This window comes from Macaca fascicularis, chromosome 1, assembly GCF_037993035.2.
Source record: "Macaca fascicularis isolate 582-1 chromosome 1, T2T-MFA8v1.1".
Classification (NCBI taxonomy): Eukaryota; Metazoa; Chordata; class Mammalia; order Primates; family Cercopithecidae; genus Macaca; species Macaca fascicularis.
In genome coordinates this window covers 217,753,859-217,887,485 of record NC_088375.1, presented here as the reverse complement: position 1 = coordinate 217,887,485, position 133,627 = coordinate 217,753,859, and the positions used below count along the sequence as shown (strand labels likewise).

Genomic DNA, 133,627 nt, shown 5'->3' with positions numbered 1-133,627 from the left:
CAGGACGGGGAGGCAGCCTGGGTCCTATTAACAGAGGTGAGAGTTCCCCAGCAGGGCTGATTCCCAGGGCCACAGGCCACTACAGTTCCCTTTCTGGTTTTTGTTTTGTTTTGTTTTGTTTTGTTTTGTTTTGTTTGAGACTGAGTCTTGCTCTGTCACCCAAGCTGGAGTGCAGTGGTGCGATCACAGGTCATTACAGCCTTGAATTCTTGTGCTCAAGTGATCCTCCCACCTCAGCCTCCTGAGTAGCTGGGAATACAGGCACAGGCCACCATGCCCAGCAAATTGCTAATTTATTTTTTACAGAGCTGGGGTTTTGCTGTGTTACCCAGGCTGGTCTCAAACTCCTGGGCTCAAGCTATCCTCCCATCTTGGCCTCCCAAAGTGCTGGGATTACAGGTGTGAGCTACTGTGCCTGGCTCAGTTCCCTTCCATTTTTGCCTCCGAAGCTTCTAAGTTACCCGGCTTCAGTGGTCTGATTTTGGATGCCTGAAAATGTCACCCTCTCATCCTACACATTTGCTGCTGCCTCAAATTATACTCTTTGATACTCACTTTATTTTAGCTTTTGTTGTGAACTAAGAGGGCAAAAAGTTGTTGCCTGTTAGTCATTGACACTTTAGTCTGAATTAACCACAAACCTGTTTCTAAAAGTTGGTATTAACAGGGGAGAAGTGAAGGCATGAGTCTCCTTCCAAAGGCACATACAGTTCTCTGAGAAGGAGGCAGGTGGTGGGCCAGCACTCCAGGGAAAGCCCCCACTTTCTGCATCTATTCCCCATCTGTGCTCACAAGCAGGCTAGGGAGACTAAGGCTTCCTCCTGAGCTCGAACTCTTACCCAGGGCTGACACAGCCATCAAGCCGTTCCACAGCAGAAAACAGTGAAGCTGTGTCTTGGCCCAGCAGCCCAGCAGTTCTCCTTGAAAAGAACATCCTTCCCAGAAACTGAGACATGGAAATGACAATCTTAGGGTCCTGCTGAGGTCCTTGAACTGGTGCAGATGTCCCAGCTGGAGGTGCTGGGGAGCGGGTCCTGGTCCCCATCCTGCCTCAGGCTGTCAGCACTGCCAGGGAAAAGGGAGGAAACTTCTATTCAGTACCTCCTGAGCCTCCCCCAGGCAGGGTGCGTCTTCACTATTATCTCCGCCAGCGCCAGTGATTAGCTGCATTTTCTACAGATGAGGAAACCGAGTCTCCAAGAGGGGGGGACACTGGCACCCAAGGCCCTATTGTGGGTACACAGTGGAGTCTGCATCTGAACCCAAGACTTCTCTCCCCAGAGCCCTTGCTCCTGCTCTTCCAGGAGCCCGAATGCCCCCTCTGACTTCAGTTTTCCCGCCCGACGACTGAGCCTTCCTACTCTGACATGCCGAGCTCCCCTGGCTGGAGAGAGTTCTCACCCTCATCATTTACCCCTTTCAGAGGTTTTTGAGATCTAATGACAACAACAGTAATACAATAACGCCAGGCTCCATTCCAGAGCTCTACTAACGCTGTCCATGAGGCCTCATAGCAACCATTTTTCAGATGAGAGAAGTGAGGCGCAAACTATTAAGAAACTTGCCCAGGGTCGCCCTTCCAGGAAGTGGCTGAGGCAGGGCTGAAACCCAGGCCTGGCTCTAAAATCCATGCCAAAAAAAAAAAAAAAAAAGCTGGTGTTTCTCAAAGGACACCAAAATGCATTGGGGAGCTTATTAAAAACTCCAGAGGGCCGGGCGCGGTGGCTCACACCTGTAATCCCAGCACTTTGGGAGGCTGAGGCAGGTGGACCACCTGAGGTCTGGAGTTCGAAACCAGCCTGACCAACATGGCAAAACCCCATCTCTACTAAAAATACAAAATTAGCCAGGAGTGGTGGCGCATGCCTATAATCCCAGCTACTCAAGAAGCTGAGGCAGGAGAATCACTTGAAGCCAGGAGGGGAAGGTTGCGGTGAGCCAAGATCGCACCGTTGCACTCCAGCCTGGGCAACAACAGTGAAACTCCGTCTCAAAACAAACAAACAAACAAACACATTCAGAGGTCAGGCTGCACCCCTAACCTGCTGGATCAGAGTGGACAACAGACCTGGGAATCCGCATTTTCACCAGCTCCCCAGCAGAGTAAGAAAGCTCCCCATTAAATTATATTGTCTCTGAAAATGCAGAAAATGGAGGTGAGGGGGAAAGAAACGTCCGAGACTGGTATCATATATCTCTGCACCCCTTCAACAGCACCTGCCCCTAACAGTTCCTGGTGCCTAGCCAGGTACCTGTGGGGACTTGCTTCCCAAGAAATTAACTTCCTGGGTGCTGGGGTCAGGACAACAGGTTCATTACAAATACTGGGTCCCTTCCAGCCTATCCTGAGCTCTCAGTTTTGGGAAGGGGCTGGGCTTTCATGACTGGAGCCAATGAATCGGCACCCTGGCTGGAGGGGTGGGGCCAGGGGCTTTTAAACCTCGTCCTAAGGGGCCTCAGGGGCAGTGTTGGGCTTGGCGGCCACAGCTAAGTCCAAGACCAGCATGTCGCTGCAGAGAATCGTGCGTGTGTCCCTGGAGCATCCCACCAGCGCGGTGTGTGTGGCTGGCGTGGAGACCGTCGTGGACATTTATGGGTAAGAGTCAGAGGTCTAGTGGTTTGCAGGCCCTTGGTGCTGATGCCCTTGAACCTTCCTCCCTTGGACCTTCCTCCCTGAGGCCGGGCAGGGCTTCTTCAGGGCCCACTCCCCAGCCTTGGCCTCGGAACAGCAGCCAATCAGGGAAGCCTGGGTCCTCCTCTTGGTCAGCTGAGTTTCCTGAAGACCTCAGCCAGGGAATTTGAAGTTTGGGAGGCTGAGCAGGGTAGAAGAGGCTTCAATGGCTGAGCTCCAGGCCAGGGGCTTGGAGGGGGCTGGTGCCACGAAGAGATGGCACTTTTCTGTGTCCAAGGGATCCTGCAGGTTAGGCTGAGGATCTGTCTGGGGCACGAAAGAATAGGAAGAGGCAGATATCCCCAGCCCCATCCTGAGCCCATGAGCCTAGAAACAGAGCGTGAATCATTTTTAAAAAATAGGTTAATACATAGCACTTACCATGTGCCAGGCACTGTTCTAAGAGCTTCACAAGCCTCTTGAGTTAACTTTCGAACTTTAATCTTGAATTTAACCCTTACAACAACCTGTGAACTAGGTTTATTATTAGCATCATCTCATCAGACAAATGAGAAAACCGAGGCAGAGAGGGCAAGCCATTTGCTCAAGTCACACAGTTACTAAGTGGCAAAGCCAGGGTTTAAACCCTCTTGTGGTCTTACTCAAGAGTCTTATGGTTTTAGCTGCTCTGATACTTGGAAAATAGAGATTTCCAACCTGATTTCCTCCAGACACTCAATGGCCATGCATTATGCCCCTACTGTGTGCCAGGTCATGTATTTAAGGCCCTTGGTAGAGGGAGGTAAGGCCCTGTCTTCTCTCTCTTAGGAAGAAGAGAGGGTTAAGGTAGGGTTTTAGGAGCTGGGCTCTGGGGACCACCAGGGAGCTGGCTTAGGCTTTTGGGGAGTCTCCGGTTACCTGGCTTTGAGGTAATCTGGATATTGGGAGAGGAGGGTGCAGAACTGTGGGACAGCTCCCGCCTCCCAAGTCTCCCAGCCCTCTCCTCGGGCCAGGTTTCTCAACCTCAGCACTACTGTCACGGTACCTCTTTGTCATGGGGGCCGCCCTGTGCACTGTAGGATGGAGAGCAGCATTCCGGGCCTCTCTTTGCTAGATACCAGCAGCACGCTCCCGAGTTGTGACAACCAAAAATGTCCCCAGACGTTGCCAAATGTCACCTGGGGTGGGGAGGAGAATAGCCCACCCATTGAGAACGAGTCTCTGAGACTAAGACTCGAAAAATCGGGGTGAACTTGGGAGCAGCGATGGGGTTGCTCCAGGGCATTGGATGAGAAGGGTGAGGAGCTGGTCATGGGAGGGAACCAAGTCTGGAGCAGAGCCAGTCCAGGACATAAATCCTGGTATTGGGTGGGTGGATGGGCAGTGAGGAGGAGGAAGGGGATTCAGTGGTTCTTGAAGGAAGGGGAAGCCACGGAGGCTGTGCCACAGGGGTAAGGAGGAGGGGTAAGGAAGGAGGGGTAGCTACCACTTGGCACCACTGTCTGCCTGCCATGGGGTGACTGGGCTGCGTGCCATGGGGTGACGCACCTACCCCTGCTACCTCGTGCCTGTTGGGCAGATGTGGCTCCGGTTTGACCTGCCCCAGGAAGCCTGAGGCTGGCTCCTCCCCAGCAGAGCTTCCTTAGAGGATAGAGGATGGATTGGGGCGATAGGAGACAAAGGCCATAGCTTCCTGGAGTCACCTGAGCCACACTGGAGGTTTACAGAGAAGGCCGAGGGTGGGACAGTCACAGGGTGGGGGATGGAAGCTCTGATACCTTCAAATGAGGGATTATTGGGCCCTGATGGCCGAACCCCCCAGGGGTGGGAGTGGAGAGCTCCTAGTTTGTTCATTCACACATTCTTCAAGTATTTCTTTTGAGTCTAGTGTGTGTACCAGTCAGAGCCTTGAAGGATGAGCACAGGCTCTGGGGACACACACAAGGGTGCAGAAGCAGCCCCCCCCGCTGAGAGGCCGGCAGAGGCTGGACAACCTTCTTACAGGAGCGCTGCAGAAAGGACTCGTTTTTGGGAAAGGGAGCAGGACTGAGTTAGCTCTGAGGTCCCTCCTGGCTTGGAGGTGCTGTGATGTAACATTCCTAGGTGCTCAGCCTGCGGGCCAACAAGAGAAAGGGCAGTAGGTGTGGTGGCTCCATCCTGGCTCTGCAACTTCCCAGCTCTCCGACTGTGGGAAACTCCTTTAACTTCTCTGAGTCTGTTTCCTCACCTGTCGCCTGGGGATGATAATAATACCAGCAATGACACTTAATGCCACTCCCCAGCAGTGCTGGTCCTAAGCACTTTCCATATGTTAACTAATTCTCACACAGTTCTAAAGTGGGTACTGTCATCATCGTCATCTTATAGATGAGAAAACAGAGGCACAGAGAGGTTAAACAACTTGCCCAAGGTCACACAGCCAGTGAGTGGCAGAGCCAGGATGTAACCCAGTTTGGCCTTACTTCAAAGGGCAGTTGGGGGATTGAATGAGATTGTGTGTGCAAAGCATGTAACTAATACTGATTTGTGGTGAACATTCAGTTATGTTAACTGTCATCATTATCATCATCATCGGTTTAAGGCTTTGTCCTGGGCCTGTGGACAGCCTCAAGCATCCCCAAACCTGCCATATGCAAGATGTCTGGGAAACAGCCTCTGGACCGTATTGGGAGAAGGAGTTGAAAAAAGATAAATTAGCCTAGCTGAGTCAGGGCAGGCTTCCTGGAGGAGGGGCACCAGTCAAAGCCTTGAAGGACGAGGACAAGCAAGTCTGTTGGGCCTCTCTATCTGTGGCAGTGGATTCAACTTTATCTTCTTGCCTTTCCATGAATTGAAGATGACCCAGGCATGATATGGGGGCTTTTCTTTCCTGAGCAGTGAGTCTTAGGATGGGGAAAGGGAAGGAAGGGTACCCTGGTGCACTGAGCCATGCACTGGGTGTCTGGTGGCTCATTAACTCCTCCCTGCAACTGGAGGCAGGGCTTAAACCCAGATCCCATCAAGTTCCATAGCCCAGTTGGTTTGCTCGGTTCCACACAGCTCTTTCTCAAGGCTCAAGCATCAGCGTAAACCTTAGCACAAAGCCTTGGTGCAGGAAGAAAGCTGCTTTCTTTTTTCTTTCCTTTTTTTTTTTTTTTTTTTCTGGAGACAGGGGCTCACTCTGTTGCCCAGGCTAGAACATAGTGGTGTAATCTCGGCTCACTGCAGCTGGACCTCCCCAGGCTCAAGCGATCCACCCGCCTCAGCCTCCTGAGTAGCTGGGACTACAAGCATGCACCACCGTCCCTGACTAATTTTTGTATTTTTTGTAGATATGGGGTTTTGCCATGTTGCCCAGGCTGGTCTTGAACTCCTGGGCTCAAGTGATCCGCCTGCCTGAGCCTCCCAAAGTGCTGGGATTACAGGTGAGAGCCACCATGTCTGGCCTGGTTTCATTCTTAATGGGCAAAATCAAAATCCCAGGATGACCTCTGGTGGAGAGGGCCATCCTCAGGGCCTCTGTCATTGGTCCAGTAGTAAGGACGGACTGGACCCACTCCCACGGCGCTTTCCCGTAACATGTGGAGATGCTTCCTGGAGTCTGTTGGGTTGTGGCTGTGCCTGTGGCTGAGGGGCCCGCGAAGCTGGTCACCTTTGGGATTCATCACAGGTGGCCTTGGAGAGCAGTCCCCAGGCTGGTTCAGTGAGACATCTCTGGGGTCTTACCCACCACTTCATTTTTCACTTGGGGAAACTGAGGCCCGGAGTGTGAAATGACTTGCTCAGGGTTACATAGCGAGTTAGGGACAGAGCTACAACTAGAAGCCAGATCTTCCAATCCAAACGAACGATCTCTGGCTATTGGTGAAGAGGAAACTGAGTCACAGAGGTGCTGAGACTCACCTGGATTGGAGGTCCTGGTGGGGCTTGTGGCACCTCTGTGCTGGCACACTTGGCTCTAAGGGCCCCAGAGCTCCAGGGATTCTCAGCTGCACAGCTGTGTAGGCCCCGCAGTCAGAAGGTCCTAGAAGGTCAGGTCCCATCTACATGGCTGCAGAGGGGCCCAGCACACATAGCAGTCTGGAGGGCAGCTGAGTCTGTTCTGATGGCAGCCCAGACACCTCTAAGAGGGGGCCACCTTGACCTGAGCAGGTGCACAGCTCCCGCCCCTGAGAATGACCTCAAGTAGCAGCACATGGAAAAGACAGAAGGCAGAGAGCCCACCACTAAGGTACCCCAGGCAGGTGTCTCCTAAGGGACCACACCTGGTGATGAGCCATCCAGTTCCTCTTTTCTCCAGCTCAGAGGTTCTCAATCACCTGGGGACCCATAAAAAAATGGATGCCCAGGCCCCACCTTTCGAAACCTGATTCAACTCATCTCTGAAGGGTCCCAGCACCCTAGGTTTTCCAGGATCCACTGGGGATGAATGTGCATCTGGGTCTGAGCACTGCTGCCCTTGTTGGGAGGACAAACAGCTCATGTCACCCTGTCTCTGCAGAGGCTGCCTAATGGAGCCAGGACCCTGAGTTCTGGTCCTAGTTCTGTCGCCACTCACTGTGTCATCTTGAGCAACTTTCCACTCAACCCTGGGCCTCATTTTCCCCATATGGACGCTGAAGGGGTTGGCATAGAACAGTGGGTTTCAAGTTCCACTCATGGAGGCCTCTGAATCCCCTCGCTGATTTGACAAAGCAGCTTCCATTCTGTCAACGTTGGATTTTGTTTGATGTGAGAGCTCTGACCTGCCTGTGCAGAGAGCTGGGACCTGGGGGGAGCTGGTGCATTTCTACCCTTTTAAATACGGGGGATTTGGAAAAAGGGTGTATGTGGCTGCCACTTTCCAGGGGTGGGGTGGGGCAGGGCCATCCAGGATTACGGTGGGACCGTGATTTCTTGAACCTGGTTTTGTTGATGAGGCCGGCAGGGTCGGCGGATCTGGGATCCTTGCTGACTGGGAAGGGGCAGCTGGAACTGCCACCCAGAAACCCAGCTGCCTGGGTCTTGGTCTCCTCTGCTCCCACAGTCCAGCTCGGTGGAGACCTTGTTGGTCATCTTGTTAGCCTTTCTGTGTCCAGCCATGGGGACCTTTCCCATCGGTTTCTCAGCTCCTGAAATGTCTGGTTTTGTTCTCCCAGAAGAGTCCAGGCCCTGAGTCCATGAAGGGAGAAGGTTTGGGTTTGCAGGGGAGTGGGGACAGAGCTGGCGGTCAGTTCTGGCTCTGTCCTTTACTAGCTGTGTGACTTTGGGCAAATCACCTGCCATCTCCAAGGCTCAGTATTCTCATCTGTAAAGTGGGGATAATAGCACACATGTCATACGGCTGTGGGGGATACCTTCATCACCAATGCCCCATCCTCCTCCTCACCATTGAAGGGGGTGATACACGAGGGGATGGGCTCACACTGAGTCAACTCTACACGCGCTGGAGAGACCAGGCTCCACCATTTCTAAGACAACCTACTCTAAGCCGTGATTCTCAGATGTCAGTGAACATCAGAATGGCTTAAAATGAGGTTCCAGGGCCCTGCCTGCAGCACTGTAAGAATCTACATTTTCAATAAGGTGGGTCTGAGGTTGGCTACTTTTAGGGAGACCAACTGCTCCTGTTTGTCTGGAACCTGGCAGGTTTTAGCACAGCAAATTCTGTATCCAGAGACAGTCTTAGTCCCAGCAAACCGATGCTGTCGGCCACCCTGCCACGTTTTACCCCCCACTCACCATCTTAGGCTGGCTGTGCCATGGGAGCAGTTGAGTTCTTGGGCTGGCTGGGAGGGTGTGGGGCTGGGAGAGCCCTGGACAGGCCTGTGTATGGAAGCCTCAGCAGGGGAGGGCCCAAGGCCCTGAGCCCAGGGCTAGACCAGAAGCACTGCCTAGAAAACCCAGAAGCCAGCATGTGGCGACTCAGCCATGCTGGCAGCTCAAGGTGGCCTGGAGAGGAAGGACTTTGTCCAGGTGAGGCTCCAGGTACTTCCCCTGTTCTCTAGGAAATGGGAAGCTAGATCCTCCTGTACCTGATGCAGGATCTCCTCCCAGCAGCTGCCCCTTTCATTTTCCTAGCACACAGTTTTCATAACAGGCATAAGCACTGGATTGGGAGTCAGCAGCCCTACCTTCTAGTCGCTTCTCTTTTGGGCCTCAGTTTCCCCAGCAGTGAAATGAGGGCATGACTTTTGCTTATCCTGAGTGCTTTACCCACACTGGTTCCTTTCATCTTCTCCTCATCCCCACCAGATAGATGTAGACGCTGCGGCTGAGGGAGGCAGTCACTCGCTCAAAGTCACACACCTAATGAGTGGTGGGACTGGGGTTTGAACCCAGTTGCCTGGCCCCGGGACCACGGGCTCAAGTACCTCAACACGGCTCCATCATGTTGCCCCTCCTGATCAAGAACCATCGCTGGCTCCCCATTACAGAGGGATAAAATGAAAACAAGCTCATTATAACCTGAGTCTAAACTAGACCTCTTAAGGCTCCATGGTGAAAACACATTCCCCTCACTTGTGTCTCCTCTTGGTGCCTTCCTTGGGGAACCTGCCCCAGCTGCCCAGCCCACTGTCTCATCCTGCCTCCAGACCCATTTCCTGCACCCTCATTTACTTTAATAACCCCTTCCCTGTCCTGGGCCAATGGTGTTCCAAGCCTTTCCCATCTATTATCACACTTGAGTTTCATGATTGCCCATGAGGTTGGCCAAGTGTCATTATCCCACTTTATAGGTGAGGTTAATGGGCCCAGAGAGACTAAGTGATTTAGTCAAGCTCAGCTGGCTGATGTGTGACCCAGCCTGGTCTAGAACCTAATTCTTGACTCTGGTCCCAGCATCACCCGAGCCCTCGACTTCTGCGGACCCTCCCTTCCCCAACCTCAGATGTAGCTTGTTCACCTTCTGTGTGAAGCCCTTGTTCAGACCGTGACCCTGGGGACTCTCCTGGACGGTAGGATCTTCATTAGGAATCCCCCAGCATCTCACACAGAGCCTGGCACATAGAGGGGCAAGGGCGCTGGGCTGAAATACCCTACACGCAGGGGCTGGAGCCTGGGGACTGAGTGGGATTTTCATACCAGAAGGACTATCAAGGGTGCTCAGCCCTCGCCCATGGACGCTCGGGGCCCAGGGAACAGCTTTGGGGTTGAGGGAGTTCCATAAAAAGTTTACAGGCTTCAGCCAGGCGTGGTGGCTCATGCCTGTAATCCCAGCTGGGAGGCTGAGGCAGGCGGATCACCTGAGGTCAGGAGTTCAAGACCAGTCTGGCCAATATGGTGAAACCCTATCTCTACTGAAAATACAAAAATTAGCCGGGCACGGAGGTGGGCTCTGTTGTTCCAGCTGCTTGGGAGCCTAAGGCATGAGAATTGCTTGAACCTCGGAGGTGGAGGTTGCAGTGAGCCGAGATTGCACCACTGCACTCCAGCCTGGCCACTGCACTCTAGCCTGGGCGACAGAGCGAGACTCTGTCTCAAAAAAAAAAAAAGGCTTACTTGGGTGGTGGAAGTCACGTGCCTCAGGAGTGGGGCTGAGGGTGTTCCCGAGGGTATGAGAGGCTGCTCTTCCTACCCAGGTTTGTCTTCCTGTGTCTGTCTTTCTGACTCCCTGTCTCTGACTCGCCACCTCGCTGTGTCTCTCCACGTCTCTCTGTCCCTATCTCTCTGTCTCTGTGTCTTCATGCCTCTCTACCTGGGTCTGCCACTTCCCCTATGGGGCGCTGCCCGGGGCAGAACAGGCCAGAGGGCTCCACTAGCCCTGGAAATGATAGCCTTTGGGAGTAGGGTTGCCAGATAAAATAAAAGATGCCTAGTTAAAATTGAATTTCAGATAAATAATTAGTAATTTTTTAGTATAAGTATATCCCAAATATTTCATGGGAGTTCCAAACAATGATTGACTGTTTATTCGAAATCCAAGTCCAGCTGAGCATTCTGTATTTTTATTTGTAAGTCTGGCAGCCCTGCCTAGGAGGAGACACAGGTGTGTCTGTCCCTCCCACCTGGTGAGGACACCTGACAGGGGCCCGGACCCCAGAGTGGGACCCGCCTGATGGAGAGAAGCCTGGGCTTGGTTTATTTCCCTTTTTATAAAAGAGCTGCTTTGAGATGTATCAGAATCATGTTGGTGGAAGAGTGAAGAGGGTGTTTTGGGGAGGTCTGCCTTACTCCGAGGGAAAATGGGAAAGTGGGGGAGTGGCCAGCTGTGAAAACTCGGGGAGTCCTGTACATATCCCGAGCCTCGTTTCCACATGTGTAAACGGGAGTAATTATCTCATCCTGGGACTGCAGTGAGGATCAGATGAGCTAATGTACAGAAAGGGTTGGCAGGCCTGCTGTGGTAAGGGCGCAGAGGCTGGGGGCTTTTTGTCTAACGGTATTGTTGTTATTACTACTCCTGGGGAGGTGGTGGGCAAGACTGTGGACTGAGGAGGCACATGGCTGGGTTTGGATCCCAGCCCCACCACAGACCTTGGGCAAGTTACTTAACCTCGGCTTTCCCATCTGTATAATGGGAGACAGTAATAGATGGTGCCTCCCTTCTAGGGTTATTGAGAGGATTGCATGATGGGCTGGCACAGAGCATGAGCTCAACAAGTGTCAGTCACTGTTATCCCCCAGGGGGGTGCGTGCCGCTTCCTCCAGGAAGCCCTCCAACTCACAGTGGCCTCTTCCTACATGGGTTCCCACTAAGCTGTAATTCTGTGGCCCTGAGCCCCATCTGGCTCCCCTGGACAATGTTGGTCCTCAGCTCCCCAGCGGGATCAACAGCTCTGGGGCAGTGGGGAGAGCAGTGGGTGGATCGGCCCAGCCAGGTAGTATCTGAGTGCACAGTGGGCACCCCACAGTCAAAGGATGCACAGGCTGGTTCCCAGCGAAGAACCCCAGACTAGCAGGAACGAGGGAAATGCAATCTCAGGGTCAGGTAACATCACAGATATTTTAAACCTGCAATTAGTGCCTCGTTGTCTGACCAAATCCGGCCAAGTTTCCCAGGTGACACTGCGGAGCTGTGGAACAGCAGGGGCTTGGAGTCAGACCTGGTGCACACCTGGCTCTGCCGTTTGATGCAACCATAGGCTTGTCACTAGGCCTCCTTGAGCCTCAGTTGCTAATATGTTAAATGGGGATGATGTTGCTCACCTTACAGCTTGAAGAGGGAGCTGTGTGTACCAGGTGCCTGCCATGCAGCAGGCACTCAACCAGATTGAATTCCCTTCCCAGGGAAGAATCCAAGGATATCTTGCCACCCACTAAGGAGACATGTGATGGGATCTGGGGTGAGAATTGCTCTTTTTAAAGCTCTCAGAACTGTAAGGGGCTCCACCCACCACTGGCTGGTGTTCACTGAGCTCTTCGTGCCCAGCCCTGCCCTGGGGATTTATCCAGCACACGGCTGGGTTCTGACTTCTGAGGAGCTCGCCATTCTGGTGGGTGGTAAAGAAACTCACAAGGGAAATGTTAATGACATTAACACAGGGGCTTAGAATGTCAGACTGTGTGTATGTTTTTTGTTTTGTTTTGAAACCGAGTCTTGCTCTGTTGCCCAGGCTGGAGTGCAGTGGTGCAATCTTGGCTCACTGCAACCTCTGCTTCCTGGATTCAAGCGATTCTCCTACCTCAGCCTCCCCAGTAGCTGGGATTACAGGCGCATGCCACTACGCCCGGATAATTTTTTGTACTTTTTTTTTTTTTTTTTTTTTTTTGAGACGGAGTCTCGCTCTGTCGCCCAGCCCAGGCTGGAGTGCAGTGGCGCGATCTCGGCTCACTGCAAGCTCCGCCTCCCGGGTTCACGCCATTCTCCTGCCTCAGCCTCCCGAGTAGCTGGGACTACAGGCGCCCACAACCGCGCCCGGCTAATTTTTTGTATTTTTAGTAGAGACGGGGTTTCACCGTGGTCTCGATCTCCTGACCTTGTGATCTGCCCGCCTCGGCCTCCCAAAGTGCTGGGATTACAGGCGTGAGCCACCGCGCCCGGCCAATTTTTTGTACTTTTAGTAGAGACGGGGTTTCACCATGTTGGCCAGGCTGGTCTCGACCTCAAGTGATCTGCCTGCCTTGGCTTCCCAAAGTGCCTGACCTCAAGTGATCTATCTGCCTCAGCTTCCCAAAGTGCTAGGATTAAAAGAGTGAGTCACCACACCTGGCTGACTGTGTATATGTTTGTGTGGGGTCCAGGCTTGACTCCTGGGAACTTGCTGTGAGGATCTGAGGGGCCTGCGTGGCCAAGGAAGGCTTCCTAGAGGAAGCAGGGCTTGAGCCAAAGCTCAAACATCTGAGCAAAACACACCTCCTTCAGCACCGCCCATGGCTGTCTGTCCTGCCCAGGTCAGTGCCTGAGGGCACAGAGATGTTCGAGGTCTATGGGACGCCTGGAGTGGACATCTACGTCTCTCCCAACATGGAGAGGGGCCGGGAGCGTGCAGACACCAGACGGTGGCGCTTTGACGCGACTTTGGAGATCATCGTGGTCATGAACTCCCCCAGCAATGACCTCAACGACAGCCATGTGAGCTGGTCCCTGGTGGGGTGGGGAGAGGTTGCGGGGGAGGCAGCTGTCTAGCTCTAGGAGGGCCCAACATTCTCTTTCTCTAGAGCGCAGGGCAGCACAGTGGGTAAGTGCCTGGCCTGGGAGCCATGCTGCTGGTTTTGAATCCCAGCTCTTCAAGTTACAGACACATACCTTGTGTCCTTGGAAAGCCGTATCACCCCTCGGGGCCTCTGTCTGCCATCTGTAAAATGGAATAATCAGAACCCCCGCGTCCTATCATTGCTGCGGAGTGCCACAGGAGCCAGTGTTGCTCCTTCTCTTGCTTCCCAAGACCCCCTGGAGAAGGAGTTGTCCCAGTTCTGCTGAGTTGGGTCTCAGTTTCCCCATATATAGGCTGAGGGTTGATCAGGGGATCTCTGCCACTTTGAATGAAAGAGAGAAAGCAGGGACAGGGGAGGGACACCGGTGCCTGGGGAGACCCCCTTCCTAGGTGACAGTTTCCCCAAGGTGCTTTGCTATCCCTAATCCACTCTCTTCCTGACCATATTTGCAGGGTAGGAGACGTTTAGCACATGGGAGAAATGGGTGGCCATTAAGCTTGGCACAGGTGATGTTCACTTCAAGGGCTGATGGGGACCAGGACTTGGAGGGTGGGAGTAGTGGGATCCACTCCATGTCAGAAGCGATGTTTCAGAAACTGGCCCTTTAAGGAGCACTGACCACGTGCCAGGCACTGGGCAGCCATGACCTCATCTGGCCCTCACAGCAGCCCAGAGAGGCAGGGGACTGATGCCCATTTCACAGATGGGACAACTGACAACTGAGGTTCAGAGTAACTGTCCCTGGACCACATACTAATGGTCAGGAGAGCTAGAATTCAGTGCAGACCTGCCTGACCCCTGGGGAGCGCCTCCCTCCATCACCCCCACCTCTGTTCCCAGCCATGCATCTGAATTGAGCCTCTCCACTGAGCTCCGTGAGGCACATGGTGCAGGACCCAGTGAACCCATTTAACAGGCAAGAAAAGTAAGACGGAGAAGGGGCGTGGCCTTCCTGAAGTCACATGATCTAGCGAGTGGCAGAGTTGGTGAGAGTCAGGACAGAGTCCCAGGGGCAGTGCAAGAGGACTGGCCAGCCTGTGAGGGGCCTCACCTTGGTGCCGGTTGAACTGGGGATGGTGTGGGTACTCCCCGCCTTGAATTCCTTGGCCATGATGGCTGGTGGGATGGAGGAAGTTCAGAGTCTCTCCCACTCTTTCCCCTGCCCGCCATATGCCCCTGCTCCCAATCTGGCCTTTGGCCAGGATCCTAGTAACTGGATGTTTGAGGCAAGCATCACTGCTGGTGATTGACACGTGGGGGTCAGTAATTGCAGGATTTAGGGGCTCCCAGGACAAAGGAGGTGAGTGGCCCCTGCAAGATCTTCCCCTCTGGCTGAAATTCAAACATCAGAAGCAGAGAGTTGAGAGACCCACATCAGGAGGGAGCACCCCAACAGGAGGGTCTTGCTTTAAAGGGAACTTGGATGCCTTGGATTCGTCTGCCTCCAAACAAATATCATCCTCGCCATCTTCATCCTCACCCTGTAACAGTTCTTGGGTGCTCACTGTGGGCCGGGCACCGAGCTGCACATGCCCCATGCATGACTCCTTTCATCTTCACAGCCTCTAATTAGTCCTAAGGGGTAGGAACTATTATTATCCCCACTTTACAGTTGAGGAAATTGAGGCCCAGAGAAGATCAGTAACTTTTCCTGGGATATTCAAAAGTGGAGGATCCAGAATCTGAGTCCAGGCCATCTGACCCCAGAGCCCTGCATTTAACCACCCCCCACCCCACCAGATGCCATCTGCCCACTGATAACAGTAGCTGGTATTTCTCGGGCACTTCCTATGGACTCAGTCTTTTACATTTATCATTTCCAAGCTGCACTGCAAGCCTCTGAGGTAGAGACCTATAGAGGTAGAGACCTTTTCCCATTTTGCAGATGAGAAAACTGAGGTGGCTCAGAGAGGTGAGAGGCCTTGGCCAAGGTCATAGAGTACCCAGAGGTTCCAGGCTCAAGCCCAGGCCTGAGTCCCACAGACAAGAATGTTGGCTTGGAGAGTGTCCCTAAACCCTGCCTAGTCCAAACCCTTTATTTTACAAATGGCAAAACTGAGACCCAAAGGGGAGTAAGAGCTTGTCAAAAATCACGGAGTAGGTTATTGGAGGGACTGGGACCCAAGTCTCTAGAGAAGCTCTTACAAATAGCTCCCGTTTTACAGATGTGCCAACCAAGACACAGAAAAATAAATGGCACAGAGGAGGTTAAAGAAAGAGCAAGGTTCCTGGAGCCCCTTCCCCTCCTTACCAGATCCCCGAGAACTATCTTTTGGGGTGGGAGCTCTTGGCTTCTGCTGGTATCACTCTGTGCCCAACTCTCCACAGGTTCAGATTTCCTACCACTCCAGCCACAAGCCTCTGCCCCTGGCCTATGCGGTGCTCTACCTCACCTGTGTTGGTAAGTTGGGGGCCATGTGGATGGTGTGGCCAAGGGCACATTTTAAAAATTCAAACAGTACAAAAGAGTATACATTGAAAATTAAACCTCCTTCCCTCCAACTCAAGACTTCTAGTTCCCCAAACCCAGCATTTTCCTGGAGATATGCTGAGCTTATATATGAAGGCACATACATACCTGTATATCCCTACTATTTTGTAAGCAAATTGAAGCATACTATAGACATGAAACTGGACCTTGCTTTTGCCAGCTTAAAGTTTTTCTGCTAAGCCTCCACAAATGGATATATAAACTCCATGCAAGATGACTCAGATGTTGGCGCTATCAGACAGGGCATGCAAAGTAATTGTGATTAATATGTTAAGAGTTCTAGTAGAAAAGGTGGACAACGTGCATGAACAGATGGGGAATTTCAACAGAGAAGAAAATTGTTAAGAAAGAGTCAAATGGAAATGCTAGAAATAAAAACCATAATAATGGAGATTTAAAAAATGCTTTTGAAGGTTTCACCAGTAGACCTGACACGGCTTAGGAAAGAATCGGTGAACTTGAAGATAAGTGAATAAAAGTTACCCAAACTGAAACCCAAAGAGAAAAAAGAATAAAACAAACAAATGAAAAAACATAAGAAATCTAAGAGCTCTGTGACAGTATCAGACAGTCTAAATTCAATGCAATTCCCATAGAAATTCCAACATGGCTTTTTTTTTTAATGGAGTTTCACTCTTGTTGCCCAGGCTGGAGTGCAGTGGCACAATATCAGCTCACTGCAACCTCCGCCTCCCAGGTTCAAATGATTCTCCTACCTCAGCCTCCTGAGTAGCTGCGATTACAGGCGCATGCCTTCACGCCCAGCTACTTTTGTATTTTTAGTAGAGACAGGGTTTCGCTGTGTTGGCCAGGCTGGTCTTGAACTCCTGACCTCAGGTGATCTGCCTGCCTCGGCCTCCCAAAGTGCTGGGATTACAGGTGTGAGCTACTGTGCCCAGCCCCAACATGGCTTTTTACTATACAGAGTAAAAAGATCCTACAGAGCTGATCCTAAAACTTGTATGGAAGAGCAAAGGTCAAGAATAGCTAAGATGATTTTGATGAAGAACAAGGTGGAGGGATTCACAATTCCAAATATCAAGACTTTTTTTTCAAGCTATAGTACTTGAGGCATTGTGAAATTGGTATAGAGCAATGGAGCAAATAAGAGAACCCAGAGACAGACCCATGCTTGTGTGGCAATAAATGAACTTGGAGCCCTACCTCACACCATACTCAAAAATAAATTTCAAGTCAGTTAAAAATCTTAAGGTGAAAATCAAAATTATAAAGCTTTTAGAAAAGAATATCTTTGTACCCTCAAGATAGTAAAGATTTTCTTTAACAAGGCAAAATGAAAGTGCAAAGATCGTAAGGGGAAAGATTGCTAAATTAGACTGTATTGAAATTAAAAATTTATGTGCAACAGACGACAAGTAAAAAGCCAAACTATGAACTAGGAGAAGAAATCTGCAATGCATACGGCTGACTTGGTGCATATAGCATATGAAGAACTCCAATCAATAAGAAAAGGACAAAAATAATAGAAATGGGCAAAAACATGAATAAGCAATTCACAGAAGAGAAAGCCCCAGTGATCAAAACCCAAATTAAAAGATGCCTAACTGAGCATTGCCAAGGTGGTGAAGCTGGGAAACTCCTTACAAAGGAGTGGGTGGGAGTTTGCTTTGGCTCACACACTTGCGAAGCAATAAGCAAAGAAGTTGAAAATGCTTTATCTGTAGGAGGCATTTTTTAGAAGCAGAACTTCTAGGTTATAGAGAATCTATATTTTTTAACTTGATAGATATTGCCAAATTGCTCTCCAAAAACATTGTATCAGTATACATGTCTGCCAACTGCATATATGCTTTGCCAACATTGCATTATCAACTTTTTCCCTTTTTGCCAATCAGTTGGCATCTCACTGTTGTTTTACTTTGCCTTTCTTTAGTTAGGAGTGAGGTTAGGCATTCCCCATCTGCAGCCCAAATGCATACACACATGATCATTGGAAAACAACATAGACAGAAAAGTACATAAAGCTTTATTTTACATACATATGTGTATAAAACATATGAACACACACACACACATGCACACGAATAATTGCAAAGCAAACTGAAGAATAGCCCAGGAAATAAACCCAAGAGTAGCCCAAGAAATAAAACACTACCAGCACCCCAAAGTCCCCCTCAATGTCCCTCTCTGATCATAACTCCCTCCTTCCCCTACAGGTAACCACTATCTTGTGATAAGTATTTTCTTGCTTTTCCTTATGGTTTTATCTCCTGAATATGCATACCCAAATAACATGGTCTCATTTTACCATCTGATTTTCTATGGATGCAGTCATATCATGTATATTCTTTTTGCCCCATGTTATGTTTGTGAGATTTATCCACTTGTTGCATGGTGGTTGAGTATCTTTTCACAAGTTTAAAAATAATTTCAGGCCACACGTGGTGGCTCATACTTGTAATCCCAGCACTTTGGGAGGCTGGGGTGGGTGGATCACTCGAGCCCAGGAGTTCAAGACCAGCCTAGACAACATGGTGAAATCCTGTCTGTATGAAAGATACAAAAATTAGTTGGGCATGGTGGCATGCACCAGTAGTTCCAGCACTCAGGAGGCTGAAGTGGGAGGATCACTTGAGCCCAGGAGGCAGAGGTTGCAGTGAGCCATGATCATGCTACTGCACTCCAGCCTGGGCAACAGAGACCCTGTCTTGTCTCGGGGAAAAAAAAAAAAAAAATCCTATCCAATTTATTCTTTTTTCTCTCCCTCCGTGCTCCTCACTGCTGCTTCTTTAAGAACTAAGAATACTACTTTTTTTTTTTTTTTCAGAGCAGGAAGATTGATCTGACCTCTTGAATGCTCCATTTGCATTGTGAAATCTCCCCCAGTGTCTAGGGATAAATGTTAAGAAGGTGGGATGGGGGTGGGATTTGGGGACTGTGAGTGGCTCAGAGAGGACACACAGTCAGTAGGTGGCAGAACCTGGGTTCGTGTTCACATCTGTTTGACACCGAAGTCCAGGTTTGCTACCCCATTCCAAGGAGATGAGGCGGCTTTATATAGACAAGAATGTTCCTGGAGACCTGGGCTCAGTTCAGGCCGTGCCTGGGACTGCGAGGGCTGCAAGGATGCAGATAGGAAGTGGTCAGGGAAGGTTTCCTAGAGGTGGCAGCATTTGTCCTGGGCCTTTGCTGTGACCCTGCTTCTTGCCTCAGGCCTCTTTCCCCAGCCCAGAGGGTGCAGATGCCCTCACCTCTTGGATGGTGTCTCCTTGGAAATGACTTGCCTTTGAACAGCCCCAGACAAGCCCTGAGATCAAGGCCTGCCCTGGGCTCCTGGGAACCTTGTAGTGACTTACCCTCCGCCTCCTCTTACAGACATCTCTCTGGATTGCGACCTGAACTGTGAAGGAAGGCAGGACAGGACCTTTGTAGACAAGGTAAGCATCTCTGCCTGGGCCCAGGAAGCAGGAGTACAGTTGGAGCTTGCTCTAGGTTGGGTTAAGAAGGGCGAGGCCATTACAGATATCCCCCTGCCTCCCAGCTGATACTGAGGCCAAGGGAGCCAAAAACAGAAACCAGGCATGGCTGGCTGGGGATCTTCTTTCACCAGGAGAAAAATCATCACCAGGAATTATCAGGCATGGAAGTACCCAGCCCTGAGCTAGGCCTTGGTTTGTGGGATCAAGACCTTCTGGACTCATAATCTAGGTCAGGAGTGGGCAAACTTTTTCCATGAAAAGTCACATAGGAAGTATTTTAGGCTTTGTGGGCCATATGGTCTCATTTCTGCCATGATAGTGCGAAAGCAGCCACAGTTAATACACAAACAGATGGATGTTACTGTGTGCCAATAAAACTTTATTTATACAAACAGGCAGCGGGCCTGATTTGGCTCACAGTTCATAATGTGCTGATCCTGACCTAGGTGAGAAGAGAAACCAAATATGAAACTGTTGAAGAACTTGGGACTGAATTGTGTTGGGACTTGGTGCCCTGGGAGTTAAAGGAGAAAGTCGAGGTGGGCTGGGCAGGAGAGGAAGGCTTCCTGGAGGGACGTGCCCTTGAACTGGGCTCTGAAGGGATGCAGGAGGGATGGCATTCCAGGTGCAGGGAATGGCAGAAGCAAAACTAAGGAGGGTTTAATGGAGGAATGAGCACAGAGTAAGGCATGTGGTCCTATAATCGGGAGGTTGCCTATTGAGAAAGAGGATGTTGGCTGAAGGCCCATCACAGCCAGCCATGAAAGACAGCTCTGCGCTTTGGACTGGATGGTGTGGGCAATAGAGAGCCATTGCCATTGCCATGTCTTGAGAAGGTGTTTCGAGAACGTGGACCTAACCTCACAGGGTGGGGTGGTTACAGGCCAGGCTGGGGTTCCTGGGCAGGGAGGCACAGGTCTCATCTGAGCCCTCACCACTGGCTATGTTTTGCCATTGGCAGCGGCAGTGGGTCTGGGGGCCCAGGGGGTATGGTGGCATCTTGCTGGTGAACTGTGACCGTGATGATCCAAGCTGTGGTGTCCAGGACAACTGCGACGAGCACGTGCGCTGCCTGCAAGGTGAGGCCAGGGCAGCCTGAGTCCCCAGGTGTCCAGGGTCACTGCTCAGTTACCCCTTGGGAGTTCCAACCGACCCACGGGACTCTGAGGCCAGAGTCCAGGGGAGAGCGCCAGCCTCCAGATACTCCTCAATGCTCCTCAAAACCCATCTCAGGCTGGCAGCTGCCCCTCCCTAGTGTCTCTAGTGCCAGCAGGCACTCACATGCCAGGGCAGAAGCTCTGGAAATGAGCCACTTAGCCATTCTCTTCCTCCAGGGGAGCAGAGGATGCTAGCATTGTTTGAGCATCTACTGTGTGCCAGGCCCTTTCCCCAAATTCTCGTTGAATCATCCAAGTGGGACGGTATCATCACTCCACTTTAGAGATGAGGATGCTGAGACTCAGAAGCAAGGAGACTCCCTGAAGACGGTGTCTGATCCAGGGCCTCCCCTCTCAAACCCAAATCTGGGCCTCCTCCTTCTGCACCTCTGGCCTGCATTTCTGTGACACCCCACCTCTTGCTAAGCCCATCTGTCCTGAATTCCAGCCCCATGGAGAATGAGCTGCAATATTCCAGGGTGTGCTAGGCGCTGTCCATGGAAGAAGCCCATGGCTGCCTTCTGAAGTGGGGACCATTGGAGATGGGGATGCTCGGGCTCCGGAAGGGAGGGGCTTGTACCGTGTCACAGGGAGGGATGCTGGGACGGACACCAGAACCCACACCTGCAAAATGCCCCATGGTCTTACCCTCCTCGCTTCTCTGGAGCACCTGTTGTGTGTCAGACACCGGCTGGCTATGCCACACTTCATGTTTCTCTGGGCAATTGAGGAAACATGAGTCCAGGAGAGCATAGATGTCCTCGTGGTTTGTTCTTGATAGCTTCCAGGGTTTTCACAAAGCTGGGGCTGGGAGACCCAGGTCTTGATACCCACTGACCAGGGGAGGGAGCGAGGCAGCAGAGGAAGGGGCCAGGGCCAGGACTCCCCTGAGTCACTACCACTCTGTCTGGCTTCACAGACCTGGAAGATATGTCTGTCATGGTCCTGCGGACGCAGGGCCCTGCAGCCCTCTTTGACGACCACAAACTTGTCCTCCACACCTCCAGCTATGATGCCGAACGGGCACAGGTCTTCCATGTCTGCGGTGAGTTTGTGCCACTCCCCCTTGCCGTCTGTGCCCTGTTGCTAGGTTACCTGCCAGGGAACCTCGTCTTCCTGCCTTGGGCCATGGGCAGGTCCTGCTCACACTCTGGGAGATGCCCTGGTGGGTGGCGGGTCACAGTAAGAACAGTCAGAAGTGGGGGCTTTGGAACTGACGAACTGGTGCCCCCAGCACAGCACCTGGCCTGATGTCATTTTATTGGATGAATGAACTTTTCAAATACATTTTAAGCATGTGTAGAAATTCTTATCAAAAATTTCAAACATACACAAAAAGCAGGCCGATGAATCCCCACATGCCTGTCACTCAGATTAAACAATTATCACTGTTTTGTCTGTCTCGCTGAAGTATTGTAAAACCAACCCCAAACACTATAAATTTCACCCCTAATTAATTCAGTTTGTGTTTCCCCCCAAATATAGATAGCTGTTGTTTTACATAGTCACAGTGCCCAAATCACAAGAAATAAAGTAAGAATCTAAATGCCTTTGAGAAAGTAAAACTGTATACAAGTAATAAGATGCTTTTTTTTTTTTTTTTTTTTGACAGAGTCTCGCTCTGTCGCTCTGGTTGGAGTGCAGTGGTGCGATCTTGGCTCACTGCAACCTCCACCTCCCAGGTTCTGGCGATTTTCCTGCCTCAGCCTCCCAAGTAGCTGTGACTACAGGCATGTGCCACCACCCCCAGCTAAATTTTTGTATTTTTAGTAGAGACGGGATTTCATTGTCTTAGCCAGGATGGTCTCTATCTCCTGACCTCGTGATCCGCCCACCTTATTCTCCCAAAGTGCTGGGATTACAGGCGTGATGACCACGCCCAGCCGCTTATTTTTTAAATAATGACAATGACATTTTTAAAATAATGACAATTTTTAAAATAAAGACAATATGGAAGTATAGAAAATGAAACCTGAGAGTTCTCTACCCCGTCTCTAAATCTGACTTTTTTATTTTATTTATTTATTTATTTATTTATTTATTTTTGAGTCAAGGTCTTGCTCTGTTGCCCAGGCTGGAGTGCAGCAGCGTGATCTCAGCTCGCTGCAGCCTTCACCTTTCAGGCTCAAGCAGTCCTTCCACCTTAGCCTCCCAAGTAGCTGGGACTACAGGCATGTACCACCACACCCTGCTAATTTTTCTATTTTTTTTTTTTTTTTTTTTGGTAAAGACAGGGTTTCACCTTGCTGCCCAGGCTGGTCCTGAACTCCTGGGCTCAAGCAATCCACCCACTTTGGCTTCCCCAAGTGCTAGGATTATAGACGTGAGACGCCACACCTGGCCTAAATCTGACTCTCGCTGTTAACGAGTTGGGTTGTGCGCTTCCCAACTTTATTATACATGCTCTCCGGCATGTGTTCATATGCTGCTTTCCAACCGGCTTCTTTCATTGAGTGATAATCCCACACGTCTTTCCTGGTATTTATTGAGCTCCACTTCATTCTTTTCCACTGCTGTATAATATTCCTAAGCATAGAGGTGCTGTGACTTACACAGTTCTCCGAACATCATAGTGGTTTGCAGTGTTTTGATTTTATAACAGTGGAGGTTGCTTGAGGTCAGGGGCTTTGTTCAAGTCCAGAACCGCGCCCCATGGGTGCACTGTAGTTGCACAGTAAATATTTGATGAATTAATGAATATCGAGCACTCTCGTACAGAAATATTATGTGAATTTGTACCTTTTATTGTTTGTTTGTTGTTTTGTTTTTTGTTTTTTTTTTGAGACGGAGTCTCGCTCTGTGCCCAGGCTGGAGTAAAGTGGTGTAATCTCGGCTCACTGCAACCTCCGCCTCCTAGGTTCAAGCGGTCCTCCTGCCTAAGCCTCCTGAGTAGCTGGGATTATAGGTGTGCACCACCACCGCCCGGCTAATTTTTGTATATTTAGTAAAGACAGGGTTTCACCATGTTAGCCAGGCTGGTCTTGAACTCCTAACTTCAGGTGATCCACCACCCTCGGCCTCCCAAAGTGCTGTGATTACAGGCATCAGCCACCGTGCCCAGCCTGGAGATGTATTTTTGTAGGAAAGATACCTAGTAGTGGAATTGCTGGGCTAGGGGTAAACATTACTTTGTTGGATGCTGCCAAATTGCCCTCCAAAAAGACATGAGCGCCAGTCTTAGAAAGGAAGATGCTTTCCCCCAGCCGCGCCCCCACTGTGTATTACCTGTCCTCTCCTTTGCCAGTGGAGGTGAAAGGATGGAGTTGTTGGAGGACTTGGAATTTTTGGTGAGGCTGCAGACCTCTTCCTGTGTCCCTCATATTCATGCTCCCTGGGCCCACAGGGAGTCACAGCCACCCCTTCCTTCCCCTTCCAGGTCCTGAGGATATGTGTGAGGCCTATAGGCATGTGCTGGGCCAAGACAAGGTGTCCTATGAGGTACCCCGCTTCCATGGGGACGAGGAGCGCTTCTTCGTGGAAGGCCTGTCCTTCCCCGATGCCGGCTTCACAGGACTCATCTCCTTCCATGTCACTCTGCTGGACGACTCCAACGAGGTAGGGACAGAGGGGGTTCAAGAGGGGGTCCACTCAGGACCAGCGTGGGCAACATGGTGAAACCCCATCTCTACAAAAAAAAAAAAAAAAAAAAAAATTAGTGAGGCATAGTGGTGTGCACCTATAGTCCCAGCTACTTGGGAGGCCGAGGTGGGAGGATCACTTGAACCCGGGGGGTTGAGGTTGCAGTGAGCCATGATCACCCCACTGCACTCTACAGCCTGGGCAACAAAGTAAGACCCTGTCTCAAAAAAATAATAATAATAAAGGGCGGTGGGGAGGGCTCCATTCCTAGTAAGTCTACCAGGCACCACTGGTGTGAAAGACCCCGGACTTCTTGGCCCCCCCTCTGGTTCATTTCCGTCTTGCAGAGAAGCAAGGGGCTTTCTTACAGGCCTCAGTGGTGGACTCAGAGTCCCCCCAGGCCTCTGGACTCCAAGTCCAGCTCTTTCTCCCCTGGTCTGCCCCTGCAGGATTTCTCGGCATCCCCTATCTTCACTGACACTGTGGTATTCCGAGTGGCACCCTGGATCATGACACCCAGCACCCTGCTGCCCCTAGAGGTGTACGTGTGTCGGTGAGTCTTGGGGCAGTGGGTGGCTCCTCTGGCCCCCAGGCCCTGGCTCCATCCTGAGCCCCTCCTCCCTGGGCTTCTCCATAGTGTGAGGAACAACACGTGTTTTGTGGATGCGGTGGCAGAGCTGGCCAGGAAGGCCGGCTGCAAGCTGACCATCTGCCCACAGGCCGAGAACCGCAACGACCGCTGGATCCAGGTAACCACACCTACTGGGCAGGGCCCGGCCAGGACACCATCCTAGAGGGAAAGGCCTTCATCTGGAGGCCACCGAGAAACACCCAGGAGGACCTGGGTGCTCCCCAGGGAACTTGCTGCCCTTTCTAATGTGAGACCTAGAGGCCTCTCTCCAGAACTTTCTGCAGACCCAGACACACGCTGATGCTGGATTCAACACCCATTCACCCACCGGATCTGGGCTAGGCACTGGGCTAGGCCCATAGGGGTGGCACAGGTGTGAGACACACACTCCCTGCCCTCCACAGCTGAGGTCAGTGGTTCTCATCAAGAGGCGATTTGTCCCCAGGAGACGTTTGGCAGTACCTGCAGACAGCGCGCAGGACAAGCCCCCACAATAACGTAATCCAGTCCCACGCATCAGTAGTGTCGAAGCTGAGAAACCCTGGTGTGCAGAATGATGGCTACAAAAATACCTACTCCTACCATCTAAGGTGTAGCTCGGGCAACATGGTGAAACCGTCTCTACAAAAAAGTTAAAAAATTAGCACGGCATGGTGGCGTGTGTCTGTAGTCCCAGCTACTCTGGAGGCTGAGGTCAGAGGATCACCTGAGTTTAGGAAGGTCAAGGCTGCAGTGAGCTGTGGTTGTGCCACTGCACTCCAGCCTCGGCAATAGAATGAGACCTTGTCTCAAAAAAGAAAAGAAAAGAAAGGAAAAGGAAAGGAAAGGAACGGAACAGAAAGGAAGGAAGGAAGGAAGGAAGGAAGGAAGGAAGGAAGGAAGGAAGGAAGGAAGGAAGGAAGGAAAAAAAAGATCTAGGGTGCAGAGGCTGTACCAGCAACACACCAGCAGGGTTTGGGGGATGCAGCATCACCTCTGCCCAGGGAATCAGTGAAGACGTCCGGGAAGGAGAGCATCTGAGCTGGGCCAGACTTGGCAGATGGGTGCACATGACTTCTGCCATTTACACAGCATTTTCTGCAGGCCAGGCATAGCATCATTTCTCGATAACCTCCTGTAAGTCCACCATAATTCAGGAGCTCTTAGGGGAGCATGACTGGGCCACAGAGCTGGTACAGGCAGTGCTGGGACTCAGGCTGCCAAGTACCAGGCTGTACAGGGTGGTGATCCTGGCAGAGACCAAGCATGCGCAAAGGCCCAGGGTGGGAGGCAGGAGAGAGAACGTTGTGTGTTCTCCTCTGTCAGGGCATTGGTTCTGAGAAAGGCAAGGGTTGAGGTGGGAGACCTTGAACGCCAAGTTAAGGAGCTTTCCTCTTGGCTGGAGGTCAGTCCAGTGAGAGGGTTTGGGGCAGGACTCTGGGGCAAGATGGGCTGGGATTTAGTGTTTAGAGCCTGGCTGTTCCACCAACTGACTTGCTGTGAGCTTTGGGACAAATATTTTTTAATTTTTATTTTTTTAATTAATATATTTTGAATTTATTTTTCTTTTTGGAGACAGTGTCTCTCTGTCACCCTGGCTGGAGTGCCATGGCGTGATCACAGCTCACTGGCAGCCTCGAAGTCCCGGGTTCAAGTGATCCTCCTGCCTCAGTCTCCTGAGTAGCTGAGACTACAGGTGCAGCCATCAGGCTCAGCTAATGTTTTGTAGGGATGGGGTCTTGCCATGTTGCCTAGGGTTGTCTCAAACTCCGGGCCTCAAGCAATCCTCCGCCTCATCCTCCCAAAGTGCTGGGATTATAGGTGTGAGCCACCACACCCAGACTGGACGAATAATTAGACCTCTTAGTTCCTCATTTTCCTCATCTGTCACATGGGGTGATTATGGCACCCACGTCAAGTGTGTCATGAGGATGAATGGAGTTAATGTTTATAAAGAGTTTAGGGCAGGACCTGGATGTGTAGTTCATTCACACTGGGCCATCTTTTCCTCCAGAATCTGAGGGGTCAGGACTGACCTGGGCACATTTCTGGGTCTCAGAAGGAGGCATATTTGTATCCCCACAGGGTCCCTCAGCCCTGTCCAACTCAGGCCACTGTGGGGGTTTCTCTGTGTTCACCTGCCCTGGCCCAGCACTCATGGGGACACCCCCTCTCGTTCACCTCCAGCTTCTGTCTTGCTGTGTGACCTTAGACAAGTGCACCCCCTCTTTGAGCCTCCAGCCCCTCCTCCAGTCAGCAGGCACCCTGACCTCGGTCCTCTCCACGTCCAAGCACAAAACATGCTTGGGACAGGGGTCTTGGTGAACAGTCTGCACACAGGGCTCAGAGCCGAGCCAGCAGGGGCAGCTGTTGACTGTCACAGCTGTGCGTCTCTCGCCTCTCCTCACTTGCAGGATGAGATGGAGCTGGGCTACGTTCAGGCGCCACACAAGACCCTCCCGGTGGTCTTTGACTCCCCAAGGAATGGGGAACTGCAGGATTTCCCTTACAAAAGAATCCTGGTGAGTGGTCCCCGGCTGCAGCCCACCCCTGAGAGCTGAGAGGCCTTACCCCAAGGGCCACAACGGGGTGTGGGGTACAGAGGGCAGCGGTGGGAACTGTGCTCTTTCGGGATGAGGGTAGGGTTGCCAGATAAAATGCAGGAGATGCCCAGTCAAATGTGAATTTCAGACAAGCAACAGGTTAACTTTTTGGTGTAAGTATGTCCCAAATACTGCATGGGATATACTTACACTAAAAAAAGTTGTTGTTTATCTAAAATTCAAAGTTAATTGGGCATCCTGTATCTTTATTTACTAAATCTTGTAGCACTAAATAGGGGAAGCAGGATGGTGCACCTGTTCAGAACACAAGCTTTAGAGTCAGAACAACCCTGCTCCATTACTTCCATGCTGTGTGATGTTTCGTGAGTTACTACCACACTCTGAGCCTTATTTCCCTCATCAGTAACAATGATATTTAGGCCCTGGCCTCACAGGTGTTTGTGAAGCATCTCATCGTCACAGTACCTGCATGGAGGGAGTGTGTGTGTGCGCGCACCACCGTTAGCTGCTATCATTATTGTAATTAAAAAGGATAACAGGGAAGGCGATGGTTGCTAACTGGGACCTCCTGAGAAAAGAGGAGTGACTTGCTTGGTGCCATAAAGAACAGAAGACCCCTCCAACCCCCTCACTGATGACACAGATGCTAGGAGCTCTCTCTCCTGACCCTTGATGTTGTTGAAGTTCCTTCTGAGAGATGACCTTGGGGAGGTCTCCCCTTCTGTAGAGTTCAAAGACAGAGGCCCAGAGGGCCATCAGCAGCCTCTTGGTTCCCACAACTGGCCACTTGGGCTGCCACTTGCCCTTGGTCTGAACTTGGCAGGAAGGCTGTGTAGGTAAAAGGGTGGGGTAGCCGTAGCCTCAGGCTGCATGTCCGATGCGGAGTGGTGGAGCGACCAGAGCGCCCCCTGCTGTCTTGCCGTGATAAGGCAGCAAGGCCGAAGAGTCCGAGCACTTCCCAACTTGGCCTGCTGTGCGTGCACGAAATTTTGACTGGCTCAGATCCCCCACCCACCGCCAATGACTCTGTATTTCCATCTGAAGAATGGATGGCCTTTCCCACCCTCTCTTGAAGGAGCTCAGAGCCCAGCAAGTTGGTTCAGGCTCTTCCTGGTACCCTCCACCCCCGCCTAACTTGGTTTCCCTCTCCAGGGTCCAGATTTTGGTTACGTGACTCGGGAACCACGCGACAGGTCTGTGAGTGGCCTGGACTCCTTTGGGAACCTGGAGGTCAGCCCCCCAGTGGTGGCCAATGGGAAGGAGTACCCCCTGGGGAGGATCCTCATTGGGGGCAACCTGCCTGGGTGAGAGAGTGACAGGGAGTGGAGTTCCTGGGGTGGAGGCTGAGGGTTGGGGGTGGTGATGATGTTGGAGCAGGGACCATTCCACTCCTTGAAGAGAATCAGAAGCAAGGAGTGATGAAATTATACTCCCGGATGTAGCGGGGGTGGTGGGTGTTCACCAGACACGGTACACACTTATCTCGGGGACTTTGAAACCAGAGAGAGCAGAGAGCTAAGAGATCATTCGGTCCAACACTTTTATTTTACAAGTGGGCCCAGAGAGGGTAAGTGAGTCACATAGAAAGCAAAGTTATAACTAGACTCAGGTTTTCTGATTCTGAAAATAAATAGATGATACTAGTAATAGTCAATTAATAGTAACAGAAGAAAACCAGGCATGGTGGCTCACGCCTGTAATCCCAGCACTTTGGGAGGCCGAGGTGGGCGGATCACGAGGTCAGGAGATCGAGACCATCCTAGCTAACACAGTGAAACCCCGTCTCTACTAAAAATACAAAAAAAAAAAAAAAAAAAAAAAAAAAAAAAAAAGTTGAGCGTGGTAGCGGGCACCTGTAGTCCCAGCTACTTGGGAGACTGAGGCAGGAGAATGGCGTGAACCTGGGAGGTAGAGCTTGCAGTGAGCTGAGATCACACCACTGCACTCCAGCATGGGTGAGAGAAGGAGACTCTGTCTCAAAAAGAAAAAAAGTAACAAAAGAAAAAGTTTCCATTCCCAACAGTCCTGGGAGAAAACACCTTTAGGTCAAAGCTTGTTCATACGTATTACCATGTAAATGGTAATATCATTTTTACCAAAACAAATGATGTGTTGTTCAGTAGTGACACAGGGGTGCTGATGGAAAAGGAATCCTATCATATTGGTTACTTGCTGTGCACTAGACCAAGACATAGAGCTAACCAAATGCAACAAAGCTGTTAGAACAGACTTGGGATCAAATAATGAATGAATCCAGAATCAAGCTTTGCAGGGGACTCACTGCCCTCAAATACATAATCCCATTGAAAGAGGAAGCTGGACCATGCCCTTAGATATATTTTCCTAAAGATTGAACATAGGGGTGAAATCTGTCTCTTGGAGAATGAGGACTTGGTATGAGGGTGGTTCTGAAGATTTTCCTGGATGGTGGGACCTGGTGGGTCATTGCCCTGGTGTGACCGACCTGTCCTGAGTCTGCCTCATGCAGAACTCACTTTGAGTGGAATTTTAAAATATACATATCTGACTGGGCACAGTGGCTCATGCCTGTAATCCTAGCACTTTGGGAGGCCGAGGTGAGCAGATCACTTGAGGTCAGGAGTTGAAGACCAGCCGGCCAACATGGTAAAACCCTATCTCTAGTAAAAATACAGAAAAATTAGCCTGGCCTGGTGCACGCCTGTAATCCCAGTTGCGTGGGAGGCTGAGGAGGAGAACCCCTTGAACCTGGGAGGCGGAAGTTGCAGTGAGGCAAGATGGTGCCACTGCACTCCAGCCTAGGTGACAGAGTGAGTTTCCATCTCAAAAATAAATAAATATATATATATAAAATAAAATATACATATTTATTATCTTTCCTGTTTATAAAAGTAATGCATATTTTTTGTTTTTAAAAAAATCAGATATTGCAGGAATGCTAAATTCTTGTCATTTTATTTTTGCATGGAGTCTTTGTAGTTAAGCGACTTTTTTTTAACCTCGTGGGTCCCAGGTCAAGTGGCCGCAGGGTCACCCAGGTGGTGCGAGACTTCCTCCATGCCCAGAAGGTGCAGCCCCCCGTGGAGCTCTTTGTGGACTGGTTGGCCGTGGGCCACGTGGATGAGTTTCTGAGCTTCGTCCCTGCCCCCGATGGGAAGGTAAGAACGTGGTGCATGACATGTCTTTCCCTGGCATCTGGGGCAAGAACTGAGCTCCGGGGCGCCACACCAAGGCAGGAGGCTCAGCCGAATCTGTTCTCTGCACACAGGGCTTCCGGATGCTCCTGGCCAGCCCCGGGGCCTGCTTCAAGCTCTTCCAGGAAAAGCGGAAGTGTGGCCACGGGAGGGCCCTCCTGTTCCAGGGGGTTGTTGGTGGGTAACAGCGCCATGTCCCTCCTTGCAGCTTGCCTGCCCCTCACCCAAATTAAGACACATTATGGCTTGAGAGGGGGAGGGCAAGTTTTAAAGCAGGGGTGTGTCCCCAGATTCAGGGCTTCTCACTCCTACCCCCACACCTTTGCTTCACCAGATACCACTGCCCATGACTGGGGCCAAGCTGAGGCGGGGAGCGTGGTGATGGAAGGTGGGCATGGACTGAGCAGGGACATAGTGGCTTCCCAGGCAGGCGACCAATGCAGTCACGCTGTGGAGCTTTAATGTTCTGCAGTCACTGTCCTGAAATCCCCCTTTTTTTCTTTTTTTTTTTTTTTTTTTCTTTTTGAGACGGATTTTCGCTCTTGTTGCCCAGGCTGGAATGCAATGGTGTGATCTCCACTCACCGCAACCCCCGCCTCCCGAGTTCAAGTGATTCTCCTCCCTCAGCCTCCTGAGTAGCTGGGATTACAGGCATGCGCCACCACGCCCAGCTAATTTTGTGTTTTTAGTAGAGACGGGGTTTCTTCATGTTGGCAGGCTGGTCTCGAACTCCCGACCTCAGGTGATGGGCCCGTGGTCAGCCTCCCAAAGTGCTGGGATTACAGGTGTGAGCCACCGCACCTGGCTGTCCTGAAATCTTAATTCTGTTTTGTGAGGTCTGATGGATCAATGGAGCGTCTATGGGGCTTGGAGCCTCTGCTCAGGCACAGTCCTGTCTCCCAGCCTCCCTGCCTCCCTGGCACAGATTATGTGCTGCCTACTCCTGTGCTCCCTGGAACCCCAGTACCAGGCCTCCCCATCTCTGTCACTGTCCTGAGATGCTGCAGCACTGTGCCCCCAGCAGGAGCCTGGGCATGGGCACATGTGCCACTCAGCATCTTCATGGCATCAGTCATCCCTGCCCTGCAAGGGCATTTGGTGGGCAACTTGGGAGGGGTAAGTGTCTCACCCAGCCTTGCTCAGGTACCCAGCACATACCCAGAGGCCACAATACTCTGGAGGTCGCCCATTTGCCTTGGCTTGGGGTGGCGGGCCTATGGGAAGGAGAGATGCCAGGCTGGACCTGCTGGCCCCATTCCAGGGCACAGCATGTGGGTCTCACAGCAGAGGCATGCCCAGGCACAGCCCACGGGGAGCTAAGCCTCCACTATGAGGCCCACAGGCCAGGCCCTGACACCAGCAAGGGTCTGCCCAGCCCCATGCGTGTCCCCAGCAAAGTGCAATGTGAAATAGCAAATAAAAACCATCCTGAAAAGTCAGGAGAGAGATTCGGGGAGAAAGAAACAGCTTTATACTATAGCACCTTTAATGGTACTCTTTTCTCTGCTGTTTAAGCAAGGAGCTGGCATTTTCTTTGTCTTTTTTGAGACAGGGTCTATCAGCCAGGCTGGAGTGCAGTGACATGATCTCAGCTCACTGCAGCCTCAACCTCCCAGACTTAAGCGATCCTCCCACTGCAGTCTCACGAGTAGCTGGGACCACAGGCATGCACCAACACGCCTGGCTTTTTGTATTTTTTGTAGAGATGGAGTCTCACCATGCTGCCCAGGCTGGTCTTGAACTCCTGAGCTCAAGTGATCTGTCTGTCTTGGCCTCCCAACGTGCAGGATTACAGGTGTGAACCATTGTGTCTGGCGAGGGCCCACTTTTTTTTTTTTTTTTGCACTGGAGGAATTTTGAGAGAGAGAGAGCTGGCTGGACTGGAGTCATCATCTGGCAAACTTGCTGGAACGGTTCTCAAATTCATTTCCTTTCTAGCCCCAGTGAGACTGCATGAATCCCAGAGGATCCTCCCTTTCTCGGTGACCCCAGAGGCCACAGGGCAAAGACCCTTTGGCATGCAGAATCGTAGGTTTTCTTGGCCCCATGGCCTCAGGGGAGGCATATAGCATCCTAGACCAAACACAGCTCAGAGAGAAAAAAAGCTCCTTTAGAACTTAGATGCTCCCAGGTATAATAACTTCCAAAGTCCCCTTGCTCTCTGTTTGCTAGCGTTAACTTCTTCCAACACAACCCTGGAGACCTAGCAATAAAATGGAAGAGAAATAGTCTTTCTTGATCCTGTTGCTCCCAAAGGGACCCTGACTAGACTCTGGTGAACCTAGAGTAAGTCTTAGAAATCCTTAAATCCAAATGATGTACCAGGCAGGGAGAAATGCCACCTTCATCTTTCCTGGGAGAACCATGTTCATGATGAGCAAGACCCAGGAATGGGTTGAGCAAAGTTACTCCAACCTGCCCAGCTGGGAGGGAGCGTGGGAGAATTCACAGATGGCAGACCACAAGCAGCCACCCCACCCTCGAGGGCTGACACTCAGGCAGTGACTGTGGCGATTTTAATTATACAGACACAGGGGCCAGAGTGCTTATTAGGCACCTCAGTGTGCCAGGCCTCACGCTGTGTGCATCACACGTGTTATCTCATTTGATCTCACGAGAGCCTGTGGGATGACCATCACCCACCTTTCTACCCAAGAATGTGAGGCTCAGAGAGGGGACGTCACTGGCCCAGAGGCCTCAGCAAGATTGCAGTGGAGCTGGGACTGGACCCCAGCTGCCTGCCTTAAACTGGGGTGAAGCGGGTGTTGGGCCTGCAGATGGGTCCGGGCAGCCCTCTCCTTTCCCTTGGTCAAGGCTTGAGGCCCTGTGCGAACCCTGGGCTTGGGTTTGAATCACAAGCCCCTACATAGCCTACCTGTGTGACCCTGGCCAAGTCTTCTGACCTCTCTGAGCCTCAGTTTTCTCATCTGTAAAGTGGAGATCATAATGCATACCTTGTGGGGGTCACCATGAGGGTTAAGTGAGATGCTGAACGTGGGCACTGCCCTCCGGGCCTGCTCATGGTAAGCGCTTACTGAGTGGCAGCCATAGGATTGTGTGCCATTGACTCTAGCCTCCCCTTCCCTGTCCAGTCTCATCTCCATGGGCACCCCATCAGGCTGAGAAAATCTGGGCCCCTGGGAGGTCCCCATTTCATGCAGTCACTCCTGGAGGGCAGGGTTGGGGCCTGATGGTGTCCGAATCCCAGGACTGGCTGGTTCGCTGCTCAGTGAACCTAGAAAACCTGACTCTGATGGTGGGTGGGTAGGCAGCAACTGACCCAGCTCCCGGCTCAGCCAAAGCAAGAGGAGTCCTCATGCAGTGCCCTCGGGCGGTTGTAAATTTCCAGTGAAAGGCGTTACCACTTCTGGTGAACTCAAATGAAGGTCTAAAGTTCACCCCGCTATGGGAACCAGACCCTCCCACTCCTTACACACCCAGATGTGCACAATGGCCAAGACAAGCTCAGATAGGTGGTGCCCACCCAAGGCCCGGGAAAGTCAGAGGCTGCTGACTCGGCAAGACCAGTAGCTGTGAACTTGGCTCCTGCCTGTCTGCTTCCCTAAACACGGGGTCCTCATGTTGGTGCTGTCCATGTCCTTCCCTTTCATCTCTCTCCTTCACAGATGATGAGCGGGTGAGGACCATCTCCATCAACCAGGTGCTCTCCAATAAAGACCTCATCAACTACAATAAGTTTGTTCAGGTACAAGGGCTGTGGTGTACCTGTGGGCTGTGATTTGGGAGCAGGTGGGCCTGGAGGCAAGGATGGGATATGGACATCTAAGGCTCACCGTTCATGAAAGCTCAGGTTAGAACAGGCCCAGACAAAGGGGCCCCCACACTCTCCTTTGACCCAGGAGAAGTGAGGGGAGCGAGGCATGTGTATGAGAAGAAGACAGGCATTCCAGGCAGAGGGAACAGCACAGGCAATGGCCCTGAGGTGGAACGAACAGGCCTGAAGTATTTTAGGACAAGCCAGGAGGCTGATGGGGAGCCAGAAGAGGCCAGGTCACATCACGTGAGGCCTCGTAGGCATCGCTGGAACTTTGGCTGTGACTCTGAGTGAGATTTGAGGCCATTAGGGGATATGAACAGAGAGACCAGTCTGACTCATGCTTTAAAAGATCTCTCGGCTGGGCGCGGTGGCTCTTGCCTGTAATTTCAGCACTTTGGGAGGCCGAGGCAGGCAGATCACAAGGTCAGGAGTTTCAGACCAGCCAGTTTGAGACCAGCCTGGCCAACATGGCGAAACCCCTTCTTTACTAAAACTACAAAAATTAGCCGAGTATGGTGGCATGTGCTTGTAATCCTAGCTGCTCAGGAGGTTAAGGCAGGAGAATTACTTGAACCTGGGAGGCAGAGGCTGCAGTGAGCCAAGATTGCACCACTGCACTCCAGCCTGGGCGACAGAGCAAGACTCTATCTCGGAAAAAAAAAATTTCTCTGTTGCTGTGTTGAAAACATATATTCTGTGGAGGTAAGAGGTGACAGTAGATTCCAACGGGAAATACATGGCACCCGGAGCTGTATAACTGCAGAAGAGGTTGATAAAGGACATATTTACAAAGGTACAGGCAGGCTCAAGGAAACTAGCAAAGGACTGTTCAGTATCCCAGGCTAGGATGAGCGGGAAGTGTTACCACCCCTACACCTGAAGGAATGAGGGAAGGGAACTGTTCCTGGAACCTGGAGAGGCCACCAGGATAAGAGGCTGTGAGACAGGAGATGTGACAGCCAACCCACAGTGAACTGGAGGGAGGGAGCTGCAGGGACAAATACCTCAGCTGTATTCTCCTCCTTCTTTGCTCCCGTTGGCTCAGCCCAATCAGGAGCCAGAGGGCACTGGAGTCCTTGATTCCTAGGGATCAGCCTCCCCATGCACAGGGCAGAGATGGGTGTACAGTGTTCCTGAAGGGCAAACAGAATTTCCCACATAGGGACTGCATGAGTCGAAATCCTCCAAGAATGTCAAGATGGGGTTAAACATGTCAGAGTTTTATTAGTGAAAATGCCTGTGTGAGGAAATAGAGTGGGAGCCAGAGAAGACTGGGAGACCCCGAGTGACAGAGAGAAGGAAGGTGGGGTGCACACACCCTGTACTGCATACAGCCTGGGGAACCTTCAGCAAAGCTATGGGGGATCCCACCAGCCACAGTCGGCCACTAGAGGAGTCCCTCGTCTCTCAGAAATGGGTCTGCCTGAGTGCACTATCACTCTCAGCCATTAGCTAGGAGCAGTCAGTGAGGTGTGACCTTAAACCCAGGAAGGGCTTCAGAGCTGGGCAGCAAGCACCCTTGGTCAGTTACACTCCCAAGTTGGAGGTGTGCAAGAGGAGTTATCATGGCTGCCACGTGGGGCAACGGCAGAGACCCCATAGGAAGCCATCGCGGTCCACCAGGCTGGAGTGGGTGGCCTTCAGACCAGGTGGGAAGGGGGCAGATTGGGAACAGATGGCAAAGGGGGAAGGTAGCACCCACAGGACTTGCTGATGAATTGGATTTGGAGGAGGGGACAGGAGACATCAAGAATAACAGCAAGACTTGTGGCCCTAGGCCGGGCGTGGTGGCTCAAGCCTGTAATCCCAGCACTTTGGGAGGCCGAGACGGGCGGATCACAAGGTCAGCAGATCGAGACCATCCTGGCTAACCCGGTGAAACCCCGTCTCTACTAAAAAATACAAAAAACTAGCCAGGCGAGGTGGCGGGCGCCTGTAGTCCCAGCTACTTGGGAGGCTGAGGCAGGAGAATGGCGTGAACCCGGGAGGCGGAGCCTGCAGTGAGCTGAGATCTGGCCACTGCACTCCAGCCTGGGCGACAGAGCAAGACTCCGTCTCAAAAAAAAAAAAAAAAAAAAAAAAGACTTGTGGCCCTAACAGCTGGGTGAACAGCGGTGACATGTACTAAGCTGAAGAACCCTGGGGGAAGAAGCGGGGTAGTAGGGTAGAAATTAAGCGTTTCTCTTTGGATGCATCATGTTTGATGAGCCTGTTAGACACCCACGTGAAGATACTAAGTAGGCAGCTACACTCACATGTCTGAGCTTAGGAAAGAGATGGGCTTTATAAAGAGGTTTAGATTAGCCAGGCATGGTGCTGGGTGCCTGTAATCCCAGCTACTCAGGAGGCTGAGGCAGGAGAATCACTTGAGCCCAAGAGGCAGAGGTGGCAGTGAGCCAAGATTGTGCCAGTGCACTACGGCCTGGGTGACAGAGGGAAACCCTGTCTCAAAAAACAAACAAACAAACAAAGAGGTGGGGAGATGCACATTTGGGAGTTGTCACTGTATAGAGGTGTTTTAAACCATGAGACAGGCCGGGGGCTGTGGCACATGCCTCTAATTCTAGCACTTTAGGAGGCTGAGACGGGCAGATCACCTGAGGCCAGGAGTTTGAGACCAACCTGGCCAACGTGGTGAAAGCCTGTCTCTACTAAAAATACAAAAATTAGCTGGGTGTGTTATGGTGGGCACCTGTAATCCCAGCTACTTGGGAGTCTGAGGCAGGAGAATCGCTTGAACCCAAGAGGCGGAGGTTGCAGTGAGCCGAGATCACACCACTGCACTCCAGCCTGGGAGACAGAGCAAGACTCCATCTCAAAACAAACAAACAACAACAACAACAACAAAAAAAAACCATGAGACAGAGTGAGATCCTCTAAGGCATGAGGGATGTGAAGAAGAGGGTCAAGGACAGAGCACTCTGAAACACTCATTTTTAACCTTATGGGGTAGAACTGTGAGGGGTGGACACGGGATAGGCATATTTTGACAAAGGGGCACGCAGATAAGGTCTGTGTGGACAATGGACCTATGGGCACTTGGGTATCCTGCCTCTCCTCAACTAGACATGATGCCTTGAGTGCCCCCAAAACACACTGGCAAGGTGTCCCCAACTCTAGCCCTCCCCTGCCCCCAGAGCTGCATCGACTGGAACCGTGAGGTGCTGAAGCGGGAGCTGGGCCTGGCCGAGTGTGACATCATCGACATCCCGCAGCTCTTCAAGACCGAGAGGAAAAAAGCAATGGCCTTCTTCCCTGACTTGGTGAGGCCACCACCCATGACTCCAGACTACGCCAAATCAGGCTGCAAGCCTCTAAGCCCTAGAGGGGAAAAATGTTTGGTCACAGTCGTATTTAGGATTGTGGTGGCCAGTGGGGGTGGCAGGGAGAATCAGGGGTCCTGTGGTGCTCCTCAGAAGGGCCTCTAGCTGGCTGACCATCATGGTCCCTGTGGAATGCTTGCTGGCCAAGCCCTGGCCCAAGGGGCGTCAGGGAAGGGGACCACTTGACATTTGTGGAGTGAATGAATGATTGCATGAGGTCACGTGTGCAAAGCACATGGCATCAGCTGGGAACCCAGATGCTCATTCTGCTTTCTTCGTCCCAGCTTGCAGCTCTTCATTCATCCCACATATATTTAGGGTTTCCTGTGGCAGATGCAGAGATGATTAAGAATGCCCGCTGCTCTCAAGGGACTTTCAGTCTAATCTGTTGAGAGGGAAATTCTCCCCCTCTCTGAGGACATGTCCTAGTGATCTATTTTGTAGGATAAGGCGACGTGGCAGTTTGGAGGTGAAACAAAGCACTTCCAGCCTAAGAGGTAGAACTGGAGATCCAAGAGGCTTCATGGAAGAAGTGGCCTTTGACTGAGCCTTGAGGGCTTTGCCGCTGATGCTTCGCCTCTAATGCTTCTAAATCTTTTTGTTTGTTTGTTTTTTGTTTTTTGAGCTGGAGTCTCGCTCTGTCGCCCAGGCTGGAGTGCAATGGCGCGATCTTGCTCACTGCAACCTCCGCCTCCAGGGTTCAAGCAATTCTCCTACCTCAGCCTCCTGAGTAGCTGGGATTACAGGTGTGCACCACCACACCTGGCTAATTTCTGTGTTTTTATTAGAGACAGGGTTTCACCATGTTGGCCAGGCTGGTCTTGAACTCCTGACCTCCAATGACCCACCCGCCTCAGCCTCCCAAAGTGCTGGGATTACAGGTGGGAGCCACCGTGCCTGGCCTGCTTCTGAATCTTGAGCTTGCATTTGAAACACCGGGACAGGTGGGGCCCCACCCCGCGGTCCTGATTCAGCAGGTCTAAGGCAGGGCCCAAGGCACTGCTGCCTCGCTAACAAGCGCCCAGGTGGTGCTGATGCTGCGTTTTAGAGGAACACAGTTTGAGCAGCACTGCTATAGGCCACCCAGCTCCCCTCTCCACGCCTCCCCACCTCCATCCCCTAGAAGAACTCAATTTGCCATTGTCAGAGCCTTGAGGGGAACCTGTCCACACCACTGTTGCTTCATGCCCCCCTTTTTCCTTCCTCTTTTCAGGCAACTTTTTGCCCTCCACTTGCAAAGCCTCTTGCCACTCCCCTTCCTTCCTGTTCGAGGCTATCTTGTAATTATATATGTGCCCCAAGAAGCTTGTGCAATGATTCAGGTTCTTGTGTTCACAAGAGAGAGAGTCCTACTCAAGCCAGCTTCAGCCAGAGGGAGTCTTAATATAAGGACACCAGAAACCTGAGGGCAGGATAGCTGCAGCAGAGCCTGGAATCCTCTCTGTTTCTGTGTCTACATCATTCATTCTCTCTCTTTCTCTCACCCTCTCCATCTCCTACTTCCTCTCTCTCTTCTTCCAGCTTGGCTTCCTTTGCTTCTCTGTTCCTGGGGACAAAGATGAGTATGGCCATGCACAGAGACACTGACACGGGCAGAGACCGACTAAACTCTCCCATTGTCAGTTTCAAATTCCCGGGAGAGGGACTCTGATTGGTCCATCTTGGACCAGCTGTCCTCCCTGGCCCAATCAGCTATGGCCTAGAAGGTTGGGATTCTATAGCACAAACATGGCAGCTGCCACAATCCACAATTCCAAATTCACATTAGGGCAGTTTCCAGAGGGCGTTGCCAGAGTGAGCTCTGTAGATGCTCCCAAAGGTACCTGGCTAAAGTGTTCTTCCCAGCCCCTTTAGCCAGTTACCCTCTCATTGCACAGGAAAGGGTGAGCAGCTATTGATAAGACTGCCTAAAACACAAACCTAGGTCCTGCAGATAGAGTAGAGGTGTGAGGTGGGAGCCCAGTGATGAAGTTCTGCCTCCCCTTCGGACTGCAGGTGAATATGCTGGTGCTGGGGAAGCACCTGGGCATCCCCAAGCCCTTCGGGCCCATCATCGACGGCCGCTGCTGCCTGGAGGAGAAGGTGCGATCCCTGCTGGAGCCGCTAGGCCTCCACTGCACCTTCATTGATGACTTCACTCCATACCACATGCTGCATGGGGAGGTGCACTGTGGCACCAATGTGCGCAGAAAGCCCTTCTCCTTCAAGTGGTGGAACATGGTGCCCTGAGACAGCTCCCACCCACCATCCTGTCCCCCTGGGGCGGGCATTGGCCCAGGTGGTGGAGACAGAGACAGGCCCCTGAATGATAAGCACCAAGAGACCCCAAGGCTCCAGATGGAACACTGAGGGTGACCGTCCCTCTCAGAAGCCTTTTCCCTGGAAGTGTCCATGCCTCACCTGCAACCCATGTGGTTCTCAGACTTGAATCTTCTTGGCCCCACAAAAAGAAGGACCTCATTTCTTACAGCCTCTCCTGTGATTCAACACAACCCATGGAGATGTCCCCTCCTCACTCTGAAATCATCTGTTTGGGGACAAATCCACACTGGGGTCTAGAAACATCCATGTATCTCATCAGCCATCTTGTCCTGTTTATCCTAACAGAGGAAGGATCCATGATTCTGCTTTGGTCCAATTGCTTCCTCTCTGCAGAGGAACAACCCTAAAACCAGATCACTCCACACAGGACAGGCAGGAGAGATTCTTCCTAAAGCCTCCCCCATAAAAAGGGAGCTGTGGATCCACTGAGATCAGGGCGGGACCATCTTTCACCCTGCCAAGTTCCTGCCCAGATGTTGACCCTCACCCAGCATGAGCTGTCACATGGTATGAGCTTCTAGATGCGTGTGGAAGCAATGAGAATTGTCCCTTAGCCTTATAAACTCCCCATCATCTGACATGCAGAAATCCAGCTTTGTCCAGAATCCTCCTGGAATTTCTTGGAGATGAAATTATCTGGGGGATTATTGGGTACTGGGAAGACTGGGTACAAGGGTGAAAAATATCTCCCATAATACACATGGTTGACTATGGTGATCCACCTTGTGATGGTTAATATTAGGTGTCTGGAGAAGGATGCTTCATTGGCCCTGGGACCTCTCTCTGCAGGAGGAGAGACCCCTGCCTCTCCTCTGGATTGGTCCCAGGCTCTCTATTGGCTTTTGGTCAGCGTTTCCGCATAGCTGCAGAAGAGGGGGCTAAAGGGACTGGATCCACCAAGACAATTCACGGTGGGAAAACTCTGGGAATGAACCACTGAATTCAGGGGATGGCGGTTGGGGGGGCGGTTCTCGAGATGTGTGCCAGCTACACGTGTATTCTGTATGGGTCCAGCTGCGTTTCCATCACTCGCTAATAAATCAACAGAAACACAAATGGCTTGGCTCTCATGTTGACCCTTCTTTGAGCTTAGAATGAGACAGCAAAGAAAGAGGACTTTCTTGCAGCTGAAGCATTTGCTTTCTTGACCCCCAAGAATTTGGGGCTGACAACCCAAATTTTGATAAGACTGAGATTGCCTTGCCTTGGCCAGAAGATAGGTTAGGGCTGTCATGGACAGTTGTGATGATATGGACACATAAAAGCAAGCCTGGGGGTAAAATGCTAGGCTACCAGGACAAGTGAGCATGGCCGGGCTGTGGAAGGAGGGGCAGTGGGGAGCATGTGGAGGCCTTTTGCATGTCCTTAGCAGCATCCTCCTTCTGCCTGCAAGAGGCTACAGGAAGCCTTACTTCAGAGCACTCGGGCACTGTCCCTCTGCCCTCCACCCTCCCAACCCCCTTATTCTCTCTCAAGGTGCAAAACACAGAAACACACTCAAGCTCACCCCAGGCTGGGTGGCTAGAGCTGTGCAGGTTTCTCCAGTGCTGCCTCCTTGCCATAGATTACTTAGGTTCTCTGAACAGATTCCCGGTGTCCCCTCACATGCCCAGATTTTGACAAAATAAGCTCCCTCCCCCATTTCCCCCAGCAGGAGAAGCTGAGACAGATGAAGAGGCTGAGAACATCTTATTTTCTGAAAGGGTTTGGGGAGGGAAATGTGACTCTCTATAAGGCAAATGCCTAAAATTCGGAGAAGAGGGATGAGTTTCCAACAGGCTTTTCTCACTCTCAAGACTAAACACAAGACTCTGGGTGGACCCAGCATAAAGCCCTGGAAACTTCTTGCCTCTCAAAGTTGCTCCCTGTGCTCTAGGTTGGTGTGGGTGGGGCAACCTAACCCAAAGGCGGACGAGAAGCAAAACAGTTGAACACGGCATCCACCTGTCCACACAGCAAAGGACAGGGTCAGTGCATTACTTTTCGAAGGCTGCTATAACAAATTACCATAAATGAAGTGGCTTAAAACAACACAAATGTATTATCTTATGGTTCTGGAGGTCAGAAGTCTGACATGGTGTCATGCTGGACCTCTACTGACTTCAGTAGAAGCTGGGCATGGTGGTACATGCCTGTAGTCCTAGCTATTCGGGAGGTTGAGGAAGGAAAATTGCTTGAGACTAGGAGTTTGAGGTTACAGTGAGCGAAAATCACACCACTGCACTCCAACCTGAGTGACAGAGTGAGACTCTATCTCAAAAAAAAAAAAAAAAAAAGATAGGGATGGCACCATGTTTGAGAGACCAAAGAAGAGACCTGGAGCCAGTGACTGAGACAAGGTTTATTGAGGGGACTCATATACAGGGCAATCCAGTGGTGGTGGGCTGGACAGGAGAACCACCTCTGCTTGTAAAAAGCATGCAGTTGGCAAGGCACAGTGACTCATGCCTGTAATCCCAGCAGTTTGGGAGGCCAAGGCAGGTGGATCACGAGGTCAGGAGTTCGAGACCAGCCTGGCCAAGATGGTGAAACCCCGTCTCTAATAAAAATACAAAAATTAGCCAGGTGCAGTGGAGGGCACCTGTAATTCCAGCTACCCGGGAGGCTGAGGCAGGAGAATTGCTTGAACCCGGGAGGTGGATGTTGCAGTGAGCCGAGATGGTGTCACTGCACTCTAGCCTGGGCGACAGAGCAAGACTCCATCTCAAAAAAAAAAAAAAAAAAAAAAAGGAAAGAAAAGCATGCAGTTTATATAGCATTTTCACTTAGTACTCTCACCCTAACAACCTCCTCCTGGCAATCTTCATTTCACCCATAACAAAGGGCCTCAATTCCCGTATAGCCTGCATTCTATGAGATAAGCGGTGGGTCCCAATGTTCCTCACAGAAAAGAAATGAGTCTCTGGGTTGGGCACTTTCCATAGCTGGGAATCCCAAATGCACATTCGTCATAGACTGTAAGGTCATTCTCAGAGTATGCTTCAGTTAAGCTGTTGCTGGCAGTGCGTCTGCCATACACATGGCTCTCACTGAGCTAAAGTCAGCATCTCGGAAGCGGTGGTTCCTTCTGGGCTCTAGGGAAGAATCCTTTTTCTTGCCTTTTCCAGCTCCTAGAGGCTGCCTACACCCCTCAGTTGCTGGGCTTTTCCTCCATCTTCAAAGCCAGCAGCGTAGTAACATTTTTGTATCTTCCTCTGACGGATTCTTCTGCTTCTTTCTTCTACTTGTAAGGACGCTTGCGATGCCCGTGGGCTCATCTGGATAAGCAAGGCTCACCCACCATCTCTAGGTCAGCTGATGAGCGAACTTCATTCCATCTGCAACCGTCATTCCCTTTTACTAAGAAGGTCATATACTCACGAGTTCTGCAGATTCAAAAGTGGAAATCTTTGGAATTTTTCTGCTGATTCAAAAGTGGAAAGTGGAATTTTTCTGCTGACTACAGGCAACCAGGTCCCGATTGCCCTTTCTGGTCTCCAAGAGTGAGACCATACCCGGTCCCCTCTGAAATCCACAGAGGCAGCAGCAGAAAGATGCAGTCAATGAGCCCTCACTCTGGGACTGGTGTTCAGTTCTGGACCCTCAGCTGGGCTGAGATCTGGGATCCCACAGATGCAGGCTGGGTGGCTCCAAAAAGCACTGGAAGCTGCCCCTACCAGGCCTGGGGTCAGGGGTCACCTCCACTGGCCACTGCCTTCCCAGACAGCTGCCCATGCCACACTTCCTGGTCCCTTCCGGGGCCTGGTTCTCAGGCCTGGAAATCCCAGGGAGACTGGGATGAGGCTGGGTTCTTGTGGGGAAACTTCCCCTTCACCCTATTGTGGTTCCTCTAACACCGTGGGCAACCTTGACCAGGCCTGAGGATAAGGGAAGACACCCAGCTGGCTCACCTACTCCCAGCTGGCTGCCTGGAACCCCTCGGAGTTGGACCATTAGTTGCTGAACTTGTACTCTGTAGCTGAGCACTTAACCTGTGTGAGCCTCAGTCTCCCCCTCCATAAAATGGGCAAAATAACTGCCTGCCTCATAGAGCTTGCATGGGGATGAAGTAGGGTAACTCACAAGACACACTTAGTGTTAACAGCACAGTGCATGGTGCATAGTAAGTGCTCAGTAAATGATGACTGTTGTTACATAACATCCCCTAGCCCTTCCTCAAGCATCTGCTGTGTAGAACACTCCTAATCCCCGCACTTTAATAGATGACAAAGACCCTCTGAGACCCAGAGGCGAGATGAGGGAGGTACGGAAGGGACAGCTGTCCTGGCTATTCTCAGATCATACCCTGCTTGTCTCAGCTGTGTGGGAATGGCCCAGGTGGAGGTTCCTGCCCAGACAAGAAGCCGACAAGCAAGCCCGTCTTTCTTACGGGGATTTGCAGGTCTGGGCGGCCCTGACTCATGCTTTCTTCAAATTTGGAATAAGTAGCTGCAGGGCTTCAGCAGGCATTGCCCAACCCTGTGGCCTCCTGCAGCTTCCAGCAGCCCAGGAAAGAGGGCCCTGGGTGAGGATGACTGGAAAGGAATTCTGGATGGCTGGACAGAGTCCGTGGGACCTGTCACTTCCTACAAAGTCTCTGTCATCCCAAGTCCCCTCCAGCATAATGACGGTGAATGCAAGCATTGTGCCAGCAGGTACGGAATGCTCCCCGAGCACCATCTGATATACCCCTCACAGCATGCCGGCAGGCAGCTATTATTATTGCTCTCACTTTATAGACAGGGAAACTGAGGCTCAGCCACATAAAAGAGCTTGCTCTGGTCACAGAGCTATTAAGTGGGGGAGACAAATTTGAGCCTAGACACGTGACCTCTGTACCCTGGGTTCTTAACCAGTCACACCAGTGGTTCTCAACCCATCTACACATTAGAATCACTTGGAAGGCTATTAAAACCTAGCAGGGCCGGGCCCCCACCATCAGAAATTCTGTCCGGACATTGGGATGTTACACAAAGTAACTCGGTGACTCAGGTGTGTAGCCAGGACACGGCAACACTTTGGGAGGCCAGGCGAGCGGCTCACCAGAGGCCAGGAGCTTGAGACCAGCCTGGCCAACATGCCAAAACCCCGTCTTTACTAAAAATACAAAAATTAGCCACGCATGGTGGAAATTGCCTGTAGTCCCAGCTATGCGGGAGGCTGAGGCAGGAGAATCACTTGAACCCAGGAGGCAGAGGTTGCAGTGAGCAGAGATCATGCCATTGCACTCCAGCCTGGGTGACAAGAGTGAAACTGCCAGAAAAAAGAAAAAGAAAAAAAAAAAGAAGTGGCCAGGAAGGCCTTCAAGGGAGGTGGCATCTCAGGCTGGGCGTGAAGGATGGGGAGGAGCCAGGGAGGAGAGGGTAGCTCGTGCTATGCCCTGAGTGGGGACTGGCTCCATGTGTTCCAGATGCTGGCCGAAGGCCTCTGGGGTGGAGTGTGTGGGCTCGAGGGGCATGACATTGGATAGCATGAATGGAGGGCAGGTCCCTGTCTCTGGGGTCTGGGAGGCCCCAGCGATGAGCATGGCTGCCATCTGATGCAGTGGAAGCCCTCTAAGCAGGGTGTGACATGAGGTGCTCTGCATTTTTTAAAGCAACAGTCCCCAGCGTTTTCGGCACCAGGGACCGATTTTATGGAAGACAATTTTCCAGGACATAGGGAAGGTGGGGATGGTTATGGTTTCAGGATGAAACTGCTCCACCTCAGATCATCAGGCATTAGATTCTCATAAGGAGCATGCAACCTAGACCGCTTGCATGCACAGTTCACAAGTGGGCTCGGGGTCCTAGAGAATCTAATGGCGCCCCTATCTGACAGGAGGTGGTAACGCCCACTTGCCTGCTGCTCACCTGCTGTGAGCAGTTCTTAACAGGCCTCAGATGGGTACCAGTCTGCAGCCCTGTTTTTTTGGTTTGTTCTTGTTGTTGTTTTGAGACGAGTTTTGCTCTTATCCAGGCTGGAGTGCAATGGCACGATCTCGGCTCACCGCAACCTCCACCTCCTGGTTTCAAGCGATTCTCCTGCCTCAGCCTCCCAAGTAGCTAGGATTACAGGCATGCACCACCACGCCTGGCTAATTTTGTATTTTTAGTAGTGACGGGGTTTCTCCATGTTGGTCAGGCTGGTCTCGAACTCCCGACCTCAAGTGATCCACCTGCCTCAGCCTCCCAAAGCACTGGGATTACAGGCATGAGCTACCGCACCCAGCCTACCCTGTTTCAAAGAATGCTTTGGGCTGGGCGAGGTGGCTCAGGCCTGTACTCCCAACACTTTGGGAGGTCGAGGAGGGCAGATCACCTGATGTCAGGAGTTGGAGACCAGCCTGGCCAATATGGCCTGTCTTTACTAAAAATACAAACATTTGGCTGGGCATGGTGGCTCACGCCTGTAATCCCAGCACTTTGGGAGGCCGAGACGGGTGGATCACAAGGTCAGAAGATTGAGACCATCCTGGCTAACGTGGTGAAACCCCATCTCTACTAAAAATACAAAAAATTACCCGGGCGTGGTTGCACGTGCCTGTGGTCCCAGCTACTCGGGAGGCTGAGGCAGGAGAATCGCTTGAACCTGGAAAGTACAGGTTGCAGTGAGCTGAGATCGTGCCACTGCACTCCAGCCTGGTGATGAAGTGAGATGTTGTCTCAAAAAAAAAAAAAAAAAAAAATCACCTGGGTGTGGTGGCGCGCACCTGTAATCCCAGCTACTTGGGAGACTGAGGCGGGAGAATCGCTTGAACCAGGGAGGCAGAGGTTGCAGTGAGCCAAGATCGCACCACTGTACTCCAGCTGGGGTGAGACTGAGCAAGACTCCATCTCAAAATAATAATAAAGAAAGCTCTGCATGGGGAAAAGTTTAGCATGAAATTTTGGGGTGAGGGATGGGAGCAGGGAGACAAGTCAGAAGGTGGCAGCTATTTCAGCTGAAGAGAAGCCACTGCGTTCAATTCACTCTTTGTGGGGAAACCAGAAGCGACCGGCTTGCTGGGCAGGACGTGGGGAACGGGAAAGGGCAGGGACAAGAGTCCCTCCCAGATTTGGAGATTTATTTACTCATTGATTTATTATGAAGTAAATCATGAATACAAACCAAGTTTTTTATAATGTTTCTGAATGACTTAAAGAATAATTATGGAATGAAAACCTGTGTACTCTGGCTGGCTGAGTGTGGTGGCTCACACCTGTAATCCGAGCACTTTGGGAGGCCGAGGCGGGTGGATCACGAGGTCAGGAGATCGAGACCGTCCTGGCTAATGCAGTGAAACCCTGTCTCTACTAAAAATACAAAAAATTAACCGGGCGTGGTGGCGGGCACCTGTAGTCCCAGCTACTTGGGAGGCTGAGGCAAGAGAATGGTGTGAACCTGGGAGGCGGAGCTTGCAGTGAGCCAAGATCACACCACTGCACTCCAGCCTGGGCGACAGAGTAAGACTCTGTCTCAAAAAAACAAAACAAAACAAAAAAACAGAAAACCTGTGTACTCTCAGCATCTTCTCTTTTAAAAAGGGAACATTCCAAACCCCTCTGCAACCCTATGGAGGCGCTTCCTACTTCCTCCCATACCCGGGATTCTCACTCATCTGAAATTTGCATTTATCATTCCTTTGCTCCTCTTTATAATTTCCCCATGTGAGTATCCCTGAACTGCAAACTGTTTAGTTTTGCCTGTTGTTAGAAATTTTTTCACAGGGCCATGTTAATGTTGGTGTTCTGTGACTCTCTTCTTTCATTCAGCACCGTATTAGTGTCATTCATGTTGTACATCACCATAATTCGTTCCTTCTTATTGCTACAAAGCATTCCATTTTATGAATTGAATTTATATTATTATTATTTTGAGACAAGGTCTGGCTCTGTCACCCAGACTGGAGTGCAGTGGCACAATCTCAGCTCACTGCAACCTCCAGCTCCTGGGCTTAAGTCATCCCCCTACCTCAACTTCCCGAGTAGCCGGGATTAGAGGCGTGTGCCACCATACCTAATTTTTGTATTTTTTGTGGAGACGGGATTTCACCATGTTGCCCAAGCTGGTCTCGAACTCCTGAGCTCAAGCAATCCACCTGCCTTGGCCTCCCAAAGTGCTGGGATTACAGGCGTGAGCCACCGCCGGGCCAGATGAATGGAATTTATTATATACAATTTATTCATACTTTTTTGTCAACAGGCACGTGGGTCGTTTCCATTCTTTTGTCATAATAGTCAATGCTGCTGTCAACATTCTTAGGGATGTTCCTGGTGTGCACATTCACGAATCTCTCTAGAACATGTATCTAGATGGTTTTTGGCTTTATGAACGAGAAGAATGGTGGAGCCATGGGAAAAGAAGGGAAAGGATCAGTCTGGAGGAAACAGTCACTCACTCAGGTAGGCTAGCTGCTCTAACAAATAGACTAAAACATGTATAACTGCTCAGTAGCAATATATGTTTATTTCTCGCTCGTGTTGACCCTTTAAGGCTGGTCAGGTCTGAATGGTAAGCATGCATGTGTATCAGGGTGGGATGGGAGATCTCTGCTCCACACAGGCACTCAGGGACCCAGGCTAATAGAGGCCCTGCTGTTTTCCAAATGTGACTTCCAAGATCACCCTGGATGTTGACCTCGAGCCAGCAGAAAGGAGAAGAGAAAAGACAGAGAAAGCAAACCTGCTTCTTAATCACGTCGGGTCAGAAGAGACACACATGACTTGCACTTACAGTCCATCAGCAAGAACAACTCAGTGGCCATATCTGGATGCAAGGGGCTCTGCGTAACGTGGTCCTCGCCTGGGCAGCCGCCTCCCAGAGTCAAATCCATGCTGTAGAAGAGGGAGAAGGAGTTCTTTGCTGACTCAGAGGAGAAAAAGAATGGGCCAGGGAAATAAAATAAAATCTCTCCCCAAGGGAGGCCCCCCAGGTCTGAACCCTCAGTTTGTAGCTCCAGTTTTATTGCTGCTCACTTCGTGGTATCCTATCCTTAGGGATTGAGAGTCAGCCTTCCTCTCCTAGCTGTGGCCATACAGAGCTGGACTTAGCCCCTGTAGGTTCCTCTCTGCCTGCCCTCTCACCCCACTCCCAGCACATTCATCCTGCAGTCCTGTGTTTCAACCACGGATCAACAGCCACAGCAAGTAGTTTCCTGGAGAGAGACGAATGAGTCAGTATAAGCAGAAAAAAAGGGCCCATCAAGGGTGACTGATGAAGGTGTTTGGAGAAATGTCTCTTTCCATCTTTCCCGTTTCCCTGTCAGTGGGAATGAAGCAATGGAGATGCCAATGTGGAAGCAGGGTGAGGCTGATTGCCAGCCTGTACCTGCCCACTGCCCACAAATGAGAGCTTTGCAGATGGGAGGTGGAACCAGGAGCCGACTCTCAAGTACACTCCCATTAATTCATTAGATGTTTATTGAGCATGGACTGTGTGCCCAGACAGTAAGTGGCAATGGCTGCAGCATAGTTGAAAGCATGGATTCTGAGGCCAGACTGCCAGGGTGTGCTTCTTGGCGTTGCCATTTGTCAGCTGTGTGACATTGGGGAGGTTACTTAACCTCTCTGAACTTTGCTTTCCTTGTCAGTAAGATGGGGCTAATAGTGGTACATATCTTGGGGAGCCATTGTGAACAGCGTTAAGAGGTGGTCCAGGGAGGAGCTTGGCCTTGTGCTTGGCAGTCAACAAACAGCAGCTGTCTGTCAGGGAAGGATATAACTTGAGGCAGCTTGCCCAAGTAAATGAAAAAGGCAGATGTGCTTGGCTCTGAAGACTCGGTTTTTCTGCACTGCCACCCAAGGAGTCTCTTACCCACTTTTTCCTGGTGACAAATATGGTTTTAGAAAGTTACAACTGGACACTTAAAAAGTCTGGCTATAGGCTGGGTGTGGTGGCTTACGCCTGTAATCCCAGCACTTTGGAAGGCCGAGGCAGGCGGATCACAAGGTCAAGAGATCGACACCATCCTGGCCAACATGGTGAAACCCCAACTCTACTAAAAATATGAAAATTGGCTGGGCGTGGTGGCAGGCGCCTGTAGTCCCAGCTACTCGGAAGGCTGAGGCAGGAAAATTGCTTGAACCTGGGAGGCAGAGGTTGCAGTGAGCCGAGATCGCACCATTGCACTCCAGCCTGGGCGACAGAGGGAGCCTCCATCTAAAAAACCCCCCAAAAAAGCCTGACTACAGCAAAGCTTTGATAACAAAGCAGGTATGTGTATCCCCCATTTGCCCACCACGATGGGCCAGTGGCCGCTCCCCCAAGACTCACAGATGAGTCAAGCAGTGGGCAAGTTTTTTTGAGGCTTGGGGCAAGAAAAGGGCTGGGATCCCTGTTCCCCCAAGTGCATCCCCCCAATTCTGGGCCCCAGGCCTGGGTCTCCTGGTTCACAGCATTTCATTGTTAGGTTGGTGGTGAGGATTTGAGATGGTTCCTGATAGGATGTCAGGGGGCAAGGGTCACCTTCCGAGTTCCTGGAAAGGAATGCACACTCAGAAACCCAGGCTGAACATTGCTGGCGTGGGCGCTTGGTGGATGTGTGTGTCCTGAACCAGCAGATGGAAAGAAACCACGGCTCAGCTGGCTCTCTGAAGCAATGCTGTCTTTCAAGAACTGGAAGCCAGCACTAAAGCTAGCTCCATAGTTTCTTTTCCGAACCCTTCTTGGGTCTTTAAATAAGTCTTGGCATTCTGAGAAACTGCATCTCAATGCCAATTATCTTAACCCAAAACATCTCAATCACAGAAATTACAGCTGCCTCGGGCAGTTTCCAGTGCTCCAGCAAGCAGGGACCTGACAGGGCTGGGCAGGGCATCGTTCAGAAGTAAGTGTTTATGTGAGTAACGCTCCCCAAGAGGCTACTGGACAGCTCAATCAGCATATTTACTTACTGGTTTTTTTTTTTTTTTTTAATTCCCTTGGCACTTTCCTCTATGGATTTGAGGTGACTTATATTAAGAGTACATTCAACAAGCTGATGATTAATTTTTTTTTTTTTTAATTAAGACACCAAGGCCAGGCGCGGTGGCTTACGCCTGTAAGCCCAGCACTTTGGAAGGCTAAGGCAAGTGGATCAGTTAAGGTCAGGAGTTTGAGACCAGCCTGGTCAACATGGTGAAGCCCCATTCTACTAAAAATACAAAAATTAGCCAGACATGGTGGCGGGTGCCTGTAATCCCAGCTACTCAGTAGGCTGAGGCAGGAGAATCACTTGAACCCAGGAAAGGGAGATTGCAGTAAGCCAAGATTACACCATTGCACTCCAGCCTGGGCACTGGAGTGAGACTCTTTCTCGAAATAATAACAACAACAATAATAATAATACACCAAAACAGAAAAAAAATCCAGAAAATAAAACCCACAGTAAAGGACAAATATATGACCATAAGAACCAAACTATAATTAGGATCAGAGCTTCCCAGCAGCCCATGCAAGAAGAGAACCAGAGTCAACCACCTAATTCTCATTATCAGAAGGAAGGGAGCATGCCAAAATGATTCCCATCATACATGGACCTTTATAAAGGAACATGGAGTGGTCAGTGTGCTCAACCACCTTGCAAGAGCAAATTCTACATTTGCTCTTAGCCAAAAGGCCAAGAAGCAGTTGCAAGACCAAATTCGATGGGAGATTTCTTATGGCTGAGCCTCCATTTGCTTATCTGTAAAATGGGAATAATACTTACCTTCATGGGGTGTTTGAGGACTAGAGCAGTACCTGGCAGACAGTAAGAACCTAACAAATGTTTATTTCTTCATTTTCTATCCCCAGCAAGCTTAGTGCCTTCTTTATCCTCTCCAGGGTAGCTACCTAATCCTCACACCTATTTTACACGGGCACAATTTTCCCTACTATGTATCCAGCTCAGCAGCAGATTCTGGGGATACAGAAGTGGGTGAGCAGATATGGAGTCTGCCTTTAGGAAGCTCACAGGTTAGTAGAGAAGCAGGGCAAACGGACAGTAGCAACATGGTATGATAAGTACAATTGTAAAACCATAATAATAACTGTAATAGCTTCTATTTTTTAGCAGGTAACCTGAGTTTGTAACTGTGCTTGACAAGAACAGAATAAGAAAGAAAACCTATAGACATAACAATAAACCCATAAATGCAAAAATTCTCAACAAAACTATTAGCAAACTCAATTCAAAAATCATCAGATTATACAATATCAGATCAGAATAAATTGATCCCAGGAATGAAAGTTGCATCTTAGAAAATCAATTCAACAGGTTAATAGATCAAAGAAAAAATTTACATGATCATCTCAATAAATCAGAAAAAAAGTTAATAAAATTGCCATTTATGATTTTTAAACAAAACTTAAGCTAAGAGTGAAAAGAAACTTCTTTAACCCCATAAAGAATAGCTATAGGCCGGGCATGCTAGCTCACTCCTGTAATCCCAGCAATTTGGGAGGTTGAGGTGGGTGGATCATTTGAGGTCAGGAGTTTAAGACCAGCCTGGGCAACATGGTAAAACCCCATCTCTACTAAAAATACAAAAATCAGTGGGGCATGATGGCGCGTGCCTGTAATCCCAGCTACTCAGGAGGCTGAGACAGGAGGATTGCTTGAACTCAAGAGGCAGAAGTTGCAGTGAGCCGAGATCACGCCACTGCACTGCAGCCTGGGTGAGAAAGCAAGATTCTATCTCAAAAAAAAAAAAAAAAAAAAAAAAAAAAAGCTACAATAGTGATTCTCAAAGTGTGGTCCCCAGACCAGCATTAGCATTATCAGCATTACCAGGGAGCATGTCCAAAATGGAAGTCCTCAGGCCCACCCAGACCTTCTGAATCAGAAACTCTGGAGGCTGGGGGAGCAGCAGTCTGTGTTTCAATAAAGCCCTTCAGGTAATTCTAGTGCCACTGAAGTTTGAGAACTACTGATCTATAAGAAACTCACATCAAAAATTATTCTTAATGATAAAGTATTGGAACCATTCCTTCTAGGATCAGAATAAGAATACCCATTATCATAACTGTTCATCAGCATTGAACAGAAGGTTCTTGCCATTGAGTTATAAGATTAGAAAGGAATTATCATATATGCAGAAAATCCAAAAGAATCTACAAAGTAGAAGAATTCATAAGAGGGTGTAGCGAGGCTGTCACTATAAAACCAATATACAAAAATCAATTGTATTTTTTTTCTTGTGGGACAGGGTCTTGTTCTGTTGCCTAGGCTGGAATGTAATGGCTCAGTCACAATATACTGCAGCCTCGACCTCCTGGGCTCAAGCAATTCCCCCACCTAAGTCTCCCAAGTAGCTGGGACTACAGGTGTGTGCCCCCATGCCTGGCTAATTTTTTTTTTTTTTTTTTGTAGAGACAGGATCTCACATGTTGCCCCAGCTGATTACGAACTCCTGGCCTCAAGCAATCCTCCCGCCTTGGCCTCCCAGAGTACTGGGATTACAGGTATGAGTCACCACACCTGGCCTAACTACATTTCTATATACTAAAAAGAAATAGAAAATGGCAAATTTGAAATATACCATTTATAATAGCATCAAAAAGTAAAAAACAGCATCTCTAACAAAAGATGTGCAAAAACCTTATGGAGCATACTATACAACTGTATTGAAAAAACATTAGAGGAGATCTAATTAATGGAGACATATGCCATGTTCATGGATTGAAAGGCTCAATATTAAAAAGATGTCAATTCTCTGCAAGACCTACAAATCAGTGTAAATCCAATCAGAATTTCTACAGGGTGTATGTATGTGTATGTGCACATGTGAGAGGGGAGGGGAGGGGAGGGGAAGCGGGGCGAGGCAGGGCGAGGCACTGGATGGGAAGGGGAGGGACTGGACAGGAAGGGAAGGATATTTATAAGGTGATTCTAAAATTTATATAGAAGTGCAAAGAGCCAAGAATACCTAAGTCACCCTTGAAGATGAAAAGATAAGAGAAACTTGCTCTACCAGATATCAAGACTTATTATAAAGCCACAGTAATTAAGACAATATGGAACTTATGCAGAGACAAATAGACCAATTACACAAAAGAGAGGGCAAGACATTTTATTATAGAATGATAGCAGTTGTTTATTAATCCTATATACTTATCAGTCATCATTTGCATGTGTAACAAATACATTTTCTCCTAGTTTGTGGTTTATATTTCTACTCTGTTAACCAGAGTTATTTCTACTCTTTCAAAAACCAGAAGCTCTTACTTTTATTAATTATATTACATGCATTAATAATATATTAAAATAGTTAAACTTATCATTCTTTCCTTTTTATCATTTTGTTCTTTGTGAACCAGTATCTAAGATGTACAAACAATGCTCCTACCATTCAATAAACATGAGAAAAAGAAGATAAACAATCCAACAGAAAAGGTATTCAACCTAATTAGTTATCAGGGAAATTCAAATTAAAACCTCAGTGGCACACTATTACATGCTCACCACTTAGGAAAAAAATAAATATACAAAATAGAACTGGTAGCAAGGATGTGGAGGAGCCAGACCCCTCACAACTGCTGATGGGAATGAAATTGGTACCAGCCCCGAAAAACAGTTTGTGCTACTCACTGAAGTTGAAAATGCCTACACCCAATGCGAGAAATTCGACTCCTAGGTAATACTTAGAGAAACCCTTGTTCTGCCTCAGGAGACATGAATATCCATAGCAACATTGGTCATGTTATCCAAAAACTAGAAACAGTGCCCATCACCAGTAGAACAAATAACTAAATTGTGGTCTATTCATACAACGGAATATTAGAGAGTGATAAAGATGAACAATTTATGACTCACACATCTGTGGCTGACAGCCACTGCTACTACCTGAGACCATCACTATAGCAATTACTACTGTTACTGCTTGAGACCATCATTACGAGACTGAATGAAGGGATGAATGTAAAAATGAAAACTTAAGACAAAAGAAACTATTATAAAGGAAGGGGAACCAGGCAGGAAGAAGACAACTCCCTGCTTCTAGTGAGCAAGGCAGCCCCTGAGCTTCCACAGCCCTTCTCATTCGCTGGGTAGAAAGAGCAGGGAGGAGGAGGCAACGATTGGTCAGCTGCTTAATTGATCACAGGTTTATATTATTACTAACAGGCTTCAATTACACCTTATAACAAGAAACACTTGTGCCTGGGTCGTGACTGCCCTTGACAGTCCTTCTGGGCGGCAGACGCAGTTTGTCAGTTTGCCAACATTCTGCTTTCATGAGCACAGTTTGCTGTTTACTCATATAGCCTCCAGTGGTATACTGAGTTGATCATGACCCTCACTCCTTCAGCCTCCAACATACATCAACATGGATGAATTTCACAAACACCATGTTGAGTGAAAGAAGCAAGCCACGAAGGAATAAAGTGTGCTTTCATTCACATAAAGACAAAAACAGGCAAAACTAAACAGTAACCAATGCACTTGACCCATAATGTCAGCACTTTGGGAGGCCAACGCGGGAGGATCACTTGAAGCAGGAGTTTGAGGCCAGTGTGGGCAACATAGTAGGAACCTGTCTCTACAAAGAATAAAATAAAATAAATTAGCAGTCATGATGGTGTGTGCCTGTAGTCCCAGCTACTCAAGAGGCTGAGTTGGGAGGATGAGTCCAGGAGTGCAAGGCTGCAGTGAGCTGTGATTGCACTACTACTGCCCTCCAGCCTGGGCGACAGAGAAAGACCCGGTCTCTAAAACAACAAAAACAACAATAAAGTACAAACCATAAATGCAAGGGAATGATGGTCACAAAAGTCAGCGTAACTGTTAGTTCTGGGGGCGGGGGGATGTAGTCAGGGAGATGTCCCCAAAGGTGGCTCACTCCTGTAATCCCAGCATTTTGGGAGGCCGAGGCAGGCGGATCATGAGGTCAGGAGATAGAGACCATCCTGGCTAACATGGTGAAACCCTGTCTCTACTAAAAAATACAAAAAAAATAGCCAGGTGTGGTGGCAGGCGCCTGTAGTCCCAGCTACTCAGGAGGCTGAGGCAGGAGAATGGCGGGAACCCGGGAGGCGGAGCTTGCAGTGAGCTGAGATCACAGCACTGCACTCCAGCCTGGATGACAGAGCAAGACTCAGTCTCAAAAAACAAAACAAAACAAAAAAAAAGCGTACTGAAGACTTTCTGTTTCTTAACCTTGGTGGTGTTTACTTGGTACTCAGTTTAGTATTATCTTATAAATGCACATATGTTTACACACTCCACCAGATGTATATTTTGCAATTTTAGAAGCTGCGCACAGATACAAAGGCAATCATGAATGCATATGTATGTGAATTAATCCAGTTACTCCACACTGTTCACACTGACGGGACAAAGAGGAGGTCTGGCCTCCAGCGGGCAGATTGCAGAGGACTGAGTAACCCACGATGGGGGCACTGGGGGTGGGCTGGCAGGGGGCCAGCTGCTGGAAGCTTGGGGAAGAGCAGGGTGTTGCACAGTGGGGGACCACACCAGGATGCCATCACTGAGCCGCCTCCTGGAAAAGTTCCTGGGCACATGTGGGTGGATGGCAGCTGTGTCAATGAAGTCTTGCCTATTTCCTGGGGAGCGCAGGTGCATGGGTGTGGAGAAAAGAGGAAGGACCAGTCGCCAGAGGAAGATTCAAGTCAAGAATCTTAAACTTGGATCCCCAGGTGGGGTCCATGGGTCCATAAATCCGTCCAACTGTACACAGAAAATTCCATGTGTGTCTTTCAGGAGAGTGTGTTCCCAGCTGTCTTCTGCTGCTGGAAGGAGTGTTAACCCTCCCCCAGCCTGTAGAAGATGCCATGTGTGCCCCCTCCTACAACCCCTCCTTCAGCTCAAAGAGACCCGGACTCTAAGTGCCAGCACCTGCACTGTTTACCTGAGGCCTTCTCTGACTACTGGAGCCTGCTGACCAAAGCGCCAGGGAACTAATACCACCTGGAGCAGCCCTCAGCCAATTGCAGAAGGGAGTGGGAGTATAAATGCCCCAGCTCCCTTGCTCCTTGGGCTAACTCTGAGGCATGGGCTTCACCCTACTTCTAGCACTCCTCAGGCGGGGTGATCTTCAGTTACCCACAGGTGGTAATCAGCTCATTAACAGACCCTTTATTCACTTCTTTCCTTCCCTGACTCATTTTCCCACTCTCTACCTGTGTATACTGCACCTCCCAAATAAGCCACTTGCACACAAATCCTAGCCTCAGAATTGCCTTCTGGGGGAGCCCAAACTAAGAACCTCCCAGAAGATGAAGAACGCTAACTGGAGTCAGAAGAGGAAGCCCCTGCCTTCGTTCTGCATCCACTTGCCTGTAGCTTAAGGCAAGTTACAGCTTCTACCTGAGCCTCATTTTCCCCACATGTAAAAAAAGGAAAGCAAAGGGCATCTTGACTGCTTCCTTTAAATGTTCAAAAGGCTAAATGACCCCATAGGATTAGGAACCCTGCCTTAAACGATGTGTTTGGTGCTGGTTAATTTTTTTGTGTCAACTTGGCCAGACCACCAGCTCCCAGATGTTTGGTCAAACACCAGTCTGGATGTCGCTGTGAAGGTGTGTTTTGGTTGAGATTCACATTTAAATCAATAGACTTCTAGTAAAGCAGATGACTTTCGTTTGTGGTGGGCCTCGTCCAATTGGCTGAAAGCCTCCAGAGAAAAAAGACTGACACCCCCGCAAGGAAGAGGGAGTTGGAGTTCTACGCCTGTTGGCTTGAGCTGCAATATCAGCTCTTCCCTGGTCTCCAGCCTGCTGGCCTACTTAACACATTTTGGATTTGCCAGCCTCTACAATCATGTGAGCTGAGCCAATTCCTTGAATTCTCTCTCTCTCCCACTCCATATATACAAACATACAGATATAGATGTAGATAGATATCTATCTACATCTATATCTGTACATCTATATGTTCTATTGGTTCTGTTTCTGTGTGTCCCCAGTGCCTAGGATAGAGGGGTGCTCAGCAGAGGGGTGCTTAGCAGGTGTCTATTGAATGAATCTAAACCAGAAGATCAGAGGGTCTGGGATCTTTTATCTCCCCCTGTATTTGGCCAGCAAAACCTTGTAGTTAAGGCTTTGCAATCAGCTAGATCTGGGTTCAAGTCCTGATTTCTTTTGCTAACAATTGTACAATCTTGGTTGAGTCATTCCTCTTCTCTGAGCCTGTTTCCTTGCCTACAAAGTGGGGTCAATAATGACTTCCTCATGGGGTTGAAATAAGAATTACGTGAGGCTGGGTGCGGTGGCTCACGCCTGTAATCCCAGCACTCTGGGAGGCCAAGGCGGGTGGATCACCTGAGGTCAGGAGTTCGAGACCAGCCTGGCCAACATGACAAAACCCTGTCTTTACTAAAAATACAAAAGTTAGCCAGGCGTGGTGGCATGTGCCTGTAATCCCAGCTACCCGGGAGGCTGAGGCAGGAGAATCGCTGGAACCCAGGAGGCGGAGGCTGCAGTGAGCCGAGATCACACCATTGCACTCCAGTTTGGGCGACAGAGCGAGACTCCATCTCTTAAAAAAGAAAAAAGAATTACATGAGGTGGTGCATGTCAGCAGCTCAGCCTGAAGCCTGCAGAGGGCTCAGCACACCAAAGTCAATGTCACTGGCTGGGAACATGAACATTAGGACCTACCATTCTCTGCACAAAGGTACCTGAGGAAATATTATTTGGGGGCAGCATATTTGAAATCAGAACATTCCAGAAAAATTGAGGCCTGAATTTCTTGAGACCTGGAAAGAGGGCCTGGCACATGAGTGCCGAAGAAATTGAATGGAGGAGGGGTGCACAAATAGTGTGTTATAGCCATTTGAGGCCCTGATTAGTGAAAAATAGGATGAGAGCACTAAAGTAAGAGGAGATATAGCAACCCCATGCCTAACTCTTCTCCATCATGGTTTCTGGGTCCCGGACTATAGGACCAAGAGGCATGTTCATTCTAAACCATTCTAAAGGCAGGTGAAGATGCCTGGGCAACTCTGCTTAGCAAGAAGGAAAGCTTGGTGAAGTCTGGGGCACCTGGGAAGAGAAGAACTAACCACCAACTAAACAGGCAGCTCTGCCAACACCCTTGGGACAGCACGATCCAGCCCTACCTCATGACTTCTGCTGAGTGTGAATCACAGAACAAATAAATTTTGGAAAAGAGAATCACTCAAGCCTGACAGAGGAGAATGTGAGGCGTCAGAGTTATTTCAAACCAGCCCAAGGTACAAGTTTTGTGGCAATGTTACGTGAACATAGCTCCAGGTTCAACCTTCAATTTGCCGTTGGAAGGATACGATCACAGTCCTAACCAGAAAAAGTAAAGTGATGAATCTGAGAGGTTGCAAACTGCCTGCAGCGCTCCAGTTTCCCGGCGTCGGCACCAACCATCTCCCACTTCTAGCCCCTCACCACTGCCCCAGCCCTGCCAACATCTCTCCTGACCAATATTGCTCTCATATAACAAGAGCAACTGCAACATCAACAACTTGATGACAAATACCAGGAACATTTGTTAATCTCATTAGGCAGTAAATGAACATAAAACACCACGATCAAAATAGCAGAAACAGAAACAAAAAAGAAAGTTTCTGGACAGCCCAGGGTGAAGTGAGCAGCCTTGAGTGTTAAATACAGAGATGGGGTTTGATATCGTCCTTTGGAAAAGAGTTTCAAATATCAGGAGTTCAATCTCTAGGAAAATAAACAAAGAAGTAACTCTAATCAGACACAAATATTTATTAGGGATGCTTAATAGCAAAAAATCAGAATCGAGCTGGTCAAAATGTTAGAAACCTGTGGGAATGAGTGGGAAAATTGCAGTACCTCCATTTGATGCAACATATGAAACCTCTGAGGTCTTTATGGTAGTGTGACAAATACCTTTTATGTTAAGTGAAAAAATATGACTACAAAAGAAAATCATCCATGAAATGACAAAGAGCTAAACAAGAAAGTAGAAGTGGTCTAAGTGACGGTGGTTGTAGTAATCGTTACCTATGGAAATTGATCAAATTAGGCATGATTTGCTTTGACTGCATCTTTTAAGTTTTTAAAGTAGGGAAAAAGAGAGAAGGTCAAGTGTGGTGGCTCATGCCTGTAATCCCAGCACTTTGGGAGGTCTGGGCGGGCAGATCACTTGAGGTTAGGAGTTCGAGACCATCCTGGCCAACATAGTGAAACCCCATCTCTACTAAAAATACAAAAATTAGCCAGGTGTGGAAGCGGAGGTTGCAGTGAGTCGAAATCTCACCATTGCACTCCAGCCAGGGCGACAGTGCGAGACTCCATCTCAAAAAAAAAAAAAAGTAGCCAAGACATGGAAATAACCTAGGTGTCTATCAACAGATGATTGGATAAAGAAAATGTGATACACACACACGACACACACACCCAGAGGAATATTATTCAGCCTTTGAAAAAAGGAGAAAACCCTGCCATTTGAGACAACATGGATGAAACTGGAAGGACATTATCCAGGTGAAATAAGCTAGGCACATAAAAACAAATGCTGCACATTCTTACTTATAACTGGCATCTTTAAAAAGTTGAACTCAGCAACAGAGACGAGAAATGGCGGTTACTGGGGATGGGGGTAGGAGAAGATGGGAGATGTTAGTCAAGGTAAAACTTTCCATTACAAGATGAATAAATTCTGGAAAGCTAATATATAGCATGGTGACTATGGTTAATAATAATGTATCTTATACTTGAAATTTGTTAAGAGATTAGCTCTCAGGTGTTCACACACACACACAGTAACACATGTAACTATGTGAGGTGATGGATATGTCAGCTTGATTGTAATAATTATTTCACAATGCATGTGTATAACAAAACATACACTTTTTTTATTTATTCATTTTTTCTGAGGTGGAATCTTACTCTGTCTCCCAGGCTGGAGTGCAGTAGTGCAATCTCGGCTCACTGCAACCTCCACCTCCCAGGTTCAAGGGATTCTCCTTCCTCAGCCTCCTGAGTAGCTGGGATTACAAGTGCATGCCACCACACAGGCTAATTTTTGTATTTTTAGTAGAGATGGGGTTTCACCATGTTGGCCAGGTTGGTCTCGAACCCCTGACCTAAGGTGCTCCACCCACCTCAGCCTCCCAAAGTGCTGGGATTACAGGTGCGAGCCAGCAATTACTGTTTCAAAACTATTATTAATAGTAGCAATACTGATTTATTTTTTCCAGCTTTCTTGAGGTATGATTGGCAAATAAAAATTATATACATTTAAAGTGTATAAGGCCATGCAAGGTGGCTCACGCCTGTAATCCCAGCACTTTGGGAAGCTGAGGTGGGTGGATCAACTGAGGTCAGGAGTTTGAGACCAGCCTGGCCAACATGGTAAAACCTCGTCTCTACTAAAAATACAAAAATTAGCCAGGCATGGTGATGGGCATCTGTAATCCCAGCTACTTGGGAGGTTGAGGCAGTAGAATAGCTTGAACCCAGGAGGCAGAGGTTGCAGTGAGCCAAGATCGTGCCACTGCACTACAGCCTGGGCGACAGAGCAAGACTCTGTCTCCAAAAAAAATAAAAAATAAATAATCTGTAAGATATGAAATAAAAAATTCTGTTAAAAATGGAAGGAAATAAAATTATGTGCTGGAAATGACTATTTGATTGAAACCAGGTAATATTTTTATTTTGTATTCCCTTCAACTCATATCCCCCTCCACCACCATTTTTCTTATCATCCACTTATAGTAAGGAGGGGGAAATGGTTTCTAAACTTTTTAAAAAGAAACTATGGAACTCACTAATTCTACCCTGCAAAATATGAGGTCTCCTTTGTGAGGTTTCCATCAACAGGAAGCAAAGTTCCAAAGCTGGTGGCATTTTGAGTCTCCTCCAGTGGGTAGGGTAAGATCCTTGAACATTGTCAGGGAGAGAAGTCTTCTTCAAACTCCCAAATAATGAGCTGGTTGTTTCCCCCCAAAATAGAAGAAATTTATCCTTTGACTTAGTCTCTGCCAAGATGGGGAAGCCTCCTTTCACCAGGGAGGGAAGCAGATTCTGAGCCTATTCTCCACTGGCTGGACCAGATACCAGTTGTCACCAGCACCAAGAAAGCCTCTCTCACATAGTTGCTATGGGCTCTTCACATCCAGCTGCCCAGTAGTGGAGGAAAAGTCTTGGACATTGAGCCAGCTTGGGTCTAAATTCCCATTAAAATCCCTGGCGGCCAACATCATGAAACCCTGTCTCTACTAAAAATACAAAAATTAGCCATGTGTGGTGGCAGGTGCCTATAATCCCAGCTACTTGGGAGGCTAAGGCAGGAGAATTGCTTGAACTCGGAAGGTGGAGGCTGCAGTGAGCCAAGATCATGCCATTGCAATCCAACTCAGGCAACAAGAATGAAACTCTGTCTCAAAAAAAAAAAAATTAGGCCGGGCGCGGTGGCTCAAGCCTGTAATCCCAGTACTTTGGGAGGCCGAGGCGGGTGGATCACGAAGTCAGGAGATCAAGACCATCCTGGCTAACATGGTGAAACCCCGTCTCTACTAAAAATACAAAAAACTAGCCGGGCGTGGTGGCGGGCGCCTGTAGTCCCAGCTACTCGGAGGCTGAGGCAGGAGAATGGCGTAAACCCGGGAGGCGGAGCTTGCAGTGAGCCGAGATCGCACCACTGCACTCCAGCCTGGGTGACACAGCGAGACTCCGTCTCAAAAAAAAAAAAAAAAAAAAAAAATTAGCTGGGCATGATGGCAAGTGCCTGTAATCCCAGCTACTCAGGAGGCTGAGGCAGGAGAATCACTTGAACCCAGGAGGCAGAGGTTGCAGTGAGCCGAGATCACACCACTGCACTCCAGCCTGGGCAACAAGAGTCCTTCTCAAAAATAAAAAAAAAAAGAAAGAAACTAAAAATACAATACTGTTTATAATCACTCCAAAAAAATTGTTAGGTTTAAATCTAACAAAACATGTAAGAGATTTACATGTTGAAAGCTACAAAAGACTGATGAAAGAAATCTAAAAAGCATCTCAATAGAGACACATACCATGTTCATGAATTGAAAGACTCAACATAGTAAAGACGTCAATCTTCCTCAAATTGATATATAGATTTAATGCAATTGCTATCAAAATCTTAGCAAGATGTTTTTGAAGATATAGGCAGGTTTATTCTAGCATTATATGGAAAGCCAAAGGAACTATAATAGCTAAGACAATTTTGAAGAAGAATAAAGTAGAAGCAATTTGTCTATAGATATAGTTTGGATATTTATCCCTGCCCAAACCTCCTGTTGAGCTGTAATCCCCAATGCTGGATGTGGGGCCTGGTGAGAGGTGTTTGGATCATGGGAGCAGATCCCTCATGGTGTTGGGAGAAAAGCTGTGTGTTGGGAGAGAAGCTGAGGCAGGGCTTGCATGTCTGCTAGACTTGCTGGCTCCTTGCTTCTAGCACTCCCATTATCTCAAGAAGCCGTATGTTTCTCATTCACTTGATACACTGTTTCCTTTCAACACCCACATCCTCACCACCTCTTTGTTTGAGCACCAATAAATAGCATGGGCTCCCAGAGCTCGGGGCCTTTGAAGCCTCCAAACTCGCAATGGCCCCCTGGTCCCACTTTCTCTGTCAAACTGTCTTTTTCTCATTACTCTGACTCTGGGGGACTTCATCGCCCCCACAACCTGGTGTTGGGTCTGATCACCCCAAACGTTCCTGGCACCCAACATGGGACGACAAAGACCCCGGTGAAGGAACGCCAGAGTGTGTGAAAGCAGAGGATACATTGTCAAAGGACACCTGAGGACGTCTAAAAGAACCTCTGCGGGAAAGCTGAGCGCTTGGAAGAACCAGGGTAACAATGAGACAAAGTGAAAGCAGACATTCTGCTTATTTAAGTTTTTTAAAGCATTTGTTATGAAGTGGGGGCGTAGAAGTACTCAAGAGTTTGCTATCACTTTTTTAGTATGGTAAAGCAGTTTTGCCCATTGTTCCCGAAACAGGGTACTATAGAGTTGCATGAATGGATGAGAATTGGAAGAGATTTTAAAAGGGCATATAAAGATGGAGCAGTCACAGGTGCCGCGGGGGGTTGCTGCTGGGGTGACGATGGTTGGGGGAGAGGGAGCCCAAGGCCACCCTCCCGGGCGCGGGGAGGGCAGAGGGGACCAGGAGCCCGTCCCTTCGCTGCGGGACCTTCTGCCGCGGCCATCCCATGGCCCCGCGGCAGCCCCCAGGCTGGCCCAAGGCCGCAGGCCTCTCTCAGCCGCTGCTGCTGACACGTCGGAGCGGCCCCGCGAGCTCGGGAGGCGCAGGGAGGCAGCCTCCAGCTCCAGTGCCGGGCTGCAGGAGCAGGCGGAGCAGCCAAGGGCCCAAAGCCGCCGCGCCGTGGGAGAGACCGGCACAGCTGGGCGCCCACGAGTACTCCCAGCAAATGCACAAGTGGCTGTGGCAGTCCTGCTGCGGCTAACTCACTTGGCGCAGCAGCCTGGCTGCCTTCCCCGCCTATTGCAGCCTCCAATGGCCCTCGCAGAGTTTCCCTTCGGGCGGCGCTGCAGTCCCTCGGGCCTCGGGGTCTGACCCAGGGACGGCTGCTGGCATCAGCACCGCTGCTCCAGTTGCCGGCCTGAGACCCCAGGCTTCTCAGGTGCAGGCGTAGGTCCGAGCCACTCCAGTGACGAAGGTAGGATGTGCAGCCCCCTTGCGAAGCCCAAGTGAGACCGGGCACCAGGCAGGCAGAGAATATGTTATTCCATCCTTGACTCACAGATTTATGGCAGAGATGGTGGATTTCTTTATTCTCTTTTTGTAAAAGCAACCATTGTCTTAAGCACTATGCGCCTCAGTGGGATAAAGGATATCTCTTAAGTTTGCTATGCATTATATAATGGAAAAAACAGATGACATCAATGGAAAACTTGAAGAAAATTATGGTTGTGTCTCTTATATACAGATTATTAGTTTGTTTTTATGAGATAATTTGCATTTGGGGAGCAGTTGGAGCTACCCCAGGGAAGTTCCTGGTGGGGCTTCAAGTTGTGACATGTGATAGATACATCAGTGCTTATTGCACTAAGTCGGGTTTCAGTGATTCCTTCCTCACATGTCAGCATTACAACGTCCACTATACGAGCTATGATCAAAAATTTTTTGATTGCTTCTTTTTTCTCTGCTTTCATCACACTGCTGTTTTTTTCAACATAATCGAACAGCCTATGACATTGTAGCAAGAACCATTGTGGTCAAAAGAAATGGGGTCAGATGTTGCCCCCACAAAGGCCTGATTTCCACACGCTATAATGACAAGATTAAATTATGTATCAAGGCCATCAGTATCCCTGGGTTACACTAATTGATGATTTAGAAATTAAAGCAGTCACTCCAGTGTGATGCAGGTCACTACTCTGAAAGTACTGATTTTACTTGAATGCCCAAGAACTTTTCCAGAAGAAAAACCTATTAAATTCAAGAATTCAAATTTTTAGATCAAAAAGGCAAGTGATTTTATAAACAATGGACAATATATACTTAAGATCTATGGCACTTTCTTAAGGTCTAAGAATTTGCTGAAAGCATTTTCAGCTTTGAAATCTGCAAATGAAACTTTAAAATTTATTTTGGTTTATCCCAAAATAATGGAAAATGTCCAGTTGTGTTTTGTAAGCATCTATGTAACTCATCTTTTAGTTCATACTTCCTGGGGAGCCACCAAAGAAGGTCCCCATGGCAGTTAGGGGACCCTTACCCTCAGGAACAGTCGGTCTATTACTTGGAAGGTCTAGTCTAAATTTAAAAGATGTTACTGTACAAACGGGAATAATTGACTCTTGTTATACTGGAAAGATTCAATTAGTTATTAATTCCTTGACTCTGTGTTCTGCCTCCCCAGGAGAAAGAATTGCTCAGTTGTTGCCGTTACCTTACATAAAACTAGGAAGCAGCACAGTGAAAAGAACAGGAGCCTTTGGTAATACTAATCCAGCAGGAAAAGCTGTGTATTGGGCTAATCAAGTGTCTGACAAAAGACCTATTTGCACAGTTACTATTCAGGGAAAAGATTTTGAAGGACTAGTAGATACTGGAGCTGATGTCTCTATTATTGCTATAAATCAATGGTCCCAGCACTGGCCTAAGCAAAAGGCATCCGTTGGTATTGTTGGAGTAGGCGCTGCCTCAGAACTTTTTCAGACTTCCTTGATTTTACCATGTCAAGGACCGGATGGTCAGGAAGGGACATTTCAGCCTATCATTACATCTGTTCCTGTCAATTTATGGGGTAGAGACTTAACTGCAACAATGGGATGCTGAAATATCTATTCCTATGGATCAATATAGTAGTAATAGTAGACAAATGATGAGAAATATGGGACATTGCTCAGGAAAAGGACTAGGAAAAGATAAAAATGGCCAATCAGAACCTTTAGAATTACAACAGCAAACAGATCGGACCGGACTGGGGTGTCATTTTTAGGAGTGGTCATTGTTGAGCGTCCGGCTCCTGTTCCTCTTGTTTGGCTAACTGCCAAACTGGTTTGGGTGGAGCAATGGCCGCTGACAAAGGAAAATAAAAAGGCTGGGCAAGATACACGGTGGAGGGATGCACATACAAAAAGCTGGAACACAGGAAAGATAATATTATGGGGAAGAGGATTTGCTTGTGTCTCTCCAGGGGACAATGAGGTGCCTGTGTGGGTGTCCACCAAACATCTGAAGATCTATCATGAGCCACAGTATCTAGTGGACCCGCCTGTACAGTGCAAATGGAAGGTTTAAGGATTGCTTTTAAGCCTCAATTTGCTTTCTCTGTGCCTTCTGTTAGAAGGGGCCTGCTTCTTCTTATCAATGGTAAGTTTTACCCCGATGTAATTAACCAAAGAGGCCGAAGCTGAGTTACAAATGCTTCAGCAATGGCATGTCTCCCGGCTACAGCCACAAAAGTTTTTGGTTCGTTTCAGTAGATTTACTAATATGGGGGTGAGGGTATGCTTGTGTTTTTGCAGGAGATAAACCATGTAGGTGCCCTCAAGATGTGTACAACCATGGAACAGGAGACTGGAAGGGCCCATGGATCCTAACCATAGACCAGGTTCCCTCAGTACTTGCCATGTTGAGAAACTGCTGGAGCGTCAAGGTTTATAGATGCTTAATGGACCAATGCTTTCTGACTGAACTCCTTTCTACCCTGAATACAAGGGACACTAATAGGTAGACAGGAGTATCATCACCCCTATTCAGCATGAAGAAATTACAGAAGATGGACCTTCAACCTTCTGCAACCCCTAGGATTGAGGGTCCTCTTGTAAAAGGGAAAGGGGAGATACGTGGGAAGCATTCAAACCAGAGCGACTCCATTTTGAATAAGGGCTAAGAAAAATGAAGCTGGATCACCAACTGGCAATTAAGGGCTGTACAGCCTGCAATTGCCTTAATTAATTTAAAAAAGAGAGACCACCTTATGCTAATAATAATAATGATAGCTGTGGTGGTTTTTACAAAACAGAAGGAGGGCATGTTGGGAGAAAAGCTGAGTGTTGGGAGAGAAGCTGAGGCAGGTCTTGCTTGTCTGCTAGGCTTGCTGGCTCCTTGCTTCTAGCACTCCCATTATCTTAAGCAGCCATGTTTCTCATTGACTTGATACACTGTTTCCTTTCAACCCCCACATCCTCACCACCTGTTTGAACACCAATAAATAGCGTGGGTTCCCAGAGCTCGAGGATCTACACAGCCTTCACACTCGGAACAGCCCCCTGGATCCTACTTTCTCTCTCAAAACTGTCTTTTTCGGCCGGGCGCAGTGGCTCACGCCTGTTTCCAGCACTTTGGGAGGCCGAGACGGGTGGATCATGAGGTCAGGAGATCAAGACTACCCTGGCTAACACGGTGAAACCTCATCTCTACCAAAAATACAAAAAAATTAGCCGGGCGCAGTGGCGGGCGCCTGTAGTCCCAGCCACACGGGAGGCTGAGGCAGGAGAATGGCGTGAACCCGAGAGGCAGAGCTTGCAGTGAGTGGAGATCGTGCCACTGCACTCCAGCCTGGGCGACAGAGCAAGACACTCTCTCAAAAAAACAAAAAACAAAACAAAAAAAACCTGTCTTTTTCTGATTCCTTTGACTCTGCCAGACTTCGTCGCCCCCACGACCTGGTGTTGGGTCTGATCACTCCAACACATGGCTTGGTGCTGTCTTTGTGATAGTGAGTTCTCATGAGATCTGGTAATTTAAAAGTGTGTGGCACCTCCCCAGGCTCGCTCGCTCTCTTGCTCCTGCTTTCATCATGTGAAGTATGTCTGCTCTCAGATTGACCTTCCACCATGACTGAAAGCTCCCTGAGGCTTCACTGGAAGCCAAGCGGATGCCAGCACCGTGTTTCCTGTAAAGCCTGCAGAACCATGAGCCAATGAAACGTCTTTCCTTTATAAATTACCCAGTCTCGGGTATTTCTTTGCAGCAAGGCAGGAAGAGTCTAATATACTACCCAATTTTAAGATTTATCATACAGCTACAGTAATCAAGATAGTGTCATTGTTGGAGGAACAGGCACAGATCAATGGAACTGAATATAGAACCTGGAAATAGCCCCACACATGTATGCCCAACATGTACAATTTTTGACAAAGATGCAAAAGCAATTCAATTACAATGTGTTGAAAAAGTCTTTTCAATAGATGATGCTGTAGCAAGGAATGTATCTTAAATAGTGTCATAAATTCAGTAAAATACAGTATTTCTTGTTTACCTACTCGTGCCAGGCCCTGTCCTAAGCACTAGGGAGATAGTGGGCAAAGCAAAGTCCATGCTCTCATGTCACTCACATTCTCATGATCATGGTCCTCAGGAGAAATCCTGGGTGCCAGAGAAGACACGTAAGCACGTGGTGTCAAGGGTTGGGTAGGAGCCAGTTCCAGAAAGGGAATACAGAGACATTTGCCTTCATCTGACTGGTCCCCTTCCTTTTCTCAAAGGTGGCAGAGTGGAAGGTTGCAGGCTTTCGATGCAGATTTGGGCTCCATCTCCTGTCTATGCCCCTAATGTGCTGCTCATCTGTCAATGACTGACTTTCGTTGGGTTAGTGTATTGTTCACATGAATGGGCTCCAGTGCAGGGCCGGCACATGTTAGAGTCGTGATTTTGCCCTTGTGTGCCCATGAATCCTTCCAGAACCTAGGAGGATTCTGCGAGGGAGAGAAAGGAGAGATGCTGGGGACAGGGAAGAGCTGTGTGAACAGAGAGGAGAAAAGACTGCCCCTGCAATATACACAGCAGGCAGGGGGCTCTGGGATGAACACTTCACAGGAGCAGGGATTTTTTTTTTTTTTTTTTTGAGATGGAGTCTTGCTCTGTTGGCCAGGCTGGAGTGCAATGGAACGATCTCATCTCACTGCAACCTCTGCCTCCTGGGTTCAAGTGATTCTCCTGCCTCAGCCTCCCAAGTAGCTGGGATTGCAGGTGCCCGCCACTATGCCCAGCTAATTTTTGTATTTTTAATAGAGATGGGGTTTCACTATGTTGGTCAGGCTGGTCTCGAACTCCTGACTTCAGGTGATCCACAGGAGGAGGGATTTTCTAGTTTCAGCCAGTCTGGATGATCTAGACTTGCTCCAGTGTTCTGCTGGAAGTCATGAATTCAGAGAAGCCGAGAGACCAGGGTTCTTTCTGTTGGAAGGGACTTCAGAACTCATCAGCCAAATGACCTGGCCTGGGGGCGGCTGTGCAGCCCTCAGAGTGGACAAGGATGCAGGGGCTCGGGAGTCAGGCTGTGCAAAATTAAATGCAAGTATCACCACTTCTGTGTATCTCTGAGTGGTTACCTAACTCCTCTGAGACTCGGTTTCCTCATCTGGACAATGGGGAGAGATGTTAAGGTTGCTGTGAGGATTAAAGATGATGCATGTTAGGGCCTGGCATAGGTCAGGGATACACCAGGGCATAGCATGTTGGATAAAGCCAAATTTGAAACCCTCCTAGAGGCCGTGTGACCTTGAGCCTGGTACTTCACTCTTCTGTAGAGATGAGATTGTACCTGTTGCCACACTTAATAGTGAGTATTAGAAATAATAGAGCCCAAGGACCTGGTGACAGGTAAACACATGGCAGGCGTTAATAGATGGTGGTCTGTTATCACCCTGTGTGCTTCTACGTTTATGTTAAAGCCTAAGTTAGCTTCTAAGCGAGGGCCGGACACTTAGGAGCCATTTGATAAATATTTGTTGAATGAATAGCTCAGTGCTGGGAATGAACTGTACTTATGAATGAATAATGCAAAAGAGCTAGGCCATCTGCTGCAAGAAATACACTGCACTATACCCAGACTCAGAGCCCCTGGGAGAGTCCCCTGACCCTAATTCTTTCCCCCAAAATGATGTCATTGCAATCACCTGGAGCAGGCTAGCCAGCCAGTCTCTGGGACAGGAGCTCAGATGGCCACAGCCATCTGGGCCTCAAATGCCTAGAGGGTATTGGGCAACTCCCAGAACACCTTTGCTTCCTCTGTGTGAGTTGGGCTGGTGATTCTGCCTTTCAACAGGAAGAGAGGCCTCTTCCTCCCAGGTTTGTGGCCTGGGTTCTGAGCCAGTCACCATGTGTAAGAGAGTTCACTCCCCAACCCCAGAGGTCCCCTTTGGGCTCTGAAAGGGTTAATGCCATCGGCAAAAGAAACAGCCAGGCCAGGTTCTCAGGGATCTTCACAGGATCCTGTCTGGGTCAAGTACTGGGCTGGGTGCTGGGAACACAAACAGCCATGGTGTTAAGCCACCAGTGTTGAGTGACAAGTCTAGGCACCGGCCTTGCTCTCAGGCTAGTTGGGAGACGGGCATTTAAACACAAGGTGTGGCAAATCTCAGAAACAGAATGAAGCGTCCTGCTAAAAAACTAGAGGGGCAAAGATGAATCTATAACATCCGTGCAAATAACGACAGACACGGGCACAAGGGATGCATGGCTACGTGGTTTATGACACTGAAAATTTGCAAACAGCCCCCATGTCCATCAGCAGGGGAGCAGCCATGTCAGGATGCAGCCGGAGCTGCAGGCACAGGTGGGGCATGCCCCAGCCCCATGTCTGTTGGCCTCTTATTCCACTGCCCTCGGCTCCTGCCCTCAGCCCTGCCTATCACAGAGCCCATGGCCCTTGTTCTGCTGTGAGTGACCAAGTGTGTTTCTACAAAGAGGCTTTGCTTCCAAAGTGCAGCCGTTTTCCCTGAGTGTGAGAATGTGTGTGTGTGTGTGTGCGTGTGTGTTACAAACCTAGTTTTGCGTTGCTCCCTGTGTAATTGCAAATAACATGTACTCTCGTTTGCTCCTCCTCTCTCTCATCACTCCCCTGAGTCTCTGGTGGAGGACCCCAGGGCTCATCCCTCGGCCTTCTCTCTTCCCCATCCACACTCATTCCCTAGGGGAGCTGGAGATGTTGACATCTCACAGTTGTATGCTTTCCAGCCTGGTCCTGTCTCTTAAGCTCCAGAATCATGTGTTCAAACATCCTACAGGGCATCATCACACTAAATCACACTTGGCAAAGCCAGGACCAAACTCCTGATCTCCACTGTGCCCACCCCCACCCCTCCCTCAGCCTTCCCTGCCCAGCTGCGAGCAGTCCCATCCCTCCAGGGCCTCAGGCTCCAAATTGCGGCGGCGGCCTCCATTCTTCTCTCTTTCTTAACACCCCTCATCCAGTCCATCTGCACCTCCTGTTGGCTGTATTGCATCACAAAATGTCCAGAACCTGACCCATCCTCCCCTCCTCCATGGCAACCACCCTGGCCTGAGCCCCACCGTCTGTCACCGGCCTGTCTGCAGTGGCCACTTCACAGGTCTCCTGGCCTCTTCGCGGATCCCCTACAGTCTGTTCTGACATCACAGCCAGAGTGATCACGTTCAAGCAAGTCGGTTCGCGGTCGTCCTCCTCTGCTCAAAATGACTCCAGGCTCCCCACGTTACTTGGAGCAGAGGCCAAAGTTCTTAGGATGCCTGAAAGGCCCTTATGATCACACCCCCGCCCCGGGCTGCTCTCCCCCCTCCCTCACTGCATTTCAGCCACACTGGCCTCTTTACTCTTTCTTGAACCCGCCAGGCATGTCCCTGCCTCAGGGCCTTTGCACCGACTGCACTGGCTGTTCTCTTGACCTGGAACATTCTCCCTCCAGTTTTCCACATTGGCACTCAAGTCTTGGCTCAAACGTCACCTTCTCTGGCCACCCTACTTGAAATTGCATTAGCCCCTTGCCCTGTGTTCCTAGTGGCCCTTATCCTGTCATTGTTCCTATTTCTACCCTACTAACATACGATAGAATTCACTTATTGCATTTATTGCTTACTGGCTGTCTCTCTCCCAACAAAAACAAACAAAAAGGTTCTATGAAGGCAGGATTTTTGTCCGTTTTGTTCACAGCATATCCACAGTGCCTGGAACAGTGTCTGGCCATCAGCAGGCAATAAGTATTTGTTGAATTAACAAAACTGCTTTGGGGCTTGTCCTCTATGGCTCATTCACAGCAAATTTAAACCCCAAACTGCTGAAGAAAATAAGAAAGCAAAGAAGAAACAGAAGAAAACAACCTCAGGAGACCTAAGACTTGGGGTAGAGGCCAGCCCTCTCACTGATGTGCTGCGTGACCGTGGGCGGGTCCCACCCCCTTTCTGTGCCTCAGTCTCCCCTTCTGCAGAACAAGGACTGGATTGGGTGTTCTCTAAGGGCCCTCCCAACTCTTAACAACGGGCAGCTCCCTCCTGCCACTTTCCAGTAGAAACTCAAACTAGTTCTAATCATGCGGTCAGCCAGAGAAATCGGGTTTATTAAGACTTACTGTGTGCAGGCAGTCACGTAGATGCGTCAGAACGTCAGACCTGGCCACGTCATCATCTGCTGGTACAGAAGATAAGCTTTGAGCCTAGAGAAGGTGGTCTGAATTCAGATCCCCACTGTAGGGCTTGTGACACCTTGGGGGTCTCACTCAATCTCTCTAAGTCTTTGTGGCCCATCTACACATGGGCATCCTGATAGGACCCACTCCACGGGGATGTTGACATGGGGCAGGATTTGAACTAAAGCCTGCTTGATTCCACAGCCTGGCTCTGAATTAATGAGGCAAATTCTTTGCTTCAAAGCCAAAGCAAGCAAACAGAAATGAACACAAAATATCCAACCTGCCGAACGCTCTATGTTCACGCCAGACCCCCATGCATGCATCCTCTGAGTGCTCCTTGTTGAGACCCGTCTGCCACCCGCCAATTGCCTTATTAAAGGTAGCGCCTGGTACCAACGGCCCAGGTGCAGCCACATCTCTGTGGCCGAATGGGCGTCCCCCTGGCAGGCGTGGCCCACACCTGCACTGTCTGATCTGACAGCCAGAGGCCCTGGCAAGAGGCAGGTATCCTGGAGCATGCAGAGAACATCAGCTTCCACGCCAGGAAGCTCATCTCCTCCCAGCTCTACTGCATGCTGGCTCTGGCACTTTGGGCAAGAGCTAGTCACTTTTACTCTCTGAGCCTCAATTTTCCTTCTGTAAAATGGATTGTAATAATAAGCCCATCTATATCTTGTAGCGAGATGTAGCTGTGATACAGTCTGGAAAGCACGTGTCATACAGACAGGCAGCTAATGAATGTCACACTCTGGAACTGGACACCTTTGGTTCCAATTCTGGCCCTACCACTCTCGAGCTGTGGAAGTGCTCTGGACCTCCATTTTCTCATCTGTAAAATGGGTACAATAATGGCACCAACCTCAGAGGGCTACTATGAGGGTGAAATAAGGGGATAATGGTACTACCTAGTTCACAAGTTTGTCTTAATGAGCTATTCCATGTGGTGCAGGAAAACATGCCTGGCGTAGAGAAAATACCAAGAATGTGAGCTGTCATGTGGGTGGCCCAGGTGGAGAGACTTGTCCCAAGCCTGGTTGCTCTTTGAACGTGTAGCCTGGCCTATGATCGCTTACCTAAAATCTCCCTGCTTTTCCCACCTTCTCCTTTCTGATACCCCTGTTTGACATAGGTGAGATTGGATAGATCAAGGTGTTCAGGGCCTCCAGGCAGGGATGGGGCTACGGGCACGTAGGACTGGGACCCAACCCCTCAGCCTGGACTCCACCCCACGCTTTCTGAGCCATCCATCCTTCTCAGGAAACTGACAGAGCCACCCTGCCACTGGTACCAGCATTGACACCCACCTAGAGGTCCAAGGGGCAGCCCCAGGGCAGAGGAGATTTTGAGAGCCCACACCCCTGACCTGAGTGGGGAGGGGTTGAGCCTCTGGGCCACAGACCGCAGGTGCTGACTCATGGCCTCCGCTGGGCGGTATAAAGGAACCAGCCCGGGGGCTTCCTACAGCCAGAGGGACCAGCTAACCAGACAATGGCCCAGGGGACATTGATCCGTGTGACCCCAGAGCAGCCCACCCATGCCGTGTGTGTGCTGGGCACCTTGACTCAGCTTGACGTCTGCAGGTGAGCGGGGGACCTTCTGGGGTTTTGGGGGCAGGTCAGGAGATGCTGGATGAGCCAGTTCTACTGACACAGAGCATGTGTTTGGCCCAGGCTCCAGGCTCCAGGCTCCAGCCTCTGCAGCCACTGCCAGGGGAGCAGCTGGAGAGAGAAGATCCCAGCAGCCGTGGGAAGTGCCAGTCTCATGGCTGTGGGTTTTTTGCCATGTACAAGTGCAAATTCCCCAGGACCACACCACAGATAAATTATTGTGGGGCAAACTAGGCCAGCCATCTTCCTGTCTTCATCGAGGCAACAGAAACTTACAGAGGGTCTGTGATTTGCTCAAGGTCACACAGCAAGTGTGCCCTGGAAGTAAGTTTAGCCCCTGGGCCTCCTGGTTCACAGCACAGTTTGTTACCCCACATCTCTTAGCTAAGCTTCTCCGTGGGTGTGTAATAGTGTGGGTGGGGATGGTGAAACGGAGCTCTCTGGCGTGGCAGAGACTGAGGTAGGAAGCCTGGACCTGCTGTTGGCTAGCTGAGAGGCCTTGAGCAACTGAGCCTCAGTTTCCTCATCTGTGAAATGGGGATAATACTCACATCACGGGCTGGTTATAGGAATTCAATATGAAAAAATGTGCAAATGTTGGTTGAGTACTTAGCACAGTGGTGGGCCCATCCCTGGTAGTTTTTTTTTTTTTTTTTTTTTTTTTGAGACGGAGTCTCGCTCTGTCGCCCAGGCTGGAGTGCAGTGGCGCGATCTCGGCTCACTGCAAGCTCCGCCTCCCGGGTTCACGCCATTCTCCTGCCTCAGCCTCCCGAGTAGCTGGGACTACAGGCGCCCACAACCGCGCCCGGCTAATTTTTTGTATTTTTAGTAGAGACGGGGTTTCACCGTGGTCTCGATCTCCTGACCTTGTGATCCACCCGCCTCGGCCTCCCAAAGTGCTGGGATTACAGGCGTGAGCCACCGCGCCCGGCTCCTGGTAGTTTTTATTCACTCATTTAACAAACGCTGTTTGCCATATGCCCTGTGGCAGGGTCTGGGTTAAACAAGAGAGTGGAGGAACACTCTCAGGGAGTGTGCAGGGTCATTGTTGTTATTGTAGAACAGGAATTAAAAGAAATTTTAAAATGTGTAAGCAGAAACTCAGCTCTGTGTTCAAACAAACAAACAAACAAAAACAATTTTCCCTGAAAAAAAAAAGAACTGGAGTCCCTTAAAAATGAACTGCCTGGTTTTTTTTGTGGCTAGGAAGCCTTATTGCTGCTCCTTTCCCAGGCACAGTGAAGACCCCGTTTCTCTAGCTGTGCAGCTGCAAGGCCACTAGACAGATACACTCAAGCCATAAAACATGTCTTTCCTTAAAAAGTAAAAAATAATATAATGCATGTCTCAATTAAATAACTGTCTTTATTTCTTTCCCCCTGCACAGATCTCTCCCCACCCTGTGAAATGCTTAAAATATAACTTAACTCTTTGTTCAGGGCTCGGTCTTTTTAAATGTGAATCCGACTGAGCCAGTGCACCTAAATAATAAATCCTCCTCAACCCCTCGGTCTCTCTGATTCCTGAATTATCCTGCAACAATTACTGTTGTCAGGAATAGGAGTGGTTGCCCCTGGCTTCCCCAGCCCAGGCTGGGCATCGGTGGCCCTAGAATGGTGCCCATAGGAGTGTCAGGGACATTTCTTTTTTTTTTTTTTTGAGACGGAGTCTGGCTCTGTCGCCCAGGCTGGAGTGCAGTGGCCTGATCTCAGCTCACTGCAAGCTCCACCTCCCAGGTTCACACCATTCTCCTGCCTCAGCCTCCTGAGTAGCTGGGACTACAGGCGCCCACCACCTCGCCCGGCTAGTTTTTTGTATTTTTTTTAGTAGAGACGGGGTTTCACCGTGTTAGCCAGGATGGTCTCGATCTACTGACCTCGTGATCCACCCGTCTCGGCCTCCCAAAGTGCTGGGATTACAGGCTTGAGCCACCGCGCCCGGCCAGGGACATTTCTTTGCAAGTGTCACTTGCTGCCTGAGCCCCAGCTGCCAGATAACAGCAGTAAATATCAGATGGTCTCCCAGGGCCACATGAGGGAGGCAGGAGACCAAGAAGTTGGGGAGAAAAGGAAAAAGAAAATCACCTGACATCGTTTGAGGCACCCGCAACTCCTCTGAGGATGAGTGTGGAGGAAATGACAGGGCCTCGCCCAGCATGCGCAGGCTAACCCTCTACCCAGCGTCTGGGAGTAGTGATCAAGATCACAGGTGCTTCCTCTGGCCCTGGAGAGGTGGGTGGACAGCTGGTCAGGGTTGGGCAGAGAGGAAGGCACTGCTCATTTCTCCCAGAAATGATGGGGACTCTGGAGTTCCCAGGTGCCTCGAAACCCTTCTTTTCTCCTCCTTCAGCTACACATTGAGCCCTGTCACTCTATCCCCTGAACATCTCACATAACAATGGCTAATATTTACATCACACTTACTACATTCAACTCATTCAACGGCCTCGGGAGGCTGTTAATGTTGTTATTCCCATTTTATAGAAGAGGAAACGGAGGCTCCAAGAAGTTAAGTAACCCACCTCAAGCCACACAGCTAGTAAGTAGGGGAGACAGGACTCAACCCAGGCAGCATGACTCTAGGACCCTCCTCTCTCCCCATGGGTCCCCAGTCCAGCCCTTCCTGTTGCTTCTTATCTGTTCCTAACATAGCCCCAGACAGTGCCTCCCTCCCATCTCCTGAGCAGCCATCAGCCTCTTCATGAACCACATAGGTGGGAGGGCCACTCCCCCCTTACCTCCACCCACATATGCATACCTCCATACCTTTGCTCAAGCCATTCTTTCTGTCCCCAAAGTCAGGAACCCGGGAGGCAGAGGTTGCAGTGAGCCAAGATTGGGCTACTGCACTCCAGCCTGGGCGACAGAGTGAGACTCTGTCTCAAAAACAAGAGGCAAAAATACCTACCCGAGGGTCACATCAATTAAAGGTGGCAAGCCGGGTGCGGTGGCGCACGCCTGTAGTCACAGCACTTTGAGAGGCCAAGACGGGCAGATCACTTGAGGCCAGAATTTCGAGACCAGTCTGGCCAACATAGGGAAACCCCGTCTCTACTAAAAATACAAAAAAGTTAGGAACCATGCCATGATGCACAGGACAGAATAAATAAAGCATTATGATGGCCAGGCACAGTGGCTCACGCCTGTAATCCCAGCACTTTCGGAGGCAGAGACGGGCGGATCACAAGGTCAGGAGATCAAGACCATCCTGGCCAACATGGTAAAACCCTGTCTCGACTAAAAATACAAAAATTAGCCGGGCATGGTGGTGCGCAGCTGTAGTCCCAGCTACTTGGGAGGCTGAGACAGGAGAATTGCTTGAACCCAGGAAGCAGAGGCTGCAGTGAGCCGAGATCATGCCACTGAACTCCAACCTGGGCGACAGAGACTCTGTCTCAAAAAAAAAAAAAAAAATTAGATGGGAGTAGTGGCACATGCCTATAATCCCAGCTACTCAGGAGACTGAGGCACAAGAGTTGCTTGAACCTGGGAGGTGGAGGTTGCAGTGAGGGAAGATTGCACCACTGCACTCCAGCAAGGGCAACAGAGTGAGACTCTGTCTCAAAAAGAAAAAAAAAAAGTTAAAGGTGGCAAAGCCAGGACTGTCTGACCCTAAACGCCCCCTACTTCCCAGCACACCTGGCCTCCAAATGCTGTGGAGTGGACCCCCCTGGGCACTGCTCCCTGTGGGCAGAGCTCATTCAGCTTCCAAAGGATTTGGTAAAGGCCTAGAAGGAGTGGGGGTCCAGGAGGTGCCAACTGCAAAGGGCAGTGGGCATTCAGAAGCTGCCATCCATGGTCTCTCTTCTTCCTCCCAGGGTCTCCTTCTGAATAGGAGACCACTTGATACGACAGTGGGGAGCCTGGACAAGTCTGTTTGTAGCTCTGAGCCTCGGTTTACCCAACTGTAAAATGGGAAAATTAACACTCCTTGCTGGGTTATGGCAAAGATTAAATTATATAATGCACACCAAGTGTCTGGCAGAGGGGTCCCCTTTCCAATGCAAATCAAAGAAAATGACTAAGGTAAATGTCAATCCTTTTCAGAGGTTTATTTCCAAGGTTGGAAAAGAATACAGAAACAGAAAAAATCTGTGGTCTGTGCTTTTTCCTAAATGGGTCTGGGGACTTCAATATTTAAAGGGAAAAGAGGGGTATTGGGCCGGGTGTGGTGGCTTACGCCTGTAATCCCAGTACTTTGGGAGGCCGAGGAGGGAGGATCACCTGAGGTCAAGAGTTTGAGACCAACCTGGACAACATGGTGAAACGGCATCTCTACTAAAAATACAAAAAATAGCCGGGCGTGGTGGCACGTGCCTGTAGTCCCAGCTACTTGGGAGGCTGAGGCAAGAGAATCACTTGAACCCGGGAGGTGGAGGTTACAGTGAGCTGAGATCGCGCCATTGTACTCCAACTTGGGCAACAAGAGCGAAACTCTGTCTCAAAAAAAAAAAAAAAAGAGTGGGTATTGGGGGAAAAAGGAAGAAAGAGAAAAAAGATGGGTAGATAAGAGGCAAGTGATTGCATTCTTTTGAGTCTTTCGTGGCTTTCACTGAATACATTCTCCATGTGAGGCGGGGGAATAGTCACTTATGCCTTGAGCTCAGTGAATCTGTATTGTCACATAAGATAAACATAGAGCAAAGGAAGAAATCAGATATGCATTTGTTGCAGGTGAGCAGAGGTATGACTTTGATTTCTGTCCTTTGTTCCATGCCTGTGAAGATAAGCTATTCACCGACGCTGTCAGGGTGAAATTCAGCAGAACTGGTTCGTGGGAAAGATCTCAGGGCTCACAGGGAATTTCCTTGTGGGCAAATTGTGAGGGAGGTATGTAGCCTTTTTTTTTTTTTTTAAATCTTTGTAGCTATCTCATTTAGAAACAAAATGGGACCGGGCGCAGTGGCTCACACCTGTAATCCCAACACTTTGGGAGGCTGAGGTGAGCGGATCACAAGGTCAGCAGATTGAGACCATCCTGGCCAACATGGTGAAAACCTGTTTCTACTAAAAATACAAAAATTAGCTGGGTGTAGTGGCACGTGCCTGTAGTCCCAGCTACTCGGGAGGGTGAAGCAGGAGAATCGCTTCAACCAGGGAGGTGGAGGTTGCAGTGAGCAGAGATCTCGCCACTGCACTCCAGCCTGGGCGACAGAGCGAGACTCTGTCTCAAAATAAACAAATAAATAAAAATAAAAAGTAAGAAAGAAAATGGGGCCGAGTATGTTGGCTCATGTCTGTAATCCCAGCACTTTGGAAAGCCCAAGCAGGCGGATCACTTGAGGTCAGGAGTTCGAGACCAGCCTGGGCAACATGGTGAAACCCCATCTCTACTAAAAATATAGCCAGGCGTGGTGGTGTGTGCCTGTAATCCCAGCTACTCGGGAGGCTGAGGCACAGGAATTGCTTGAACCCTGGAGGCGAAGGCTGCAGTGAGCCGAGATCATGCCACTGCACTCCAGCCTGGTGACAGCATGAGACCATGTCTGAAAAAAAAAAAAAGAAAAGAAAAGAAAAAGAAAGAAAGAAAGAAAAATAAAATGGAAGCCAGGTTTGCATGACCCAGTTCCCAGCTTGACTTTTCCCTTTGGCTTAGTGAGTTTGGGGTCCTGAGATTCATTTTCCTTTGACAGCAGTGAGGACTGCATGAGTCTCCGTGTGTGAGGGTGGCAGACACTGAGTGCCACCCTCATGGGGGTGGTTGGTCAGGAGATGGCAGATGCTGGAGTTGGAGGAATGATGTCACTGTCTGGGGCTCAAGCCCCCAGTGCTGGCTGTACGGAGGGTATTGGAAGTTACAAGAAGATTCAGCTCTGGATGGTCTTATGATAACACACATGGGTCACATGCATGAGGGCATGCACACACCTGGTGTGAACTCCCAGATGTTTATGAAAGTTCCTTGTTTAGGAGCTGAGAACATCTGGAACACAGACAGAGGAAGCACATACATCTTAGAGTCAAATCCCAGTGGCCCAGTTCCTAGCTGGCCCTTACCTCTCTGAGCCTCAGTTTCCCCATCTAGCAGAGAGAGTGGTTATAAAGGTGCCAGACCCACCCATTTGTGCCAGACCCACCTGTTTGTTCCCCTCTTGAGGAAGTCACGTGGGACAGAGGGGTCTGAGGCGGACCTTGTCCCTCAGTCCACCTGCTGTGCGCCCCTCGGTCTCCATTGTGTTTTGAGCCCCTTATTCATTTTCTTGGTGGGCCAGACACATGGCATGTCCCTCTCCTGTCCCCATCCTCTGACCACAGCACCCAGGCAGTTGGAAGGCCTGGCTTATCACTGAGGTTTTCAGAGAATGAAGAAAAACAACAGCACACAGAACCAAGAGAATGAGCCTCCGGGCTTTGGCAGAGAAACAAGAGCCTTGGTTAAGTTTTGGTTCGGCCAGGTAGGTGTATCATAAATGGAGGCACCTGAGCAGAAAGGCACCAGTGCCACTGGGGCATCTCCTGGCTGGAAACTGCCCACTGCACTCCAGCCTGGGTGACAGAGCAAGACTCTGTCTCAAAAATAAATAAATAAATAAATAAAATAACACCCCTACCCAGTAACACCCACCCCCTACCCCCTGTCTCCCCGGCCCTGCCCCTAGCTTCCGCCTGTGGCTGCATTTCAGCCGGGCATTCAGCAGAAGCTGTGGGACTGCATGACTGGGGCAGAGCCTCAGTGTGCTCATCTGTAAAATGGGAAGAGGGATGCCGGCCTCACAGTAGCAGGACCTCATAGTGCTGCCGTGAATGTTCAGCTGATGAGACAATGGGTATAGAACGCCAGGCTCACAGTAGCTCTCAACAAATACCAGTGTATGCATTCTCTCCAGCCTCAGTTTCTTCTTCATTTGTAGAAGGGGAACTCCAATAGTACCTATGTCACAGAGTTGTCATGGAGATGCCTGTAGAGACGGGGTTTAGCCATGTTGCCCAGGCTGGTCTCAAACTTCTGGACTCAAGCAATCCACCTGTCTCAGCTTCCCAAAGTGCTAGGGTTACAGGCGTAAGCCACCATGCCTGGCTGTGTGTATGGCTTTTCTGCATAAGAAAGCAGCAATAACAATGCATGCCACAGACATAATGCTTTTTTTTTTTTTTTGAGACAGAGTCTCGCTCTTGTCGCCTAGGCTGGAGTTCTATGTTGAGATCTTGGCTCACTGCAATCTCCACCTCGCAGGTTCAAGCGATTCTCCTGCCTCAGCCTCCTGAGTAGCTGGGATTACAGACACCCGCCACCACACCTGGCTAATTTATTTGTAATTTTAGTAGAGACGAGGTTTCACCATGTTGGCCAGGCTGGTCTCGAACTCCTGACCTCAGGTACTCCACCCTCCTCGGCCTCCCAAAGTGCTGGGATTACAAGCGTGAGCCACCGTGCCTGGCCATCATAATGCTTTATTTATTCTGTCCTGTGCATCATGGCATGGTTCCCTGATTCCACTCAGAAATCAGGGTAATTCAACAAACTTGTATTAGCATCTTCTTTGGCAGTGGTTCTCACACTTGAGTGTGTATCAAAAGCATCTGGAGAGTCTGTTAAAACAGATTGCCGCTGGGCACTGTGACTTACGCCTGTAATCCCAGCACTTTGGGAGGCTAAGGCAGGAGGATCACTTGAGGCCAGGAGTTCGAGACCAGCCTGGGCAACATACTGAGACTCTCATCTCTATAAAAAATTTTTTAAATTAGCCGGATGTGGTAGTGTGTGCCTGTAGTCCCAGCTACTAAGGTGGCTGAGGCAGGAGGATTACTTGAGCCCAGGAGTTCAAGTCTGCCGTGAGCTATGATTGTGCCTCTGTACTCCAGCAAGAACCCCTCTCCGAAAAACCAAAACAAACAAAAAACACACATTTCTGGGCCCACTCTTAGAGTTTCCAACTCAGTAGGTCTGAGCAGAGCCCAAGAATCTGCATTTTTAACACATTCCCCAGTGAGGCAGATGCTGCTGTTCCGAAGATCACACTTTGGGAAGCATTGGTCTTCAGGAAGTGCTGGATGCTGGGCACAGCAGGGTGGCACCAACGCAGAGAAAGAGGCAGTCACGATGTGGTAGGAATGGCACCAGGCTGGGCTGCAAGAGGACCCAGACCTGCCATTATCAGCCGGCACCCAGACACGTCACTTTGCCTCTCTGAACCTGTTTTCTCATCTGTAAAAGAATAACAATGGCTCACTCATAGGATGATTGTGAAAACAAAGGTTAATGGCCACACAGAGAAAGGTGACTAGCTTGTCATCTGCTGCAGGTATGTGAACGCCAACTCAGGCAACAGTGTCAGGATGGGAGAAGGTGCCAAGACCGAAATGTCACTGAGGATGACAGAAATTCTAAACCTCAAACTCCCAAACGGAGGCGGGGAGACTAACCTGACTGCTGAGTGTGACTGAATGTCTTGATCAGACTTCCCGTGACTTTGAGCTGTGAATAAACATTTTTATATTTTCACCTTTTGCCGTTCACATGCACACAAGGCGAAAATTGGTATGCTTATTTTTTTTTCTTTTTATTTATTTATTTATTTTTTTTGAGACATAGTATTGCTCTATCAGCCAGGCTGGAGTGCAGTGGCGCGATCTCGGCTCACTGCAAGCTCCGCCTCCCGGGTTCACGCCGTTCTCCTGCCTCAGCCTCCTGAGTGGCTGGGACTACAGGTGCCCGCCACAATGTCTGGCTAATTTTTTTGTATTTTTAGTAGAGACGGGGTTTCATGGTGTTAGCCAGGATGGTCTCGATCTCCTGACCTCATGATCCGCCCGCCTCAGACTCCCAAAGTGCTGGGATTACAGGCGTGAGCCACCACACCCAGACTTTTTTTTTCTTTTCTGTGGAGACAGGGTCTCGCTATTTTGCCCAGGCTGGTCGAAAGCAGTCCTCCCACCTCAGCCTCCCAAAATGCTGGGATTACAGGTGTGAGCCATTGTGCCTGGCCAGCACACTAACTTTTTAAAAAATCTACTACCACATGCCCCTTGCTTTTTCTTTTTTCTTATGAAGATGCTGATTTTGGTTCAAGTGTTTTTTTGATTGCCTGCCACTTTTCCAGACCTCGGCCATCATATCACACTCAAGAGTGCAGGGTTTTACCCAGGATCAAAAGAGAGACAAACAGAGGCGTGGTGTGGTGGCTCATGTCTGTCATCCCAGCACTTTGGGAGGCCAAGATGGGAGGATCCCTTGAGCCCAGGAGTTCGAGACCAGCCTGGAGATAAGGAGACTCTATCTCTACAAACAATAATTTTTTAAAAATTAGCCAGGGGTGATAGCATGTACCTGTGGTCCCAGCTACTCAGCTACTCAGGAGGCTGAGGTGGAAAGGTCACTTCAGCCTGGGAGGCTGAATTGCAGTGAGCTGTGATTGCGCCACTGCACTCTAGCCTGGGTGAGAGAATGAGATCCCATCTCTTAAGAAAAGAGAGAGAGAGAGACATTCAAAGACAGAGAGTGTATTAGTTTCCTGTTTGTTAAAAGAAACACAAGACAAATTAAATTTAACAGTTTAGTGGAGCAAAGAACAATTAGTGAATCAGGCAGCCCCCTCTACCCAAACCAGAATAGGTTCAGAAAGACTCAGGAGCTGCCACATGGTTGAACAATATTTATGAACAGAAAAAGGAAACTGACCCACGGAACACAGAAGCAAGGCTCAGAAACAGCTGGATTGACGACAGCTCGGCATCTGCCTCATTTGGACATGGTTTGAACAGTTGGCTGCCTGCGATCGGCCAAAACAGTGGTTGGTATAAAAGTAGGTCACGGGTTGTTTATACCTCCAGTTAGGTTATAGCTTGCTATGTACAAAGAAACCTTTCAGCCGAACTTAAAATACGCAAAGAGGCAGCTGTGGGGTAAACTTAATATAACACATTACTGCTGTAACAAATCACCACAAACTTAGTGACTTCAAACAGCACAAATTTATTACCTTCCAGTTTGCAAGATCAGATATCCAAAAAATGAATCTTACTTGGCTAAAATCAAGGTGTCGGCAGGGCTGCGTTCCTTCTGGAGGCTCCAGAGGAGAACTCATTCCTTGCAGCTTCTAGAGGGGCCCACATTCCTTGGCTTGTGGCCCCTTCCAGCAACAGCATCACTCTGATCTCTGCTGCCATCACCACAGTTTCCCTGACTCAGACCCTCCTGCCTCCTTCTTATAAAGAGCTTTGTATTACCGGAAAGTGGTCCCAATCCAGACCCCAAGACAGGGTTCTTGGATTTTGCCCAAGAAAGAATTCAAGGTGATCCATAAAGTGAAAGCAAGTTTATTAAGGAGGCAAAGGAATAAAAGAATGGCTACTCCATAGGCAGAGCAGTCCCAAAGGCTGCTGGTTGCCCATTTTTATAGTTATTTCTTGATTATATGCTAAACAAGGGGTGGATTATTCATGAGTTTTTGGGGTAAAGGGTGGGCAATTCCCTGAACTGAGGGTTCCTCCCCTTTTTAGACCATATAAGGTAACTTCCAGGCATTGCCATGGCATCCATAAACTGTCAGGATGCTGGTGGGAGTGTCTTTTGCATGCTAATGTATTATAATTAGTGTATAATGAGCAGTGAAGACAACCAGAGGTCACTCTTGTCATCATCTTGGTTTTGATGTGTTTTGACCAGCTTCTTTACTGCCAACTGTTTTATCAGCAAGGTCTTTATGACCTGTATCTTGTACTGACCTCCTATCTCATCCTATAACTTAGAATGCCTACCTTACTGGGAATACAGCCCAGCAGATCTCAGCCTTATTTTATGCAGCCCCTATTCAAGATGGAGTTGCTCTGGTTCAAATGCCTCTGACACTTGTGGTTACATTGGGCCCATCTGGCTAATCTAGCATAATCTCCCCATCTCAAGATCATTAACTTAATCACATTTGCAAGTCTCCTTTTCTGTGTAAGGCAACATCTTCACAGGTTTGGAGGACTAGTCATCTTTGTGGTCATCTTTGGGAGACCATTGTTCTGCCTACCACAGAGGGTTGATCTCATTTTAAGGAACAAATCCCTTTTGGTTGGAGTGATAAAGGGAGGATTCAATGGCAGAGGACCCACTGAGATGGGCCTTTGGGGCTGGATTGGATTCTGCAAGAAGGATGTGGGAGGGGAGAGCCCTCCAGATGAGGGACAGGTGATACGCAAAGCCTGGGAGATGGGAAAGTAGGGGGCAGGTGCAGGGAACTGTGGGCCATTCAGTCTCTGACCATAGGGAGAGCAGCATGGGGGACCACTAGGGGCCAGGCCAGGGCCCACCCCCACTCTCTTTACGAAGCAGAGATCCAATATGCCTAACCCTGAGTTTGGGAAAGTGACTTCACCTCTCCGTGCCTCAGCTTCCTCATCTGTAAAATGAACAGTACCCGCCTTACAGGCTGGTGGTGAGAACCGAATTAGTTAATGTGTGGAAAGAATGTGAACAGTGCCTGGAGCAGAGTAAATTGCCTGTAAGTAATTGCTTTCATTTAAGAATATGAAATTGATCCCAGCACTTTGGGAGGCTGAGGAGGGCGGATCACGAGGTCAGGAGATCAAGACCATCCTGGCTAACACGGTGAAACCCCGTCTCTACTAAAAATACAAAAATTAGCTGGACGTGGTTGCGGGCGCTTGTAGTCCCAGCTACTCGGGAGGCTAAGGCAGAAGAATGGCGTGAACCTAGGAGGTGGAGCTTGCAGTGAGCCGAGATCGAGCCACTGCACTCCAGCCTGGGTGACAGAGCAAGACTCCGTCTCAAAAAAAAAAAAAAAAAAGAATGTGAAATTGACTTCGTGAGGGTAGAATGAGAGCCCAAGCCAGGGTGGGCAGGAGATGGAATGAAATCTCCTCTTCTGTCTACTTCAGACCCTTAGGTTCTTCAAAGGCTATGTCAAATTCCATCTCCTGAAGGATCAACATCAGAATGTTAGTGATTGTCTTGTAAATCAATGAAAATGACCGAGACAAGTCTCCATCATTTTAGGAGGTTTATTTGCCAAAGTTAAGGACACGTGTCTGGGAGGCAGGTCTTTGCCCTTCTCTAAAGATGATTTTGAAGCCTTCGATATTTAAAGGAGAAAGGGTGGATATTGGAAGAAGAGGAAGAAATGTTTTTAATGTGTGGGTGGATAAGAGACAAACAGTTGCATCCTTTTGAGTCTTTGATCAGCCTTTCACTGAAAACACAATTTTCTTGTGAGGCAGCATAGAGGAATAGTCACTTATGTGTTCATCTAGCTCAGTGAATCTGCATTTTTACATAAGATAACATAAACATAGTGGAGAGGGAGCACTTAGATATGCATTTGTCTCAGGGGAGCAGAGGGATGACTTTGAGTTCTGTCCTTTGTCCTGTACCTGTAAAGATAAGCTATCAGCCAGGGGTGGTGGCTCAGACCTGTAATCCCAACACTTTGGGAGGCCAAGGTGGGTGGATCACCTGAGGTCAGGAGTTTGAGACCAGCCTGACCAATATGGAACCCTATCTCTACTAAAAATACAAAAAATTAACTGGGCGTGGTGGCATGCACCTGTAGTCCCAGCTACTTGGGAGGCTGAGACGGGAGAATTGCTTGAACCTGGGAGGCGGACGTTGCAGTGAGCTGAGAGTGAGACTCCATCTCAAAAAAAAAAAAAAAAGAAAGAAAAAAAAGATAAGCTATAAATTTACATTGCTAGGGAAAAATTCAACAGAACTGTTTTAGGGTAAAGATCTTTGGGGCCCACAAGGGATTTCCTTATGGGCCAATTGTGAGGGAAGTATGTAGATTTTTATCTTTATAGTTATTTTATTTATGAACCGTGAGAGGCAGGTTTGAGGGACCCAGTTCCCAGGACTCTTCCCTTTGGTTTAGTGAGTTTGTGGTCCCAAGATGTATGTTCCTTTCACAGTCTCTAAGTGGTAAGATTCATTTTCTTCTAGGCAATTTATGTCTTCTTCCTCCCTCCCTTCCTTCTTTCTTTCCTTCTTCTTTCTCTTTTTCTCTCCTTCTCCTCTTTTCCCCCTCTCACTCCTTCTTTCTTCTGGTATACTGTATTAGCTATCTATGCTGTATAACAAATTGTCCCAAAACTTAGCTCAAAATGATAACATTTATTATATCATAATTTCTACAGGTCAGCAATCCAGTATGGCTTAGCTGGGTTCTCTGCTCCAAGGTTTCTCATAATCAAGGTACTGGTAGAGCCATAGTCATGCTAAGGCTCGACCGGGGAAGGTGCCACTTCCAAGCCCACTCATATGGCTGTTGGTAGGATTCAGGGCCTTGTAGGGTGTTGGAACCTCAGTTCCTCCATGGCTGTTGGCTGGAAGCCTCCCTCAGTTTCCTGACATGTTGGCCTCTCCATGCCACAAAATGGCAGCTTGCTTCATCAAGGTGAGCAAGCTAAGAAGGCAAGAGACAGGCAGAGAGACAGACAGAGAGAGAGAATTCTATTGTAACCTTATGACAGAAGTGATATTCCAGCACTCTTACCATTTTCCATTGGTTAGAAGGAAGTCAGTAGGTCCAGCCCATACTCAAGGGGAGAGAATTACACAAGGGCATGAACAGCAGAGATGGGAATTATTGGGGACCATCTGAGAAGTCTGTCTACCATATACTTTTCCTGTATTTTCCTAATTCTTTATAATGAATACATATAACTCTTAATATAAAGACAAATATTCAATACAAAGATAAAAATAGAAAATGTAATCCTAGGCCAGGTACTGTGACTCATGCCTGTAATCCCAGCACTTTGGGAGGCCAAGGTGGCAGATTACTTGAGTCTAGGGGTTCAAGACTAGCCTGCATGACCTGGCAAAACCCCATCTGTACAAAAATACAAAAATTAGCTGGGTGTGGTGGTGCACACCTGTAGTCCTGGCTACTTGGGAGGCTGAGATGAGAGGATAGCTTAAGCCCAGGAGGCAGAGGTTGCAGTGAGCTGAGATCACACCACTGAACTCCAACCTGGGCAACAGAATGAGACCTAACCTCAAAACAAACAAACAAACAAACAACAAAAACCCAAAAACCACACATAATCCTAAGTGTTTCTGTGACCTTATATGGAAGGAGTTCTGCCTCTCTAGGGAGTCTCCACTGTGAATCCACTACGATTTATTAGCTATTCTTTTGTGGGCATTTAGACCATGTTTCATTGTTTGCATTACAGAAAGGGTTACTCTGAACTTTCTTGAACATGTCTCCTAGTGAACACATGAAAGAGATTCTCCAGAGTGTCTGCCTAGGAATCGAATTGCTGGGTTTGGGGTTGGCTAATAACACCAAGTTGGGTTTTTTTGGCAAAAATGGTTAACTTCACACTCCAGTAAGCAGTACGTTAGAGTTTCTGTTGAATTGTACCATCTATAGTGTTATTTTTCACCAATTGAGTGGGTATAAAATCCTATTTCTTTATGGTCTTGACCTTTTCATTCTCTTACTTGTTAGTAAGGTGAAGTACCTCTTCATGTTTTCATGTTGATTTGCCTAAGTTCTTTAAATAGTCTGCATGCTAAGCCTTTGTTGGTTTTATGTTGTAAATATATTCTCCTTAGATTGTGCTTGTATATTTACTTTATATTGTCTTTCAATTAACAGAATTTAAATTCTTTTTTAATTTTTAAATTGATTTTAATTTTTTAAAAAATAGATACAGGGTCCACTATGTTGTCCCAGCTGGTCTTGAACTCCTGGCTCAAGTGATCTTCCCACCTTGGCCTCCCAAAGCACTGGGATTACAGGCGTGAGCCACTGCACCTGGCCTATTTATTTACATCTAGTTTAATTTTTTGATCTTTTCCTTCATGTTTACTGGTTTTGTGTCTTATTTCAGAGAAAGCATAAATATGTTATCCTGTATCTTCTTTTAGAGATTCAAAGTTCTGACTTTCACATTTAAGTCTTTATCTGCCTCCTGCTGGTTTTTGTTGTGGTGTGAGGCTGGGATCAATTTAATTATTTTTCCAGTTTAGTATTTTCTATATGAATGAGCAATTGCTCCAGCAACATTTATGGTATAGTCTCTACTACCTCCAGCCATCTGCAAGCCTATTTCTGTCATAGATCAAGTCCTATCTCCTTTAAGTTTTATCCTTCCTTTGTCTTGGCCTGAGCTGTTAAAACCCCATCTTAAGTTCCATGGCTTTATAGGAAGTCTTATACTTGGTTGAGAAAGTGCCTCACTTTTTACTACTTTTCTTTACAAGTACCTTGACCAACTTAGTTCCTGGATTTCTCATGTAGATTTAAAAATCAACTGATCAAGTTCCATGAGAAACCCTAAAATTCCACTGAATATATAAATCCACTGGAGAGAATTCATACCTTTATGGCAATAAGCCTTCTTAACCATATACATAGTATTTCTATTTATTTGGATCTTCTCTAATGGCTTTCAATAAGGTTTGAATATTTTCTTCATAAAAATCTTACACATGTTTTGCTAGATTTATCTTAGGTACTTTACAGTATTTTTTCCTTTTGTAAATTATATCTGTTTTTTTTAAAAATTGTTTTCTTCTTGAAGAAATGGTTTGCTAGAAAAAAAAGAAAAATATTTGTTTCCTATTTATTGCTGATGTATAGAAATGTAATTTATTTTTTCCTCTTTATTAGTCACCTTATTAAACTTTGTCTTTTTATTTATTTTTAATTTTAAAAAAAGTTTAATTCATTTTTCTGGGGTTTGCAGACAACTGTATTTTCTGTCAATATTGGAAGTTTTTTTCTTACTTTTCACTCTTTGTATGTTTTACTTTATGTCTTTTTTTCTTTTGCTGCAGTGGTTAGAATCATCCACACAGTGTCAAAAAGATGTGAGGGTGGGTATCCTTACCACGTTCCTGATTGTTTATTTGTTTATGTATTTATTTATTTATTTATTTATTTTTTGACACGGAGTCTTGCTCTGTGCCCCAGGCTGGAGTGCAGTGGCGCGATCTCGGCTCACTGCAAGCTCCGCTCCCCCGGGTTCACGCCATTCTCCTGCCTCAGCCTCCCGAGCAGCTGGGACTACAGGCGCCCGCCACCTCGCCCGGCTAATTTTCTTGTATTTTTAGTAGAGACGGGGTTTCACCGTGTTAGCCAGGATGGTCTCGATCTCCTGACCTCATGATCCACCCGTCTCGGCCTCCCAAAGTGCTGGGATTACAGGCTTGAGCCACCGCGCCCGGCCTATTTATTTATTTTTTAAAAACAGTCTCACTCTGTTACCCAGGCTGGAGTGCAATGGCACAATCTTGGCTCACTGCAACCCCTGCCTCCCGGGTTCAAATGGTTCTCATGCCTCAGCCTCCCCAGTAGCTGAGATTACAGACATGCACTACCCAGTTAATTTTTGTATTTTTGGTAGAGACAGGGTTTCACCATGTCGGCCAGGCTGGTCTCCAACTCCTGACCTCATGTGATCTGCCCACCTCAGCTTCCCAAAGTTCTAGGATTATAGGCATGAGCCACTGCGCCAGCCCTGTGTTTCTGACTTTAAAGGGAAGGTTTTCATATTTTCCCTGTTAAACAGGATGTTCTCTGTGGGTCTTTTGTTAACCTTTTATCAACTATCTGCAGGGAAAAAAAAAAATCTGCTTTATCTTCAGTAATTTGCTTTCCTAATATTTTTTCTCTTGATCAGTGTTGCCAGAGATTTGTCAGTTTTATTGGTCTATTCTAAGAACCAACTTTTGGCTTTATTGATTGGTTTTATTATTTCACAGATTTCTTCCAACTTTATTTTATTTTGGGAGATTACATTACACTTTCTTTTTCTATTAGTTTTCAGCTTTTACTTTCTTTTTTAAAAATATAAACATTTAAGGTATAAAGTATCACTTTTACATCTCCCCAAAAGTTTTGAAAATGGTATTTTAGTTATTGCTCAGTCCTAAGTATTATTACTTAATTTCCATTTTTAATTGTCCTTTGACTTGTGAGTTATTGAGATGTCTGGTTTTAAATTTCCAAATGTATGGGGCTTTTAAAAACATACTTTATGCTAGTAACTTCTAATTAGTTACCTAATGATCAAAGAATATACTATTACCCATATATTACCTATCTTTTAATGTTTGTTGAAACTTAACTTTATGGTCAATTACATGGTCACTTTTTTAAATGACCCATGACCCATGTGTGCTGTGCTTGGGAAAATGTATATTTGCTAGTTGTGGGATACACAATTCTATAAATATCCACTAAATCAAGTACGTTAGCAAATCTGTATCATTACTAAATTTTTATCTGCTCAATCTATTGTTAATTGAGAAAGAAGAGTTGAAATTTTCAACTCTGATGGTGGTTTTGTCAACTTCTTTTCCCTATCAATTATTTGTATTAATGTTTGCTTTATATGCTTTTTTTTTTTTTTTTTTTTTGAGACACAGTCTCACCCTGTCACCCAGGCTGGGGTACAGTGGTGCAGTATCAGCTCACTGCAACCTCTGCCTCCCAGGCTCAAGTGATCTTCCCATCTCTGCCTCCTGAGTAGCTGGGACTACAGGTGCATGCCACAACGCCTTGCTAATTCTTTTGTATTTTTTGTAGAGATGGGGTTTTACCATATTGCTCAGGCTGGTCTTTAACTCCTGGGCTCAGGCAATCCGCCCACCTCGGCCTCCCAACGTGTTGGTATTACAAGCATGAGCCACCACGCCCAGCCTTGCTTTACATATGTTGAGGCTGTTATTAGATACATACAAGTTTAGAATATCTTCTAGGTAAGTTAAACTGTATATCATTAGGTTGTAATCCTCTCTATTGATAACAATCTGTTTTATCTAATAATTTATTCTTTTGATATTAATATATCCATCCCAGCTCTCTTTGGGTTAGCATTTGCTAAAAATTTTCAACTTTTCTGGGTCTTTATATTTTAGATGCGTTTCTTGTAAAGAGTATATTACTGGATTTTGTTTATTTAATGAAAACTCTTTTAACTGGCAATACTAATCCTGTTACACTTATTTTTATTATTTACTTTTTTTTTTTCTTTTTGAGACGAAGTCTCGCTTTGTCGCCCAGGCTGGAGTACAGTGGTGTGATCTCAGCTTACTGCAACCTCTGCTTCTCGGATTCAAGCAATTCTCCTGCCTCACCCTCCCAAGTGGCTGAGATTACAGGCACGTACCACCATGCCCAGCTAATTTTTGTATTTTTTTTTTAGTAGAGACCGGATTTCACCATGTTGGCCAGGCTGGTCTCAAACTCCTAACTTCAAGTGATCCTCTTGCCTCAGCCTCCCAAAGTGCTGGGATTACAGGAGATTATTTACATATTTGAATTTGTTCTTACTAATCTTTTATTTCTATTTGTCCAGTTTCTCCCTATGTGGACTTTTACTCTTTCCTCGCTTTTTTGGAATGGAGTTCTCCTATTCATGTTCTTATTATTGCATTTTTCCCATGTGTAGAAATTTATAAATGCTATTTCTATTCTTTTGGTGAATACCTTTTGTTTTTATTTTTTATTTTTTTATTTTTTTGAGACAGAGTCTCGCCTATGGCCCAGGCTGGAGTGCAGCGGCGTAACCTCCGCTCGCTGCAAGCTCCACCTCCCGGGTTCACGCCATTCTCCTGCCTCAGCCTCCCGAGTAGCTGGGACTACAGGTGCCCGCCAGCACACCCGGCTAAGTTTTGGTATTTTTAGTAGAGATGGGGTTTCACCATCTTAGCCAGGATGGTCTCGATCTCCTGACCTTGTGATCTGCCCGTCTCGGCCTCCCAAAGTGCTAGGATTACAGGCATGAGCCACAGTGCCTGGCCTATTTATTTATTTTTTTAAGACAGGTTCTCACTCTGTTGCCCAGGATGGAGTGCAGATGTTGTGGAGTGCAGAATCATGGCTCACTGCATCCTTGATCTCCTGGACTCAAGTGATCCTCCTTCCTCAGCATTTTGAGTATCCATGACTACAGGCACAAGCCACCATGCCCGCTAATTGTTTTATTTTTTGTAGAGACAGGATCTCCCTATGTTGCCCAGGCTAGTCTCAAACTCCTGGGTGCAAACGATCCTCCTGCCTTGGCCTCCCAAAGAGCTGAGATTATAGTCATGAGCCACCATGCTCGGCCAAATACTTTTAAAAGTATAGACCAGGCACATAAAAGTTTAGGCCAGGCACAGTGGCTCATGCCTGTAATCCCAGCACTTTGGAAGACTGAGGCAGAAGGATCGCTTGAGGTCAGGAGTTTGAGACCAGCCTGGGTAACATAGCAAGACTCTGTCTCTACAAAAAACTTTGAAAAGTAGCTGGGTGTGGTGGCATTCACCTGTAGTCCCTGCCACTTGGGAGGCTGAGACAGGAGGACCACTTGAGCATAGGAGGTCAAAGCTGCAGTGAGCTGTGATCACGTCACTGTACTCTACCCTGGGTGACAGAGGGAGACCCTGTCTTGAAGAAAAAATAAATAAATAAGTTTTAAAAATCTAGAGTTAAACAATATCTTGATTCCCCTTTTAATCAGGGATCTCAAAATACTTCACCTCTCTCATCCTCCTGCCAAATTATATTCTGCCTTTTTTATCCCACAGTTTTTATGACTTTTTTGTATACAATGTTGGTTTAGATTTACTAAAATATTTACCATTTTATCTGTTCACCATTCTTTCTTGCACTTCAGACCGTTCTTATGACATCAGATACCTCCTTCCTAAACTATGCCTTTAGAAATCGCCTTGGTGAAAGTCGGATTTTAAAATATCCGTTTTTGTTCATCTGAAAATATCTTTAAGATATTTTTTGGACGAGTGCACAATTCTAGGTTAACAGTCACAATTGACCCTTGAATAACATTGCGGATAGGACCGCTGACCCCCAGTGGAGTTGAAAATCTGCGTATAACTTTGACTCTCCAAAGATTAACTACTAATAGACTACTGTTGACGGGAGGTTTACCAGTAACATAAACAGTTGATTGACAGATATTTTGTATGTTACATGTATTATACACTGTGGTCTTACCGCAAAGTAAGCGAAAGAAAAGAAAATCATAAGGAAGAGAAAAGATATTTACAGTTCATTAAGTGGAAGTGGATCATCATAAGGGTCTTCAGCCTCGTCTTCATGTTGAGTAGGCTGAGGAGGAAGAGGGGTTGGTCTTGCTGTCTCTGGGGTGGCAGAGGAGGAAGGAAATCAGAGTAGAAGTGGACCCACACAGTTCAAACCTGTGCTGTTCAAGGGCGAACTATTTCCCAAAATACTATAAAGAGATGACACAACTGTTTTTTGGATGTCACTGTTGTTGACAAGTCTGCTTCCAATCGGATTGTTATCTCCTCCTAGATAATCTGACTTTCCTTTCTGAATGCCTTTAAGATCCTCTCTTTGTCTTTGATATTCTTCACTTTGACTACTGTGTGTGTGCATGTGCGTGTGTTCATGTGCATGTGGAGAAGGCTAATCCTTGGAGATCTACCTTATTTCTCATGAGCTCAGTAATGCTTTAAAACGTATATTTTATCCACGATCCAGTTGTTTCTTAAGAGGAAGGTCCTTCAGAGTACCTGGTCTACCACAATTCCAGAGCAGAAGTCTATGATGCTTTGTACGCGCACAATCCTGCGTGTGCACAGTGGCGTGGTGGAAACCTCTGGGTGCACACACCCCTCCATGCCTACATCCGTGTGTGGGAGCCGCTAGTGTGCACATCCCTCTGCTAGTTTTCTAGCTGAAATGCAAATCCTTCAGATCAGGGGATTCGCTTTCTGTCGCTCTCATTCCCTCCTGAGAACCTTACAGTACTTACTCCCCATGGTCAGAGTAAGCACTGGCTGCTGTCTGGTTTTTATACCTATTGGGAAAAGGAGTGTTAGTCAGGGTTCTCCAGAGGGACAGAATAATACGGTGTGTGTGCGTGTGTGTGTGTGTGTGTGTGTTTATGTGTGTGTGTGTGTGTGTGTTTATTAGGGAGAACTGGCTCATACGATCACAAGGCAAAGTCCCACAATCTGCAAGCTGGGGAAGAGAGAAGCTGGCAGTGGCTCAGTCTAAATTTGAAAGCCTCAAACCAAGGAAGCTGACAATGCAGCCTTCAGTCTGTGGCCAAAGGCCCGAGAGCCCCTGGCAAGCCACTGGTGCAAGTCCCAGAGTCCAAAGGCCAATGAACCTGGAGTCTAGTGTCTAAGGGCAGGAGCAGCAGGAGGAAGCATCCAGCACGGGAGAAAGAAGGCAGCCGGAAGCCCCAGCGAGAAAGGGGATCCCACCTCTTCCACCTGCTTTTGTTGTAGCCATGCTGGCACTGAGGGTGGGTCTTCCTCTCCCGGTCCACTGATTCAAATGCCAACCTCCTCCGGCAACACCCTCACACATATACCCAGAAACAATACTTTGTGTCCTTCAGTCCAATCAAGCGGACACCTAATATTAACCAACACAAGGAGAAATGCTGGGAGAGCCATGGCCAGCCCAGCCCCTCCTCACCGCATCCTCTGCTTCCCCATCTGTCTTATCCACAGCTCTGCCCCTGAGGACTGCACGTCCTTCAGCGTCAACGCCTCTCCAGGGGTGGTCGTGGATATTGCCCACAGCCCTCCAGCCAAGAAGAAGTCCACAGGTTCCTCCACATGGCCCCTGGACCCTGGGGTAGAGGTGACCCTGACGATGAAAGCAGCCAGTGGTAGCACAGGCGACCAGAAGGTGAGTGTCATAGCTGTGGGGTGGCAGTGTGGATGGATTTCAGCAGGGCAGCCACTCATACTCTGTCCTGCTGTAATCCACAGCACCAACCTGGCAGAGCCTCTTTCCCTGGGGAAAAGCTCATGCTGGCTTCTTCCAACCATAGTGTCCCTGAGGACAGTAATATACAGCTGCCGGGGGATCATGGAGGTCAGGGTTTAGATTAAACTCTATTCAGCAAATCTTTAGTCAGTACCTAGCACGTGCCAGACACTGCTAGACACTGCCAGGCACTGGGAATCCAGAAATGAATAAGACAGCTGAGGGTGCAGCCCTCATGGGCTCATATAATCTGTGAGTGGTGGTGTCAGAGAATCTACTGGTAAACAAACAATTGCAAATGATGCTGAGTTCTATGGAGGCCACAGACAGGTAGCCCCATGGAACGCTGGTCCATGCTCCTGAATTGGTTTCCTGTGTCTGGTATAGAAAATCACCATGGTGGCTGGGCACAGTGGCTCATACCTGCAATCCCAGCACTTTGGGAGGCCGAGGCGGGTGGATCACCTGAGGTCAGGAGTTTGAGACCAGCCTGGCCAACATGGTGAAACCCCATCTCTACTAAAAATACAAAAATTAGCCAGGCGTAGTGGCGAGTGCCTATAATCCCAGCAACTCAGGAGGCTGAGGCAGGAGAATCGCTTGAACCTGGGAGGGAGAGGTTGCAGTGAGCCAAGATCGCACCACTGCACTCCAGCCTGGGTGAAAGAGCGAAACTCCATCTCAAAAAAAAAAAAAAAAAAGAAAATCACCATGGTTTGCGTAAAACAACAGAAATGTATCCTGTCACTGTTCTGGGGTTCAGAAGTCTGAGTTCCAGGTGCCAGCAGGGCCAGATTTTCCTGGAGGCTCCAGGAGAGAGTAATGATTTGCCTCTTCCAGCTCCTGGGGGCCGTCTGACTTGTGGCTGTATCACTCCAGTCTGCTTCCATGGTCACACTGCCTCTGCCCCTTCTCTGTGGAATCCCCCTCCGCCTCTCTCATAAGGGCACTTGCCATGGGATTTAGGGCCCAACTGGATAGTCCAGGGTGATCTCCTCATCTCAAGATCCTTTTTTTTTTTTATTGAGACAGAGTCTTGCTGTGTTGCCCAGGCTGGAGTGCAGTGGTGCAATCTCGGCTCACTGCAACCTCCGCCTCCTGGGTTCAAACGATTCTCCTGCCTCAGCCTCCCAAATAGCTGGGATTACAGGCACCCGCCACCACACCCGGCTAATTTTTGTTTTTTTTTTAGTAGTGACGGGGTTTCGCCATGTTGGTCAGGCTGGTCTCAAACTCCTGACCTCAAGTGATCCGCTCACCTTGGCCTCCCAAAGTGCTGGGATTATAGGCATGAGCCACCACGTCTGGTCTCAAGATCCTTAACTTACATCTGCAAGATTTTTTTTTCCAAATGAAATCACATCCACAAGTTCCAGGGATTAGGATGTGGATGTATCTTTTGGGGGGACCACCATTTCACCTACCATACCCCCTTTGCCTGTAGATGGGCTCAACAGGACCCTCTGGGGTTCCCACAAATCTCTGGGCCAACAGCCACTTGTTCCCAGCAGAACCAGCCAAGCAGGCTTCTCCCTGGGGGAACACAGAGCTTGACTATCCAGGCAGGCTGGGGAGGGGGTGGTCAGGGAAGGCTTCCTGAAAGAAGCAGCAAGCTGAAGGATGACACAAACTACCCACCGAAGAGCAGGAGACAGGAGACAGCTTGACGCAGAGGGTCAGCCTGTGTGCACTCTCTGGATGAGAAAAGGGTGAGACACGTGTTGGGGAAACTGAGGAAGTTCTGTATGGCAAGAAAGGAAGACGGAGAGGGAGGTGAGGGAGTCAGTTTGAAGAGTTTGGTATCAGGGACCTCATTTTTTGTGAACAACAGGAAGCCAATAAAAAGTTTTCAGCCAGCAGATAGCAAGACAGCATTTGTAATTTAGAAAGATCCCACTGACTGCGGCCTAGCAAGTAGACAGGAACTAGGGAGTGGATGGGAGGCAGGGATACCTGACAGAAGGCTGACACCATGGTCCAGGCAGAGGCAGTGATGGCCGTGGCATTTTCCTGGATTTCCACTGTCTACAGGGCAGGTCTGAATACCTCAATGTGTCCCCTCAGGAGCTCCTCTTCCTCTGGTGGCAGCTCTTTGGCTCTGCTTTGGGAAACTTCCCACCTCCATTTTGCTTGGATGTGTCAACCCACATGCTCCACCCTCCTCTGGTCAATCTGAGGTGTTCTCTTAGGATTTCTGAACCTTGGGCACAGGGGATTGGTGTTTCTTCATTTCTTCCTGAAGAGACCTCCACCCACTCAAAGCTCCTGCTCCCCAGATCCCCCAGGACCCGGCCTTTCCAGGGTCTGGTTCTTCAGGTCTTTCCTTGATCCCTTCTGCTTGCCAGAGTCAGTTCTGTGGCTTATGATCAGCTCTCTCCTTCTAGCGCTTCTTCTGCCCCATCTCCAGGTGCTGGGCCCCTACTCCCTTTCCAAGATCTACCTCAAAGCGCACTCTTTCACAAACCACCCTGCCAGGCAGAGTGTCTCCATTGCTGGGCCCCCATAGGACGCTCTTCTGTAGCACCAGTCATTCAAGCTTTTTGCTTTCCCTCCATTCCCATTGGATGGGGCCACTCCCTACAGGCTATGGCCCATCTTTGTCTCCCCAGTGCCCTACCCTGAGCTGGCACATAGCAGGGGTCCAGTGGGTGTTTGTTGAATGACTAAGAGAAGTCATTAGTGATCTGCTCTCCCATAGGTTCAGATTTCATACCATGGACCCAAGACTCCACCAGTCAAAGCTCTACTCTATCTCACCGGGGTGGGTAAGTGACAACCAGGATCCTAGAGTGCTGTCTCATCTCCTACCCACCTCCTAATCCCTGCAGGATGTCTCTGTAGGAGAAACTATACCTGGAGCTTATTTTACACTGAGCAGAGGAAAAGCATGGTTTCCAGCCAGTCAGACATCTGGGAGTTCAGAAATATTCCATCCCTAGTCAGTGAACCACAAAGAAATACAATGTGGGAGTGGTGGTGTGGGGAACTTTAATTGCATCTTAACATTTTACTTCTCAAGTTAGGAAATAGGTACATGGATTTTCAATATATGCATCTCCATTCCTTTTTTTTTTTTTTTTTTTTCTTTTTTTTTGAGATGGAGTCTTACTCTGTCACCCAGGCTGGAGTGCAGTGGTGCAAGCTCGGTTCACTGCAACTTGCGCCTCCTGGGTTTAAGCAATCCTCCTGCCTCAGCGTCCCTAGTAGCTGGGACTACAGGTGCACAGCACCATGCCCGACTAATTTTTGTATTTTTAGTAGTGATGGGGTTTCACCATGTTGGCCAGGCTGGTCTCAAACTCCTGACCTCAGGCGATCCGTCCTCCTTGCTCTCCCAAAGTGCTGAGATTACAGGTGTGAACCACTGAGCCCAGCCCTCTATTCCTTTTTGATACCTCAAATATCTGTAACAAAAAGTAGATGATGACACTGTCTTATACAATAATCTAGACAGTGTTCCTCAAATTCCATTATTTATATCTCATCTTCACCATTTCTGCCATATCAATGATCCACCTAAACACATATTTATGTAATGTTCTTCTTTAAGTAAAATCCATTCTTTAACTTGACCTCATTTTGAACAATAATATCATGATTAGTATCATTATGTGTATTAAATATATAAGTAGCAGCCAGACATAGTGGCTCACACCTGCAATCCCAGCACTTTGGAAGGTGGAGGCGGGAGGATCGCTTGAGCCCAGGAGTTTGAGACCAGCCTGGGCAACACAGTGAGATCCTGTTTCTACAAAAAATTTTTAAAAATTAGCTGAGCATGGTGGCATGATCCTGTAGTATCAGCTACCCAAGAGGCTGATGTGTGAGGATTGCTTGAGCCCAGAAGGTCAAGACTGCAGTGAGCCATGATTGTGCCACTGCACTCCAGCCTGGGTGACAAGAGTGAGACCCAGTTTCAAAAACTAAATATATATATATATATACACACACATATATGTATAATATGTAGCTTATAAAATCTTCAGGTTTCATTTCATTAATGCATTTCATTCATTAATACATATTTAAATAATACTAATACAGCACTTACTCAATTGCCAGGCATTGTGCTAAGACTTTACATTTAATCCTTACAGCAGTCCAGTGAAATTGGTATTATTACTATCCCATTTTACAGATGAGGAAACTGAGGCACAGAGTTAAACAGACTTGTCCAAGGTCACCCAATTAGTTAGTAAAGGTGTCGGGAAGTCCAGACCACAAAAGGACAATGCTTCCCTGGCCCTAAGACATGGCTAGGAATATGTTTAGAGGGTCAGTCTCATGTGAGACAAGGGTCACCATATCATGCTGTGGGGCACACAGATCTATTTTATTGGAATGACCTTGCGGTCATATATTCGGATGAAGGAGGAAGGATTTACAAACAAATGTTTGCTCTCTCAGCCAAGCCATTTGGACAGAGTGGGGGCATGTTCATGGTTGCAATTTGTCCCCAGATAGAGTTACAACACATGTCATGAAGAGCCGGTGGGGCTGGTGTCACCACTGGGTCCCCCACCCCAAGGTCACTGAGGGCTGGGGCCACAGTCTTTTGAGAGCCTGGCAGGGTGTGCCTGCAGAGGCTTCACATGGAACCTCTCTTTGCGGTGGCTGGGAATTCCTTCCAAAATCCCTGGGGGTGGCCAGACGCGCAGGGTCTGGTGGACATCACAGTTGTGGCCCCGCTGAAGGGGAACAGGTATGGTCAGAGGCCCCAACTCTGCTGTCCGAACTGTAGCCAGACTTCCTGGGGGCCATGGGGGAAGGATGCCTTGAACCTGTGTCTCCTCTGAAGGACAGGAAGAGGGGCTCCCACTATGGGTGCACACAGTCCCCTGGGGAAAGGACCTGCCCATTTGGGGCCAGGCTGGGTGCCCCAACCCCGGACCCTCACCAACCTTCTCCTCTTACTTGGTGGAATTTCAGAAATCTCCCTGAGCGCGGACATCACCCGCACCGGCAAAGTGAAGCCAACCAGAGCTGTGGAAGACAAGGTACCGCTCACCCAAACGCTCCTTTCCTAGTTCTGCTGGATTCTCCCCGGGCGCCCCCTTGTGGTGATGGGGTAAATCCTGGTCTGTCTCACGCATCCCATGTTAACTGTTAAAAAAAAAGTGGGGGGGGGGGGGGGCGGAGAAAATTAGCATCGCCATTAATATTTTGGTTTATGTATTTCCCATCTATTTTACAAAATCAGATTTTCACCAATCGTGGATTCAGAAAATGTGTTATCCTACAAACTAGAAACGCTACTGAGTCACCCAGTTAATACACAGCAGAGAGGAAATTCGTGGGCAAGACTCTGGCTCAAAAACTCCCTATTCCATGTTCTATGACTGATGGGAGATATTTCTGCAGAGCTGCCTACATGGGGCAATAACAGAGAAAGGAAGAAATGGCAGGGGGAGAGGCGGGAAGGAGCCAGGTGGGGAGACGGAGGGTGTGTTGTGGAAAGACAAGATGGTGGTATGTGCAGAAGGGACACGTGAACGCTGTCTTAAACCAGAGTCTTCAGGTAAACCTGAAACCCCAGCGCTGCCTGCACCATTTTATGCTGGTGTGCACTGGGGGCTGTGACCTGTAAAAAGATGAAGATCCTTTGTGGGGTCAGCAAGAGTGGGAAGAAAAATTACAACTCTAGCAGTAGAACCTATCCCTGTATCCCTCTCGAAACGCAGTCATTTCCTGCGGGCAAACGCTCTCCAGCGAAGGGAGGCGCCATCACTATTAGATCCCTATAGGGTGGGGCTGCTTAATGGGCTTTAATCTTTGGATAGATATTAACTGACTTCTAAGAATAGTACCACACTTTGCTGAATGAGTAATTAAGAGTTCACATAATAGTAACTATTTAGATTAGAATCTTGACATACATATTTAGCTGCATTTGGTTTGTCAAGCTCAACATTTTATTTATTTATTTATTTATTTTTGAAATGGAGTCACGCTCTGTCTCCCAGGCTGGAGTGCAGTGGCACCATCTCGGTTCACTGCAACTTCCGCCTCCCGGGTTCAAGCGATTCTCCTACCTCAGCCTCTCGAGTAGCTGAGATTATAGATGTGCGCCTCCACGCCCAGCTAATTTTCATATTTTTAGTAGAGACAGGGTTTCGCCATGTTGGCCAGGCTGGTCTTGAACTCCTGACCTCAGGTGATCTGCCTGCCTCAGCCTCCCAAAGTGCTGGGATTACAGGTGTGAGCCACCCCGCCTGGCTAACATGTCTTGAAAGCTATTAAAATCCATGTGACTGTCCTTTTTTTAAATGGATGAATTGTGTTTTGGGTGAATTTAGTTGTGACTTTTGCAGTAAAAGACAAAAATCCACTCTTGAGATCAAAGAATCAATTGATATGGGAGCAAGATGTGTAAACGGCACTGGGCTAAAGAGGTGATGGGGGCCGGGCGTGGTGGCTCACGCCCGTAATCCCAGCACTTTGGGAGGCTGAGGCGGGCGGATCATGAGGTCAAGAGATTGAGACCATCCTGGCCAACATGGTGAAACCCTGTCTCTACTAAAATACAAAAATTAGCCGGGCTCGGTGGCGCGTGCCTATAGTCCCGGCTACTCAGGAGGCTGAGGCAAGAGAATCGCTTGAACCCGGGAGGTGAAGGTTGCAGTGAGCTGAGATCACACCACTGCACTCCAGCTTGGTGAGGGAGCAAGATTCCATCTCAAAAAAAAAAAAAAAAAAAAAGAGGTGATGGAAAGTTGCTATGCCTCTTGCAAGAGTTGGAGGGCTCTACGCTAGTTTCTAAGCGTGACTCTTCTCTGCTGGTGTCCAGAGGACCTGGACCTGGGGCCCTTGTGGACAGGGTGCCATCCTACTGGTGAATTGTGACAGAGACAATCCTGAATCTTCTGCCATGGACTGTGAGGATGACGAAGTGCTTGACAGCAAAGGTAAAGAGCATTTGCTAGCTAACGGGAAGGGCTTTTTACAAAGCCCTTTTGCCCACGTGGCCTGAACCTGGTGATGGCCCTCTGAAATAAGGGTTATTGAAAGCATGTTCTTGTTGGCACATCCGTTTTATAGATGAAGCAATGGGCAAAGGCCCTTGCGGGGGGCAAGTGACCTCTCCAAGCTCACACAGCAGTCAGGGAAGAGCTGAGGCCAGTGCTGCCTCCTGATGCCTCCTACGGGCCCCAGTTTCCATGCCTCACCCCGCTGCCCAACCTAAACCCTCTTAGGTCAAACCTGGAGCCTGAAATCATTCGAAAGGAAAGCTTCTCATTCCCAGACTCACATCAGAGCAGCCCCTGAGACCTCTGCCATAGGCTGGGCACCACTCTGAGCGCTTTGGAATGATTAACTCATCTGATCTTCCCACACAAAGCTTTATAGACGGGAAAACCAAGACACTGGGGAACTTAAGCAATTTGCCCAAGGTCACAGCACTGATATGTAGCAGACTCGGGGTTTGAACACCAGACGTCCCAACTCCGGAGCGGGTTTAGGGGCATGAGGATGGTGGGGGATGCAGGACCTCTGCAGGCAAACCTCCGGGCTGCTGAGGGTGGATCTGGGGTTGAAGGGAGGATACGTTAGCCACCTGCGCTAGAGGAAGGTGCTGAGGGGCTCGGGCTGGCAGGCCTTCCTGGGGAGCTCTTAGAATAACATAGAAGTGGATATATTTTCAAGTTGCATATAGTTGGCCTGGCCCGATGCCAGGGGACAGTCTCTGTACAGTACCTGGCATGCAATAATAATCACAACAGCCACCCTTTGTGGGCACTCCTGGGGTGCCAGGAGTTGGTATAACCACTGTGTATCACCTCACTTTATCTTCACGACAGCTCTGTGCTGGGTACAACTCTTGCCCCTGTCTTAGTGATGAGGAAACAGAGGCAGAGAGAGCTAAAATCACTTTCCTACGCCCACCCAGATCCCAGATTCAAACCAAATTGACCCCAAAGCCTTTAAGCCCTTGGCTATCAGTCAGTCCCCTCGGAAGGCATCTCTTGACTCTCCCCACCCTCTACCCCTTCTTGGCTATTGTTCAAGTTGGTTTACAAACTTCACTTCTCGCTCAGGACCAGCACAGAAACCTTTCACTCGTTCATTGCACAAATCTCAGCTGAGCTCCTGCCACGTGCTGGTCCTTGTTCTAGGGAGTTCTCGGCTTTGTAGGTTCAAGTTTCAGGGAACATTGCAAGGAACAAAATATTAATAAATGTGATCCCCGCTTTGCTGAGGTTACATCCTCAGCTCATCCTAGTGGGGGGAGACCAAAACCTTAATGAGTTCTCATTCCAAAATGAAAACCATCAGTAAAATACTCAAAATAGCATAAAGAAAAGAAAACCAGGCAACATGGTAAAGGGAGGTCTCAGGGGAGCGGTGGGGTGCGAGGCTCCTCCAGGAGGTGGCTATGGGAAACCAGCAGTGGTCTCAGGGGCCTGTGACTCAGGCAATGCCCTTCTCATCCCAGACCTGAAGGACATGTCCCTGATGACCCTGAGCACGAAGACCCCCCAGGACTTCTTCACTAGGCATACACTGGTGCTCCACGTGGCCAGGTCTGAGATGGACAAAGTGAGAGTGTTTCAGGCCACACGTAAGTCATCCCCATCTGTGTTCCCTCCCTGCCCTGGCCAATGGGGCACACTTCTGTCACACAGCTGTGTGGCAGGTAAATCCTGAGCACCTACTATGTGCCGAGTTCTAAGAACAGCAGACACAGCAGTAGGCAAGACAGACAACATCTCATCTATTACCTTCTAGATGGAGGACACAGACAAAATGACTCGTTATTGCTCCCTGCTTCTCTCTCTCTCTATCTCTCTCTCTCTCACACACACACACACACCCCACTCCTGGTTATAGATTTTGAGTGCAAGCTGATGGCATGTGGCATGTGATCATTTGTTCTGCAACATCCTGCTAATCAGAAACATCAGGAACTTCTCAGCAGCCCACGAGCACCTGGAACTAAGTAGGTGCCAGGCTTGGTCCTAGGCATGAGGCACAGAGCCATGACTGTGACCAAGTCCCTGCCTTCACGTTGCTTTCATCTTAGTGGCTGGGAGAACTATAGGTAAAATAATTACATAAAACACCTAGTGTGTCCAACGCTGTGACATACTATGTAGAAGAATGCGGCAAGGAAGGAGACGTGGAGTGAGGAGTGGAAGTGGGGGTGTGTGGAGAGAGGGTGGCCAGGGAAAGTGTCCCCCATGAGGTGCCATTTGAGCAGAGGGAGGTACAGGAACAGCCAGGCAGACACCTAGGGGAAGGGCGTTCCAGGCAGAGGGAACGGTAAGTGCGTGGACCCTGCCTGAGGTAAGATGGTGCCTGTGGTTTGGAGGAATGCAGGGAGGCCAGTGCAGCTGGGGTGGAATGTGCAAGGGTTAAAGCGGTGGATGAGGGTGGAAGAGACAGGGCAGAGGGGACGGGTGAGGTCAGGTAGGCGTATATTGACTTTGGCTTCTGGATGGAAGGAGATGGAGAAGGCCATGGGAAGGGGTTTTCTGCAGGGCCTGACAATCATTCTGATCCTGATCATTCTGCCTAGTCTATTCCATGCTTTTTTTTTTTTTAAAAAATTTTTTTTTTTTAGAGAGTCTCACCCTGTTGCCCAGGCTGCAGTGCAGTGGTGCTATCTCAGCTCACTGCAGACTCCACCTCCTGGGTTCCAGCGATTCTCCTGCCTCAGCCTCCCCAGTAGCTGAGGTTACAAGCATGCGCCACCACATCCAGCTAATTTTTGTATTTTTAGTAGAGATGGGATTTCACCAGGCTGGCCAGACTGGTCTTGAACTCCTGACCTCAAATAATCCACTTGCCTCAGCCTCCCCAAGCACTAGGATTATAGGCACCACACCCAGCCTCTGTTTCTTTTTCTTTTTTCTTTTCTTCTCTTTTCTTTTTTTTTTTTTTTTTTTTTTTTTTGAGACAGAGTCTGTCTCTGTAGCCAGGCTGGAATGCAGTGGCGCAATCTTGACTCACTGCAACCTCCACCTCCCAGGTTCAAGCCATTCTCCTGCCTCGGCCTCCCCAGTAGCTGGGATTACAGGCTTGCATCACCACGCCCAGCTAATTTTTGTATTTTTAGTAGAGACAGGGTTTCACCATGTTGGCCAGGCTGGTCTCGATCTCCTGACCTTGTGATCCTCCTGCCTCGGCCTCCCAAAGTACTGGGATTACAGGCATGAACCACCGCACCCGGCCTGTGTCATTCTTAAAGTGATTAAACTGACATTGATTTGCTGACAGGTCGACTTATTGCCTCCACCCAGGCATCACCTTCTCCAGGAAGTCCTCAGGGATTTCCTCTATCACAGCTGTCTGCTATTTTTATGATCTCTGCTCCTCCCTACTCACCCGTAAGAACTGTGCACTCTCTGGGGGTGAGGATAGGAGGACAGTGACTCTGTCTCCCTGGTCCCCTGCTGTGTCCCTGTCCCCCGCTGACATATGGCTAGAGCAGATGCTCAGGAATTAGTGAAGGAATGGTGTATACTGGACTTCCTGTAAAGTTTGGAATGGCTCAGGCACCCCTGACACACCCTTCCGGGACTTCAGCCAGGGAGCAGTGTCCCAGCTGAGACTTTGGTCCTTTTCTCCTAAGGGGACTGACCAGATTTGGCTGCAAGGGGTTCTCTGATGGTGGCATGTGGTGACCCTGGGAAAGGCTCCTGGGGAGCACTGGGGAGAGAAGGAAAGGTCTTCAGAAGTGGGGACGCAGACCCGAGTCTCCCCTGCCTCTCTCCTAGGGGGCAGACTGTCCTCCAGGTGCAGGGTAGTCCTGGGTCCCAAGCAGCCCTCTCACTACCTGATGGTCCCAGGCGGAAAACACAACATGGACTTCTACGTGGAGGCCCTCGCTTTCCCTGACACCAACTTCCCAGGGCTCATTACCCTCACCGTCTCCATGTTGGACACGTCCAAACTGGTAGGCTGAGAAGGCAGCCCTGCATCGGGGGCCTGACCTTCCAGGCAGTGGCGTGGCTGGGGAAGGGGGACTCCAAACAACTACCAGAAATGGTAGGTGCTGGGCCCTGGTGGCGGTGACAGCCCCTGCCTCCCCACCCCCCACCCCCTGCAGGAGCTCCCCGAGGCTGTGGTGTTCCAAGACAGCGTGGTCTTCCGCGTGGCGCCCTGGATCATGACCCCTAACACCCAGCCCCCGCAGGAGGTGTACGTGTGCAGGTGAGAGGCCTGGGGGTGCTGGGGTGGGCCCAGACACCTCGGGAGGAGCCCTGGGCCAGCAACAAAGAGCCCGAGTTCCATCCGCAGCACTCAGTGTGTGATGGGAAAACAGTCACCGCTCCCTGCCCACTGAGAGCTTGCCGCTTCTTGGGGGCTCTAAAAAGGCGGGGAGGTTCCTTACTGCTGTTGTCATTGCCATAGTCCTGCCTGATGCAGCTGAGGCTACGTTAGCTCCCAGGGGCCTGTAGAGTGTGGCCCGTGGACCTTGTGCACCAGAAACTCCTGGGAACTCATTTAAAGTGCACCTTTCTGGACTGGGCACAGTGGCTCATGCCTGTAACCCCAGCAATTTGGGAGGCCAAGGCAGGTGGATCACTTGAGGTCAGAAGTTTGAGACCAGCCTAGCCAACATAGTGAAACCCTGTCTCTACTAAAAAATACAACTGGTCGGGCGTGGTGGCACATGCCTGTAATCCTAGCTACTCAGGAGGCCAAGGCACGAGAATTGCTTGAACGCTGGAGGCGGAGGTTGTGGTGAGCTGAAATTGCGCCACTGCACTCCAGCCTGGGCAACAGAGCAAGACTCCATCTCAAAAATGAAATAACCAGCCTGGTCAACATGGTGAAACCTCGTCTCTACTAAAAATACAAAAAATTAACCGGCTGTGGTGGTGGGCGGGCACCTGTAATCCCAGCTACTCGGGAGGCTGAGGCAGGACAATCGCTTGAACCCAGGAGGCCAAGGTTGCGACGAGCCAAGATCATACCATTGCACTCTAGCCTGGGTGACAGAGCAAGACTCGGTCTCGAGAAAAATAGAAATAATAAAAATTAAAAATTAAATTAAATTAAAATGAAATAAAATGCACCTTTCTGGCTGCCTGTGAGCTGCTGGGTCTTATCCCTGGGAAGGGCCAATCTGCGTTTTGGGGAGGTCCACAATCTTCCTGCAGTCTGAGAGCTCCTGACAAGTGTGCTGGGGTCTCAGGAGACCTTCTCCTCCCCTCTTCTGATTGCTTCAGGGGCAGAAGAGTAAGAGGGTAACCTGGTGGATAGGACGCAGGCCGGAATCCAGTGAGGACTGTATTCCAATCCCAGCACTGTTCCAGGTGGTGTGACCTTGAACAGTGAACTCATATTCTGTCTTCTCCCAGATTGATATGGTTTGGCTCTGTGTCCCCACCCAAATCTCATCTTGAAATGTACTCCCATAATTCCCACGTGTTGTGGGAGGGACCCAGTGGGAGATAATTTGAATCCTGGAGGCAGTTTCTCCCATACTGTTCTCATGATAGTGAATAAGTCTCATGAGATCTGATGGTTTTATCAGGGGTTTCTGCTTTTGCTTCTTCCTCATTTTCTCTTGCCACCACCATGTAAGAAGTACCTTTCACTTCCCGCCATGGCTTCCCCAGCCATGTGGAACTGTAAGTCTAATTAAACCTCTTTTTCTTCCCAGTCTCAGGTATGTCTTTATCAGCAGCATGAAAATGGACTAATACATGGGTGGAAGGGGTACCCACTAGTTCCTGCCTCATAGCTTGTTAGATGGATTCTATGAGCTCATGCCTGCTAAGAACAGATAGACCGGACGTGCCAGGAGCCTCTGTTCAGGCCACAGGTGACCCCTGAGCACCTGTGTGTCCCTCCCCATCCTTCCAGGCCGAGCTTCAAAATCCAGAGCACTAAGGAGCTGTTTTTCTGCTCTCTCTAGTATTTTTGAAAATGAGGACTTCCTGAAGTCAGTGACTGCTCTGGCCATGCAAGCCAGGTGTAAGCTGACCATCTGCCCTGAGGAGGAGAACATGGATGACCAGTGGATGCAGGTATGTGCCCTGTGGGGCAGGCAGGGCGAATGTCCCTGAGGGCCAAGAGACACTTGGGGTACCCAGGCTCCTGGGGTTCAGCCTGGTGCCTCACTGGCCACCCTTCCTTAGATGGACAGGGAGGTAGGAACCTGAGAGGTCTTGGGTCGGGAGGCTGGAGCAAGTGATTTGTCTGACGTTTGCTGTGGGCCACTGCAGGCCACTGCGGTCACCAAGATGAAAGCCACCTTCCTGCTTGAAAACACTAGGGTGGCCTCGGGAAGTGACTTGAAGCTCAGGAGATTGATGCTCAACCAGCCCCTCAAGTGGTCCTCCCTCCAGGCTGTCCATCTTGGGCTCAGCTACCAAACCAGGTCACTGTTAAGCCCCAAGGCAATAGGGAAAATGTCTCCAGGGCATGTCAGAGGTCTTCACGGCAACCCCTCCCATCACAGGCCCAGAGGCCTAGGAGAAAATGGTTTCGTGGGCCAGGCCCAGGGTCCCCATGCTACATGCAGCCTAGGGACTTGGTGCTCTGCATCCCAGCTGCTCCAGCCGTGGCTAAAAGGGGCCGATGTAGAGCTCAGGCCGTGGCTTCAGAGGAAGCGCTCTAGCACTTTCCATGGCTCCCATCTCCTCCTGCTCAGTCTGTTTCCAGGGCCCTCTCAGCCTGCCTGGCTCCCTCCCCTGAGGCCAGCCTGCCACTGTGCCTAGAAACACCCATTTACCATTCTCTGTTTCCGTGCCACTCCCCCATCATGCCAGGAGTACCCCAAGGACTGAGACTAGGCCTCATCCAATCCAGCACCCCAATGCCTGGCACTGGGCAGTGCCAGTGGGCATTTGGTGGGCGGCACTGACCCTCCCCAGCACTGCCTTCCTTTGCTTTGGGACCCTGCCCTTCCATGCCGCACCCCTGTGGTGCTGCCTCTTGGACCCACCTCCCCATTCCCATCACCCATCTCCAATTCATACCCGTGAATCCCAGCGCGAATTCCTCGTCCATAAGTTTCCCCCATCACCCCCAGCAGGAATTCAACCCTCTTTCTTTTCACCCCCACACAACATCCTCTCTTCCTTTCTTGCCACTCCATCTTTTTTTTTTTTTTTTTTTGAGACGGAGTTTCGCTCTCATTGCCCAGGCTAGAGTGCAATGGCACAATCTCAGCTCACCACAACCTCCGCCTCCCTGGTTCAAGTGATTTTCCTGCCTCAGCCTCCCAAGTAGCTGGGATTACGGGCATGCACCACCACGCCTGGCTAATTTTGTATTTTAATAGAGATGGCATTTCTCCTTGTTGGTCAGGCTGGTCTCGAACTCCTGACCTCAGGTGACCCACCCACCTCAGCCTCCCAGAGTGCTGGGCTTACAGGTGTGACTTACTGCACCAGGCCGCCATTCCATTTTTTTGATACCAGGTTGACTTGTGTGAAATTGCTGATAGGCGCCATTTTTGATTTGCAAGAGTGGAACTTTCGTCTGGTTCATCCTAATAGTAACTTATAGTAGTGATTATGTCCAACATCGCATCTGCCTGCTAGAATACAAGCCCGAGGAGGTGGAATTTGCAGCAGATTCATTTCTAAAACCTCCCCGTGCTCCTCCTGCCCGCTGCAGTGGCCCAGGCTGGGTCTTATCCACCTTCCTTTGGGGAGGAGGCCGGGAGCCCTGGCACCAAGAGGCCTTCTCTGGCCCATCCTAGCTGCATCGGGAGCCCCTCCTCCGTGTCCCCACAGACCCCTCAACCCCTCACTCCCTCATCACCTCCTAACCCTGGTGCTCACTGCCTGGCTCCTGGTTTTCTCACCTTGAGGAGGGGTCTGAGTTTTGCTCACCAGGGGTCACCAGCACCAGCCCAGGCACCACCAGGAGTGGGAGGGAAGGGCGCTCCTGCAGGCTCATGGCCTCTCGTGTACTGGGCAAATATGGGGCAATAAGCTCCGCTTTCTGAGCCCCTTCTCTGAGATCAAACATCTCATGGGATGTGCCCTTGACTGCAAGGGTAAGAGTGCATGGATGGTTTCATGCCCCCATCCTGGCGTTGGGCACCAAGACCCGGGTAGCACGCACAACAGCCTCCTCTCCACTCACTCCCACAGGATGAAATGGAGATCGGCTACATCCAAGCCCCACACAAAACGCTGCCGGTGGTATTTGACTCTCCAAGGAACAGAGGCCTGAAGGAGTTTCCCATCAAACGTGTGATGGTACCTGCCTGGGGTGGGGAGGGGGCACGGCTGCCAAAACCCTCTTGTCTTGAGACTCCCTCCTTTTAGCCTGGCTTCCCCGCCTGCGTCTGTGGCTGAGTAACCCAGGGCAAGCAGGTGGAATTCCTACTAAAGTGGGCTTGTGTAGGCAGGGCTTGTTATTTTTGTTATTACCAAGATAAGATCTGGCTCTTCATTTCCCAAAGCTCTTGTGGCCTGTGAGCTCAGCTTGGTCTCCAGGGAACCCTGCCGAGGAGGTGGCTCAGGCTTGGACCTCCCTGTGCTCTTAAAGAAGCTCTTGCTGCACGGCGGAGGTGGGGCCAGGGCTGGAATCTTTCCCAACGCCCAGCTGGAGGCTCCGTCTTATGGGTGGCGTTTGGCCTTCAGGGGCTCCATCTGGGATGTGGGGGATTTTGGGATCAGTGTGTCAGTGGTCATTTCCTGGGTGTGACTCTACCAGCCAGAGGCTGTCCATGTGGGGGCAGGAAGTGACATATTGCTGACTCATGCTTGACTAGCCTGGCAGGTTGATGCAAACTCAGCACAGAATAATAATAATAATAGTTGCATTTATTGAGCATGAGTCGTGTGTTAGCCAGTGCTGCATTCTTTACCTGCACTGACTCATTTAATTTGATAAACTTTTATGGAGATGCTATCAATAGGCCCATTTTATAGAAGAAGAAACTGAGGCTCAGAGTGGAGAAGTTGGAATTCAAACCCAGCCAGTCCGGCTTGGTGAGCATGCTCTTCCCCGCCCTGCCTCCCTCTGCCTGCTTTCCCAGGAAGACTCCAGGCCTGCACTCTGAGCCCTGGCAGCCCCTTGGCTCAAGGTGCCCAGAGAAAACGATGGAAGGAGTGTGGGGTCCAAGGTTTGCTAGGACACATGGCTTTCCGACAAGCATCTGTACTGTGCCCCAAGGGAAGGGAGAGTGGCCCTGCCCACACAGAAGGCTTCAGAATGAAACTTCAGTCAAACTCAACGACTTGCCCCGAGGCTTGCTTCCTCCTGGCCAAGCTGTGTGCCGAGCAGTCGAGATGCAGAGATGCTGTTGGATTCACAGTGTGTACTCAGCCACGGGGTCGAGTCCATCCTGTTTCAGCAGCGTTGGGGCAAACCAGTCAGCTGCTACCGTGACTTTGCCCTCTTTCCGCTGCTTTCAGTCCTGCCTGGTTCAGTGGCTGTGTCTCCTACTTTGATGCTCCAAGTATAACAAAGGTCAGATTTTCTGATGCCATGAGTCCTGCTGGACAGACAGACGGACACCTCGGCACCGTTGTCATCCCCTTTCCCACAGACAACTTTGGATGAAGGCAGGCGGCACTGGTCCCTCAGCTAAGCACATCTGCATATTCTGACTCAGATCACTCAGAATGAGGCCGGGCGCGGTGGCTCACACCTGTAATCCCAGCACTTTGGGAGGCCAAGGAGGGCGGATCACCTGAGGTCAGAAGTTCAAGACCAGCCTGGCCAACATGGCGAAATCCCATCTCTAAAAATCTCTACAAATACAAAAATTAGCTGGGCATGGTGGCGTGTGCCTGTAATCCCACCTACTCAAGAGACTGAGGCAGGAGAATCCCTTGAACCCAGGAGGCAGAGGTTGCAGTGAGCAGAGATTGCACCATTGCACTCCAGCCTGGGTGACAGAGCAAGACTGTGTCTAAAGAAAAAACAAAAACAAAAACAAAAAAAACCACCCAAATCACTCAGAATGAAAAGAATTGGAGAAAAAGTCACACTCGGCACCAGGCTTTGGCCCCCCCTGCCTCTCCAGCACCATTGTGGGCCACTCTTGCTGTCCCTTACCCAGCCCCACCTCCACTGGCCTCCGTCCTATTCTTCAAACTTGCCGAACGTTTCCCCACCTCGTGGTCTTTGCATACGCCATTCCCTCTGCCTGCAACGCTGTTCGCTGTCCACGAGGCGGGCTGCTTCTCAGTTGTCAGGTTTCAGCTTCGATTCCCTACTCAGTGAAGCCTTTCCTGATGCTGAAGGAGGGATCCCTACTCCCACCCCAACCCCTAGCCTTCTCCACTACAGCCCCCTGTTGACTTCTTCAGTGTATTTTGTTAAAATCATGGACTCCTTCATCTATTTTTTATTGCCCACACTGCTGGGCCCGAGGCTGTTATGCCTTAACGCTGTCCATCGGGCAGCTGGCACGAAGCTTCACACAGTGGTGGTTCTTCCCGTAAGCATCGTCAGTCAATTTTCTATCACCGCTGTCAATGGGAAACCAGCAGCACTTCCTACAGATAGAAGGCAACTGTGAAGTTAAACAAACTGAAACAAGATCCTGCTACCAAAGCCAGCTCGTTACAAGTGACTGCAGCATCTCGGAGCTGGAGGTCAGCTCTCTGGTTGTTAACATGAGAGATGAGCTGGTGTCAGGGATGTGTTTGCATCACTGAAACTTGAATTTTTGAGGAAGCCAGAAAAGACTGGAGGAAAACGAGAAGGGCAACAGCTTTCCAACGCTGTGTGTGCCTCAGGCTGCATCCCCTGGCACCCGTGAGCATCCCCCGCACAGCCCACTCTTGGGGGGCCACTTCTGCAGACTCTGGACACCCCTTCTTTTGCCTGCAGAAATCCAAGCCTGAAGGCTGTATAACTTACCCCCTCTCACAGCAGCAGCCGGGGCAGTGATGTGGATGAATTTACATTCCTTCATCACTGTTCGAACACATACTCAGCCAGGCCTTGTTCTGGGCACTTGGGATATGACAGGGAGCAACGCCAAGGTCCCTGACCTCACAGAGGGGACATTCTGGCCCGAGAGACAGACAGCAGACAATGAATGGAACAAAGCAGTTATACAGTTCCTTAGAAGGTGACGTCAAGAGCTGCAGGTGCCAGGTGTGGTGGCTTATGCCTGTAATCCTAGCACTTTGGAAGGCCAAGGTGTGAGAACTGTTTGAGCCCAGGAGTTTGAGACCAGACTGGGCAACATAAGGAGACCTTGTCCCTACCAAAAAAAAAAAAAAAAAATTGTTTTAATTAGCTAGGCATGGTAACGCATGCCTGTAGTCCCAAGTACTAGAGAGGCTGAGGCGGGAGGATTGCTTGAGCCCAGGAGGTCAAGGCTGCAGTGAGTCATGATTGCACCACTGCACTCCAGTCTGGGTGACAGATGAGACCTTGTCTCAGAGGGAAAAAAGAAGAGCTGCAGGAAAAGACAGAGTAGAGCGGAATGGAGGGGCTCACAGGTGCCAGTGTGGTAGGGAAGGTGGATTAGGTTACATTCTTAAAGCCGAGTCTGGTGGCTCATTCCAGTAATCCCAGCACTTTGGGAGGCCAAGGCTGGTGGATTACTTGAACCTAGGAGTTTGAGACCAGCCTAGGCACCATAGTGAAACCCTGTCTCTACAAAAAAAATTTTTTTTAATAAAAATATGGTGGTACATGCCTATAGTTCCAGCTACTTAGGAGGCTGAGGTGGGAGGATCCTTGAACCCTGAAGGGTGAGGCTGCAGTGAGCCATGATCACACTACTGCATTCCAGCGTGGGCAATAGGAGTGAGACCTGGTCTCAAAAAAAAAAAAGATTGCATTCTTAAATAGGATGGTCAGCGTGAGCTTCACAGAGAGGCTGACCTTATAGCAAACGCTTGAGGGAGGTGAGCGAACTGGCCATGTGAATGGGTGTCTGCGTGAAGAGTGTTGTAGGCAGTGAAACAGCCAGTGCAAAGGCCCTGGGGCAGGAGCCTCCCTTGAGTGTTCAAGAATAGCAAGAAAGCCCGGAGGGGTGGAGCAGAGCAACCAGAAGAGCGGGAGGAAAGGTGGTCAGAGAGGAGATAGGAGGTGGTAGGAGAGGCAGCCAGAGGTGATGGGAGGTGGTAGGAGTGGCGGTCAGGGAGGTGATGGGAGGTGATGGGAGGCGGGAGGAGAGGCAGTCAGGGAGGATATGGGAGGTGGTAGGCATGGTAGTCAGGGAGGTGATGGGAGGTGGGAGGAGAGGCAGTCAGGGAGGAGATAGGAGGTGATGAGAGGTGGTAGGAGGGGTGGTCAGGGAGGTGATGGGAGGTGATCGGAGGCGGGAGGAGAGGCAGTCAGGGAGGTGATGGGAGGTGATGGGAGGCGGGAGGAGAGGCGGTCAGGGAGGATATAGGAGGTGATGGGAGGTGGTAGGAGGGACTGTGGTCAGGGAGGTGATGGGAGGTGGGAGGAGAGGCGGTCAGGGAGGAGATAGGAGGTGATGGGAGGTGGTAGGAGGGGTGGTCAGGGAGGTGATGGGAGGTGATGGGAGGTGATGGGAGGTGGGAGGAGAGGCGATCAGGGAGGAGATAGGAGGTGATGGGAGGTGGTAGGAGGGGTGGTCAGGGAGGTGATGGGAGGTGATGGGAGGCGGGAGGAGAGGCGATCAGGGAGGAGATAGGAGGTGATGGGAGGTGGTAGGAGGGGTGGTCAGGGAGGTAATGGGAGGTGGTAGGAGAGGCTGTGGTCAGATAGGTGATGGGAGGCCATAGGAGAGGCAGTCAGGGAGGTGATAGGAGGCGGTAGGAGAGGCGATCAGGGAGGTGATGGGAGGCGGTAGGAGAAGTGGTCAGAGAGGTGATGGGAGGTGGGAGAAGAGGCAGTCAGGGAAGAGCTAGGAGGTGATGGGAGGTAGTAGGAGAGACTGTGGTCAGGGAGGTGATGGGAGGCCGTAGGAGAGGCAGTCAGGGAGGAGATGAGACGTTGTAGGAGGGGTGGTCAGGGAGGTGATGGGAGGTGGTAGGAGAGGCTGTGGTCAGAGGTGATGGGGAAGGGACAGGATGACAGGATGGAGTTGGGCTTGTTGGCTACTGGTAAGGCCATTGTTTAGAAACTGAGAATCATCACAGGGTCTTAAACAGAGGAGGATTATGATCTGGTTTGTTCGAAAAGAGAACAAGCCCTGCTACGCGTTGTATAAAGAGAGCAGAGGCAAGGGGGAGGGGAGTGGGCAGGTGAAGAATGCTGGGAGTGCAGGCAGGGCGTGGCCGGAGGAGGCGAGAAGCCATAAGATTCCAGCTATGTCTAGAAGGCGGAGCCAGCAGAACATTCGGACCCCCACTATGAGAGAGGCAAGCCAAAGCTGACAGCAAGGCTGTGACCTCTGTGGGTGGCAGGCACCATCCCTTGGAAGGGAAGGACTGTGGGAGGAGGAACAGGTTGATGGAGAATGAGGAGGTGGGAAGAGGGGGCCCAAAGTTCTGTTCAGGGTAAGTGGGAGATAATTGGTCAACATCCAAATGGGAAGTCGGGTGAGCCCCAGTACACATCTGACGTTTGGGAGGGAAAGGATGCCCAGAGATGCGAACACGAGTGTTGTCGGCTCAGGAATGGAATTCCATGAGACTCGGCAGGACCACTGAAGGGGCGAGTGAGGTTGGAGGTGAACCAGGATCCCCCAGAGTCCTGAAAGCCAAGTGCAGACAGAGTGCCAAGAACACAGGCATGACCGGCTGATTCAGGGGCTTCTGAGGGGGAAGGTGCGGGCCAGGCATTGCCCTTGGGGTTTGGCTGTGTGTTCATGGAGACCTGGACAAGGAAATCTTGGATGGGCAGGGGAAGGCGGGTTGGTCTGGGTTTTAGAGAGAAGTGGAGAGAGGAACTGGAAGTGTGGTTTTTAAATTTGTGGAATCAGGCTGGGTACAGTAACTCACACCTATAATCCCAACACTCTGGGAGCCGAGGCAGGAAGATTGAGCCCACAAGTTTGAGACCAGCCTGGGCAACATAGTGAGACCCCATCTCTACAGGGAAAAAACAACTTTAAAAATTAGCCAGGTTGTGATGGCATGCACCTGTGGTCCCAGCTACTCGGGCGGCTGAGGCAGGAGGATCGTTTGAGCCCAGGAGGTCAAAACTGCAGTGAAGAAGTACATTTGGAGATCACAGACCTTCTTGAGACCTACTCATCTTCCCAGAAACTCACACCTGGGCACACAATTTGGCGTCTACTCTCAGGAAGTTCATGGCCCCCATGAAGCCTCAGGGAGTGGACCATCTATGTGTAGAAGGCTAGATGTACCCTCTCCTGGGAGGCGGGGGAGATGGGCCGTGGACTGAATAATGGCCCCTGTACATCCTAATCCCCCTGAATCTGACGTTTCCTTATAAGGTAAAAGGGACTTTGCTGAATGTGATTATGTTAGGGATCTTGCGATGGGGTGATTATCCTGGTTTATCCTGGAATGGGGGAGGGCCTGTGATGATGGAAGCAGAGACTAGAGACCTTTGAAGGTGGAAGAAGGGGCTGCCAGCCAAGGCGGCTGTTAGAAGCTGAATAAGACAAGGAAATATAATAGATTCTTTCCTCAGGGCCTCCAGGAGGAACCAGCTCTGCCATCCCTGGACTTAAGCCCAGTGAAACTGATTCACACTTCTGGCCTCCGGAACTTTAAGAGGATAAATGTGGCTGGGCATGGTGGCTCATGCCTGTAATCCTAGCACTTTGGGAGGTTGAGGCAGGCAGATCACTTGAGGTCAGGAATCTGAGACTAGCCTGGCCAACATGGTGAAACTCCATCTCTACTAAAAAAAAAAAAAAAAAAAAAAAAGCTGGGGGAGGGATAGCACTAGGAGATATACCTAATGTAAATGATGAGTTAATGGGTACAGCACACCAGCAAGGCACATGTATCCATGTGTAACAAACCTGCACGTTGTGCACATGTACCCTAGAACTTAAAGTATAATAAAAAACTATATTAAAAAATATATATATACACACACACACACATATACACACACACAAAAATTAGCTGGGCGTGGTGGGGCATGCCTGTAGTCTCCACTACTCAGGAGGCTGAGGAGTATTGCTTGAACCCAGAGGCGGAGGTTGCAGTGAGCTGAGATCGCGCCACTGCACTCCAGCCTGGGCAACAGAGTGAGACTCTGTCTTAAGGTGGAGAAAAAATGATGTTTTGCAGATTCGTTTTATGCCAAAGTTAAGGTTTCCCAAGCAGCTGGCATGCGTTAGCTAGTCCCTTTTCTTGTCCACTGAATGAACTAAACATTCCTTTAACATTCCACACGTGATAACAGCACCTGCTATGTACCAGCTGCAGACGGTACTGAGTTACTTCCTGTGCCCAAGTTCATCTCTAAACTTGGACCCCCGCACCCTTCACCAGGGACCTCATTCCTCTAACTCTTGGCACTCCCTTCTCATATCTCAGGGTCCAGATTTTGGCTACGTAACTCGAGGGCCCCAAACAGGGGGTGTCAGTGGGCTGGACTCCTTTGGGAACCTGGAAGTGAGCCCCCCGGTCACAGTCGGGGACAAGGAATACCCGCTGGGCAGGATTCTCTTTGGGGACAGCTGTTATCCCAGGTAAGGAGGGGAGTAACAGGAGGGGGCGGCCAGGACCCAGGGAGGCCATGGAAAAGCAGAGGCCAGAGTGGAAGCCTCACCTACCTGCTTCCGACTCTAGAGGGCGCAACAGGCTTGAGGGAGTATGAGGGGAATCCAAGTACAGGGTGAGGAATGCAGGCTTTGGAGCCCATAGACCCAAGTTCAGTTCCAGCTCTGCCACTTACCCTCTTTCAGTCAGTGAATATTTACTGAGCATCCGGAATGTTCTGGGAGCTGGGAATGCAACCATGGACACGAAAGACAAGTCCTTACCACTACTCTAGTGGGGAAATAGATGATAGAAAAGTAGACAAGATAATTTCAAATAGTGACAAAAACAAAAGAGAGGGGCACAGGAGGAAGAGGAAACGTTAGGGTGACCAGAAGGGCCTCTTTGGGGAAGGGGCTTTTGAACTGAGGCCTAATGACAAAAGGGACAGGGCCACATGGAGATCTGGGACAGAGAGTTCCAGGCAGATGAAAGTGCGTGTGCAAAGGCCCTGAGGCAGGAATGAGCTCCTGTGTGCAAGGCCAGGATGGCTAGAACTAATTGAACAAGAAGAAGAGTCTGGGCACAGTGGCTCACGCCTATAATCCCAGCACTTCGGGAGGCTGAGGTGGGTGGATTACCTGAGGTCAGGAGTTCGAGACCAGCGTGACTAACATGAGGAAACCCTGTCTCTACCAAAAATACAAAAATTAGCTGGACGTGGTGGCACATGCCTGTAATCCCAGCTACTCGGGAGGCTGAGGCAGGAGAATCACTTGATCCCGGGAGGCAGAGGTTGCAGTGAGCCGAGATTGCACCAGCCTCGGCAACAGAGGAAGACTCTGTCTCAAAAAAAAAAAAAAAAAAAAAGAGTAAGAGCAAGGCAATGGAACGCTAATGGGTTTTTTTAGGAGAAAACTGAGGCTCAAACAGGTGAAGGAATGTCCCCAAGGCCACACGGCTAACAAGAGATCACCAACTTAGGTCAGTCTGGCTCTAAACCCCATCTGTACTCAGAACACCAGCATCTTGTCTAATTCAAGAGGCAGTGCTTTCTGAGGCTAAACTCTGTCCTACTTAGTGCTTCAGTTTCCCCCAATGAAACTAGAATGACAATTCCTTAATTTCTCAAATGTTAGGGGATAAAATAAAGGCATTCCAGCCTCCTGCATCCTTTTCTCAGCCGAAGGAGAACCCTGACCTTTTTGCCAGGCCCCTTGTCCTTCAGAGACTTCCCTGTAGTCCTTGCTGCCAATAACACCCCTTTAACCCTGCCATGATAGTAGTGACAGCCGGGAGATGCACCAGGCCCTGCAGGACTTCCTAAGCGCCCAGCAGGTGCAGGCCCCTGTGAAGCTCTATTCTGACTGGCTGACCGTGGGCCACGTGGACGAGTTCCTGAGCTTTGTGCCTGCACCTGACAGGAAGGTACAGTCTTGGGGGCTGCCTCAGGAAGCGATGCCTCCTTCCTAAGCAGACCCTCTGCCTGGGGTGGGAGCAACGTTACTTGTCTGAGTCTATTTTTCCTTCACCCTTAGGATGGGAGTAGAGGAGGTGGCCAGTTTGGGTCCAAGTCCACACTCCTCCCACCCTCGGCAGATCCACCCTCCTTGGGAGCCCCAGGGGCAAAGCTGACTTCTAACCCCAGTGTTTCTGCCTCCAGGGCTTCCGGCTGCTCCTGGCCAGCCCCAGGTCCTGCTACAAACTGTTCCAGGAGCAGCAGAATGAGGGCCACGGGGATGCCCTGCTGTTCCAAGGGATCAAGAGTAAGTCGACCCTGCCTTGTACTCCCATCCGTGCACCTTCCTGCTTCCCGTGGTCTGCTGTTGCCTGGAGGGAATCATCCAGGCAACAGGGTAGCATCTGAGCACCTACTGTATGCCAGGAACTCTGCCAAACACTGGGGAGACTGCATGGACAGGGCAGAGCAGCTCGCTACCCAGTAGGCTCACAGGCCAGGGGAAGTGAGTCAACAGAACAACTGCAACACAGGGGCTTTGAGGGGTGTCTGAGTGGACGGAGCTCAGGGAAGCCTTCTTAGAGGAGGCAAAGGCCAAGTAGGAGCATGCAAGTAGGACTTGGCTGGGCAAACGGGGCAGGGAAATGACAGGAAGAGAGATACTGCAGGCAGAGGGACAGGGCGTGTGAAGGCTCAGAGGCAGGAGAAAGCGTGATGTGTGTGAGGACCCGGGGGAGGTTCGGTCTGGCTGGAGCACAGATGAAATATTTCAGCAGAGCTCACAAACACGGGCCAGGCCCACGGGCTGAGAAGCCTCTGTGGCTGAGAGCTCCACCTCAGGTCTGAGTATGTTGTGTGGCGTCAGGTGAGGGCGGATCTGTTTCTTCCTCTCTTGATGGGATCTCTTTGGAGACAAAAGAATTTAGCATTAATGCAAGACAAAATATTTTAGTGAACAAGTTTCAGTGGTTCAACTTTTTAATAATTATAAGTAAACCTGTTACATTTTTCTGGACGTTCTTTTTTTTGAGACGAAGTTTTCCTCTATTGCCCAGGCTGGAGTGCAGTGGCGCAATCTCAGCTCTCTGCAGCCTCCACCTCCTGGGTTCAAGTGATTCTCCTGCCCCAGCCTCCCAAGGAGCTGGGATTACAGGCGTGCACCACCACGCTCGGCTAATTTTTTGTATTTTTAGTAGAGACAGGGTTTTGTCAGGCTGGCCAGGTTGGTCCCAAACTCCTAACTTGGTGATCCTCCCGCCTCGGCCTCCCAAAGTGCTGGGATTATAGGCGTGAGCCACCGAGCCCTGCTCAAAACAAGGAAATTTCTTATTGACGGCAACTAAATGGTATTTGTAGCATTTTTATCACACAGTAGATTCCATCTATTCACTATACTTTTCTGAGCTGTCTGTCCTGCATGCAAATAGATATTTTTAATGTTGTCTGTTTTCTGTGCTGTTCCTATAAGTGTGCTATCAAAATACATTAAACTAGGCCAGGCGCGGTGGCTCACGCCTATAATCCCAGCACTTTGGGAGGCTGAGGCGGGTGGATCACTTGAGGTCAGGAGTTCGAGACCAGCCTGGCCAACATGGTGAAACCCCGTCTCTACTAAAAGTACAAAAGTTAGCTGGGTACGGTGGTGTGTGCCTGTAATCCCAGCTGCTGGGGAGGCTGAGGCAGGAGAATTGCTTGAACCTGGGAGGTGGAGGTTGCAGTGAACCAAGATCGTGCCATTGCACTCCAGCGTGGGTGACAGAGCAAGGTTCCCTCTCAAATAAATAAATTAATTTAATTAAACTATAAAAATATATTTTAAAAATAGAATTTAAATGAGGTGAGAACATTTTTAATGAGAACTTATACTGCTAAAATATTGTATTAAGGCATTTGACTCACAGACGCTCATAGCAAACGTGTATGGTAAGAATTATTACTGCCTCCATTTTATAGGTGGGAATACTGAGTCCTCCTGGCACTGGCTGGGAAGAGGGAAATCGACCTCTGAATTCATTTGCCTTTTTTTTTCTTTTTTTCTTTTTCTTTTTCTTTTTCTCTCTTTTTTTTTCTTTTTCTTTTTCTCCACGACAGAAAAAAACCAGCAGAAAATAAAGAACATTCTGTCAAACACGACATTGAGAGAACATAATTCATTTGTGGAGGTAGGAGCCTGGGTGCCCACACCCCAGCAGACCTGGCGCCCCACCCTTCCCGCCCCTCACTCCCCACCCCCAGCCACTTTCCCAGTGATTAGAGGCACATCGCAGGAGTCTCCCTCAGGATCTCAGGATGTGCTGGAAAACAGAGAGACACAGAAGCAGGGGCGAGGCAGAGACTGGGAGAGGCTGAGGGAGCAGAGGAAGCAGGAGGCCCCAGTGCCCCCCGAGAGTACTGGCCAGAGGTCTCTCTGTGCAGGGGACCCTGGCAGCTGCCCTCACTGCCTTCCTGACACTGTCCCAGGTCCTTCCCTCGGCCAGGGGACCTCAGTTCCCACACTGTCCCCCACCAACCCCACCACCAGCAGTTCCCCACTCACTGCCTCTGCCCCTCCCCTCAGAGATGCATTGACTGGAACCGTGAGCTGCTGAAGCGGGAGCTGGGCCTGGCTGAGAGTGACATCATCGACATTCCGCAGCTCTTCAAGCTCAAAGAGTTCTCCAAGGCCGAAGCCTTTTTCCCCAACATGGTGAGGAGGTGGCGGCTTTAAAACCCCACGGAATGGCATGGAGGTAGCTCAGCCCGAGAGGCCAGCAGGGCACCCGGGCGGGCCCAGAGGGCTTGGCTCCTCTCCGTAACCGCTTGTAGCTTTGTCCTGAGTGGTTCAAGGTCAGACATGACCAGGTCCGTGCACGTTGGTGTCTGTCCACGAGGTCAGGCTTCTACTGATGCTATTTCCATCATAAAATCCACAAGCCGCACGGAGTTCCCCGGGAGCAGTTCTCAGGTGGGCAGAGCCCTGGGCATGCAGGCTCAAGCCACTCCACAAGTCAGTCAGTACTGCAAACCATACATAGTAGTGTACTTAATCAACATAGAAATGTTATAGACGAAACATTCCACATCAAAGCAATATTTAACATCAAGAGAGAAAGGGATAGGAAAAGGGGTCAATGAACCAGTCCAAGGAGAGTGATGTGGACAAGGAGAGGGTCCTAGGCTGATCTGAATGGACATCAATGTCTTGCAAGGAAGAGTGTAATTTTGGCAGAGCCTTCAAGAGCTGGTGCCAGGTGCTAATCACTAGTGACAGCAAGACAGTGTCTGTTAAGACAGTCACCTTGAGGCCGGGCGTAGTGGCTCACACTTGTAATCCTAGCACTTTAGTAGGCCAAAGCGGGTGGATCACTTGAGGTCAGGAGTTCGAGACCAGCCTGGCTAACATGGTGACACCCCATCTCTACTAAAAATACAAAAATTAGCCAGGTGTGGTGGCAGGAGCCTGTAATCCCGACTACTTGGGAGGCTGAGGCAGGAGAATCACTTGAACTCGGGAGACAGAGGTTGCAGTGAGCCAAGATTGCACTATTGCACTCCAGCCTGGGCGACAGAGTGAGACTCTATCTCAAAAAAAAAAAAAAAAAAAAAAAAGACAGTCATCTTGAGCTAGTGAAGGCCTGATCTTTTTATAGCTGGAGTCCTCTGGTGTGGACTGATAGTAATAGAGTGTGCCTGCTTATGTCCCTGCCTGGTTGGGTGCAGTCTCTGTTGATTAGTCAAACATCTGGTTCCTGTTAGCATGGTGCCTTTTGAAATGTAAGATGGAGTCTTTTTCTAAGATGGAGTCACTTATGCCAAGGGTGCTCTCTACAGGCTTACATGGCCCTGTACCACTTCCAGAGCACCTTCTGGTATCTCACAACAATTCCGGGAGTCAGAGTCTATCGCCGCCTCTGCCAGGACTCTGACTTCGGACCCCACACCAGAACCAACATGCTGCCTTCCCACCTAGCAGCTTCCCTGGGGCTTGGGGGTGGTGCCGGGGATGGAGGGACGGATGGGGAGTCAAGCAACAAACAAGACGCCCTCAGGTCGCCTTATGCACCATAACAGGGACACATGTGGGGGCACCACCTCAGACTGGGGGGTCCGGGAAGGCGCCTGTGAGGAGGTGGGGCTGGCACTGCCTAGGCTGAGTGGGTGGGATCCACCTTCTGGAGGCTGCCCTTGAGAGTGGTCCCACCTTTGTCCTGAGCGTTCACTGTGTCCCCGAGTGCTGTCTTCATATCATCCACTGTGTGTTTGCCACTCCTTGGCCCCATTCCTCCCTCTCTTCAGAGCATACCCGAGGCCCAGGCAGAGACTTCGCCCAGTTCTACGGGGGAACTCCAGCCACCCCCTTCTTCTGGAGCTGGGGGTTACAGTTCAAGGAGGAGCCAGCAGGCCCTACCACAGTGGTTTTCAAACTGGGTTCCCTAGGGCCCTTGAGTTTGAAGGCAGTGCCTCAAATCCAGTGGTTCCGATTTTCTGTTTCTGCATGGACATTCTGCAAAAGACTGTGTGTAGATAAAGGGTCCCTTGGCCAAAAGAAATTAAACTATTGACCCCAAACATTTTGTTTCCCTCCAGTTTAGCCAAGCCAGGCTTCCCAGTGCAGGAATGAAAGTGGATGCTCAGCCGGGCACGGTGGCTCAAGCCTGTAATCCCAGCACTTTGGGAGGCCGAGACGGGCGGATCACGAGGTCAGGAGATCGAGACCATCCTGGCTAACACGGTGAAACCCCGTCTCTACTAAAAAATACAAAAAACTAGCTGGGCGAGGTGGTGGGCGCCTGTAGTCCCAGCTACTCGGGAGGCTGAGGCAGGAGAATGGCGTGAACCTGGGAGGCGGAGCTTGCAGTGAGCTGAGAGCCGGCCACTGCACTCCAGCCTGGGCGACAGAGCAAGACTCCATCTCAAAAAAAAAAAAAAAAAAAGTGGATGCTCATGGCTACGGTAGTCAGCAACGCTGAGAGCTGACTGTGCACCTTCACTGTTCAAGGTCCCCAGAGGAAGCCTGAGCATGAGACCTCTCTCCTGGGAGCTGGCTGTGGGAGGCAGGGAAGAGGGAGTGAAACAGGCAGAGAGATGAACAGTGGGAGGCACTTAGCACACACGAGCTGTGTCTAGGCGGTGGCAAAGAATGAGACGCCCCCTTGAGGACCCATGGAAAATGGCTGTGCACCTACTATGTGCCAGCACAGTGCTGTGCCTACGTGTCCTTACCTAATTGTCATTGCAACGGGAATGTGTGTTGGGCTCATTTTGCTGATGCGGCTCAGAGGGGTAATGTGACTTGCCTAAGGCTACACAGCTATTGAATAGCAGAGTTGGGATTCAAACCCACATAGGCCTATAGCCAAAATCCTCACCTTTCCACCTCACCGGGCCGCCTGCCAATCAAATGGAGGAAGCAGAGTCATTTACATACATGATTTACATATGGAAAGTGCCATAACAGAGGCAGTCATTTATCCATCCAGTCAACAGATATTTATTGAGTGCCTACTATGTGCAAGGCACAGTGCTGGGAGTTATGGGAACACAGAGCAAGAGTGACTGCCAGAGCTCAGGGATTCATGAGCAGTTTCACAGAGGGGCTGCCACTTGAGCTGGGCCCTGAGTAATAGAAAGAGTTTACCAGAAGAGGGCAGGCAGGGGAGGAGAGTGTAGTGTTAAGAGCATGGGCAGCAGCAGAAAGAATAAAATCAGCCAGGAGGGGTGGCTCATACCTGTAATCCCGCACTTTGGGAGGCTTCAGCGGGAGGATTGCTTGAGTCCAGGAGTTCAAGACCAGCCTGAGCAACATGGAGAAACTCTGTCTCTACAAAAAATACAAAACTTAGCCAGGCATGGTGGCATGTGCTGAGGCAGGAGGATTGATTGAGCCCAGGAGATGGACATTGCAGTGAGCTGAGATCGCATCACTGAACTCTAGCCTGGGTGACAGAATGAGACCCTCTGTCTCACTCGAAAAACAAAAAAAATGAAATCATGTCCTTTGCAGCAACATGATGGAGCTGGAGGCACTATCCTAAGTGAACTAAAACAGAAAATCAAATACGGCATGTTCTCACGTATAGGTAGAAACTAAACAGTGGTGCGCATAGACACAGAGATGGAAATAATAGGCACTGAGGACCACCAAAATGGAGAGAATGAGAGCGAGGTGAGGGCTGGAAACTTACCTCTCAGGTACGATGTTCACTATTTGCATAATGGATACACTAGAAGCCCTGTGCCCACCAGTAAGCACTATACCCGTGCAACAAATATGCATATGTACCCCGAATCTAAATTGTTTAGATTTAAAATAAATAAGAGTATGGAACTTGGAGTCTAATAGCTGTAGTCCTAGAATAGCTGGGTGGCCTTAGGCAAGCCATTTTCCACATCTGGGTCTCAGTTTTCTCATTTGTAAAGTGGGGATATTATTCTTATTTTGTTTTATTTTTTTGAGACAGAGTCTCACTCTGTCACCCAGGCTGGAGTGCATTGAGATGATCTTGGCTCACTGAAACCTCCACCTCCTGGGTTCAAGCGATTCTCCTGCCTCAGCCTCCTGAGTAGCTGGGATTACAGGCGCATCTGGCTAATTTTTGTATTTTTAGTAGAGACGGGGTTTCGCCATGTTGGCCAAGCTGGTCTCGAACTCCTGACCTCAGGTGATCCACTCGCCTCGGCCTCCCAAAGTGCTGGAATTACAGGCGTGAGCCACCACACCTGGCAATTTTTATTTTTGAGATAGAGTCTCTCTCTGTTGCCCAAGCTGCCAGGCTGGAGTGCAGTGGCACAATCACAGCTCACTGCAGCCTTGACCTCCTGGGCTCAAGTGAGCCTCCTGCCTCAGCCTCCAAAGTAGCTGGGACCACAGGCATGCACCCTCATGCCCAGCTAATTTTTAAAAATACTTTTTGTAGAGATGGGGTCTCACCATGTTGCCCAGGCTGGTCTCAAACTCTTAGGCTCCAATGATCCTCCTGCCTCAGCCTCCCAAAGTGCTGGAACTACAGGTCTGAGCCACTATGCCTGGAGGGGCTGTTATTTCCAAAGGTCAGAGAAGGGAGGGGCCGCTCAGATTGCGCTGCAGGCTGCCTGCTGCTGCCTGTGACCTGAGCCCTCATTTCTCTGCAGGTGAACATGCTGGTGCTGGGGAAGCACCTGGGCATCCCCAAGCCCTTCGGGCCCATCATCAACGGCCGCTGCTGCCTGGAGGAGAAGGTGTGTTCCCTGCTGGAGCCTCTGGGCCTCCACTGCACTTTCATCAATGACTTCTACACCTACCACATCAGGCATGGGGAGGTGCACTGCGGCACCAATGTGCGCAGAAAGCCCTTCTCCTTCAAGTGGTGGAACATGGTGCCCTGAGCCCATCTTCCCGGGCGTCCTCTCCTTCCCGGCCAGATGTCGCTGGGTCCTCTGCAGTGTGGCAAGCAAGAGCTCTTGTGGATATTGTGGCTCCCTGGGGGCAGCCAGCCCTCCCAGCCCTGGCTTGCTTTCTTCTTCTGTGTCCCAGTTTCCCACTCTGAAGACCCCAAGATGGTCCTAGCATTGCACACTCAGTTCTGCTCTAAGAAGCTGCAATAAAGTTTTTTTAAGTCACTTTGTACATGAGGTCAAGATGTTGTTGGTGTCATTCATTCATTCACTCATTTGTCATGGTTGAATTGACTGTTACAAAACAAACTGAAAAGTGTTCACAGGCTGCGCTGAAGGCCACGTTATTGTGTGTGTGTTTTGCTCCCAGACATATATTTGGGCTATAAAATTTTGCATGATCCTAGTTCATTCTGAGTTTCCCACAGGACCTTTCCAAGAAGAGGAGGAGGGAGCAGAGGAAGGGTCAGCCCCACTGAGGGTCTGGGCATATTCCTCTTTAAATTCACCTACAACTGGGCATTCACCTACATACTGACAGCGATGGATTTTTGTGGAATGGAATAATTCATCTCCTCGGTGTTCTTTTTGTATATTGCCTTTTATGGCTTTGACATAAAGACTTAGATTCCTCTGTAAAAAATAAAACTCGATGGCTTGAGATCATTAAAATTGAGACCAGATATTGGCTTGAAAGTGTCCGAGATGTTCAGAGAACACCCAGGGATCCTGTTATTTTCATGTAGGTCATGGAGAACATATGATGGTGGAAAAGATGAATATCAAAAACCTCTGCCTTCACACTTCCTGATTTCAAAACATACTACAAGCTATAGTCATCAAAACAGTACGGCATGGTCATAAAGACAAATAGACCTATGGAATAGAATAGAAAGCCTGGAAGTAAACCCTCGAGTATAACATTTCTCCAAAGATGATGTACAAATGGCCAACAAGCACCTGAAGAGATGCTTACCATCACTAACCATCAGAGAAATGCAAATCAAAGCCACAGTGACCTCGCACCCATTAGAATGGCTATTATCCAAAAAAAAAGTGTTGGTGAGGATATTGAGAAATTGGAACTCTTGTGCGCTCTTGATGGGATTGTAAAATGAAATGATGCAACTGCTATGGAAAAAAGTATAGAGGTTCCTAAAAATAATTAGAAATACAACTGGTATATGATCCAGCAATCCCACTTCTGGGTAGATATCTGAAAGCAAGATCTCTCTCTTTTTTTTTTTTTAAGACGGGGGGTTTTACCACGTTGCCCAGGCTGATCTCAAACTCCTATGCTCAAGCAATCTGCCCACCCTGGCTATGGAATATTATTCAGCCTTAAAAAGGAAGGAAGGAAGGCCAGGCACGGTGGCTCACACCTGTAACCCCAGCATTTGGGGAGGCCAAGGTGGGCAAATCACTTGAGCCCAGGAATTTGAGATCAGCCTGGGCAACACAGCAAAGCCTTATCTCTACAAAAAAGTACAAAAAAAAAAAAAATAGTTGGGCATGGTGGTGCTCACCTATAGTCCTACCTACTTGAGAGTCAGACGTGGGAGGATCACCTGAGCCTAGGGAGGTCGAGGCTGCAGTGAGCCGTGATTGTACCACTGCACTCCAGCCTGGGTGACAGAGTGAGGGAGACCCAGTCTCGAAAATAAGGAAGGAAATCTTGTCAATGTTACAACATGAATATGCTTTGAGCACATTATGCTATAGGAAATAGCCAGTTACAAAAAGAGAAATCCTGTATGATTCCACTTACATGAGTTATCTAGAAAAATTCACAGGAACAGAAAGTAGAGGCTGGGCCAGGTGACTCACACCTGGAATCCCAGCACTTTGTGAATCTGAGGCAGGTGGATCACTTGAGGCCAGGAGTTTGAGACCAGCCTTGTCAAGATAGCGAAACCCCATCTCTACTAAAAATATGAACAATTAGCCGGGTGTGGGGTGCACATGCCTGTAATCTCAGCTACTCGGGAGGCTGAGACACATGAATCTCTTGAGCCTGGGAGGTGGAGGTTGCAGTGAGCCAAGATCACCCCACTACACTCCAGCCTGGGCAATAAAGGAAGACAGTCTGGAAAAAAAAAAAAAAAAGTAGAATGGTGGTTGCCAGGTACTGGAGGAGCAAGAAGAGGGGAGTTGTTGAATGGGTGTAGAGTTTCAGATTTGCAAGATGAGAAAGTTCTGGAGATCTGTTTCACAACAACGTAAATATACTTAACACTGTTGAACTGTACACTTAAAAATCGTTAAAATGGGCCAGGGGCAGTGGCTTACACCTGTAATCCCAGCACTTTGGGAGGCCAAGGCAGTCAGATCACCAGAGGTTAGGGGTTCGAGACCAGGCTGGCCAACATGGTGAAATCCTGTCTCTACTAAAAATATAAAAATTAGCTGGGCATGGTGGCGCTTGCCTGTAGTCCCAGCTACTCAGGAGGCTGAGGCACAAGAATCACTTGAACCCAGGAGGCGGAGGTTGCAGTGAGCCAATATTGTGCCACTGCACTCCAGCCGGAGCATAGAGTGAGACTGTGTCTTTAAATAAATAAATAAATACTGTATATGTATATATATTTTTTAAAAACCTCTGCCCTGCCCACTAAGGAGAAGGGGATCCATAAAACCTGGGTCAAAACACGCTGCTGTGAAGAAAATCAGCTGTTCCCCCAGTCCCAAATGTGCTGGAGCAAAGGACGTGAGTGTTTCTGTGGACCAGAAGGGGGCCAGGGATGGAGGAAGCTGGTATGAGTTCAGCCCCAAACCTGGCAGATAGGGCTGCCTGGAGCAGTGAACAGGACTTAGCAGATAAAACTGAAGATTTTGCTGGATTGCTAGGGCTGGGGAAGGACTCAGAGACAAGCTGGTGGATAAGGCACCCCTGGCATCAGGGGACATGGGGATGCACATATGTTACCCCAGCCACGTGTGGGTTGCAGGTGGGAGGTGTCTCTGGAGGAGAGAAAGTGCTACCAGCCCCCTAGAGCACAGAGCCATCCCCTGGTCGTGCCCATCAAACAAAACTTCCCTGTTCCTTTAGCCTTGCTGCCACCTCTCCCTTCCCCAGAGACCACATAGGCGTTTCCTGAAGCTGCTACAAATCATCACGAACTAAATGACTTAAAACCACAGAGATGGACCCTCTCTCAGTTCCGGAGACCAGGAGATCAAAATCAGTCTCGCTGGGCTGAAATTCAGGTATCAGCAGGACCATCCCAGCTCCAAAGGCTTTAGGAGGAGAATTTCTTTTCTAGCTTCTGCCAGCATTCCTCAGCTAGTGGCTGCCTCACGCCAATCTCTGCCTCCCTGGTCACATGGCTTTTTCTTCTGTGTGTGTCAAATCTCCCTCTGCCTCTCCCTTATGAGGACACTTGTGATGATACTTGGGGCCCATCCAGATAGTCCGGGACAATCTCCCCATCCCAAGATCTTCATTCACCTCTGCAAACAAAGACTCTTTCTTTTTTTTTTTTTCTTTCTTTTTTTTTTTTTTTCAGATGGAGTTTTGCTCTTGTTGCCCAGGCTGGAGTGCAGTGGCGTGATCCCGGCTCACCGCAACCTCTGCCTCCTGGGTTCAAGCGATTCTCCTGCCTCAGCTTCCTGAGTAGCTGAGATTACAGGTGCCTGCCACCACGCCCAGCTAATTTTGTATTTTTAGTAGAGATGAGATTTCTCCATGTTAGTCAAGCTGATCTTGAACCCCCAACCTCAGGTGATCCGCCCACCTCGGCCTCCCAAAGTGCTGGGATTACAGGCGTGAGCCACCGCGCCCGGCCACACAGACTCTTTCTACGTGAGATAACTTACAGGTTCCGGGGATTAGGACCTGATATCTCTTGGGTGCCATTATTCCACCTACTGTAGGTTGGAAATCACCACGTGCCAGCTGCAGCCGGCAGAAAAGGAAAGAAAGAAGCCAGCCTCCTCCTTTCCACAGCTCTAGGCCTTGCACCTGCATTAAGCCCTCATAGAAAAGGGTGAAGATTCCCCTTTATTAAACCGAGTCTTTTGTGTGAGAGTCGACTTTCCAACTCCTGAACTGAGACTGTTTTATGTCTGCTTCCTGGAAACAGATTCTTAGATGGAAACAGATTCTTAGAGGATGTTTCAGGGAGCGCACCTGGGAGGGAGTGCAGGAGGTTGATGGGGGAGAGTGTTTCAGGAAGCGCACCTGGGAGGGAGTGCAGGAGGTTGATGGGGGAGGGTGTTTCAGGGAGCGCGCCTGGGAGGGAGTGCAGGGGGTTTATGGGGGAGGGTGTTTCAGGGAGCGCGCCTGGGAGGGAGTGCAGGGGGTTTATGGGGGAGGGTGTTTCAGGAAGCGCGCCTGGGAGGGAGTGTGGGGCTCAGAGAGAGACACTGAACTGGGACGCAGTTGCCTCAAGGCTTCAGGCAATGCATGGGGTATCTTGGGGGCTGGGGAAGGGCCTCAGAGTTGTCCTGCATTCAGACAAGACAACCTGGCCTTTGTCCCCCCCACAGTGGATGTGGCTGTCCCCAGAAGGGGACACAACCAGGTGCTAGGCCGCTCTTAAGCACAGAAGTCAATTCCAGAAGAGACACTTACGACACTCGCAGCAGCTGGGGGCGTGAGTGCCTCCCCATAAAGGGGGGCACTCTGATATCTCTTGGGTGTCATCATTCCACTGACTATAGGTTGGAAATCACCACGTGCCAGCTGCAGCCGGCACCCACACCACAGCACCCACCACAGTGACTTCAAGTGACCATGGAACTTCTGATGGCTTAAGCTTAATGAGCAAACCTGAGTTGCTGAGAGAGAACTCCCTGCATGGAATAAGCATGTGAGGAGTTCGGGAGTCAATACAAAGTTACTTTATGATCATGTAACCCAAGCAGGTCCAGCCAATGCCACTTAGAGAGCTCCAGCCCAATAACTAGGTAGAAAGTGACTTTATTTACCAAAACTAGCAATGGGGGAGTGGTTGGATTCACATCAAAAGCAGCCACTTCGACTTTCTGGAGTGAAGGCAAGAGTTTAAGAAGGGAAATTTTGGCTGGGCGCAGTGACTCATGCCTGTAATCCCAGCACTTTGGGAGGCCAAAGCGGGTGGATCACCTGAGGTCAGGAGTTTGAGACCAGCCTGACCAACATGGTGAAACCCCATCTCTACTAAAAGTACAAAAATTAGCTGGACGTGGTGGTAGACGCCTATAATCCCAGCTACTTGGGAGGTTGAGGCAGGAGAATCGCTGAACCTGGAAGACCGGTAGCAGTGAGCCAAGATCGTGCCACTGCACTCCAGTGTAGGCAACAGAGTGAGACTGTCTCAAAAAAAAAAAAAAAAAAAAGAAAAGAAAATTTGGTACAGGAGGCATGCAGGAATTGTGAGGAGTACAAGGTCTGTGTCTTCTTCCTCTAAAGCACATGCTGACATCATTTCAGCTATGTGCTGAGTCCCCCTAAAGCACGGGCTGACGTCATTTCAGCTATGTGCTGAGTCCCCCTAAAGCACGGGCTGACGTCATTTCAGCTATGTGCTGAGTTGTTCGCTAGCTGCCTGGAGGTAATCTCTTGAATTTTGCAGCTGGATCTCCAGGCTTGGTCTGTCTCAAGATTAGCCCCTGGAACTTCTTTTACTATTATTATTACTATTATTATTATCATTTAGAGACAGGGTTTCATTATGTTGCCCAGGCTGGTCTCAAACTCCTGGGCTCAAGGAATCCTTCCATCTCAGCCTCCCAAAGCTCTGGGATTACAGGCATGAGCCACCACACCTGGCCTGGAACTTCTAAGTAAGCACGTAATTAGATATTAGCATACAGTTAGAGGAAAGTGAAGGGGCTTTATGGTGGGAAAGGGAGGGACGTGGAGTCTATTTTTAAGGTTAAGGGAAAAGGCTTCTGCAGTTTGCTTTAAGGTTACATCTTGAGACTAAAGAGAAGGGGAAAAAGTTGTAAAATGCATTTGAAGTTAAGCTGCTTAGTTACACTCACAAACCCTCGGTTCAGTGGCGACACCCCTGGAAACCCATTGGGTTATTCTCTTTTTTTTTTTTTTTCCCCTTTTTTGAGATAGAATCTTGCTCTGTCGGCCAGGCTGGAGTACAGCGGCATTATCTCGGCTCCCTGCAACCTCCGTCTCCCCAGCTTAAGCGATTCTCCTGCCTCAGCCTCCTGAGTAGCTGGGATTACTTGCATGTGACACCACACCCAGCTAATTTTTGTGTTTTTAGTAGAGATGGGGTTTCACCATGTTGGCCAGCCTGATCTCAAACTCCTGACCTCAGGTAATCCACCCACCTTGGCCTCCCAAAGTGCTGGGATTGCAGGCCTGAGCCACCATGTCCGGCCGGGTTATTATCTTTTTAGGGGGAGGACAAGGAGGTCATTTAGTCATTTGCTCCACAATAATTTGTTGAGCACCTACTATGTCCGGGGCTCTTTTGCAGGTGCTGGGGATTCAGTGGTGAATGGGAAGCCCCTGGAGGGGAGCAGGACGTGCTCTGGGTCTGAGTCCCTTTCATCTCTGACCACTAGGCTAGGTAAGGAACCTTCCTCACTGTGCTCAGACAGAGCCCTGGCACAAGGCAGGGCTGCCCCAGGGTGGGGAAGGTCAGAGCTTCCAGCCTGCCCTCCTCCAGACCCCAGAGCCTGGACTGGGCCTCAGCCACCCCTCCCCAGTCAACCCGTCTTCTACCTCCAGCTGCCTCTGGCCGCTTGTGTGTGAGGGTGGCTGAATCCTTTGGGATGAGTCTCGCCAGAGCCTCTGCACTCTGAGTGCCTCCTGCCTGTTTAATTTT

General features: G+C 49.4%; 2 protein-coding genes and 1 pseudogene across 7 annotated transcripts; all 3 read left to right on the top strand.

The window, feature by feature from the left end:
* The first annotated feature begins 2,464 nt into the window (after window positions 1–2,464).
* Window positions 2,465–40,661, top strand: PADI3 (peptidyl arginine deiminase 3). 2 transcript variants are annotated; one of them, XM_005544639.3, is made up of 16 exons: window positions 2,465–2,596; window positions 12,905–13,085; window positions 15,497–15,569; window positions 18,996–19,057; window positions 20,061–20,178; window positions 21,176–21,301; window positions 23,633–23,811; window positions 24,285–24,388; window positions 24,473–24,584; window positions 26,860–26,967; window positions 28,162–28,313; window positions 30,002–30,146; window positions 30,257–30,359; window positions 33,809–33,888; window positions 37,098–37,223; window positions 39,279–40,661. In XM_005544639.3, exons 1-16 carry the CDS (start codon window positions 2,505–2,507, stop codon window positions 39,510–39,512), a joined length of 1,995 nt encoding a protein of 664 aa, XP_005544696.1. In that variant the 5' UTR covers window positions 2,465–2,504; the 3' UTR covers window positions 39,513–40,661. The 2 variants fall into 2 exon arrangements, with proteins under 2 accessions (XP_005544696.1, XP_065385163.1); XM_065529091.1 differs by lacking the exons at window positions 12,905–13,085; window positions 15,497–15,569 and having other exon boundaries at window positions 39,279–40,650.
* A 22,882-nt stretch (window positions 40,662–63,543) lies between these two features.
* On the top strand, window positions 63,544–64,786 carry LOC102132843 (protein FAM8A1 pseudogene; annotated as a pseudogene).
* An 8,975-nt stretch (window positions 64,787–73,761) lies between these two features.
* On the top strand, window positions 73,762–127,097 carry PADI4 (peptidyl arginine deiminase 4). 5 transcript variants are annotated; one of them, XM_065529085.1, is made up of 17 exons: window positions 73,762–73,879; window positions 95,300–95,480; window positions 98,260–98,326; window positions 100,491–100,558; window positions 102,349–102,466; window positions 103,996–104,121; window positions 106,280–106,458; window positions 106,612–106,715; window positions 108,430–108,541; window positions 110,621–110,728; window positions 117,878–118,032; window positions 119,326–119,470; window positions 119,706–119,808; window positions 121,593–121,663; window positions 122,059–122,187; window positions 124,068–124,180; window positions 126,612–126,630. In XM_065529085.1, exons 1-17 carry the CDS (start codon window positions 73,788–73,790, stop codon window positions 126,613–126,615), a joined length of 1,875 nt encoding a protein of 624 aa, XP_065385157.1. In that variant the 5' UTR covers window positions 73,762–73,787; the 3' UTR covers window positions 126,616–126,630. The 5 variants fall into 5 exon arrangements, with proteins under 5 accessions (XP_065385157.1, XP_005544694.3, XP_073874735.1 ...); XM_005544637.4 differs by lacking the exon at window positions 124,068–124,180 and having other exon boundaries at window positions 126,612–127,097; XM_015442010.4 differs by lacking the exons at window positions 73,762–73,879; window positions 124,068–124,180 and adding an exon at window positions 94,960–95,088 and having other exon boundaries at window positions 126,612–127,097.
* Window positions 127,098–133,627: the final 6,530 nt, after the last annotated feature.

What these genes read in the sequence shown, in the direction of transcription:
- PADI3 (XM_005544639.3), top strand. Translation starts at nt 2,505, where the DNA reads ATGTCGCTGCAGAGAATCGTGCGTGTGTCCCTGGAGCATCCCACCAGC. An exon ending in TCCCTTACAAAAGAATCCTG is followed by an intron (nt 26,968 to 28,161) that starts GTGAGTGGTCCC and finishes TTCCCTCTCCAG; the next exon opens with GGTCCAGATTTTGGTTACGT. An exon ending in TGGCCTTCTTCCCTGACTTG is followed by an intron (nt 37,224 to 39,278) that starts GTGAGGCCACCA and finishes TTCGGACTGCAG; the next exon opens with GTGAATATGCTGGTGCTGGG.
- PADI4 (XM_005544637.4), top strand. Translation starts at nt 73,788, where the DNA reads ATGGCCCAGGGGACATTGATCCGTGTGACCCCAGAGCAGCCCACCCAT. An exon ending in ACTCTATCTCACCGGGGTGG is followed by an intron (nt 98,327 to 100,490) that starts GTAAGTGACAAC and finishes GTGGAATTTCAG; the next exon opens with AAATCTCCCTGAGCGCGGAC. An exon ending in GGGGACAGCTGTTATCCCAG is followed by an intron (nt 118,033 to 119,325) that starts GTAAGGAGGGGA and finishes CTGCCATGATAG; the next exon opens with TAGTGACAGCCGGGAGATGC.